Source organism: Sorex araneus, chromosome 4 (genome assembly GCF_027595985.1).
Source record: "Sorex araneus isolate mSorAra2 chromosome 4, mSorAra2.pri, whole genome shotgun sequence".
Lineage (NCBI taxonomy): Eukaryota > Metazoa > Chordata > Mammalia > Eulipotyphla > Soricidae > Sorex > Sorex araneus.
The window spans coordinates 9,746,556-9,849,514 of record NC_073305.1 but is presented as its reverse complement, the minus strand read 5'-3'; the positions used below and the strand labels follow the sequence as shown (position 1 = coordinate 9,849,514).

General features: G+C 59.0%; 4 protein-coding genes across 4 annotated transcripts; 2 read left to right on the top strand and 2 right to left on the bottom strand.

Annotated features, from left to right (window-relative positions):
• Positions 1 to 31,145: 31,145 nt before the first annotated feature.
• Positions 31,146 to 36,865, bottom strand: CHCHD4 (coiled-coil-helix-coiled-coil-helix domain containing 4). The gene is made up of 3 exons (XM_055135300.1): positions 36,711 to 36,865; positions 33,264 to 33,362; positions 31,146 to 32,426 (listed from the first exon to the last, which is right to left on the bottom strand). Exons 1-3 carry the CDS (start codon positions 36,730 to 36,732, stop codon positions 32,131 to 32,133), a joined length of 417 nt encoding a protein of 138 aa, XP_054991275.1. The 5' UTR covers positions 36,733 to 36,865; the 3' UTR covers positions 31,146 to 32,130.
• A 332-nt stretch (positions 36,866 to 37,197) lies between these two features.
• Positions 37,198 to 48,138, top strand: TMEM43 (transmembrane protein 43). The gene is made up of 12 exons (XM_055135358.1): positions 37,198 to 37,373; positions 40,338 to 40,487; positions 41,141 to 41,275; positions 41,643 to 41,737; positions 42,362 to 42,411; positions 43,044 to 43,113; positions 43,466 to 43,536; positions 43,712 to 43,833; positions 44,002 to 44,076; positions 44,283 to 44,384; positions 46,356 to 46,473; positions 46,706 to 48,138. The coding sequence occupies exons 1-12, from the start codon at positions 37,362 to 37,364 to the stop codon at positions 46,906 to 46,908; spliced, it is 1,203 nt and encodes a 400-aa protein (XP_054991333.1). The 5' UTR covers positions 37,198 to 37,361; the 3' UTR covers positions 46,909 to 48,138.
• A 1,592-nt stretch (positions 48,139 to 49,730) lies between these two features.
• On the bottom strand, positions 49,731 to 72,841 carry XPC (XPC complex subunit, DNA damage recognition and repair factor). The gene is made up of 16 exons (XM_004613191.2): positions 72,700 to 72,841; positions 67,230 to 67,413; positions 64,131 to 64,258; positions 61,734 to 61,848; positions 60,829 to 60,913; positions 59,851 to 60,008; positions 59,424 to 59,544; positions 58,200 to 58,289; positions 56,018 to 56,794; positions 54,421 to 54,581; positions 52,512 to 52,593; positions 52,038 to 52,172; positions 51,778 to 51,947; positions 51,265 to 51,358; positions 51,080 to 51,169; positions 49,731 to 50,472 (listed from the first exon to the last, which is right to left on the bottom strand). The coding sequence occupies exons 1-16, from the start codon at positions 72,785 to 72,787 to the stop codon at positions 50,263 to 50,265; spliced, it is 2,688 nt and encodes an 895-aa protein (XP_004613248.2). The 5' UTR covers positions 72,788 to 72,841; the 3' UTR covers positions 49,731 to 50,262.
• Positions 72,842 to 72,940: 99 nt separating this feature from the next.
• Positions 72,941 to 83,886, top strand: LSM3 (LSM3 homolog, U6 small nuclear RNA and mRNA degradation associated). The gene is made up of 4 exons (XM_004613120.2): positions 72,941 to 73,034; positions 75,182 to 75,292; positions 77,064 to 77,159; positions 83,532 to 83,886. The coding sequence occupies exons 1-4, from the start codon at positions 73,014 to 73,016 to the stop codon at positions 83,610 to 83,612; spliced, it is 309 nt and encodes a 102-aa protein (XP_004613177.1). The 5' UTR covers positions 72,941 to 73,013; the 3' UTR covers positions 83,613 to 83,886.
• The last annotated feature ends 19,073 nt before the right edge of the window (positions 83,887 to 102,959 follow it).

The window sequence follows — 102,959 nt, the reverse complement described above, 5'->3', positions numbered from 1 at the left end:
AGCCTCCAGCCTCCCAGCCTTCAATCTCCCAGCCTCCAGCCTCCCAGCCTTCAATCTCCCAGCCTCCAGCCTCCTAGCCTCCAGCCTCCCAGCCTTCAATCTCCCAACCTCCAGCTTCCAATCTCCCAGCCTCCAGCCTCCAGACTCCAGGCTCCAGCCTTTCCACTCAAGTCCGGTGGCCCATGTCATCAACAAACAAGCCCGCCTTCCCTGCTGGCATCTTGAAAGGGCTGTCTTCTGTTTGGGGGTCTCCCCTGGCAGCACTGGGGTGGGAGCACTCGCCGTGCAGGTCACCCCGCTCCGTATGGGGGCTCTCACCACACGGTCGCCCCGCTCAGGGGCCACACTGGCGGCGAGGCACTCTCTTTGCTGCCGTCACCATCACGTTGCCCCTGTACTTCTCTGCACAGACTGAGCCCGCGGGCACCGCACGACGTTGCTGCAAAATCAAGTCCAACCCCCCTGTCCGGTGTCTGGCCGCGCTGGGGCTTGAACCCAGAGGGTCTCGGCCTTCACATCTGCCCTTCGGCCCTGTGCCAGGCAGAGTCCCTTCCTAGGGAACGGAGGTGGCAGGTGCCATGGCACTGCGGAGGGCCGTGGGCACGTGGAGACGGAGGCTGGGGGCAAACGGGGGTCGGGGAAGCCGCCGTCACCGGGCAGGTGCCAGCGGGACCCTGCGGGCCTGGAAACTGGGGAGGGGAGGGCCCAGTAGGGAGGTGGGGATGCGTTTGGAGCGTGCCTGTGGGCTTGGGCTTCGAACAGGACATCAGGGGGACGCTGGCGTGCATCATTGGAGGGGTCCCTAGGGGACAGCGGGGCTGACCCCAGCTCTGGCCAAGCGCGGCAGATGGGCCTGAGCCCGGGTGGAGGGATGGAGGCAGAGGCCACTGAGGACGCCACTGCTCTGTGCACGGCAGGCAGGGCCTGAAGGCAACACAGGGCAGGAAGCCGTCAGGGTCAGTCCTGCAAGAGGGGCTGGGGGGGTCCCCTCTCCTCCCTCCCCACCTCTGCATTCCAGCTGCAGACCCAGCTGCAGTTCCCTAATCACACGCTGGGGGGCGCCACTGATGCCGACAGATGGAAACCTGGGACCGGCTGGGCACGGCACAGCGCCAGGCTTCAATTGTGGGTGTCGGTGTGCACTGCTGTGTGTGTGTGCATTTTACAACGCTGAGACAGGGACTCGGCCCTAGAAGCCCTTTGTGGGTCCCTGCCTCCCTCCTCCCTCCGGTGGATTCCTGTCGCACTCCTCACGCTTACCAGAACAGGGTCTCACCGGAAGAGCCTTCCTCCGCGAACCCACCTTCCAGCCTAGACACTTGCTCTCTTCCTCATTCATTCGTCAAATATTTACTCATCTAACAGCCAGGATTAAAGGTTGCCCAGCCTGTGCCAGCGGCAGGAGAGAGCCGTGACACAGCAGAGGGGACGCCTTCCTGTCCCCTTGCTTCCCCTGTGCTGGGGCCCTGAGCTATCCCAACACATCCCTGCCACGCGTCCGACGTGGGCGCGCGGGCAGGACCTCCTTGGGGTCTCTGAGCCCCGTGGATGCGTCTCTGCGCCCTGTGGGATGCGCGTGGCCAGGACACGCCTTGGGGTCTCTGCGCCCTATGGGATGCGCGTGGCCAGGACCCGCCTTGGGGTCTCTGCGCCCTGTGGATGCGTCTCTGGGCCCCGTGGGATGCGCGCGGGCAGGACCCGCCTTGGCGTTTCTGCACCCCGTGGGATGCGCGCAGGAAGGACCCGCCTTGGGGTCTCTGCGCCCTGTGGATGCGTCTCTGCGCCCCATGGGATGCGCCCGGGCAGGACCCGCCTTGGGGTCTCTGCGCCCTGTGGATGCGTCTCTGGGCCCCGTGGGATGCGCGCGGGCAGGACCCGCCTTGGGGTCTCTGCACCCGTGGGATGCGCGCGGGCAGGACCCGCCTTGGCGTCTCTGCGCCCCGTGGGATGCGCGCCCGTTGAGAACCACAACGTGGGAGGAGAACCCCCAGGCCGGGTACCCGGGTGCGCAGCCCTGCTCTGTCGCCCCCTGGCGGCCAATCTTTTCCCGTTTCCGACTTGCGGGGTTTTCCCAGGCTTGGCGGGGCCGTCTCCATCCCCACACCAGGACCGGGGGCGGGGTGCTGTCTCACGCCCTCCCCCGCGGGACCCCGTGCAGGCAGTGCTCCAGTGGCAGGGCCGTGCCAAGTGTCCAGGCTTTGGCCCCTCTGCCCGGTGCACCGAGCGGTGGGCTCAGCACAGGGCCCGCCGTGGCTCTGGCGCCCCCTGCCGGAAAGGCCGGGCAAGGACGCGGGGATGGGGCCGCGATGACCCGTGAGGACCAGGCCAGCGGCTGTGACCTGGGGGAAGTTTCGGGAATGTCTCCTCGCCTGTAAAGTCCGGGAGTTGCCGTGAGGTCTGGATGCGCGCGCGCGCACACGGTCTGGCTCAGAGGGAGTACCGCCACGCAGACCCCTACCACAATGGTCTTTGCAGAGGGTCCCGGGCTGGTGAAAGCGCCCCAGAAAAGCACCTGCATGTGCTTCTTCTGTGTCCTCCAGCCCCTGGGCAGGAGCCAGTGGACGGGCCGCAGAGAGGGGCCAGCCGTGCTCCCAGGGTCCTGGCGCACGCATCTAGGGGAGACTGCAGGGAGGGAAGGGGGCTCCTGCCAGCATGGAGGGACTCTGGGGACCTGGGACTGCCTGTGCCTCAGTGCTGCGACCCAAGTCCTGCGGGCTGCCACCTGCCCCCGCCTCCCCCAGAGGCCTGCTGGGAGGTGAGGAGACGGGTCAGGAGGGGCAAGAGGCTGCCCAGTCCCTCCGGAGGCGGCTGAATCCCGCAGTAGGGCTCCTGGCACAGCGGCCCTTGGGAACAGGGTCAGCCCGCAGTGGACTCAGTGTTCTCATCTGTAAAGTGGGGAGAAGACAACAGAGATTCCTCCTGGCTGACACGCAGTCGTGTCTGTCCAGCACCTGTCATGCACTCAGTATGTGCTCCTGGAAGCTGGGGGGGTCGCTCAGTGGCAGAGCCTGCACCTGTCTGTGCGAGGCCCTGCGTGGGGTCCCCGGCACCACCGTGGGTGCCCTTGGCGAAGAGGCAGAGGACGATTGCAACAATGTAGGAATCGGGATTTTCAGGACCGGAAGCATTTTTTTTCTCAATCACTGTGAGATAAACGCTTACAAAGCTGTTCATGATTCGGTTTCAGCCATACAGGGTCCCAACACCCACCTGTCCCCCGGGGTGCACTTCCCAGCACTGCCGGCTTCCCTCCCACCCCCCACCCACCCCACCCCCAGCTGCCTCTGTGGCAGGCACTTCTGTCTCTGTCTCTGTCTGTCTCTGTCTCTGTCTGTCTCTGTCTTGGTCTCTGTCTCTGTCTGTCTCTGTCTCTGTCTTGGTCTCTGTCTCTGTCTGTCTCTGTCTCTGTCTGTCTGTCTCTGTCTCTGTCTCTCTCTGTCTCTCTGTCTCTCTCTGTCTCTCTGTCTCTCTGTCTGTCTCTCTGTCTGTCTCTCTGTCTCTCTCTGTCTCTGTCTCTCTCTCTGTCTCTCTGTCTCTCTCTCTCTCAGCATCGTGGCTTGCAATACAAATCCTGAAAGGTTGTCCTGTCCTGTCATGTTGTCATGTCATCACCTACTTTTAACACCCAGTTCTTGTCCAGCGTCATCGTTCCCAACTGTTACTGTCAAACTGGTCTCTGCTCTCCTCTTACCTGCCCCCCGCCCCACGCACACTCCTGGTAGATTCCAACCATTGGCCAGTCCTCCTAGCCCTTGTTTTCCCCGGCCTGGGATGTTCGGCTTCTAATAATGGTAGATAATAGAAGACTAACACCCAGGGCCCACAAAGGAGTGCAGTCACTCTGCGTCTGCCCCTCTCCTCTCACTCACTCCACTCGGCATGATACTCTCCGTGTCCACCCAGTTAGAAGCCAGTTCCATGACTTCCCTTTTCCTGGCGCCTGGGTAGTGTTCCATTGTGCAGATGCGCCATAGTCCCTTCACCCACTCGTCTGTTCTTGGGCACTCAGGTTGCTTCCAGACCCTGGCCACTGTGAGTAGCGGAAGCAGCCTTTGGGGTCATCCAGGTCAGCCCCTCCAGGCTCCCAGGGGTTGGGAATCTCAGTGCAGATGCAGATGCGGGGTGGGGGGTGGGGGTGGGCAGCTCCCCCAAGCCGCACTTCCTGGCCCCCGGGAGACACACTTCTGGACTGTCACTGTGCCATTCCCGTTCGAGCCATCCTTACTGCCCATGCTCACACCTTTGGGGTGGGACACAGCTCACTTCCGCTGGGGGCCCACCGAGGCTGGCACCCAGTTCTTCCCACTGGGAGAACACGAACCCGTGGAGCAAAGAGGCTTGAGAAAGAGAGAGAAGTCGCCAGGCCTCCCGGGCCTCGACTCCCAGCTCAGAAATGGGACCAGGCCCCACTGGTCTGGAGGGAGGGGGGGTCTCTGAAAGGACTAGAGACAGGTGATGTGAAGGAGAAATTTTAAATCGATCTGGTGCCATTTCCACACCCGCCACTGGAGTTTGTTGGTCCGGAGGGAGCTCTGGGCCCTGGTGGCTGCGATGTTGTCATCACCCAGCGGCTGATGGCCGCCGTGAAGCTGCTTCTGGGGTCTGCAGTGAGTCGGGGGCACGGGGTGGGGGGCACCTGGGAGAGGGGCGGGAGAGCCGATTTGTCTCCTGGCACAGGGCACACAGGACGCCCGATGTCACGGGCCCCTGGCGGGCTTCATGGGGCCACGCGGCTGCAGCCAGCTCAGAGTCTGCGTCACTCGGTCCCTGTCGCTCACCGAAACTGTGAGGTGTCAGGGCCGGAGCGAGAGCACAGAGGGGAGGGTGTTGCCTTGCAGCCAGCCTGGCTCCCATCCCTGGCACCCTACGGTGCCCTGAGCACCGCCAGGAGTGACTCCGGAGTGTGGAGCCAGGAGCAACCCCTGAGCATCGCTGGGTGTGACCCAAAAAGGAAAAAAAAAGAAAAGGAAAGAGAGAAAAGAAAGAAAGGAAAGGAAAGGAAAGGAAATCTTACAAGTGTCTCCGCAGGGGCCCAGGCAGCCCTGCTCTGGACGCCACATCCAGCGCCTCCCCTCGTGGGGACCCCCCCACCCCCAACTACTGGGTGTGGCCCCACAACAATAAAAAAGAAATTAGGCCTTGGCGTGTTGACTCTGCCGGTCTGTATTTATTCTGGAACTTGGGGACTGGGGCATTGCGGAAGAGCCTTCCTTAGTTTTCAGCCTGGTGTGTGGTTAGGCAACGGCATGATAAAAATTAGTCAGAGCAGCACTTAGGCCCGGGGCGGGCGGGGGACCCTCGGGGCCCCTCCCTCGAGACTGCTGTTTCCTCAGCGGTGGCTCCCTGGGGGTCTCCTGAACTTGGGGAGGCGCCAACCACCTTCTGGGGCCATTTTGCATTAAATGTGGGGGGGGGAATTTCACAGGGCTGCCCACCCCCCAGCAGTTCCGGCACCCTGGGCTGCCCCCACAAACACGGTCTCTCCGTTAGAGTCTGCGCGTTTGGCATCGTCGGGATTTGTTTGGGGACCACACCAGCACTTCTGGGGGGTCCGTGCACCTCAGACTCTGCACTCACGGCCGGGTCCGAGAGAGCTGGAGGCCCACGCGGTGCCAGGCCCAGGCCCGGGGCCTCCCGTGTCGAAGCCTGAGTGTGGAGCCTTCTCGGACCCGTGACCCGCTCGCAAGGGGCCGGTCCCAGCACCGGCCAGCCAGGCCGACACAGTGACCCCTCCCAGCCCTAGTCAGAGGGCGGCCTCCACCCTGCGCAGAAACAGCAGTCAGGGGGAGGAGGCCCTGCCCGGCCCTCTCTGCCCAGCCCTCTGCCCCCCGGCCTCCTCCCGGCAGCCCTCCGGGTGGTCAAGCCCGGAGCTGCCTGGATGCCGGCCAGGTGGGCCCCAGCGCCGGACGCTACAGGGCTGCCCCTGGACACCTCCAGTCCCCACAGGGACCACCTGGAAGGGGAGGGGGCTCTTAGTGCCCTGCCAGGGACCCAGGCTGGCAGCATCCGTAAGTGGGCGTGGGCGCAGCCCCCACTATGGGTCCGAGACCCCAGGCAGCGGCTCTGCCCCCAGACCTCTTCTTGGCACTAACATGCAGGTGCTGGTCCTGAAGGCAGGGGGCGCTGCAGAGTCACCGGGGAAAGCAGGGGGGGGCGCTGTCTGTTCTTCCTCAATCCGCCCTGTGCTCCAGTTTGGCCTGGCCCCCTCCCCCGGGTCCCTCGGGGGCCAGGGTGCTTATCTCGGCTGCACCCCGAGGTCTTCCCCGGGATGATGTGTCCCCGGTGATTCATCTCCGGGGCGGGCCTTCCTCTCGATCCCGGGTCAGCCGGGGCCCTGCGTGTGACTTCCTCCCGGCAGCCCTGCCCTCCCGCCAGCCCTCTGGGCCTGGCCTGCTCATTCCGGCCCGGCTTGTCCTGTTGGGGGAGAAGTGGGTCTCGGGGTCTGGCCACACCCCTGCGCTCAGCAGGTGGACGGGGCCAGGACTCTGGGGGGCTTCGGCCCTCAGCCACACCCATGCGGGAAGCTTCCAGGCCGTCTGGACAGAAGGGGTAGCTGGGGGAACCCCCCCGCCCTGACTTTATGGCCCTAGCTAGAGGGTGGTGCTCGGGGGGCTGGAGTGATAGCACAGCGGGGAGGGCGTTCGCCTTGCAAGCGGCTGACCCGGGTTCGATCCCCGGCATCCCATATGGTCCCCCAAGCACCGCCAGGAGTAATTCCTGAGTGTGGAGTCAGGAGCAACCGCTGAGCACCGCTGGGTGTGACCCAAAAAGCAAAAAACAAACAGAGGGTGGTGCTCGGCCCTGAGAGGAAGCTGCAGTCAGAGGGAAGAGGCTCTTCTGCTAAAGCCAGGACGACTCTCTGGAGGGGACCGATGGGCCACACGCCGCCCCAGGTCCACGGGGCCCGGGCTTGGCTGTGTGACTCGGGGCCAGTGTGTCTGCCTCTCTGAACCTTAGTTTCCTTTGGTTGGTTTCTGGCCACACCCAGCGGTGCTCGGGCTCATCGGGGCTGCACCCGAGGCCTCTGAACTAGGAGGAGGGGTGTGTGTGTGTGTGTGTGTGTGTGTGTGTGTGTGTGTGTGTGTGCGCGCGTGTGTGTGCGTGTGTGCGCGCGCGTGTGCGTGCGTGCGTGTGTGTGTGTGTGTGTGTGTGTTGGGGGGATGGGAGGGGGCTCTGGTTGGGGGACACTGGTGCCTGGGCCCCGCCGGAGGCCTTTGCAGGGAGAGGCCGGGCCTGAGGCCGCGGGAACAAAATGGGCCGAGGAGGGACACCACGGCGGGCGCTCAGCAAGGCTCGAACTCGGGCTCCTGCTGTGACCCCGGGCAGCCCCGGCGAGGCGGGCAGTGGCGCTTCCCTCCTGCGGGCGGCGTCAGGCGAGGACCAGGGCGGGCGTGAGGCCCCCGCTGGGTCGTCCCAGCCCCACGCCGGTGTCCCGGGCCTGGGCCTGAGACCGAGGGGCCGCTCGTGCAGGCTCAGTCGTGAGGACGGTGGCCACTGTCAGGACAGATGTTCCCGCCGCTGGCCACTCAGTAGAGCGGGGAGCACGGGGCGGGGCTTGACTCAGAAGAGAGTGCTCCCATCTCTCTGCTTGACCCACCTCGGCCCCCAGTGCTCGGGGAAACGCCCGGCCCAGATCAGGTCAGCCCCAGCCCGGCACGGCGGGTCCATGGAAAAGAACTTCAGGAAGGGGGAAGGAGGAATCAGAGAAGAAACTGAGGCAAGCATCGAGACAGGGCCCGCGGGGAGGAGGCCTGGAGCCTGAGTGCTCTGGGAGGAGCGTTTACGGGACGCTTCCTAGCGGGGTTTGTGTTTTTTTGAGTTTTGCAGACATACAGGTTAGTCTGGATGATGGTGGGAAGGGGTCACTCGGGACAAGGACCGAGTGCTGAAAGGAGGCAAAGGGGGACAAGTGGTACCCTTTTCCGTAAAGCGTAATGCCCAAAAGGGACGGGGGGGGGGGGGGAAGAGAGACAGAGACAGAGGCAAAGAGACAGAGAGAGACAGAGAGACAGAGACAGAGGGAGACAGAGACAGAGACACAGAGACAGAGACAGAGAGACAGAGAGAGACAGAGACACAGAGACAGAGACAGAGACACAGAGACAGACAGAGAAGAAAAGGACCATAGAGGGTTACCGACTGGGGGACCGGGGATGACAGGAGGGAAACTGAGGACATTGGTGGTGGGAGATGTGCGCTGGTGAAGAGACGGGTGTTGGAGCATTATCTGACTGAAACCCGATCATGAACAGCTTTGTAACTGCGTATCTCAGGGTGATTTGACACAAACAAGTAAATTAAAAAGAAGGCTTATCTAGAAAAAATATAGTCAGTCTCGGAGGGTGGAGCCACAGTGCAGCAGGGAGGGCACTTGCCTTGCGCGTGGCCGGCCCAGGTGGATCCCCGGCCCCCAGATGGCCCCCTGAGCCCTCCACGACAGAAGCCTGAGCACAGAGCCAGGAGTAAGCCTTGAGCACCCTTAGGTGTGACCCGAAAACTGAAACCAGAGTTCCTCTGGGCCTTGTCCCAGGAAAGCCTGCCCTGGGGCCGGTCCTCTTGCGTCTCAGATAATCCTGTAGCTGCTTCTGCGGGGGTGGGGGGTGGGGGGAGGTGACGGGAGGAGGGGGGAGGGGGGTCCACCCGTCTCTGGGTGGGGTCAGCATCTCTGCTAAGGCCAGGCTGTGTCTCTCGGGGGCTGTGGCCGTCATGCCCTTGGGCTCTTCAGGCTGAGAATCTCCCTTTAAGTTTTTTTTTTTAATATCTTTTCTTTTTTTTTTTTGCTTTTTGGGTCACACCCGGCAATGCACAGGGGTCACTCCTGGCTCATGCACTCAGGAATTACCCCTGGCAGTGCTCAGGGGACCATCTGGGATGCTAGGAATCGAACCCGGGTCGGCCTCGTGCAAGGCAAATGCCCTCCCCGCTGTGCTATCACTCCAGCCCCTCCCTTTAAGTTTTATGATTCCCCAAAAGCACCTTTCCAGACCCCCAACCCCCCCCCCCGGGAGCACAGGCTGAACCCTGGGCATGAGCTAGCAGGGGCTTCTGACCCCTCGGGGTGGGGGGGCTCCCATCAGACGCTCAGGAGGGTGAGGACCCTCTCCAGGTGGCCCAGAGGCCAGCCCGGGGGTCTGAGATTGTAGGGACTCATTGCTGTAACCACCACTGCTGCTGTTGCAGGAATAGCTCTTCAAACCTCGGTCCAGACACACAACTTCGTCAAAACATGGCAAAATGACTCTTACCACCTTTGGACAATGCAGGCTGCTGTCAACCATGACGCTGAGCAACGATTGAACCCTCCACAGCAAGCGCTACTTTGGGTCCAGGGCCGGGTTAATATCTTAGAGTAACAAATGAGATTGTTCAAGTGTTTAAGGATCACTGGCTTGATTTGTAGGACCTCATCCTCCCCCAGTTCTTTACCTCGAGGATGCCGGGCTCCCAAGGATTTATTCTTGTGGATCAGGTTGCCAGGCAAAGCACTGCAAGGGAGGGCTGATACCCCGGCCCGGCTCCCTGCGAGGTATTCCGGTATAGCTTAGAGGTTACTCCAAAACCAAGGATTGATGGGGCCTATGAGGAGCCCCCTGCATAGACCCAATCATCCTTTCCTTCCTCTCCCTGCAAAAATGGAGTCTTTATGTCACAAGGGGTACCGGACAATGCCTCCCCCTGACCACATTTAATTTAAAACAAAACAGGGGGAGATGTAGGGAGCCATCTTACCTTACTGATCTTGTCCTGTCACTATTTGTTTATCGCTAGCTAACCCCATGCCACACCTAGCAAAGGTTGCCCCTCCTAATCTTACTGATCTTATCCCATCAGCATTTGTTTGTCACTAGCTAATGCCCATGCCACACCCTGCATTTCTACTGGGGGTCCCTCCACAGAGAGTGAGGGGGTGCTCAGGCCCCGAGGCCCAGCCGTCTCCGGGAAGCACCCCAAGCCGTGCTCTCTCCCACCACTTCTGACCGTCAGACACTTGCACCCAGGGGTGCCTGTGACTCCTGGTGACCCCCATGTCCCTGCTTCGGGGGTCCCCACCACCTGGAGAAGGGAGCGGAGGAGGAAAGAAGGAGCTGGGTGGATGGGCGGAGGATGCCCCAGCAGCTGACGGAGATGCAGACCCCCCCACCCACCCACACACACTGGCTTAGACCCCGGAAAGCCCTCTCTGTTTCTAGAAGGGGAAAGAACAGACGCTTGGGGCGTCCCTGTTGTTTTCTTTCTTTCCAGACCAGTGCAGGCCCTGTCGCTGGCTGGGCTGGGTTCAAGGTACCCAGGAATCTTGCCGGGCCCTGACCCTGGCCCCTGGAGTAGTGTTACCCTCAGGGTCTGTCCAGCCTGCCCTGCCCTCTGGCAAAGAGAGGGACCACCTTCCCCCAGACTCTAGCCCCGAGTCCGGAGCTCCTTAGGCCCCTGGCTCCCCCGGGGCTGTCTCTGGAGTTGGGCCAGTGTGGGACCCTGTGATACGGGCACTGAGCTGGCCACGGGCAGCATCTCCGAACAAGCCCCAAGAGCTCCCATTTGCCCTCTGCGCCGCCCCCAAGGAGGGGGAGACAGCCAAGGAGCCCCCAGAGGGAAAGGGCAGGGCAGACACTGCTGGTGAAGAGCTTTCTTAGCTTGCTTGTTTGCTTTTGGGTCCTTTGGGTCACACCCGGCGATGCTCAGGGGTTCCTCCTGGCTCTGCACTCAGGAATCACTCCTGGCGGTGCTCGGGGGACCCTGTGGGATGCCGGAGATTGAACCCAGGTCGGCTGCGTGCAAGGCAAATGCTGTCTCTGCTGTGCTATTGCTCCAGTCCAGGTGAAGGGGCTTTCACCTCCCACCCGAGGACAAGGCCGCAGACAAGGACGGGGATGTCCCAGGGCCAGCCTGAGCAAAACAAAAGCATGAAAGGGAAACGCTGGGTGCGGGCCAGGGGGAGGCTGCCAAGGACCCTCTTTCCTCGCCCTTCCTTATAGGGAAGAACCATACAGAGAGGGCCCGGAGCAAGGGTCCAGCGGGGAGGGCGTTTGCCTGGCACCCAGCAGACCCGGTTCAGTCCCTGGCATAGCATAGGGTTCCCTGAGCACCACCAGGAGTGATCCTGAGTGCAGAGCCAGGAGTGATCCCTGAGCACCTCAAAATCAAAACAACCAAAAGGAATAGCACCAGGAGTGGACCTGGCCTTGTGCAGAGCCAGCATCTTCCACGACATCCCTTCGGCCGGGCCACCCCAAACACCATCTGACTTAGGAGGGTGAATGACTCCCAGCGGGAGGGGAACGGGGAAGGAGTACTAAATGCAGTACTCTACAGCCAATGAGTACTCAAGGGGGTGCCTAGATCACCCCTGACCCCAGTGTCCAGAGACGGGAAGGACAGGGAGGGAAAGAAGTCTAGGGAGGGGAGAAGAGAACGGGAAGGAACGGGGGAATGGGCAGCAGGGCCAGTGATGTGGGCGAGGGGTGGAGCCTGAGTCCAAAACGGGCTCCACATACAAAATAACAGAATATGAGATGGACACCCAAGGACAGTAGGCACAAGGGCCAGGAAGACTGCCCCATGGTGGGAAGCCTGTCTCATGAGCTGGGGGAGAAGGCAGCTGGGATAGAGAAGGGGTCACTCAGTCAGTGATGGTTGGAGGGATGGGTCGCGGGATGGGAGATGTGTGCTGAAAGTTGATAAAGAACCAAACGTGATGGCCTCTCAGTATCTGTATTGCAAACCATCATGCCCAAAAGCAGAGAGAGAGTGTGGGGGAAATTATCTGCCATAGAGGCAGGGGGAGGGTGGGAAAGGGGGGTATACTGGGGACATTGGTGGTGGAGAATGTGCACTGGTGGAGGGATGGGTGTTTGATCATTGTATGACTGAAACTTAAACATGAAAGCTTTGTAACTGTATCTCACAATGATTCAATAAAAAATAAAATAAAATAAAGGGGCTGGAGGGATAGTACAGCGGGTAGGGCATTTGCCTTGCACGCGGCCGACCCGGGTTCGATCCCCGGCATCCCATTTGGTCCCCCAGGGAACCGCCAGGGGTAATTCCTGAGTGCATGAGCCAGGAGTAACCCCTGCGCATCTCTGGGTGTGACCCAAAAAGCAAATAATAATAATAATAATAATAATAATAATAATAATAAAATAAATGGGATTCACTGCCCTGAAAACATGAGGTCTGAGCTGCCAGCACGGGACTTTGCAATGTGTCGTAAGGGGTGGGGTGGGCAGGGAATCCGGGGACACCGGTGGAGAGGGGTTGACACTGGTGGTGAGACTAGTGTTGGAAAACATTTCATGCCTAAAGCTCAACTATGAATAACTTCATAAATCACAGTTCTTTAATTTTATTTATTTTATTTTTTAAATTTATTTATTTATTTATTTATTTATTTATTTATTTTTTGCTTTTTGGGTCACACCCGGCGATGCACAGGGGTCACTCCTGGCTCTGCACTCAGGAATTACTCCTGGCAGTGCTCGGGGGACCATATGGGATGCTGGGAATCGAACCTGGGTCGGCCTCGTGCAAGGCAAATGCCCTCCCCGCTGTGCTGTCGCTCCAGGCCCAGTTCTTCAATTTTAAAAGATGGGGGGAGGGGAGGAGGAACCATCGCTGAAGCCAGCCGGGCCGACCTCCTCTCAGTGCTCTTCTTTCCGGCCCTCTCGTGCAAGCACGCCTGAAGTCTCTCTTTCGTTCACGACCACGTCTGACACTTTATTTCAGAGTTGAGCCTAGTGCGGACCCGCTTTGCAAACTTCCTTCCCTTCTTTCCCCTCCTCTCCCCCCCTCCTTCCACCCAGGCCGCCCCCGCCCCAGGAGGTGAGCAGAGACGCTGGGAGGACGCGACCTGCAGTGGGCGCTCACGAGCCCGGGGTCGCCCTGGTGGCCTCGGCTGGAGGGACGATGGGAAGCCCCCGCTGAAGCCCCTGGCCTCTGAAGGAGCTGTTTTCCCAAACGACCCGGCGATTTCTGCCGGGCCTGTGCAGAGCACCCCCGCCCCGCCCGGAGTGGCAGCTGGAGTCTGGGGGGGGGGGCTAACCACGCTCCTGCCCCGTGGTCATGGCCTGAGGCTCCCACGCTCCCGTCTGCCAAGGGCCTTCCTCGTGGCCCCCTGGGCTGACCCCCCCACCCCCCGACGGCCTGGGGTCCGGAGGGGACTCGCGGTGACCAGCCTATACAGGTTCTGTCTGCACAGGCAGGACCTGAACCTGAAAGGGGCAGAACCGGGGAGGACCCTTGGCCTTGCGGGCGTCTCCCCTTCCCACCTTCCCAGCTCTTGGTGGATGGGCGAGACAGACGCTGGAGACCCCGCCCCACGCGCAGAACCAGGGTGCATCCCTCCTTCTCCCAGAGCCGCTCTGGGGACCGGCCGGGAGTGGGCTTTGAATTTTGACAGCATTGTGATGAAGACGTTTAAACAGTGAAAACATCTCTTTATTTCTGGAGCGCCCCCCCCCCCCCGCCTTCCTGCTCCCCCCTCCCGCCCCCCCAAAACCTAGGCAGTGTGTGGTCCATGTGGACTAGCAGCAGCCATCCCACACATGGCCAGCAGAGGGCGCTGTGTCCTGGCCCGAGAATCTGGACCATCTGCTGGGTGAGCATCTTTCACGGCATCCCTGCAGATGAAAGGGGCCGCTCCAAAGGCCTCTATCCCTGACCCTCAGGAGCTGGACACTGGGTCTGTGAGAGCAGGGCCTGCCCCAGAGGAGCTGCCCTCGGCCCCAGGGCATCAGGCTCCTCTGCCCTCCCTTGCTGCTCGCCGGCTTCTGGTTTGAAGTTGGTCGCTGCCCACAGCAACAAGGGGGCGGGCTTCGTGCCCACCCGGTCTTTGACACGTTCGGAGTTAACTCTCTGCCCAGGCTGTGAGAATCCTCGTCGTTAAAACCTGTTTCCGTGACTGCGATGATTACTATTTCACTGGGTCAAATGAGGCCTATAGCGGGAGGCTACCCCAGTGACAGCACGTCAGTTTGGAGTGAAATGTGCCCGTTGGGGCTGGAGAGGGAGGGCTGGAGTAGTAATGCTACATGCTAATGCACATGTAGCATTAGCATGTGCCAGGACTGACCCCTGAGCACCAATAAGCACATGTGGGCCCGTTTGTTGTGACCCCTACGTAGCTTGAAGTGCTCCGTCTGCGTGACCGTGACTTTGCCCTCTGCGGTCTGACCATCAGTGGGCACTTGGGATTCTGACAGACCATCAGGTGCTCAGCTTTCTTGGGATTCTCCCACTCTGTAGAGTTTCTACTGCCACGTCTTAAGAATGAGTATATAAGGCCAGAATGACAGCACAGTGAGCAGGGCACTTGCCTTGCATGGGGCCAGCCCGGGTTCGATCCCCAGCATCCCATATGGTTCCCTGAGCCTCACCAGAAGGAATTCCTGAGCACAGAGCCAGGAGTAAGCTCTGAGCATTGCCAGGTGGGGCCCCCAAACCAAAACAAATTTTTAAAATTAAGAATAAGTGTGGCCGCCGAGATGTGATCCCGGGGGCCGCACGCATGTGTGGCCTCTCCGCAGCTGCACAAGCGTGAATCCAGACCCAGCAAAGCCTCTTTCGGTGTGAGCAACTCCTCGCAGAATGTCTCCAGCCTGAGAACTAAGCCTCGGCCCCGTGCCCGCCCGGGAGGGGAAAGGTATTTCTCTCTCTCGCCTCTTTCTCTCCGGGGATGAAGGGCGCGGTGGCCGCCATATTAAGACGACCACAGATTGGGGTTTCAAGCCTGCAATTATCTAATATCTGGAAGAAATCTCCCTGGACTTCTTGTTAAAGTACAGAAATTCGAGGCCGCGCGACCTTATTTGTCTTCACAGTAGGTCTGAATCTAGTGGGGTACTCCTAACAACAATAGTGAGGTTTGTGTTGAAATATTGAATGTAACCAAAGCAAACAGAATGTAAAATGAAACTTATCAGTTACAAGGTAGGGGGTGGGGGGGCGGGATGGGAGGTGTACTGTGTGGGTTTTTTTTTTTTTTTGGTGGTGGTATATGGGCACTGGTGAAGGGATGGTTGCTTCAGCATTGCATACCTGAGACCTAAGCCCGAAAGCATTGTAATCTTCCACACGGTGATTTAATAAAATAAAATTAAATTAAAAAAAAAAAAGAATAAGTGTGTAGGGGGCTGGAGCAATAGCACAGCAGGTAGGGCATTTGCCTTGCACGCGGTCGACCTGGGTTTGATTCCCAGCATATCCCATATGGTCCCCTGAGCACCGCCAGGAGTGATTCCTGAGTGCAGAGCCTAGTATGAGTGACCCCTGTGCATCGCCAGGTGTGACCCAAAAAGCAAAAAAAAAAAAAAAAAAAGAATAAGTGTGTAGATGCAGCAACCCATGGAATGCCCATTCTGTCCAGGATATTGCAGTGTAGAATATTTTCTTTTCTTTTCTTTCTTTCTTTCTTTCTTTTTTTTTTTTTTTTTTTGCTTTTTGGGTCACACCCAGCAAGTTGCTCCTGGTTTTGCACTCAGGAACTACCCCTGGCGGTGCTCGGGTGACCATATGGGATGCTGGGAATCGAACCCGGGTTGGCCGCGTGCAAGGCAAATGCCCTCCCCGCTGTGCTATCGCTCCAGCCCCTATTTTCTGTTTCAAGATACTTAATTTGGGCCCTTTAAATGTTTGTATTTTTAAATAATTCAAAGAGCCTGAAAAGTGGCTGACCTAGCTTAGAATTCCCACAGACACTTGCTCTAACTTCCTCTAAAACTGCCAGTGAACGATCAAACCCAAGAAATTAACATTTATGCCATACGGTTGACTAATCAACAGACATTACTCAGACTTTGTCAGTTTTTCCTTATGTCATTCTTTAGTTCTGGAATATGGTGAAAGTCCATCTTTTGTTGTATCATCTCCATCATTTCCACTCACTGATTCGCCCTCTCTCACTGTGGATCTGGATGAGGTTTCCCTGTGATTAGATCACGGTTAAACGTTTTGGGCAAGAATCCCAGAGAAGTGATGCTTCTTTCCTAATGGCCTCCTCGGCAGACTATGATGTCAGTACGTCTCACTGCTTCTTCTTTTCTGTGCTGTTCTTACAGTGCCAGGGATCGAAGCAGGACCTGATTCAAGGCTGTTTTATTGCTTCCAATAAATTATTTTTGTCACTACGATGACTTCTTTTTATGACGGCCACATCCAGCAGTACTTGGGGAGGGGAGCGTGGGATGCCAGGGGTCACCCAAACCCAGGGCCTTGGGCTGGTATGTGCTCCACCTCTTGGAATATCCCCCCCCCCCCCGCCTGGAATCTCTTGTTCCTGAATAGTTACTACTTACCCTTCAGTGATGAATAAACATCCAGTGGAGAAATGCAGTTCACTGATAGGGCCTCACACCTTGCATGTGTGAGGCCCTGGGTCCTATCCCTGGAACCACACGCATGGTCCCCAAAGTACTGCTAAGGTCAATCCTTGGGCACTGAGCAGAGAGTAACCCTCAAACATAGTGGGGCGGGGGGGATAACTCCCAAATCTGTTTTATACACCCTGCTTCTCACCATCATTTCACCCACTAATCCTTAACGCCCATCAATGTTGCAACAATCATTATGGTGATTCTTATCTGACCATGATTTTCCATTTCCCTCATTCCCTTTCACTCATTAATTTATTTATTCTATCACCATGGGCTTGCAGGAATTTTCTTCAGTCTATGGGCATAAGGGCTGGAGTGATAGCACAGTGGTAGGGCGTTCACCTTTCACGCGGCCGACCCGTGTTTGATTCCTCCACCCCACTTTGAGAGCCCGGCAAGCTACCGAGACTATCACGCCCGCACGGCAGAGCCTGGCAAGCTACCTGTGGCATATCGGATATGCCAAAAACAGTAACAATAAGTCTCACCATGAGAGACGTTACTGGTGCCCGCGCGAGCAAATCGATGAGCAACGGGACGACGGTGACAGTGACAGTGACTATGGAAATAAACCAAAACTATCTTTGTTCAGTTTGCTTCTCAAATTGTCTGGGGTGCAGGCACCTAAAGCAATGGTTTAGGAAGTCTGATAATTCTCATTTGCACAAAAAACGGGGATCTCGAAAGTGTCCCCTGTGAGTCTCTGCTCCCGGGAAACTGCAGTCACGCCAGCGTCCGCATCCTTTCACCCTGCAGTGACCTCCTGGTGTCTGCATGGATCACCCAAATGCAATTTCTTGTCCAGGATGGGCAATGGGTCACAAGGATCACCTGCCCACAGGCTTCCCCAGGCCACTGGGAAGGCGTGTCTTTGAAAATACAGGACACATTGAAAGGAGGCGGGGACGGAGTTCCGTAAGTGAGGCGAGTGAGAGTCCAACATTGGGCACTCAGGACAGAGGATTCGGGCAAGCCATCAGGACCCAGGAAACTAACCCTAAACGTCCATGGCAAACATGCAATGAATTTAGAAAACACTTAAATGTGATTTTGAACAACTTAACTACCTCGTACCACCCAATTTTATGAACCTGGGAGCTAGAAAGGAAAACAGAAAATTAAACCATTTAAAAGGCAGACTTAATTAGCTGGTGAATATACCCTGAAAAATAGATGTTTATATGCTCCATTAGACTATATACTATCAGCATCTTAAAAAGTAGCATGAGGAGCCAGAGAGATAGTACAGTGGGGATGGCGCTAGCCTAGTATGCAGCTGGCCTGGGGTGGATCCCCAGGACCCCAAGTGACCCCATAAGCCTGCCAGGAGTGACCTCTGAGTGCAAAACCATGAGCACCATCAGATGTGGCCCCAAAACAACAACAAAATAATAATGAAAGCAAGAAAGCAAGGAAGAAAGAGGGAGAGAGAAGGAAAGAAAGAAAGAAGGAAAGAAAGAAAGAAAGAAAGAAAGAAAGAAAGAAAGAAAGAAAGAAAGAAAGAAAGAAAGAAAGAAAGAAAGAAAGAAAGAAAGAAAGAAAAGAAAGAGGGGGCTGGAGTGATAGCATAGCGGGTAGGGCGTTTGCCTTGCACGCGGCCGACCCGGGTTCAAATCCCAGCATCCCATAGGGTCCCCTGAGCACCGCCAGGAGTAATTCCTGAGTGCAGAGCCAGGAGTAACCCCTGTGCATTGCCAGGTGTGACCCAAAAACCAAAAAAAAAAAAAAAAGAAAGGAAGGAAGGGAGGGAGGGAGGGAGGGAGGGAGGGAGGGAGGAAGGGAGGGAGGAAGAAAGAAAATAGCCTAAGTCATTAAGTACCAAGTATATTGGTAATATTAGCAGTATTATCAGTACTAGTAGAATTGGTTGTAGTGGTAGTATTAGTAGCATCGTTAGCATTATTTGTATTAGTATAATTGATAATAATGGCAGTAGCAGCAGTATTGGTAATATCAATATTCTGGCTAACCCAGGCCATGAGGAGTGGTGGTGGGATTGGGGTTGGAATATTGAACACATGTAAAATGATGTGACAACATCTTTCATTCAGTACAGAGAAAATATTTAACAAAATTCTACACATATTCATAAGATGTTAAAAAATTGCAGAAACTTAGGACTAGAATGAAATTTCCATGACTTAATAAAATCTGGGAACTAATGAATGAGTTTAAACCTCACAATGATCAAACTCAAAATCAATTGTATGAATAGATACTAGCCATGAATATGTGAAATGAGTGCTAAACTTTGAAATGAAGTTATCTTCAAAGAAGAGAAAATTCGTGAAGCGTTCCATATTTAAAAAAAAGAAGAAGAAGAGAAAATGAAACAGAGGCAAACTGAACAGGCTGTGCTGAAATGGACAAGGATGATTAAAGAAATCGAAGAAGTTTAGATAAGTGAGCAGACTTACATGTTCCTGGCTTGGCAAGTCCACTTGGTAAAGTTAATCTTCCTCATCAAGCTGTTATTAAAAGGAATTTCACCCCAACAAATTGTAACAAGGCTTTTTGGAGTGTCTATTCTAAAGCACAGAGGCAAATTGTCAAGCACAAAAATTTTTAAAAGAACATGCTGTTCAGAGAATGAAAACATTCATGAACAGTGATTGAGAGTTTTATTTATTTGCTACCGAGAGTATCCTGCTTGCACGGCAGAGCCTGGCAAGCTACCTGTGGCGTATTTGATATGCCAATAAAAACAGTAACGTTGGTTTTTGGAGACTTACCGATGCCTGCTTGAGCAAATAGATGAACAATGGGATGACAGTGCTACATGTCGAGTTTATGAGTTTATGCCTAATTCAATCAGCTTAATCAATGGCTGAATAAGTAGCAGTACTCCTACATTATCAAAAAAAAAAAGTGTTGCTAGCTTTTTTTTTTTTTTTTTTTTGCTTTTTGGGTCACATCACACCCAGCGATGCTCAGGGGTTACTCCTGGCTCTGCACTCAGGAATTATTCTTGGCAGGGTTTGGGGGACCATATGCGATGCTGGGAATTGAACCTGGGTCGGCCGAGTGCAAGGCAAACGCCCTCCCCGCTGTGCTATCACTCCAGCCCCATGTTGCCAGTTTTGATTCATGAACTTAAGAGTATGATGAGGAATCTGCATGTTTATAACTGTGACATTTAAAAAAAAATATTTTGCTCTTTGGGTCACACCCAGTGATGCTCAGGGGCTACTCCAGGCTCTGCATTCAGGAATTATTCTTGGCAGGGGTTGGGGGACCATATGGGATGCTGGGGATTGAACCTTGTCAGCCGTGTCCAAGGCAAATGCCCTCCCCGCTGTACTATTGCTCTGATCCAACTGTGACATCTGATAGCTTTTTAATTTTTTAAAACTTATAAAATGTCTGGCTCTACCTGTTATACTAAAATATGTTTGTTAATGTCCTTTTTATAAATTTATTTTTTTTATTAGTGAATCACTGTGAGGGTTATTAATGTTCTTTTTATATGATGTTAAGAGAAACTATTGCGATATTCGTTGCTCATTTTTTGTATGTCTCATACCATACTCAAAGTGTTCCTATTAAGGCCAAACAGAGTTGGGTATTGGTTTTAAATCCACACTGTCAGATTTTCTTTTCAATTGTATTCCTTTTACAATTCATGTTCATGAGATATTGATATGATTGGCTCGAGAATGGTCTTTTTTGTTTTCTATTTGCTTCTTTTGTTTTTGTCCCTGTCTTGCTTCTTTAAACTAACAAATTTAAGTATGTGATTTTAATTTATCAAATGGAATTCTGGTACATCCCTGAATTATTTTCTTTGTGGCTGCAATGAATATATCTAACCTTTCACAATCAACTTAGAGTTCATATGGTTGGGGGCAGAGAGAAAGGAGAGGGATAAAGGTGCCGGGAGGGGCTGGAGCGATAGCACAGTGGGGAGGGCGTTTGCCTTCCTCGTGGCTAATCTGGGTTCAATCCCCGATATCCCATATGGTCCCCTGAGCACCGCCAGGAGTAATTCCTGAGTGCAGAGCCAGGAGTAACCCCTGAGCATCGCTGGGCATGACCCAAAAAGCAAAAAAAAAAAAAAAAAAGTGCATGGAGAAGGCCCTAGTCCGATCCTCAGCACCCACAAGAAGTGAATTAGCCCCTGAGTACCGCTGGGGACAGCCCATCTCCGCTCCCTTCATTTATATAGTATTCAAAGCCTTTATTTATTTAATTTATTCTCATTTGTTTATTGTTGCTCTTTTGGACAACATCCTGCTGTGCTCAGGGCTTATTCCTGGCTCTGTGCTCAGGGCTGACTCCTGGATCTGTGCTCAGGGCTGACTCCTGGCTTGGTGCTCAAGGATCACTCCTGAAGGGCTTGGAAGACCCTATGTGACACTGGGGACCAAAGCGGGCTCAGCCACATGCCAGGAAAGGGCCCAACCCGCTGTCCGGTCATTTGGCCCCATAAAAATGCTAATGGCTTTAACCCACACACTCTCCTTAGAGGGTTCTTCATTTCAACCTTTATTACTCAGATGAAAATAAAATATGTATGAAAAAAGATTTGAAAGAACAGACGTAATGAGATAAATGGAAAAATAAGACATGCAATCATTGTCATTAGACAAGCTCCCAGCTATGGGAGAAAGAGGGTTTTATTCTCACTGTGTCTACTTGTTGCATTGATACAAAAAAATAAGTCACCTTGGGAATGATGTCAAACCTATTAATAGTGCCAATTATGCGTATGCAAGGTTTTCTTTCTTCCCTGCTCTGATTAAACAAATTAATTCTCCCAAGATGTCTTGGCGCTTGGTATCACTTTTCCTGGCCAAACTAAATGCGTTTTATGAACTGAGCTGGGAGGTGGCAGTCTCGTGCTGGGGCTTGCAGGACAGTAAATCTGCAACCTCGCGACCACACAGAGAACAACAAAAAAATTCCAGCTTCCGGGGGCTGGAGCGATAGCACTGTGGGGAGGGCGTTTGCCTTGACGCGGCCGACTCGAGTTCGAATCCCAGCATCCCATATGGTCCCCTGAGCACCGCCAGGGGTAATTCCTGAGTGCAGAGCCAGGAGTAACCCCTGTGCATCGCCAGGTGTGACCCAAAAAGCAAAAAAAAAAAAAAAAAAAAAAAAAAATTCCAGCTTCCTTACGATGACTTTTTTCACAAGAGCAGATGCTCACCAAGTCAGAAGTGAAAGGCTGGAAGCGAGAGACCACTGTCCACTCCCACCGCTCCCCCACGCACAGCCGCCACCGGGCTGAGGACCTCTGACCCTGCAGGATGGGCGCACCAAAGCCGCTGGCCACAGGCAGCTCGACACCCAGACAAGCTGCCGGCAGAAGGAGCGGTCAGTGAGGGACACCACCCAGCAGGTGGCCCCAGAGACCAGCTTGGGCCGCAGAATAGTCTCGGGGGCGGTTCTGGGGTCCGGGCTGGCCCTGTGGGGACACACAGCCCAGACACAGCATCGCCGTGTGCCACTGCAGAGGCCGGGGGGCCCCGAGAGCAGCTGGCCAGGAGGAAGCTGGGCTGCAGAGTCGGTGCTTTAGGGGCAGGGCTGGGGCTGGGAGCAGGACTTGGTGACAGAGCGGCCACAGCGGGGGCGGCCACGGCGGAGACCAAGGACCTACAGGAGGTCCCGGGGAAAGAGGGGCCCAGCTGGGGGTGTGGGAGTGGCTGCTGCAGTTTAGCCCACCGGGAGCCTCCGGGGCAGAGGGGGAGGGTGTGGAGGGCGCAGCGGGCAGGGGTGCAAAGGGCCGGGCCCCTCACCGCCCTGTCCCCAGCAAGAACTGACTTGCTCTGGATGACCTTTGGAAGGTTCCGGAAGTACCCAGCTGCCAGTACCCAGGCACCTCCCGGATAGTCACTGCTAGAGAGCGAGGGGGCCTGGCCTGTCCTTCCGGGCGAGGGGTGCGGGCGAAGACAAGGAGGGCAAGGAAGATGGCGCTGGCAGGGCCAACTCTGGAGGAGATTTCTGATGGTAACACATGGCCGACCTGGGTTCGAGTCCTCCATCCCTCTCAGAGAGCCCGGCAAGCTACCGAGAGTATCCCGCCTGCACGGCAGAGCCTGGCAAGCTCCCCGTGGCGCATTCGATATGCCAAACACAGTAACAGCAAGTCTCACAATGGAGACGTGACTGGTGCCCGCTCGAGCAAATCAATGAGCAACGGGATGACAGTGACAGTGCCAGTGACAACATAAGTGCAACCATTATTTATTTATTTGCTTGTAGTCATATATATTTTTTTTCTTTTTTAGGTCATGCCCAGCAATGCTCAGGGGTTACTCCTGGCTCATGCACTCAGGTGCTCGGGGGACCCTATGGGATGCTGGGAATCGAACCCGGGCCGGCTGCATGTTAGGCAAGTGTCCTACCCGCTGCCCTATCGCTCTGGTCCCGCTTGTAGTCATCTTTTGGGTGGAAAGCAGATACATTATTTTCCTCACAAATATTGCCCTCTTTATCGTTCTCAACACAGAGGCTGCCACCGGATATGTAGATTACGGGAACAGGAGCAACAGGACCGCGGGGAGGACTCTGGCTGGCATGCGGCCACCTGGGTGCTATCCCCGGCATCCCGTATGGTCCCCCACACCCCACCAGGAACGATTCCTGTGCGCAGAGCCAGGAATAACCCATGAGCACTGCTGGGTGTGGCCCCCAAACTAAACCCAAACAAAACAAACACCTAACCTCCCCCTCCCCCGAAAAAAAGCAACCTGAATCTCTGAAAAATAAAATAAAGATAAAGGGAATGGGCTGGAGCGATAGCACAGCAGGTAGGGCGTTTGCCTTGCACGCGGCCCACCCGGGTTCGATTCTTCCATCCCTCTCGGAGAGCCCGGCAAGCTACCGAGAGTATCCCGCCCGCATGGCAGAGCCTGGCAAGCTCCCTGTGGCATATTCGATATGCCAAAAACAGTCACAGCAAGTCTCACCATGGAGACGTGACTGGTGCCCGCTCGAGCAGATCGATGGGCAACGGGACGACAGTGCGACAAAGGGAAAGAGAGATGGCCAGAGGCAGAAGAATGGAAAGTTGCTCCACAGAGCTGAGCTTTGCAGGGATGGGGGGAGACGGGCAGGGTCTCAGGACACTGGTGGAGGGAGGGAAGTGGTGCTCTGGGGGCAGATGGGCTGTTGGAGTGACGGATGCATGAAACTGTCATTGCAGCATTGCCTAGTCATGGGACCTCAAAAATGCAAATGCAATGTTTTAAAAAGAATGAATGTATTTGAGGCAGCAGTGTGGAACTCAGAGTTTCACGCGTGCAAAGCGCCCTTCCACAGCTGAGCGGGCGTGACCCCACACTGCGTGCAGGTGTCACTCACGCCCAGATGACCCCAGCCTCCAGGGCTCCCGCTGCCAGGCCCGTCCCTGATCTTTGCACGTATTTCTCACATTCCTCCATCCAGGCACCGACGGGGACCTCGACTATCCCTCTGACTCGGGGACGGAGGCAGCCGTGGTTACGTGAGTGGACAGGGCACCCTTACCCCGCTGGTGAGGGCTGGGCCCGGGTTTACATTGAGGCTCTCTGTCGTGCGCACAAGCCAGGAGATCTCTCCTGACTCTGCACTTCGAAAACCGCCACGGGAACAGTCCACTGGTCCGTTGACATCCAACACCTCCCAGTTCCACCAGAGTGTCAGTCCAACAGGAGCACAGCAAGTGGGATGGGAAGGTGCAGCCAGCTAAGCTCAGCCAACACGCCGTGACGCCGGGGGCTCCTCCACCAGCAAACAGCTCAGCAGAACCTCAGACAAGGACTTCAAAGGACCCCACGGTGAGATGGACCAATTATCACAAATTTTCTTTTACTGAAGTTTTTTTTTTTTCTTTTTGGGTCTTACCTGGCAATGCACAGGGGTTACTCCTGGCTCTGCACTCAGGAATCACTCCTGGTGGTGCTCAGGGGACCATGTGGGATGCTGAGAATTGAAGCCGGGTTGGCCGCATGCAAGGCAAACGCCCTCCCCGCTGTGCTATCACTCCAGCCCCTACTGAGGCATTTTTTTATAATCCCATTAGCCATTTTTACCTCAACTATCATTGTAGCACTCTCATCCCGTTCTCATCGATTTGCTCGAGTGGGCACCAGTAACGTCTCCATGGTGAGACTTGCTGTTACTGTTTTTGGCATATCGAATACGCCATGGGGAGCTTGCCAGGCTCTGCCATGTGAGTGAGATACTCTCAGTAGCTTGCCGGGCTCTCCGAGAGGGGCGGAGGAATCGAACCCAAGTTGGCCACGTGCAAGGCAAATGCCCTACCTGCTGTGCTATCGTTGCAGCTCAACAAGTGATATAAAATTAGTTATTTTGTCCCTGCCCCCCCTGAGGGGGTGGGTGGGAAACTGGGGACAGTGGTGGAGGGAAGGTCACACGGGTGAGGGACATTGCAGGAACATTGAATACCAGAAACAACTGGGTTCAAACAACTTTGTAAACTACGGTGTTTAAATAAAGTCTTAAAACAAGACATTAGTGAGTAATGATTAGGAAAGTAAGGGTGCCCTCATGCTAGGGGTGCACATACAAATAAGACAGCACTTCTGGGGGGCTGGAGCTATAGTACAGCGGGGAGGGCATTTGCCTTGCACACAGCTGACTTGGGTTCGATCCCCAGCATCCCATGTGGTTCCCTGAGCACCGCCAGGAGTCATTCCTGAGTGCAGAGCCAGGAGTAACCCCTGAGCATCGCCGGATGTGACCCAAAAAGGAAAAGAAAAAAAAAAGAAAAGAAAGCACTTCTGCCTCAGAGGAATGTTCAGGGCTGGCGTGAAAGTAAACCAAAGCTCCCGTTCCAATGGGTCCCTAAGGGAAGGCTGTGAAACTACCCAGCCTCGGTGCAGCGCCCCCTTGAGGCCAAGGGGAGACACACACGAAGGCCATTTGCGGGCGAGGGCTGAGTGATACACTGTCGCTCAGCGTGATTATCTTCGCCTGGAATTGTTTCAGCCCACGGGATCACTTCGGATTTAAAGTCTAGGTGGCGCGTGGGGTGGTTGGACGCGGGTCAACACAAACTTGTTCCTGTGAACCCCGCTTGTTTTTCTTTCCAGAAATACTTTATTTGCTTGCCATCCCCATGGAGAGGAACAAACATGCCATGATAGGACCGTTTTACACCGTGTTCTGTCCCCCCGCGCCGGCGGAGGGGCGGGGCAGGGGCAGCCCGGGACCCTCTTTCCCTCCAGGTGGCCCTTCTCCGTGGGGTCCCAGGCACCAGGTGGCAGAGCTGAGCAGCCCCCGCTCAGCCGTTGAGCACCTGGTGATCAGTGCTCCCCCGGGGACTCCTGCAGACCTTTTGGGGGGCAGCGGCTGATCAGAGTGATCCGTGCGTGCTGTGCTGCCTCCCCCCCCCCGCCGGGCATGGGGGGTACACTTCATTGCCACAGTTTCCCCTCCTGCGTGCCTCGGGCTCCCCATCCCACTGGCTCCTGGTTGGTTTCCCTCAAAGTCCAGCTACCCAGTGCCGGTCTGTGTTCAGCCCACCCAGAGCTCGCGTCTGCAGCCTGCTTCGCCCACCGCGGCTCCCCCAGGGAGGCCTGGACAGGTCTACCCTCCCCCCACTCCCCCCCACTCTCCCTTTGGGCCCGACCCACACGCAGCTACAAGGCCCGCTGCCCCCAAGGATGACGTGCCACCATGTGCGAATCCCTGTGGGTCTAGCCCTCGGCCGTCTCTCTCCCGGCGGACGCATCCAGCCCTCAGAGGCTGCTGCAGTAGCTCTCTGCCCTGGGGTTTGTTTCTTTTTCTTTAAAATATATATATATATATGTATATATATATATATATATATATATATATATATTTAGAATCAAGGGGGGCCGAAGCGATAGCACAGCGGGTAGGGCGTGCCTTGCACGGGTTTGATCCCCGGCATCCCATATGGCCCCCCAAGCACTGCCAGGAGTAATTCTTGAGTGCAAAGCCAGGAGTAACCCCTGAACATCGCTGGGTGTGACCCAAAAAAAGCAAAAAAATAAAAAAAATAAAAATAAATAAAAAAAAATAGAATCATTGTGAACTAGGCGCTTCCAAAGCTGTTCATGATTAGGTTTCAGGCCTACAGTGTCCCAACACCATTTCCCAGCACTTGTGTCCTCCCCAGGTTCCCCCCATCACTAGCCACCCCCAGCCTGCCTCTATGGCAGGCACTTCTCTGTCTCTGTCTCTCTTTCTCTGTCTCTGTCTCTCCCCCTTCGGGGTACTGCAGTCTGCAACACAGATACTGAAAGGTCGTCGTGTGTATCCCCCTACCTACTTCTACCCCCCAGTTCTCGTCCGGTATGATCACTCCCAATTATCACTGTCACACTGGTCCCTTCTCCATCTTACCTACGCCCCTCCCCACATACACCTGTGGTGGGTCCCAGCCACTGGCCAGTCCTCCTGGCGGGGCGTGCTTCTTTGTACCCCGATTGCGGAGCCCGTGTCCGGGCGGATGCCAGCCCTGCGGGACAGCCACCATCTCCACCTGGAGCTCGCACCCTTGGAAGCTGACCCACAGCTCCGGCCCCGAGTGTTTCTCTGTATGTGGGCGGGTTGCGGGGAACCCCTTCCCCCACCCCCCAGGAGATGATTGGTTTAAATGGAGGGAGATAGCTGGTCCCCTGAGGCCACCAGGGGCAATCCCTGAGTGCAGAGGTGGGAGTAAGGCCTGAGTACTTCCGGGGCTGAGCCCCATGGCACAAACAAACAAATATATATATATATATGTATATATATATATATATATATATATATATATATATAATGGAGAAAGAGGGGCTGGAGCGATAGCACAGTGGGTAGGGCATTTGCCTTGCATGTGGCCGAACCAGGTCAATTCCCAGCATCCCGTATGGCCCCCCGAGCACCACCTGGAGTGATTCCTGAGTGCAGAGCCAGGATTCACCCCTGAGCATCACCGGGTGTGACCCAAAAGGCAAAAAAGAAAAAAAAAAAAGATGAGAGAGAAGTTTAGTCAGAGGAAGAATCACAATGGTCAGAACTCCCGGTCAATGGCATTTATTTTATTTTTTAATATTCAATATTTTTCTCTGGCACTTTATATAAACACTGTGGTTTACAAAGTTGTTCATGATGATTTGTTCACTGTATCACTATATCACTGTCATCCTGTTGCTCATCGATTCGCTTGAGCGGGCACCAGTAACATCTCCAGGTGAAATTTGTTACTGTTTTTGGCATATCGAATATGCCATGGGTAGCTTGCCAGGCTCTCCCGTATAGGCGGGATACTCTCGGTAGCTTGCCAGGCTCTCTGAGAGGGACGGAGGAATAGAACCCGGGTCAGTCGCATGCAAGACAAACGCCCTACCCGCTGTGCTACTGCATTAAATATTCCAACCCCAATCCCACCACCAGTCACCTTCCCTCCGTCACTGTCTCCAATTTTCTCCAACCGCCCCTTAAACCTGCCCCCATAACAGGCCCGCAATAATTTATTTTACATTGCTTGTTATCAATACTTTTCTAACAGAATGATCAAAAAAATGTTTCTTTAGAAGTGAGTGAGAATTGTTGTATGTCACCATGGAGTCATTAAGTCCTTGCATACGAGATTACTAAGATGTGGTTACACCTCTGTGTTTGTGTTCTGCTAATTGAGACTGACCGCCTTCCTTACATCCCACCCCCCCGGTGTGCTACTCCCGATTTATCAGTGTTGTAGACTTTAAGACGCTGCATGGCCACAAATGTGGCTTCACACTCCAGGATGTCCAGGATGTTTAATGGAGTAACACAGCTGGAATCGAATTTTTAACTGGGTGACGGCTTTGGGCTGTGTGCATGATTGCCAGAACTCTGGGAAGTACAGGGAGATGGGGGGGAGGTAGCCCATCCTGACAACGTGAAGCCCACATACCTGAATTTTTCAGCAGTCACAGCACTTATTGATATTCTTTCAACATGGCCAGTGTCCAGGCTTGCTTATGCCCCATTGACTTAGTTCATGTCTATTTTTTTGGGGGGGCGTGGGGGTTGGGGCCACACCCAGCAGTGCTTGGAGAACCTGATGGGATGCTGGGATTGAAGCTGGGTGGACTGCATGCAAAGCCCTCCCTGCTGTCTGATTGTTCTGGGGCGTTTGTGAATGAGGGTGCTGGCTGACCCCACAGAGAGGTGAACAGGTGAGGTGGACAGATGGATGGTTGGACAGGTGCACAGAGCTACAGGGCAGAGCTAAAATGAATACCCAGGACAAAAATTCTGGAGGCACGTGCTTCTACTTCTCCTGAGAAAGTGGGTGTAGTGAAACGTCTGGGTCATGGGGGAGGTACATATTTCACTTTCTAAAACACTGGCATCAGGACTGGGGTGAGATAGCACTGTGAGTAGGGCATTTGCCTTGCACGCGGCCGACCCGGGTTCGATTCCCAGCATCCCATATGGTTCCCGGAGCACCGCCAGGAGTAATTCCTGAGTGCAGAGCCAGGAGTAACCTCTGAGCATCACCGGGTGTGACCCAAAAAGCAAAAAAAAAAAAAAAACCAAAAAGAAAAAACCAACAAAAAACAAACCCGCTGGCATAGGGGAAGCTCAGGGGACCCATGGGCTGTTTCTCCTGGCAGTCAGCCCCTTTCTTGGGGATCCCACAGTCACCTCATTAATGCACAAAAGGTGCTTCTGGCTTAGGAATCGCCAAACGCTTGAGTTGCCCTGTGCCCAACCACGGATGAAGGAGGCCACTGCTCATCACGCCCTCCGCGTCACTCGCCCAGTGGCTCCGTTTCACGTGTCAGCGCCCTCGGTGCCTCGTGTGAGCGCTCGGTGCCCGCCTCCAGGGTGTGCTGGCAGCCCGGAGGCCCTTCCACCTCTTTGGATCCCCCAACCTCCCGCAGTTCAATTCAGCTCCGAGCGGCCTTTTCAGAACTGTCTTAAGACCCGCGAACTTTCAACCAGTTCGCTAATGGCGAGAACCCCAGTGCTATTTTTATTTATTTTATTTTGTATTTTTTGCTGTTAGCACAATATTCAGTCTGTTCCAAGGGCCAGTCGAGCCTTCATGAGTGAAATAATGAAGGTGGCTATGCCCGTAGGCTAAGGCCTGTGCTCTGAGCGCGGCTGGGCTGGAGAGAGGGCAGCAGGCTGGGCGCTTGTCTTGCACGTAGCACCCATAGGGTCCCTGAGCACGGCCAGGAGCGAGCCCTGAGCACAGAGCCAGGAGTCAACCCTGAGCACTGCTGGGTATTAACCCCCGTCCCCCACCCCCAACACACACACCTGGAGAAACAGTGCTGGGTTGTTCAGTAGACTTAGGGGACCAGCTAAATCTTCAGTCACTACCGGGGGTGGGGAAGGAGCGCCACTAAACTGGAGGAAGATGGGTCAGTCGGCTCCTCTGCGTCTGTCTCGTTATCCCACGGGAGGTTTTTTCTTAGAGACGCGAGATAAACAGTGAGTTACTGGGCCGGGGCGATAGCCCAGCGGGGAGGTGTTTGCTTGCATGTGGTCGACCCGGGTTCAATCCCTGGCATCCCACAGGGTCCCCCAAGCACCACCAGGAGTGATTCCCGAGTGCAGATAGAGACGGCAGTAACCCCTGAGCACCGCTGGGTGTGACCCAAATAAAGAGTTGCTGGCATGTTCCTCAAGTCCCTGCTCTCCCTTGCCCTGGAGACGTCTCTCGTCTCTGCTCAGTTCCACGGCGAAGCCCACGTTCCCCAACACGTGCTTCTCCCTTTCTCTCCCCTCAATTTTTTTCTTTGCCACACCCAGTGCTCCTCAGTCGTGACTCCTGGCTCAGTGCTCAGTCATTCCTGGAGGAGGTGCTCAGGGACCCCATGGGGTGCAGGGGATTGAACCCCTGCCAGCTGTAAGGCAAGCAACCCCCCCCCCAGACACACACACTGTTATCACTCTCCAGCCCCTCCCACCTCTCTGAGAATGTCAATAAAAAATTGACTTCATACCATGTAACACTCTTCTCGGGCTGGAGCAATGTACAGTAGGTGGGGTGCTTTGCTTGTGGGTGACTGGGTTGATCCCTGGCACCCCAAATGGCCCTGAGCCCACCTGGAGTGATCTTTGAGTGCAGAGCCAGGTGTAAGCCCTGAGTATTGCTGAGTGTGACTTAAAAACAAAACAAACAAAAAAAGTGGGTTATCCTGGTTGGCTGGTACAGAGGGTAAGATGTTTACCATGAATGTGGCCAGCCCAGTTCGGCCCCTGGCATCCCACACGGCCCTCCCGCCAGGGCTGATCCCTGGGGGCAGAGCCAGGAGCAGGCCCGGAGCACACTGGGGTCTGGCCCAGAAACGATCACAAAGGCCAGTGGTCCAGCCGCAGGGGAAGCACGTGAGACATGTAGCGTGGGGGGCTGGACCCCCGCCCCCAAGTCTGGAGGTTCGGGTCCGACTTCTGCATTTCTTAAGCCCCACAGCCACCAGTGACTTGGTGTGGCCGTGCCATTCCGTCCTCTGGCAGGGAGGCAGCCCCCCGGGGCCGTGTCCCCACCCCACCCCCTCTCGGTACGGGCTGTGACCCACTTGGCGACCGGGGCCGGCAGAGCGGCTGACCCAGGCTCTGCCCCCGTCCTGCCGGGCCGGACGTCCCGCCGTGCAGGGAGCTGACCAGGGGCGAGGCCCACGGGGGACGCTCTGGTCAGCCAGCAAGGACGCTGGCACCCTCGGCCCGAGCTGCCCGGCGGCAGGTCAGCCCTGGTTCCCCCCGCCGCCGCCTTCTTCCTCCTTCCGAGGAAGCCGCTTGCCCACAACGGGGTCACCGCACTGAGGCCATAGAAAATCCCGACACTCAGACTCGCGTCCCGGAATCTTCACAAAGCAACTGCGGGGGAACAGTTTGTAACTTTTATTTTCTTTTATTAAAAACATTTTTTCCAATTAGTCAAAACAGAGAACACAGGCCCAAACCGGGGGCTGGGGGGGAAGATCATGTTTTTCCTTTTTTATCGAATACTTAATTCACACCGTCTCTCCCCCGCTTCTCCTTTCGTCCCCGCCGCAAACGTGGGGGTGCGTGTGAACACGGGGGCGCTGGGTGACGGTCGGAGCCAGCCTCTCCCTCCCCGAGAGCCAAGGGTCTCGAGCTCCACTTTCCAAACGGCAGAGAACAAGCCTGAGGTTACAGCGGAAACGCACGGTTGCCGGGACAGGGAATATGGCCCCGGGCCCGGGGAGCTGCAGAGAAACGACCCCCAGCTGGACCCCCAGCCGGGGGTCCGGATGTCTGCCAGGGACAACCACTCAGCGCGCACAAAGGGAGACAGTGTTTGTTTCTATTTCCTTTCCCTGAGGGGCAGCAAATCTCCAAGTGACATTAAGGATCAGAAGGAGGGGTCGGAGCGTTAGGACAGAGGGGAGGGCACTTGCGTCACACAGGGCTGACCCGGGGTTCGATCCCCGGCATCCCATATGGTCCTCTGAGCACTGCCAGGACTGATTGCTGAGTGCAGAGCCAGGGAAGCCCCTGAGCATCACCGGGTGTGACTCAAAAAAAGAAAAAGAAAGAAAAAACCAGAAGGAAGCGGCTCACCGCGAGAGGGGGGAATGATTCCTGCCCCGCGCCCGGGGCGGGCTCCATCACGGCGGCCAAACTCGGGACCGAGAATTTCCAAGCGGCAGCCACGTTTGCTGGCGAGAGCCTCGAACCTACAACCCCGTGTGTCTTTCCAGTGTGTGACAAAGGGGCCAACGGCCCTGACAACCACCAAATAAGTTATTTTGTACATCCGCGTGCCCGGAACAGTCGAGGGAGAGACGCGTTCTCGGAGGGTGACCCAGAGGCGTTCTGCAGAGTCCTGGGGGGCTGGCGCCCGTCATTAGCTCGACCCCGCCTCCTCTTTGGCTGGGGGGGGCGCGGGGGCTGCGGCCGCTCCCTGCTCTGGCGGCTTCTCCTCCTCCTCCTCCTCCTCCTCCTGGGGATAGAGGTCCGGGTACTTCTGCATGCACTCCTGCATGGCCCGGAACTGGTCCACACAGTCCGACCCCTTGATCTCCTCCGTGCTGTAGTGGAAGCAGGAGAAGGCCGACTTGAACTGCTCCCCGCACGGGCCGCTGGCCATGCCGCCCAGGCACGGGCAGTTCCAGTTGATGTCTCCGTTCGGCAGGATCAGCCCTGGACAGGACAAGGAAGGCCGGGAGGGCTCAGGGGCCAGGCCTGCCTCTCAGAGCCGCTCCCAGCCTGTGGCCAGGGCTGGGCCCGAGAAAGGCCCGAAGCCACTTACTCCCAAGCAGCCGCGTCACCGAGGCCTCCGAAAAGCCCGGACAGGGGGCGGAGCCACAACCTCTCCCCTCCCCACCCCTGCACCTGAAGAAGCCTGATGCCCGGCGAATTCTGCGGGTCGACGGCCCCCGCACGTGGCCAGCCCAGGGGGACCCGCTAGGCACTCGAGTGCAGAGCCAGAGTAACCCCGAACCCACACGACAAACCACCCCAGAGCTGCCCCTCTCCTAACACGGACAGCGCGGCGTGGCCCTTCCCACGGCTCCCAGCGGGGTACACAGGACCCCAGTCCACTGCCCGGCCAGGAGAAAGGGCCCCCCCCCTGCAAAGCTCCGGGGGTCCTGTGCTTAATTAGCCCCTCACCCCACTTTCCAGAAAACAGGCACTGCCCCCCCACCCTCTTTAAGCAACAAACAAAAGCCCCCAGTCGGAAGGGTGGGAACTGCCTTGGGTGGTCCCAGAAAGGCTGCCCCAACCCCGAGGCTGTTTCCGAGTCTGCAGGGCACCCCCGCCCCCTACAGAGGCCCAGGAGGTGCCCGCGGGCAGAATGGGCGGCTCAAGGCTTTGCAGTGACACCCTCGATCCGAGTGACCAGTGACCACCCCGGAGTCACAGGCGTAGTCCCTGTAAGCCCCCCTCTCCTCCCCCCGGCGGGCTGGGCAGGCCGGGAGAACTCAGCCTCCCCGTGACTGTTCCCGCCCAACAGCCAGCAGGGTCCGGCCCACTCACCGTGCTCCTCGTATGGGTCGTTGGGGTCGTCGGCCACCAGCTCCGCAGTGCTCGGGGTCTCGTGGTCTTCTTTGGTCACAAATATGATTCGGTCCTTCCCTAGGTCGGGGGAGGGGGTGGGGGGTCTCATTTCAAAGCGGCCATGGCAGGAGGCCCCCATGGGCTGGGCCCGGCCTCCAACTGCTCCTCTTGGTCTCCCTCGGCCAGGACCCCAGGGGTATAGAGCAGCCTGATGCTGACTAGGGTTCGAGAGTGGGGACCAGCACCCAGGGGATCGCGGTCTTGAGCGAACAGGCGGTGAGCTGCCGTTTCCAAGGTGGGGGCAGCGGGCAGCCCCATTGTGGACCCCCAAGGCGTGAACCCAGGGGAGCCTGGCGGGTTGCTGGGACGTGTCCAGCTCAGGACCCTCCCTGTGTCCCTCTTTCTCTCGCACCTGACAAGCTGGTCTAGCTAGTGCTGTCCTCAGGGATACCCGGGCGCCCTGCACTGGGTCCCGGAGATGCCCTGCCACCACCCACCGCCTCCAGCCAGCCTCCTCCCTCACTTGAGGGACCCCCGGGCCTTTGCACAGGCTGCTGTTCTTGTCCCCATAGCGTTCTCCTCACAGGCCACTCATCCCGGCTTCCTTGGTTGGTCACCACCTTCCCAGGGCCTCTCCCTCGCGCTCATTCATTTTTCTCCTCTCAAACGCGTCCCTCATTTCAAGTCTATTTGCTCTCCACCTGGCCTGCTTCCAGCCCTCTTCCGTCCCCCGTCGTACCCCCAAAGCCGCAGGGCAGCGCCCGGGCTGCAGAGGGTAGATGACGGAGGAGCGAGGACGCCACCACCAGCGGGGCTGTGAGCATCCTGGCTGGTGAACTGGGATACACAGGGGAAGTGTCCCCCCCCCCATGTCTCGGGGGCCCAGGGCGGTGCTGGCCGCAGGGGGAGGGCAGGCTCGGCCAGGGTGCAGGAACCCGGGGAAAGAATGGGCCGGGAGCTGGAGTGACAAGACAGCGGGGAGGGCGTTTGCCTTGCACACAGCAGACCCGGGTTCGATCCCTTGCATCCCATACGGTCCCCCAGCACCGCCAGGAGTGATTCCTGAGTGCAGAGGCAGGAGTGACCCCGGCCTCCAAAACAAGAAAGAATGGGGCAGCGCCTGCAGAGAAAAGTGCTCACGGCCCGAGGCCAGGCAGCAAGGCCGGCTGTGTCCCTGCTGTGATACGCCCCCCCACCCCAGGCCAGCGGCTCCTTCAGCCCAGGACAGGCACACGTAGGGGTTCTCTGGGTCAGGATGTGGGCGCTAGTTGGATTATTTGGGGTGGGGGCGCAACCCTGACTCTGCACCCAGGGGTCTACACGGGGTGCCGGGCTGGCCGTGTGCAAGGCAGCACCTTATCCACTGTTCTGGCTCTCGGCCCCGGGCACCCGGCCCATCAGCCGAGTGGGAGCGAACAAACAGGGTGACTCCCGGGGCAGTACTCCTAGGGAGGGCCGGACAGCGCCACATGGGCGCCTGGGCATCGACCCTCCTCCCCTACCTGGGGACCCGGGAACCTCTGGCCCACAGGACCCGGACACCAAGGCCTCCTCGTCCCTGCACTTAACCGAGAATCGTAAACGGGGCCCCTGGACCTCCTGAGCATCACCTGAGGGGACCCCCTTCCCCGGGGAAAACCGAGGTCACTTCGGGAAGCCGAGGGGGGGAGATCAGCGGGGCGGGGCAGCTGGGCTTTTGGAGTCGAGGCTCAGGGGAAGGTGCAGGCTGGGGTGAGAGGGGCGGGCAGGTCCCCCCGGCCCTTCCTCGGATGAACGGGTGAAGTGAAAACACAAAAGATGGAGGTAACTTTTCTCTCTTTTTTTTCTTTTTGGGTCACACCCGGCGATGCTCAGGGGTTACTCCTGGCTCTGCACTCGGGAATTGCTCCTGGCGGTGCTCAGGGGACCATACGGGATGCTGGGGATCGAACCTGTGTCAGGCTGCACGCAAGGCAAACGCCCTCCCCGATGTGCTATCACTCCGGCACCAGATGGAGGTGACTTCTCTAAGAGCAAAGCTCGGCCGTCTGAAAGCAGGCGTTTTCATTTTAACTCCAAACTAGTACAGCGCGAGATCTTTGACCCAGGAAAGGATCGGGCACTGGGCCTGCCTGGCAGGGCTGCTGATCTCTCAGCCTCCCAGGCGCTCCCACAACCCCCAGGGGCAAGGAGGGGCCTGCTCTATCTGCACAACCTCGTTACAACAAAAGGGCACCAAAAATCTGCTAAGTGGAATGTAAACAGGCCTGCAGGGAAAAGGAAGCGGAAAAACCAGGACCCAGAGCCTCAGGAGCCACGAGGGGTGGGACTGGGTCCCAGGGAAGAGCCCCTCAGGGAGACACTCCCTCTAGATGGGTGACAGTCCCCCACCCCCTTCAAGATCTCCCAAATCAACCCCAGGAGGAGGGTGGAGGACCAAGGTGTCCATTATCCCCACTGGCTCGGGAAAGTGCCTGGCCAGAGACAGATTTGGGCATTGCCGTGCATGCAGCTATCGGGGTTCGATGGTACCCTCAGCCCGCCCAGAGTGACCCCTGAGCACACAGCAAGGAGAACACACACACACACACACACACACACACACACACACACACACACACACACACACAACAAGGAATGGGGGGGGGGGGGGAAGAAGAGGCAGACAGGACTCTCAGAATGAATGAAAACTCCCTTTTGGACCCGGAGGGTGGGGAGGGCAGCGAGGGAATTAAAGGGTCAGCACCGGGCCACGTGCTCCGAGGCTGGCCGGACACTGGGGAGGCCCCTGTGAGCCGCAGGCCGCGGGGCAAGGAGGGTCTCGGGCGCCGTCCTGGAGGGCGACCCGGCTTCACCCCCGACTCCACGTGGCTCGGGACAACCCCTTAGGCGGGTCGCCCCTGTGCGTTCTGCCTCGTGGTCTCTGGGGGCGGCCCCCCGCGTCCCCCACGCGCGAAACCGGGGCTCCCCCACTTCCGGCCTCCCCCCCACCCCGGGCCCCCCACCGCTGACTCCTGGACCCCCACTCCCGGTCCCCCACCCCCGGAACCCCCTTCCCGGCCCCCCGCGCCCCCGGGCTCCCCACTCCCGGCCCCCTCTGCCCGCCGGCTCCCCCCCACCCCCAGCCCCCTCCGCCCCCTCCCCGCGGCGGTTGGCCTGCGGCGCGCGGGCGCGGGGCCGTGTCCAGCGAGCGTCCGGCCGGCTGCCCGCGGGCCCCGCCAACGAGCGCTCCCACGTGCCGGGCCCCGGGCGGTCCGGGTTCGAGCCGGCCGTGACCTTGGGCCCGTCCCGTCCCTGCCGCGCCGGGGCTGCCTCCTGTGCACGCCGCGGGCGGCGACCCCCGCGCCCAGCCCGCCCCGGGGGTCGCGGGCCTGCGGGGCCTGCGGGGCCTGCGGCGCGTGTCCCCGCGGGCCCTCGTCGCGGTCGCCATGGCAGCCCGCCGCCTACCTTCCTGCCGGCAGTAGGCCATGGCTGCGGCGCGCACCGGCGGCGGCGGCTCGGGGCTGTGACCTCTCGGCGGCGGGCGGGCCACTGCGAGCGCCACGCGGACCCGCCCCCTCGGACCCGCCGCCGCGCGCGCGCCTCGGCCCCGCCCAGGCTGAGCCCGCCCCCGCCCGCCCGCGGGAACTACACTTCCCAGCACGCCCCGCGCCCACCGGGCCGTCTCCGGGCCGAGGGAACTGCATTTCCCAGCATACCCCGCGCCAGTGAGCCCTCTCCAGGCTGAGGGAACTACATCTCCCAGCACGCCCCGCGCCCAGCGGGCCGTGTCCAGGCCGAGGGAACTACACTTCCCAGAGTAGCTGGCAGCACACAGGCGCATCGACAATGTACTCGACCTGTCGCAGCTTTGAGGACGTAGGCCCAGGGCCTTGGACTACGTTTCCCAGGAGGCCCCGCGGCGCGCGCGTGCGCAGAATAGCCGCGCCCCCCCCGACGGGGCGGTAACTTTTCTGCACGTCCTCCTGGTCCTGTGTATCACACGCGGAGTTTCGCCGCGATCGCGCAGACGGGAGGCCACCGGGCTCGGCGTTCCGGCGTGGGGGGTCCGTTTCCTGGCCGAGCAGAGCGAGGTGGAGCGGCGGGTCGACTGTCACCATGGACGGGAACGTGAGTGTCCCCGGTGGGCCGCGCCCCGCCCAGCCGCCTCGGGCGCCAAGGCCCCCCTTTCCCGCGAGTTCTGAGCGCGTCCACGCGCCGGACCCTCCCTCTCCCCCCGCTCCCCGTGCGGGTCTGGCCCCTCGTCCGCCTGCCCGTCTCCCGCCGCAGCCGCCCCTCTGCTCGCTCCCGGTTCCCGCCTGGGCACCGAGCGGGGCCTCGGACCAGGGTCGCGTGCGCGGGGCCAGCCCCGGGGACCTGTCCCCGCGGACCTGGGTGCCGGGGTGGGCGGGGCGCGGGGCGCCGGGGGGGCGGCGAGAGGCGGGTGGCCCTCCCGGCGTGGGTCTGTTGACAGCGAGCCGCTGGCCTCTCCCGGGGACCTTTCTATTTCAGCCCACGGGCTGACCCGCAGCCCCCACCGGGGTGCTGGGCGTGGGACAAGCCGGTGACTCACGACTCCCCTGCTCCGCGGAGTGCCTGGGGAGCCAGCCCCGGGAGCCCTGCCAGCCCCCGACACGCCCTCCCTGCCGTTGCCCTCCGCGGGCCCCTCCTCCGTCCCTGGCTGTCACCCCGGCCCGCCGCCGCCTCTGCCCTGCTGGGACCGCTGGCAGCCCCGGGTGCCTCCTGGGAGCCGGGCGGTCCGGCCCGTGTCCCCCGCAGGCCGATGCCTGCATCTCCCCATCACTCTAGTTGGCCCAGGTCCACCCCGCCACCCTCAGCCTCCCCGGCCGGCCTCGCCCGGTTACTCGCGAGTGTGAGGGAGCCTGTAACAGGTGCAGAGGCCGTGTCGACGGGAAGGCCGGGCTGCACCTGCCCTCGGTGGAGGGATGCAGGGAGCGTGCACGCCCTCCGCTGCCCAGAGCCTTTGTGCATTCACCCCGTGGCGCGGTGCACGTGTGGGAGCTGGGTGGAGCAGGAGGCAGCAGAATTCCAGGTCCTGTCGCACCAGCCAAGCCTCTCTCACTGCTCCCCAGCGAGCAACGGGCCCCCTGGTGTGGGCAGGAGGCGGGATCAAGCTAAGTGGCTCAGAGAGGGCCTTGGGGGGGGGGGAGGGCAGGGGGCAGGTCCCATCCTGGGCCCAACTCTGCGGGGGCACTCAGGGTCTGGCCTCAGTCCTGAGCTGGCCGCACTCCTGGGCTGCTGTGGGCACACTTGCCCCTGCCACAGCCCGCACATCCTGGGCGAGGAGTTTCAGGCCCGCTGTGAACTCGCCTGGGCATGCCCTCGCTGCCCCGTGTCCCCTCAAGACACCCATTCCCCAGCTCCTACTCCAGTGTCCCCTCTTCCTGGATGCCCAGGCTGAAAGGACATATTCTTGAGTACTTGAGCTGCCCCTTACCCCTGGCAGTGGGTGTGGCCGGAGTGGTTTGTGACTATCACTAGTCTTACCCGTCTACACCTGGTCAGCCCCCGGGCAGACCCAGTCAGCTCTCAGAAAGCCCAGGCCAGGCCAGGGAGATGGTGCGGTGGGTAAGGCACTTGCCTTGCGTGTAACTGGCCCAGTTTGGACCCCTGGTGTCACATGTCATGGCCCCCTTCCCAGGACTGACCCCAGCCACAAGTAATTCCTTTGCACTACTGGGTGTGGCACAAAAACCAAGAAAAAAATTTTTGACTGATTTTTTTTTTCTTTTTGGGTCACACCCAGCGATGCTCAGGGGTTACTCCTGGCTCTGCACTCAGGAATTACTCTTGGCGGTGCTTGGGGGACCATATGAGATGCCGGGGATTGAACCCGGGTCGGCCACGTGTAAGGCCAACACCCTACCCGCTGTGCTATCGCTCCCGCCCCAAGAAAAAAAATTTTAAAAAGAACCATCAGGGGCTGGAGTGATAGTACAGCAGGGAGGGTGTTTGCCTTGCATGCAGCCGACCTGGGTTTGATTCCTAGCATCCCATACGGTCCCCTGAGCACCGCCTGAGTGCAGAGCCAGGAGTAACCCCTGACCGGATGTGACCCAAAAAAAAAAAAAAGAACCATCAGCCACTGTATGCAGATAGGATGTAAAAAGGCCTCTTTGAGAGTCAGTTCCCCTTCTTGCAGACCTGCCTCTGGGCCTGAGAGAGAGCAGGGCGGGGAGGGCACCTGACTGACTCAGCTGGGCTCTGTGCCCTCCCCGCCGCCCCCAGCCTCCCGGGAGCGAGCACAGAACCTGGGGGAGGCCCTGAGCACTGGTGGGTGTGGCCCCGAGCAAGCAAGATCAGTTCATACAAACTGCACCTTCCAGCCCGGACGGGATCGGTGACAGAACACGGCCTTGCATGGTGACGCCCAGGGATGCGTGCCTTCTGGGAGCACTCGGGAGCCAGCCCGAGCACCCAGCCGGGAGGAGCTCTGAGCACTGCTGTGGCTCTCAGACCAAAAAAAAAGTGTGCATATATACACATATATGTACTATACAGGGGACAAATATATGTATACATATATGTACATATATGTACACACACACACACACACACACACATACACACACACACACACTGAATGAAGGAAGGGTCTGGAGAGGGGGTCCTGGGTTCTGGAGCAGCGGGGCAGGTTCATAGGCACCCACTTGTAGGTTGCTGTTCGCTGGGCTGGCAGGGAGGGGGCGCTGTGGGGTGAGGGGGAAGCTTAGTTTCCGGGTGGGGGGCAGTTGTGTGGGATCCGCACTCATCAGGAGCCCTGAGGCTCAAGGTCCGTGTGTGTGTGTGTGTGTGTGTGTGCGCGCGTGTGGGTGATGGAACCTCGGAGCAGCCTGGTGAACGCCAGTGCCCTGGGACTAGCTTTGTGCCTGGAGCTTTGTCTCCAGGGCTTGAACCCGGGGCCTCCCCTCCCCCCGCACTGAGCTCCCGGCCCAGCCTGTCTTAACACGCTGTTTTCCTTTCCTTCTCCCCCTGCCCCTCCCCGGTTGCTGATGGCGTTGGGTGTGTTGAGACTGTTGCAAGGACTGGTGTGTGCGGGGGTATGAGCTGCCTTTTCCTCTGTTTCCCTCCCAGTACTCCAGTACCAGCAACCGGCGGGAACACGTCAAGGTCACAGCGGAGCGGCAGCCCGGCTTCCTGGAGCGCCTGAGCGAGACCTCGGGCGGGATGTTCGTGGGGCTCATGACCTTCCTCATCTCCTTCTACTTAATCTTCACCAATGAGGTGACTGTGCTGGGCCCCTCCCGGGGCCTCAGAGGCTGGTGGGGTCGCACGGCCGTGGGTTTACAGAGAGAGACTCGGAGGGTGCGGGATCAGGCAGGATTCTGTCCCTCGGGACCCACCTGGTGATGCCCGGAGCGGAAAGCCGAGTAGGGTCACCTGCCTAGACTCCCAGGCGTCCGCCAGCTTCAGGCCGGGCTGGATCTAGGTGTTGTGGGACCCTCGTTTCTTCCTTTCTTCCCCCCTTTCTCCACTGGGAGGTTTTCTTGTCCTCCACTGTGGTGACAAAGCAACTCCAGGGGTGGATCTGGCCGGCCCAGCCCCCGGGAGGAGAGAGGGGCCGTGTCTTTCCAGGCAACTTGGACGGAAGTTGCAGGCCGCTTGGTCATTGTCCCCGGCGGAGCCCCTGTCCCCTCGTCCAGCCGCTCCCTGCGGCCAGTGGACAATGCGTCTGTCTCACTCTGGGCTGGGTCCGGGTCAGGCCTCGTGAGCCCTCAGGAGAGGGGAGAGGGCCCCCACGGGGCTCCGCAGCGCTGGGGGCGGTCAGCCTGGCCACTCGTCGTGGTACCTCTCGAGGGGCCTTGTTCCTGCTGGGGGGGCGGGTCAGCCCGTGTCGGCTCCGCCCGACTAACCGAGAGCCCCCTGCTTCCTCCCAGGGCCGGGCGCTGAAGACCGCCACCTCCCTGGCCGAGGGACTGTCGCTCGTGGTGTCCCCCGAGAGCATCCACACGGTGGCTCCCGAGAACGAGGGGCGGCTGGTGCACCTCATCGGGGCCCTGCGCACGTCCAAGGTGGGCCGGCGGCTGAGGGCACCGAGCGGGCAGAGACTGGGACCTTGGGGGGGTGGACACACGCCACTCAGCACCCTGAGGCTTGGCGTCGTCACCCGCGGGCCCCCCGGCGGGCGCGTGGCTCGTGCTTTTGGCAGGATGGCGTGGGGAGGGGGGGGACGGGTTCCCGGCCCTCCACTGTGGCAGCCGTGACGGGGCCCGCACGGAGCCGGGGTGGGAATGACCCTCCCGCCCCGCCCCCCGCGCCTGCGCCTCTGCCTCCAGTCCCCGCTTCCCCCGCGCTCTCGGGTGGGACCGGACCGGACCGGGCCGGGCCGGGCCAGGCGGCATCTCCTCTGACGCTATCTCGGTCTCTTCCCTTTTGAAGCTCTTGTCCGACCCGAACTACGGGGTCCACCTTCCCGCCGTGAAGCTGAAGCGGCACGTGGAGATGTACCAGTGGGTGGAGAGCGAGGAGTCCAGGTGAGGGCGTGGGCGCGGGGGCCGCGGGGGCCGTGTGAGTGGCACAGGCTGGTGCCGTGAGAGCCACCGTGTCCGGCGTGGGCGCGGCCTGGTCAGTGGCCAGGGCGCTTTGGCGTGATGGTGGTGAAACTCGCGGGGGCCGGGAGGGAAGGCTCAGACAGCCGAGCACGGGGCCCGGAGCACCGCCACGAGTGACCCGGGAGCACTGAGCTGGGCTCGGGCCCTAGAACCCCCAGGCGTGACCCCCCAACCAAGAACAAAACCCTGAAAAGATGCTGGCCAGACCTGCTCTGAGTGAGCAGAGGGCATCTCCTGAGCTGCCGTCCCAGGCCAGCCCCGGGGCTGCCCGCTGGATCCCGGCTGCACACAGAGCTCCCCAAGGGGGGGGGGCTGCTGCGGCCCCTTCGAGGGGTTGGGAGTGATCCCACCCCCACCGACACAGCCCCAGGGCGGAGCTCCCGGCCCAACAGGGTCTGCAGGAGCAGGTGGGGGCAGCCCCTGGGGGTGGGACCACAGGGACGTCCGGGAGCTGAGGGACAGGGTGTGGCCTGATGGGTGATGAGGGAGAGGGCCACCTGCCCGCTGAGTGTCCCTGGTAGCCACCCGGTTCCTTTCTCCCTGCAGGGAGTACACGGAGGATGGGCAGGTGAAGACGGAGAGGAAGTACTCCTACAGTGAGTGCTCGCCACGCGGCTGCTCCCCACCCTGGCTCTGTGCTCCGGGCCCTGGGCACCCTCGGGTCAGACAGGAAGCACCGGGGCGAGATGGGACCCCGGGTCAGACACGGACCCCCAGGTCAGACAGGGACCCCGGTTCAGACAGGGACCCCGGTTCAGACAGGGACCCCGGGTCAGACACGGACCCCCGGGCCAGACAGGGACCCCGGTTCAGACAGGGACCTGCGGGTTAGACAGGGACCCCCGGGTCAGACACAGACCCCCAGGTCAGACAGGGACCCCCGGGTCAGACAGGGACCCCGGGTCAGACAGGGACTCCCAGGTCAGACATGGACCCCTGGGCCAGACAGGGACCCCCAGGTCAGACATGGACCCCTGGGCCAGACAGGGACCCCCAGGTCATTCAGGAAACACCCCAGGACAGACAGGGACCCTGGATCAAACAGGGTCCCCCGGGTCAGAAAGGAAACACCCTGGGTCAGACAGGGTCCCTGGGTCAGTCAGAGACCCCCAGGTCAGACAGGCCCCTCCAGGTCAGAGAGGGCCCCTCGGGCCAGACAGGGACCCACTGGGCAGGACCACTGACCGGCAGCTGCCCCTCTATGCTGTCTGATGGTCACCCCCTACAGACACCGAGTGGAGGTCAGATCTTGTCAACAGCAGGAACTTCGACCGAGAGATCGGCCACAAGAACCCCAGGTGAGGGGCCGGCGGGCTGGTCGCCCCCACAGTGCCCGGCACGGCAGTGGCCGAGCAGACTGTCCCGGCCCTCAGCCCCGGTGGCCTGTGCTCAGGCCTCGGGTTTCAGGACGGGGTGGTGGAGTGGGCACCGTGCCGTGCTGGAGACACGGGGTGGGACACGGGGTGGGACATGGGGGTGGACAGCAGGGGGGCGGGCCCAGGGCCTCCGCTCTCAGGGGCCCTGCAAGCTGCGTGGAGCGGGGGGTCGGTGTGGATATCGGGGGGAGCTGCCACATGGGGCCATGGCCCAGAGGGTCCCGGACAGCCCACCCCCCTCGCCCACTCTGACCGCCCTGCGCTGTCCCCCCAGTGCCATGGCAGTGGAGTCCTTCACGGCGACGGCCCCCTTCGTCCAGATCGGACGCTTCTTCCTCTCGGCCGGTACGTCCTGGCCCCTGCAGGCAGCCGGTCCTGTGTGTGGGGGTGGCCGGGGACAGGCTGGCCCTGTGTGTTGGGGGTGACCGGGGACAGGCTGGCCCTGTGTGATGGGGAGTGGCCGGGGGTCAGGGCCTGCCCCGGGACTCGAGGGTGTCTGACGCCCCCTGGCTCCTCCCAGGTCTCATCGAAAAAGTCGACAACTTCAAGCCCCTGAGCTTGTCCAAGCTGGAGGACCCGCACGTGGACATCATCCGCCGGGGGGACTACTTCTACCACAGCGAGAACCCCAAGTACCCAGAGGTCCGCGGTGGGCCCTGGGCTGGGGGGTCGGGGCCCCCCATCAGGCCCCCGGGGCCCTGGGCGTGCTGGCGCGCAGGCAGGGTGCCGAGCCCGGTGTGGTGGAGGAGGGGGTGCAGGCGGGGGGAGCAGGGCGGGGAGGTGACCCTGCGACGGCCCCTCCCCCTGCAGGTCGGGGATCTGCGCGTCTCCTTCTCCTATGCGGGGCTGAGCGGCGACCACCCTGACCTGGGACCGGCCCACGTGGTGAGTCTGCCCTGACCCCGACCCCAGGGCTCAGAGACCCCCAGCTGTGTGCCGTGCCCTCAGCGGCACCCCTGTGCGGGGGAAGGTGCTCCCCGACCCCTCACGGGGGCCGGAGCCCAGGGAACTCAGACCCGGGCTTTCCCGTACCCTCGCTGGGCTGCCCGCCCACCTGCACTCTGACCTCTGACCTCTCACCTTGATGACAGGTGACAGTGATCGCCCGGCAGCGGGGCGACCAGCTTGGCCCCTATTCCACCAAGACTGGGGACACTTTGCTGCTGCTGCATCACGGCGACTTCTCGGCAGAGGTGGGTCATTGCCACCCCCTGCACACACACACACACACACACACACACACACACACACACACGCACGCACGCACACACGCATATGCACTCATACACACACACATGCACAGCACACATGCGCACATAACACGCATGTACACATGAGCACACACATGCACACAATACATACACACGCACTCATACAAATGCACACACGCACACACAGTATACACATACACACGCACACACACGCACACACTGGCCCAGGACCCCCCCTCGCCTCGCCCCAGGGCAGCACAGCAGGGCCAGACCAGCACAGAGTGGGAAGTGTCTCGGCCCAGGCGGCCGAGCTTCTGTGCTGGGGGGAGACGGGGTGGGGTCCCTCGGGGATGTCGAGGCAGGCAGGGATGGCTACTCCTTTTGGGCACTGCCTGTGTCCAGTCACCACGCGACAGCCTGGAAAGGCCGTGGGACAGTAGGCAGGTGGGACCTGTCATACAGGACGTGACCGTCTCGTGTCCGTGTGGCCACTGCAGGGCAGGGGGCAGGGCCAGGGCTCCGTGGGAGGGGGGGTGGGGGGAGAAGGGCCCCAGGTGCAGAGCTGGGTCTGGAGGGCAGGCGGGTGCCCCCCCCCCCGTCCAGGGGGGCTGTGCCTCCCTAGGGCTGGAGGGCGCAGGGGTGCTGCTGGCCCCGCCCAGTGGCCGCACCTGGGCCCTTGGCTGGCGAGGGGGAGCCTGGTGGGGGGCCCCTCTGTTGGCACGCATGGGGCTCCCGGTGCTGCCCCACTGCGCCTGGGCACCTCGGGGTGCCGGGCAGCTTCCTGCTCCGGTGCGGGGCTGGGGGCCCGTTCCCTGGCCTGGGCGGGGCTGCCGCCTCCCGACCTGCCGCCTGAGTCACCCTTTCACTTGCTAAAATTAGGAGGCCCCGCCCGGGCCCGGCCTGCACAGGCCCTGGGGCTGCTGACCTGCGTGGGTAGGGCCTCAGTTTCCCCTGCGTGCCCCAGCCAGTCATTCTGAGGCTGAAAGATACGGAGGAAGAGCCTGAGAAATGGTGACCACCGTGGCAGGCCGCGTCCTGACTGGATAGTGACGGGTGGGCCAGGGGGCTCCGGACAGATGGGCTCTGAGCCGGGACGGGAAGTGTGCAGAGGGGCGGGCCAGGGACAAGGCCCCGAGCAGGGGGACACTGCGCCCCAGCCCGGACGGGACCCCAGGGAGAGGGGGGAGGTGGGGGTGGGGAGCCGGCTCCTGCAGTGGCCTCTGGAGCTGGTGACCTTAGTGGCAGAGTGGCGTGGACACTGCAGTGTGGACACCATGCAGGGGCTTTGCCAGCAGTCAGCTTCAGGGGGAGCAAGCGAGCAAGGCGGACGCTGCTGATGCGGCCGTTAGACTCTGCTGAGGTTCCGTGACAAGGCCCTGGGGCCGCACATCCCGGCCACCGGCCTGTGGGTGGCGGGAGGCCCAGGGCGACCCGTGGGGTGTGGGGCTTTGGGGCTAAGGCAGGACCCTGGGCCCGGAGCGGTCGCACAGTGAGCAGGGCGCTGGCCTTGTGTGCAGCTGACCCAGGGTCCATCCCTGGCACCCCTTATGCTTCCCCGAGCCCTGCCAGGAGTGCTCCCTGAGCACTGTGGGGCGTGGCCCACAGACCAAATAAAGGAAGCCCCAGCCTGGATGTGGGATTTCCTAGGAGCGGAGAGACGCGGTGGGGGGGGCGCGCACAGGGGGGCCCTGATCCCTGCCAGACGGGGCCCACCACGTCCCACAGACCCACACACTGGCCACAGCCCGGCGGGCACCGCGGGTGCGGCAGTGATGGGGATGGAGCCCGCCCCAGAGCTCTGCCCTGACCAGGGCTGACCTTCCGGAAGGCTCCGTGCCGCCTGCTGCCGGGGCAGCTGTGCCCTTCGCTTCCTTGTGTCCCGCTGGGAACGGCCGAGGGGGCTGGCCCCGGGCCCCGTCCTGCCCGCGGGGTGACCGTCCCCCTCGCCGGCAGGAGGTGTTCCGTCGGGAGCAGAAGAGCAACTCCCTGAAGACGTGGGGCCTGCGGGCGGCCGGCTGGATGGCCATGTTCATGGGCATCAACCTCATGACCCGCATCATCTACACCCTGGGTAGGTGGGGCCGGCGGGTTTGGGCCCAGGGTCCCGGGCCGGGGCGCCCGTGGGCAGGGAGGGTCCCGGGGGTGGGAAGGTGCCCGAGGCTCGGGGGCGGGGGCAGAACATGGTCCTGGTGGCTTGTTTGTGGGCCGGGGGCTGCCGAGAGCCCCTCTCCCTGGGGAGGGCCCCCCCTAGCGCCTGGCGGCCCGGCCGGGGCCCGGAGCTCACGGCCTGGGGCTCCCCGCAGTGGACTGGTTCCCCGTCTTCCGAGACCTGGTCAACATCGGCCTGAAGGCCTTCGCCGTGTGCGTGGCCACCTCGCTGACCCTGCTGACCGTGGCCGCCGGCTGGCTCTTCTACCGGCCGCTGTGGGCCCTCTTCATCGGCTCGCTGGCCCTGGTGCCCGTCATCATCGCTCGGACCCGGGTGACGGCCAAGAAGCTGGAGTGAAACGGGCCCCGCTGGAGGGGGACCCCGTGCTTGGGGTCGGGTGTTGGCGCCTGCTGGGGGGGGTCTTCCCGCCTCCCCCCTCCCCTCGGGCAGCTCTGGTGGGTGGCGGCTCCCTGTCTTCCTTCCTCTCTGCCTCCTTCCCCCAAGGCTGCTCCTGCTGCCTCACAGGGCTCTGCCCCGCCACCGCCTGCACCCAGGGGTCCCCTCGGCCCGCACGAGCCCCCCGCCCAGCGGGGACACGAAACCCAAAGCCCCACAGTCCTCGGCAGGGCTGGGCCAGGAGCTGGTGCGGCCACGGCACTGCCCGGTGGGCCGCCCTCCCCTCCTCCGTGGACCCTGAGGGGAAACGCCGTGATCTGAAGGGAGCAGAGTGCGGAGAGGCACACGGGGGGCCGTGACGCCCCTGTGAGTGCCCCCTGCAAGCCAGCGCCAGCGAGCGGATCTGCTGTCACTCGAGGACACGCCGCTGCTCCCTCCCCGGGCCCGAGACTCGGCCCGTGACAGGACAGTCACTGCATCTTCCATCGACCAGGAGGAGGTGGGGGCCCCACTGTGGTGACCCCCGCCGCCGTCAGCAGCCCGAGGCACTCGAGGGACCCACGGCACCGCTGGACACTGGGCTTGCTTGCGAGTGACCGTCTGTCTGCGCCAGCGCACAGCCTCGCGCCTCAGCGAACGCTGCAGGGGGGGGGGGTCCCGCCCCCCCCCCCCCCGCCTGTCGCCCTCCCGCCTCACCCTTCCCTTGCTGGTGTCTAGAAGGGGTCTCTCCTGGCCGGGTGGGGGGTCGCTTTCGCAAGTTTGGTCAGTTGGTAGTTGAACGGGGTGGTCAGAGGACCTGGAAGCAGGGGGCGGGGGGTGGGGGTCTGGGCAGGCCTGGCCGTCGGGGAATCTGGTTCAGACCCCCAGGCCCAGAGATGGTCTTCATGGGGGCCGGGTGGGAGAAGTCGCAGGAGTTGTTGGAAAACAGTATTAGAATTCGATGCGGCCAAATACAAACCTCTTTAAAAAGAAAAACAAAACTCAATTTTTAAAAGTTGAGTCTGTGTGACTTTAGAGGATAGATTTCGAGTGGCTGCTAATTTCCAAAGTGTTTCTACATAGCAAATTATGTCAATAAACATTTTGGAATATTTTGAAATATTTCAGGTATTTTGAAAATGACCGGGAAGTTTGTATTTTCTTTGTACTTTGGATAAAAATTGTGAATAAAATCCGGACTTTCTTTTGGTATGGGACCTTGTCATTCTTCCTCCCCCCCTTCTGTGTTCTTGTGGTGAGATTTCTATCTTTTTCTTTTTGCTTTTTGGGTCACACCTGGATGCACAGGGGTTACTCCTGGCTCTGCACTCAGGAATTACTCCTGGTGGTGCTCAGGGGACCATATGGGATGCTGGGAATCAAACCCGGGTCAGCTGTGTGCAAGGCAAACGCCCTACCGCTGTGCTATATTGCTCCAGCCCCAAGATTTCTATCTTAAAAGGAATCTGCCTCAGACATTGTCAAAAGCTGTGAACTTGTTCTGTTACTTAAATCATTAAAATAGGTTCTTTCCGCTTTGGGGTGACGGGGTGACAGCTGATACTGGGGGGTTGTTTCCAAGGGTTCTGGGAACCAAACATGGTCAAAACACGCTCAGCCCTTTATTTCACTGGCCCTTTAGTTATTATCATTTTTTCTTTTTGGGTCACACCTGCCGATGCTCAGGCTCTGGCTCTGCTCTCAGGAATCACTCCTGGCGGTGCTTGGGGAACCACAAGGGATGCTGGGGACCGACCGTGCTGTGGCCTCACGCAAGGCCAATGCCCACCCCACTGTTCTAGAGCTCTGGCCCTTGGCCCTTTAATTTAAATAAAATTTTAAAGGACACTTTAATATTTCTAGCACTCAGAAGCCTTCCATACCCAGGACTGTTCTTTTTCTTTTTTTTTAACAGATGAGCTGAAGCTGCTTTATTGTAACTCCACAGCGTTTATGTATTTTTTTTTTCTTTTTGGGTCACACCCGGTGATGCACAAGGGTTACTCCTGGCTCTGCACTCAGGAATCACCCCTGGCGGTGCTCAGGAGATCATATGGGATCCTGGGAATCGAACCCGGGTTGGCCGCGTGCAAGGCAAATGCCCTACCCACTGTGCTATCGCTCCAGCCCCAGGACTGTTCTGTTTCAAAGTGAGTTCAAGTGAGTGAATTCAAACTGCATCTGTCTTCAGAACAGGCTAGAGACGGCCCAGAGCCACAGATCAAGGTGCCCACCTTTGGGTGGGTCCAGCCCCATGCTGTCGGGCCAAGTCCACCCGTGCCAGCGGGCTCTACTGGGCCATCCCTGGCAACTCTCGTCACCTGTAACTTGGGACGGGCTGCCCTGTAGGCGGGAGGGGCCCACGGGGAGTCTGAGCACCCAAACCTGGGCCCTCCCTCCCGTCCTGACGCTCCCGCTCCCTCCCACCCCCCCCCCCCCAATGCCGGTGGGCTCAGGGCTTTGCACTCCTCTGCCGCAGGTGGGACACCTTTCCGGCACCCGCCCGCCCCGAGTAGGGGGTCCTTCCTGCAGAGACGAGGTGATGCTCCTGCCTCCCGTGCAGGCCTGGGTGCCGGAAGGGGCCCCACTGGTCTCCATGACAACCACTTGCTCAACACTCGCCTTCCGGCCAGGGCCCGGCCAGCCGGGTGAGTCACGCCCCGAGTGTTGAGTGTTTTGTTTTGTTTCCCTTGGATGAGGCTGACTCAGAGCGCTCAGGGCGGTTCCACACGGCCAGAAAAGGCGGTGTCCCGGGCCGGGCGGTGCAAACACCCTCCTCCCCGCTCCCTTGCTCCCGGCCGCTGCGCGCAGGCTCGATCCCTCCCCTCGCACAGTCCCGGGCGGGCCTCTTGCAGGAAAAAAGCTTTATTTCGTTCTTAGTTGTGATGGAAAGTTCTGGACATCCACAGCTCACAGCTCTGGGGGTGTGTCCGGACCCCCTTTTGGTCAGCCCTGACTCACTGCGCCGACGCGACGTTCCCGGGCTCACCTTTTCGGATTCAGCTTTGTTCTTGGAGATGCTTGAAACCCCCCCCGGGAGGGCCTCCTCCTCCAGTGCTCCCCCATTCCAGGGCAGCGCCAGTGAACCTGAGTGTGGGGCGGGGCTCTGGGGGCAGCAGAGGAAGGGGCGGCCGCGGGGAAGGGCTGGGCCCGCAGGCACCAGTGTCCTGAGCAGATTCTGTTCCCCAAGCGGGGAGGGACGAGGTCCGGGCTCACGCCGGCTGGCTGTCCCCCAGGGCGACCAGCAGAGCTGTCCCCAGCTCCGTGGCCTCTTGGAAGAGGCCCCCCCCCGACCCCGGGCACCCCCGGCGGCGTGGCCTGAGGTGGCTGTGCCACTCACAGTCTCTCGAAAGGAAAGAGCTGGGACTCGGCCGCCCTCCTCCCCCTCTTGGTCCTGGGCTGCTCCGGCTTCTGCTCCTCTTCGGCCCTGCGGTTCTGGGGCCAGGAGGCAGCCAGGATCCTGGCCGCAGCCTGGGCGCTGGTGCCCTCCTCCTCATCTGACGACAGTCCCCCTCCGGCATCCGCGTGGGGGGCCACGGGCTCGCTCTGGACAGAGGGGCACAGGGGGGGCAGATGTGCCCAGGCCAGTGGCCAGACACCAGGCCGCACTACCACCGGTTCGAGGGCGTCTGGAACAGCGTGAGCTGGGCCAGGGGCTGGGGGGTGGGGGGGGACACACGACTGTCCTCAGCCGGGGAGAGCTGGCCTGGTGACCCCTGCATGTAACGGTGAGGGCGCAAGTGCGCACAGCAGGGAAACCACCAGGCCACGTGGGAGGTGTAGGGGCTGCCGGGTGCCTCTGCCTATGGGGCTGGGGGGCTCTGCAAGCCACATCCCTGCACCGCAGGGGTGGGTCAGCAGAGCCCGCACACGCTGGGCCCGACAGAGCGGGTACAGGAAGGGGTGGGTCGGGACTGGGCACGCACACTCAGAGCAGACGAGCGCGCACGCAGGGGTGCGCTAGGGCGCGCGCACGCAGGGCCGGGCCAGGGCGTGCACACGCAGGGGTGAGTCTGTGATGCACAACCAGCCCCTATTCCCTCCCACTGCCCCCTCCAGGGAGCCTTGGACCCCCACCAGCCGCCTCCCCAACCCCGCGAGAGGCGGTGAGGCTGGGGCCGCCGCGCCTCTCCCTCGCGGGGCGGTCACTGACCTTGGCCCCGTAGCGCCGCCGCAGCCGCTCCCGGATGAGCAGTCCCCTGACCAGCAGCTTCCAGTTCCCCAGGGCCCGCTTCTCTCGCTTCTGCGGGGAGGGGACAGTGCCCAGTGGCCGGGACCTTCCCGGGAAGCCGGGCGCAGGGGAGGGGGCGGCGATCCCGGCGGGGGCGCCCGGCTCACCTCCTGCTCCTTCTTCTCAAGGAGCGCCTGCTCGTTCTCCCAGGCGGCCAGCAGCACATCTTTGTACTCCTCGCACACGATGTAGCCGTCCGTCCTGCGGGGGCGCAGCACGCGTGTCCCGGGGGGGGCTCCGGGTGGGGCTTCCCGGACAGAGGCCAGGCTGGTAGTGGGCACGAGCCGGGCAGGAAGGGGGCCCGCTGGGTCACTGGGCACCCCCTCCCGGTGGAGAGTGATGACCCGGCAGGCAGGGTCACGGTTCAAGTGCTGGGAACGCGCCATGGGCCCCACCTGCGCGCCCGCCCACCTGCACGCCCTCCGCGGAACCCCGCGTGCTGGCGCCACCTGCTGGCCGCCCTCGGAGCCGCGCATGCAGGCACACGCCCATGGGTCCATCTGCGCCCTGTCCAGGGAGCCCCGCGTGCACGCGCCCGGCCACCCGCTCCTTGTCCAAGGAGCCTCTCGTGCACGCGCCCGCCCGCCCCCGGTTCGGGGAGCCCGCCCACCCGCACGCACACGGGGTGGGAGTAGCCTCCGTGGAAATCAAAGCCAGTGATGGCCGGGACACAGTCGATGTCCAGCTTGCGGGCCACGCGGTGCAGGTTGGGCAGATGCAGCTGGACGCAGCCCACGGGCATCATGCTGGGCAGGAAGAGGTAAACGTTCCCAAACTCGTTCCGGGGCACCTGCGCGGGGGCGGGGGGGGCAGTCACACCTGGCTGGGGACGCTGCAGAGGGCCCCAGCTCCCCCTCCGCCCCCCTCCCCCTGGACTTACCTTGCCGTCCACGGCCACAGGCGGCTGGTACTCCTCCGTCTGCCAGCGGCCGAACAGGCCCAGGTCGTTCTGGTCGCGCAGCTGGGGCTCGGCCTGGCGCGCCTTCCGGGCCCGGTTGGAATAGCCCTTCACCATCTGCGAGGGGACCCCCAGGCCAGCGGGCCCTAAGCGCCCAGTGTTGGCTCCCACACCACACCGAGATGGGGCTTTGGATCCCCTCCAACGCCCCGAGCGGGGGCCAGCGATCCCAGGTGGGGGCTAGGCCACGTGTGTTCACGGGATTGTGGGAGTGGGCTCCGCCCCCTGCCCTCTGCCGGAGGGACACGGCGAGCACCGGTGCCGAACACAAGGGCCGTGCGCATCCCCGGCTCCAAGTGGGACCCCCGAGCGCCGACGGCCACACGGGGCAGCTGCCGGCCCGCACTCCCCCCCCGCCCCCCCCCCCCCCCCCCCCGCCTGTGGCCCCGCTGTCACCTTGTACGGCACTTCTCCCAGTCGCACCACTCGCGCCTGCTTCAGCCACGTGTCCCTGGAGTGCAGCGTGTGCACGCAGTCCCTGGGGGGGCAACGGGGCAGAGGGCAGAGGTCACACCTGCCCAGGGGCACCCCTGGCAGAAGGCAGCACTGATGACGGTCCACCCGTCTCTGCGCTCTCCCTGGGGGTGGGGGGCTGGGCCTGCTCCCCCAAAGAACCAGGAGGGCACGTCACCGACCTCGTGGGGACGCATGTCCCCTCATCCCCTCGCCGCGTCCTCGGCTCCCCTCACCCAGGCCAGGCCCACACCGAGGGGCCAGGCCTGCTGAGGGAGGGGGCAGAGGGGGACCCTGGCAGAACACACGCAGTCCCCAGTGCCCACCAGGCCCCGCCTGCCCCTGCGCCCACACTCGCGGGGTCCTGGAGCGTTTCTCCCACTTTCCGCCCTGCTGCCTTGGTGCCTGCCCTGGGGGTTTCTGGTTTTTTTTTTTTTTTTTCTTTTTGGGTCACACCTGGCGATGCACAGGGGTTACTCCTGGCTCTGCACTCAGGAATTACTCCTGGCGGTGCTCGGGGGACCATATGGGATGCTGGGAATCGAACCTGGGTCGGACGAGTGCAAACGCCCTACCCGCTGTGCTATCGCTCCAGCCCCTCTGGTTTTTCTGAGTTGAAACTCTCCCGCCCCGCATCTGAACGGCACCCAGGGGGTTCTCTGGCTCTGTTGTGGGCGTCAAATGCCTCCGCTTCCTTGTCCTGTTTCCCTACCATGGGACTGAGTAGCTGGTGCCCCAGGGTGCTGGGGCTGTACTTGGTGCTGGTCTGGGGGGGCGGGGAGCCTGCACAGCTTCTCCCCGGGACGTCTGTCCCTGCCCGGGCACCTGTGGGCCCGAAGCCCGGGGAGCTTCGAGGTGACTGGGGGGACCCCAGACAGCCACCCACAGCTGTCTCCCCTCTTTTGCACCCCGCCCTGCAGGGGGCGTCTGGCTGCTCCCACCATGGAAGTCCTGCTCGTGGTCCTGGGCAGGGGCAGCGAGGGGCCTCCCTCACCCACTTTCCTACCCCGGGTGCCTCTGGGTCAGTTTCCCGGAGGGGGACGCCAGCCCCTGGGTGCGGTGGGATGACGGGGGAGGTGGCTCCCTCGGGTGTCTCGGGGCGCTGTTTGCTCCTAGATGGACCTTGTTTGGGGAAGGGGCTGCAGAAGTCCAGGAGCCTGTGGCGTGGGCAGAGACCCGGGCCAGAGGCAGAGAAGCCTCCCGCGGGGGACAGCTGGGACCCCTCTGCTCCCGACAAGCACCTCGCTCCGTGCCTGCCCCCCCCACTCCAGCACATGGGACCCTGAGCCACAGGGACAGCTGAAAGGCCCAACCCGGGGCCTCAGCCTCGCGGAGGCTCCGGGGCCCCCACTGGAGCTGGAGGCCTGCCCAGCCCTGCCCCTCTCAAAACTCACTTTGGGGAGATGCTGTTTCATGGTCTGTCGTGCGCTCGAGTCTGGGCTGGAATTCTCAAGTTTTCCTCTCTTGTACCTGCCCCCCACCCCCAGGCAGCACACCAACATCAGGCACACAGTCAGTGCGCGCACACACACATATACACACACACATACACACACGCACGCACACACCAGCACACAGTCAGCACACACCGACCAGCACACGGTAGAACACAGCACGTACATACGCACCACCAACACAGACAATGGACAATCAGCACAACAACAACCACCGGCATACACGCTATCAGCACAACACGTGCACAAAACATACATGCGCACCATCAACACACACACGCACCATTGGCACACACGCACAAAACCAGCACACATACACAATCAACACGCACACGCGCTCGAACACGCCTGGGGCAGCGCGGCCCGCGAGTGGGCCGAGGCCGGGCCCGGTCACGCACCTGGAGTACACGGCTTCCCCGCGGCAGTAGCCGAGGATGGCGGCCGTCTCGGGGTAGATGGCCTCGTACTTGAGCAGGTGCCGCTTCAGGGCGTACAGCGGGTGGTTCTTGTAGGTGCCGATGGCAGTGGGCAGGGGCTGGTCCAGGTGCTTAGCCTGGAACTGCAGAGACCAGGCACGGGCGTGAGCAGGTGACCGTGCACCCCGCGGCCCCCGCCCGTGTCCCGCTGCATCTGGGCAGGGGGTTGCTGGCCCTCCGCGGCCTCCCACTCACTCGGGCAACCAAGTCACCCAGCCTGGGGCTCTCGGCCACGTCTCGGGCCCACGTCTGCCCTGCAGGTTGGGGGGCGAGCGGAGACCAGAGCAAGGAAACCTTCCGTGCCCAGAGGCTGAGCCCCGAGCCCTGCCGGATTCTGCACCGCCTGGTGGCCCCGGCGGGGGGCTTGGGTCTGAGTCTGGGGTCCCCTTAGCCTGCAGCCCCAGCAGGATCAGGGCAGGCGGCCAGGAAGCGAGCCGGCAGGGAGAGGGCCCCGGGGACCCGGCACTGTAGACACCACGGACACCGGCGCAGGGACCTGCCGACCACGGGAAGTGGGCCCTCCAGCCAGGGCCGACCGTGTGGAGAGCCGGCAGGAAGCCGGGAAAGGGCTCCGGCGGCTCCCAGCCTCCCCCAGCTCAGTGGCTGTGCTCTCGGCACGAAGGACTTCCGGTACGGCTCACCGTGGAGGGGCCTGGGCCCAGCCCAGCTCCCTGCTGGGGGTGTGTGTGTCTGAGTGTGTGTGTGTGTTGTGTGTCTGCTGGGTGTGTGGTGTGTGTCTGTGTTGTATATATTTATGTCTGTATGTCTATGGGCTGGAGCGATAGCAAGCGGGTAGGGCGTTTGCCTTGCACAGGGCAGATCTGGGTTCAATTCCTCCGCCCCTCTCGGAGAGCCCGGCAAGCTACCAGCCTGGCAGCTACCCCTGGTGTATTCGATATGCCCAAAACAGTAACAACAAGTCTCACAATGGAGGCGTTACTGGTGCCTGCTCGGATGAGCAATGGGATGACAGTGACAGTGATGTATGTCTATGTATGTGTCTCTGTGTGTGTGTGTGTGTGTGTGTGTGTATGCTGTGGATGTGTGTATAGCTGTGCATATGTCTGTGTGTCTGTGCTGTGTATATCTGTATGTATGTGTTTGTGTGTCTGTGCTGTGTATATGTGTGTATATCTGTGTGTGTATGTGTGTGTGTCTATGCTGTGGATGTGTAAATCTGTGTATGTATGTGTGTCTGTCTAGGCTGAGTGTGTGTCTGTGTGTCTGTGCTGTGTATATCTCTGTGTCTGTATGTCTTGTGTCTGTGTGGATGTGTGTGTGTGCAGACACACTCTTTTCAACACGCGGGCTGAGCAGGGGCCACACGGGGACCCTTTTCCTCCTCTCGCTTGCCAGAACTACTCCCCGTTCCCCAGTGGCCAGGCCGGGTGAGCTCACCTCTGACCCCCGTTAGGAAGGTGTCTGTGCAGGGCACTGACAGGCGCCAAGATGCCCGGCCCGGGCAGGCAGCGGGACCAGCCCCCCAGCCCCGTCCCTGGGTGGGCGGCGGTGGCCTCACCTCCAGGTCCTCCTTCTTCTCCCTCTCCACCAGGGGGCTGCGGTGCGGCCTCAAGGTCTCTGCCCACCACTCGGCGTCCACGCGGCTCTTGCGGGTCACCGTCATCCAGACGGGGTCGTACCTCTGGGTGACGTCCCGGGCGTGGCCGTCGCTGTCGATGCCCACCACGTAGGTCACGGGCTTGGTGGCGTGCTGGTAGCAGGCCCGGGGCTCGGCCACCACGCCGTGCACGCAGTCCACGCTCAGCCACCTCTCCTCCCGCTCGCAGAACACCTCCAGCCACTGGTCCGTCCCGGGCCCCGGGGCCCCTCTGGCCGCGGCCCGGCCCCTCCTGCTGCTTGCGGGGCCCGTGGCAGCCGCGGGCAGGCCCGGGGATGGCGGGGGGCTGCGGGAGTCGCTGGAGGACTCTGCCTTTGGCCTCCGCTTCCGCGGCCGGCTGGGCCGGGCATCCTCGCCCGAGCTGCTGCCCGCCGCGTCGCTCCCGCTCTCCTCTCTGTAGGACACCCTGGCGGCTGCCCGCCGCTCCCGGCCGCGCCGTGCTCTCCGGGCTCCCTCCTGCTCCCCGTCCTCCTCCTCCTCCTCCTCCCCGCTGGAGGCTGCGGTACCCCGTTTCCTGCCGGCCGTGGAGGTCTTGCTCCTCTTCCCTTTGGCACGGGGCCGGCCACTGCCCCCTGGTCCGGCCGCCTCCGGTTTGAGCTGGTGTCCAGCCACGGGGCTGGGGGCTGCGGGGGAGCCCGCGGCACTGTCTGCGCGTCCCTCCTGGGCCGGTTTCTTTCCCTTGAACACAACAGGACAGTCAGGACCTGCTCTGGGGCCCTGTCGTGAAATGGGGCAGGCCACAGGCCAGGGGCCCAGGGGCCCAGGGGCCCTCGAGCTGCCCTCTCACAGGGGCAGTGTCCACGGGCGGTCAGCAAGTGCCTGCGAACCTCGGGCGCCTTGGACAGGGCCAGGGGGCAGTTCTATTTCTTTTTTTTTTTTTTTTTTGGGTCACACCCGGCGATGCTCAGGGGTTACTCCTGGCTCTGCACTTGGGAATGACTCCTGGCGGTGCTCAGGGGACCCTATGGGATGCTGGGAATCGAACCCGGGTTGGCCGTATACAAGGCAAACGCCCTCCCCGCTGTGCTATTGCTCCAGCCCAGTTCTATTTCTTGTTTGGTTTCTTGGGTGTCACCCGGCGATGCTCAGGGCTTCCTCCTGGCTCTGCGCTCAGGAATCACTCCTGGCGGTGCCCGGGGACCATGTGCCATAAGGGATGCCGGGGATCGAACCTGGGCTATCTGTGTGCAAGGCAAACGCCCTTCCCACTGTGCTACTGCTCTGGCCTCCACGGAGTTCCTGTCGCACTGAAGCACAGCTCGGGGACACAGAGCACATGAGACGCGCCCCGAGAAACCTGGGCTCCCGCGGCCATCCTGCCTCGCCCCTGCGGTTCTCTCTGCCATCGGCCCCCGGTGTGAAACCCTCGTTCTCTGAACCCAGAACGCAGCAGCCTTGCACAGTGGGGGTCACTGTACGCAGCACAGTTACTGCTGCTTGAAAAACACAAACAAAGTCTCCGGCTGCATCACGAGCAGTGCCGGGACCCCTGAGAAAACTTGCGCCCGTATCTCTTGCAAATCCAGAAGTGAAAAAGCGCCTTGGGGTTCTGGGAGACCACGCCGAGTGGCAGAGGGAAAGGCGGCGTCCGGGCATCCGTGGGGCTGAGGTCTGGACTGGTGGCGTGGCTGGAGCCACAGTACAGCGAGTAGGGGGGTTGCCCTGGACGCGGCCGACCCAGGTTGACCCCCAGCACCCTACAGGTTCTCCTCCCAAGGACCACTGAGTGTGAGCACAGAGCCCGGATTTAGTCCTGAGCAATGCCAGGGGTGGCCCCAAAACGAAAATCAAATTCTCCCGAAGTCAACGATCGGAGTCCTTCCCCGGTCTTCTCCCATCACTGGGGGGAGGGGGGTGGGACAGGCAGCACAGGGGACAGGAAGTCATCAGGCTGCTCCACCGCCAAGCTCTGGGGGCCGGACACCCACGCACTGCCCCATCTCCCCCAGACGGGGTGCAGGCAGGCTCGGAGGCAGCCCCACTCGACCTCGGTGACGCTGTGTCTGAGGCTGGCCGTCCCTCCCCCTCTTCCCCCCACCCCCCCGCAATGGACACTGGTCTCTGGCCGCGGCCAGCACCTCACCTTGGCGGCCGTGACCTTGAGCGGGATGGGCTGCAGGGACAGGACCAGGCGGCTCAGCAGCTGCAGGGCCCGCAGGATCAGCAGGAAGAGCTGCAGGGGGAGAGGAGCGAGGGACTCGCTCGGACCAGGCTGTGGGGAGGGAGCAAGGCCGCCTCGGCGGGGGTCTGGCTTCTCCCCCAGAGACAGGAGCCATGGGGCAGCGGGGGCAGCCCGGGTCCCCGCAGACGGGCTGAAATGACGCTGGAGCTGGAGTCTACCCACTGGCACAGAGTCACCAGAAGGGGCCGGAGAGACAGCGCAGAGGGGAGGGCGGGAGGGCACCCGCCCTGCATGGAAGCAACCCTGGTTCGATTGATCCCCGGCACCCCAGGTGGTCCCCCGGACACCACCGGGAGTGATCCCTGAGCACAGAGTCAGGAGTAGGTCCTGAGCCCTGCCAGGTGTGACGCACCCCCACCAAAAAAAAAACAAAGCCAAAACCAATAAACTCGCCATATGCTGCCTCAACAACTCTGCTCTCAGGGGTCCACGGACTCAGATAAACGCACTGGGCGGGTTCTGAGCACGCCCTTCCGAGGAAGCGAGGGACGGAGGCAGCCTGGACACGGAGGTCGAGTGTGTGTGTGTGTGTGTGGGGGGGGGGGAATTGTCCACGCAGCGGAGTGAGCCACGGAGAGGAAGGAGGCGTGGTCAGGTGCCATGGACACGGGCGGGCCGGGCACACGTGACGCTGAACAAAAGCAACCAGTCCAGGGTGCTGCTGCCTGCGGGCCTGACCGCAGGCCGGGGGCGCAGGGTGGGAGGAGGGGGGAGGGCGGGGAGCCAGGACTGGACGGCTCCGGGGCTCCCTTGCGAGGGGGTGAGAAGAGGGTCCCGGGAATCCCGCAGCCCGTCGCCCCACGCTGCAAATGCAGGAAGGCGGCGAAAACGACTCTCAACAACACGGAAAACGGGGGCCGGACTGAGAGCACCGGGAGGCGCCCGCCTTGCCTCTGGCCACCCCGACTCCGATGGCCGTCACCTCATGGTCACCTGAGCCCACCAGGAGAGACCTGAGTGCAGAGCCAGGAGCCAGCCGTGGGCACCATTGGCTGTGGCCCCCTCCAAAGGAAAAAGCAACAAAAGAACAACCAAGCAACAGAGGAGGAGGCGAGGGAGGCGGGGGGCGGGCGGGGGAGAGGGCCAGGGGCCCACCAGGAAGGTGGCCGGCAGACGGACACTCACGTAGACCAACTCTTCCTCGTCGCGGGCGGCGTAGATGGCGAATCTCCTCTCCAGGGTGGTCTGCAGGTCGTGGTGGTCGTCAGTGGAGAGCTCGGCGTTCACGGTGAAGGTGCCGATGAACCTGGGTGGGAGAGTGGGGGGGGCGCTCCCCCCGCGGCCGGGGACATGAGGGGTCTTGGGGGAACCTCGGGACCCGGTCTGCCTCCCCGGCTCTCCTCCCCGCCCCGGGCTAACTCCCACTCACGCCTGAGGCCCCGACCCAGGCCCCGACCCAGATGCCGCCTCCTGGAACCTTCCAGAACCCCGAGGAGCGCGCCTCTCACTAAATCTTTCTCGCACACAGCATGGGGCCCCCGGGTCTGGCTGGGCTCATGCCGGCGGCTTCTCCATCGCCCCCCCAGGAGCACCCAGGCCCGGGGACACTCACCACCTCACCAGGTTGGACAGGTAGCGGATGTCCACGTCCCGGGGAGGCACTTTGGTGAAGCTGGCGGGCACGATGGACAGGCCGATGGCCAGGAGGTCGGGCTGGCAGCAGACGCGGTTGCGCTGGAGGCCGCGGGCCAGCAGGCACAGGAGGTGGACCTGGACGGAGGGGGCACAGGGCGCTGAGCACTGGGCCAGGCCCAGAACCACAGACACACGGCAGAAAACAGCCCCAGGGCAAGAATCCCTCGTGGGCAGGAAGTCGCCGTGACCACAGCTGTGCGCCAGGAATCAAAGGGCAGCAGCGCCCCCCGCCGGCGCCTCGAGTCCTGCTCTGTGCCAAGACTCAGCTCCAGGCCCGCGAAGAAACCGCCAACGTGGGGTCGGGAGCGATAACACAGCGGGGAGGGCCTCTGCCTTGTACTCGGTTGACCGGGGGTTCGAATCCCAGCATCCCACAGGGTCCCCCGAGCACCGCCAGGAGTAATTCCTGAGTGCAGAGCCAGGAGGAACCCCTGAGCATAGCTGGGTGCGACCCCAAAAACAAAACAATAACACCCCGCCAACCCTCAGGCCTTTGGGACACAGCTGCTGGCTGTTTGGGGGGCCAGGGGGAACCACACGAAGGGTCAGGGACTGAGCCCCGGGTTGTCTTGGCCACGTCCAAGACAAGGTCTCACCGCAGTCCCATCACTCGGGCCCTACTCATTTAAATTTTTGTTTGTTTGTTTCCTTGGGCCACACCCAGTGGTGTGGGGATTCGACCCGGGCTTGGTGGGCTACAAAGATATAAATGCACCCCCTGACCCATCTCTCCAGCCCGAACTATTCCTTTTTTCCTCTTTTCCAGAGGCCTTGCCCACTGGAGATCCACCCTGGGGGCGGGCCCCGCCTTCCGCTCGCCGTGTGCGTGTTCTCCGGCCCACCGGGAGGGCAGGGACAGGACAGCACCCACCCCCACCCCCCGCTGCCTGCTTGCCTTGTGCGTGTTCTCGTGCACTTCTTTGTTGAAACGCTTCATCATCCTCCGGACGTAGGTCTCAAACTCCGTCTTCAGCTTTTCACTGCGGGGCACAGAGAGGTCTGGGGGGCTGGACGGGAAGCCTGGCCCTCCCCCCTCCGCCGCCCTCCCTGGCCCAAGAATCACCCCTGCCGTCTGAGGCTCCTGTCCCCTGCCTGCAGCCCCCAGCCCCCAGCTAGGACACACTGTCCCCGAGCAACCCCCCAGGGTCCCCCCGGGCCACCCCGCCTCCGGGTGAGATGACCCCGCACATCTGTGGCCGAGGAACCCCTTTCGCACCCACGCCCCGGGGCCTGAGAAACCCTGGGTGACTCCCCGGCCACACGCCACCTGAGGGAGCCCGCCCCTCAGCAGCTGCTGGCGCCGGGCTCCACATTCCCTGCCCACCTGGGCTCTCGGGGGCCGGGAGACGGGCTGCCCCGGGGGCCACAGCCTCAGCTCCTGGAGGGAGCCAGAGGCCCCAACCCTGCCTGCCTGAGACGGGGTGAGACCACTGGCCTCCATGGGGTCCCGAAGGCCTCTGACCACTTGGAAGCTTGGCCCCAGGCCCAAGTTCCTCAAGTGTGTGTGTGTGTGTGTGTGTGTGTGTGTGTCTGTCGGGCCCAAGTTCCTCAAGTGTATGTGTGTGTGTGTGTCTCGGGCCCAAGTTCCTCAAGTGTGTGTGTGTGTGTGTGTGTCCAACTACCAGACTCTGTATGTATGTGTGTGTGTGTGAGTGTGTGTGTGTGGCCCAAGTTCCTCAAGTGTGTGAGTGTGTGTGTGTGTCCAATGACCCAGACTCTGTGTGTGTGTGTGTGTGTGTGTGTGTGTGTCCAGCGAGGCCCCCAGGGACCCAGAGCCCACTCCCCACCTCCCCATCTCACCTCCTTTCTCTTTCCTTCGCCTGCTCCGGCGTCTCGATCTCGATCTCCACGGGCTCCGCGGGGCTGGAAAAGGCCATGCTCCCTCCTGCAGGCTCGGGCCCCGCCTCGGCCAGCTCTAGTGGCGCCAACGGAAAGGGGGAGCGATTATCACTCTCGGGGGACAAGCCCGAGGCCCCGCCGGGAAGGAGGCGTCGGGGTTCTTGCTGATCTGGCTCATCCGGACGGGGGTTCCGCCAGGAGGTCCCGGGAATTAAAGAGCCCCGCAGACGCCCAGTCCCGAAGCTCACGCTGGACAGAGACCTGACCAGAGACCGATGGACGATCTCCTGATGGCCAGGCTGGTAACGGGATCTCTCAACGTCACCACGAGCCAGGCGAGACTGATGACGCGGACTGTTTGCTCATCAGGCCTTAGACAGCCTTTGCGGCTGCTCAGAGAATTCATGGCTGTCTCTCCTCAGGAGCCGTCCAATGGGCAGGCAGCACAGGAAACCTCTGACGCCTCCATCCCCCCGAGCTGACCCCCACGTATCCTCCCCCGACCCTGCCCCTGTGGAACCACTGTCCTTTCTGAATAAACACGCCGGCTGACCATCAGTTGCTGGTCCCTGTCTGTTATTTCCCAGACAGTCTGTGTCCTGGAGCCGTCAGCCCCGGACCAGAGGGACAACCGTCTCCGGCCCCCCCCCACCCCGGGTCCTCCATACAGGACTGTGGACAAGCAGGGTAGAAGGTCACCACAGCAAGTCTCTGCAGAGGGGCTGGAGTGACAGAACTGCAGGGAGGGCGCCTGCCTTGCATGTGGCCTGCCTGGGTTCAATCCCGGCACCTCCAGGTCCTCCAGGCACCTCCAGGAGTGATCCCTGAGCACAGAGCCAGGAGTAAGCCCCAAGCATCACTGGGGTGTGGCAACAGAAGCAAAAGATGAAACAAAACAAAAATACCTAAAGAAGGGGTTGGAGCGATAGCACAGCAGGGAGGGCGTTTGCCTTGCACGCGGCCGACCCGGGTTCGATTCCCAGCATCCCATAGGGTCCCCTGAGCACTGCCAGGGGTAATTCCTGAGTGCAGAGCCAGGAGTGACCCCTGTGCATCGCTGGGTGTGACCCAAAAAGAAAGAAAAAAAAACAACCTAAAGAAAGAAAGTCTCTGTAGCTCTCTAGAGATGCTGAGCTGAACGTCACACAGACCCTAACCCCAGCTGTTCCCATGCACGTAGTTCAGCAAATATTATTCTCCACCCCCCCCCCCATTTTGGGGGGTTTGGGGACCACATCTGGCGGTGCTCAGGGCTTACGCTCATCTCTGAGCCCTGGCAGTGAGGCAGGACTGTACGCGGTGCCGAGGGTTGAACTGGGGTCAGCCGCAGGCAAGGCAAGGCCTTAGCCCCTCTCCTCTCTCTCCCGTAACCAGGAACTTCTTAAATTTGGTTTGAGGGGCCACACCTGGGGACGCTCAGGGCTTACTATTGGCTCTGCTCTCAGGGATTACTCCCGAGGGGCTCAGGGGACCACATGTGGTTCTCAGGCTCAAACCCAGATCTGCCACGTGTACTGATCGCTACAACACTCCCCACAGCTGTCTCCGCAGGGGGTCACGGCTGGAGGCTGCCAGTCTGAGTTACGGATTTTCAAACTACCGGCACATCTTTCGCATCTTCTTTTTCTTTTGCTTTTTGGGTCACACCCGGTGATGCTCAGGGGTTGCTCCTGGCTCTGCACTCAGGAATCACTCCTGGTGGTGCTCAGGGCACCCAATGGGATGCTGGGGATCGATTCCGGGTCGGCCTCGTGCAAGGCAAACGCCCTCCCCGCTGTGCTATGGCTCCAGCCCCTCGCATGTTAAGGGGGACAGGGACGGTGCCTGCAAACACTGACCCGGACCTAAGGGGGGCTTCCCGAGCAAAGGCCCATAAAGAAGTTTTGGGCCCCAAAGTGCTAATCCCCCCTTGCAACGCGCATCCCTGAATGCAGAGCCAGGAGTGAGCCCGGGCCACAAAGGTGGATATTTTGATTCCATCACGGACTGGGAAAGGAAAAAGAATAAAAGAACTAAAACCAAAGTCCCAGCTCGGAAGGGTATTTTGTAACAGGACCGGTCGTGTTCTCTGCTTGGCTCTGAGAATACTTTGTTTATCCTAGAAGTCAGCGATCATCAATAGCGCCCTCTGGAGGCGGCGCCAGGAAGCGCCCGGTGGGAGTTCGGGAGAGGCTGGCGTAGCTTGTTTATTCCAGGAAGAGGAGAGGCAGTTTTTTGGGGGGGTGGGGGGTGGAAATTGAGAGAATTTCTGGAAGGGAGGTGGCGGGGGGAGACCAAGTGAGTTGGGGACCTTCAGAGGAGGAGAGATGCCGCACGGAGACAGAGAACCAAGGGCCTCTGACGGGGCAGGGCGCTTACCCGCCACCTCCTCCCAGTCATCCTCGCTCTCGTCCTCGTCCTCATCCTCTCCGTCCAGGCTGCCCGTGTCCGCAGGCGGCGTCTCGCTCCTGGGGCGCTGGGCCTTCTGGCGGGGCCTGGGGGGTGCCCTGTAGAACCATCACAGGAAGGAAGATGAAGACGGCCCAGTGGTCCTCACGCCACGGCGAAGCCAGGTGGAATTAGAAGATTCCTCAGTGGGGGCCGGAGCCATAGGACAGGGGGCAGGGCACTTGCCTTGCACGCGACGGACCCAGGTTGGATTCCCGGCACCTTGAGGACCCCTGACCCCCACCAGGTGTGGCCCCTGAGCACAGAGGCCCCGGGGACCGTTAAGTGTGGTGCTCCCCCCGTACCCCACCGCATCCTATTGCCTGAAAATTTGGCGTGATTGGGGCTGGAGCAATAGCATAGCAGGTAGGGCGTTTGCCTTGCACGCGGCCAACCCGGGTTCGAATCCCAGCATCCCATATGGTCCCCCGAGCACCGCCAGGAGTAATTCCTGAGTGCATGAGCCAGGAGTAACCCCTGTGCATTGCCGGGCGTGACCCAAAAACAAAAAACAAAACAAACAAATAAAAATTTGGCGTGATTATGTCTTGTCTTCATTTACTGCACTCCATCACTAAACTCATTTACTTGGGGTGGGGTGGGATCTCAAGAGGGCCTCAGGGGGCCCAAGTTTCCCTGGGTTCGAATCCCGATGCTAGAATCTCAAGCGCTAGCATGTTTTTTTTAAATAACTTTTTCTTTTCTTTCATTATTTATATGTAGGAACGCCATGGACTTTTGCATATTCATTTTGCAGCCTGCCATTTTACAATATACATCGTTGTTACGAGGAGTCTTTCTGTTGAATCTTTAGGAGTTCGTCGTCAGCACCCCACAGGGCCCCCGAGCTTTAGGCGTGATCCCTGAGTGCCCCCCACCCCCCAAAAAAGGAGCAATATTGTATATCGAGGTACCGCAAATGACAAAAACAGGGCTGGAGAGAGACAAGAGTACAGCAGGGAGGGCGCTGGCCTTGAATGCATTCAACCAACCTAGGTTCAATCCCCAGCACCTCGTACGGTGCCCCCAGACCGACCAGGAAAGACAGCTGAGCTCTGAGCCAGGAGTAAAAATTGAGCACCGTTGGTGTGGCCCAAAAATAAGAAAAGGAAAGGAAAGGAAAGGAAAGGAAAGGAAAGGAAAGAAAAAAGAAAAGAAAAGAGAAAAGAAAAGAAAAGAAAAGAAAGGAAAAGAAGAGAAAAAAAAGAGAAAGGAAAAAAAGAAAAGAAAAACCCAAGGGCATCTAATATGTGATATACCTTGGGACATTTCTACAAAAACCGTGCTCCAACTATTATGTTTCTTACAGTTTCCTGAGCTCTGACGTGGGGTACCAGCGGGGAGCGCTGCCAAAGGCTCACAGGGGCACTAACTCCCCGCCCCCCCCAGGCTCTGGACACAAAGAAACAAAAACGGTTCATCTTAAAATAAAGAGCCACAAGCGGTTCGTAGTTTGGCTCTGCATCCCACCAACTCTCGGCCGCGCCAGGGGGGCACCGAGCCTTCCCGGGCAGCACGCTGGCTCCCTATGGAGGGTTTCCCTGGACACAGACCGCAAGCAGAGTGGGGGGCAGCCTGGCAGCTGCGAGTTCCGAACCCTTCTCCGGAGAAGCCCGAGAAGAGGCGAGATTGGCCCCAATTGTTCCTGTCCCCACTGCCTGGCGCTACCTGGGACTTTGGGCTGCTGGCCAGGTGGACACGCCCAGGGAGACACTTCCTTCTGCAGCCGAGAAAGGGGGACAGAAAACTGCCCCTCTGCTCTGTGCATCCCTGTACTCCTCATCCTCCCAAGAACAAGTTTTCCCGGCCGTCCCCTCAGTCCTCAGCGCTTACTGTTAACAGGGACGCTCAGCCACCGCAGACACCCAGCGTCTGGGGATGGAGCGATAGCACAGCGGGGAGGGCGTTTGCCTTGCACGTGGCCGACCCAAGTTCGATTCCCAGCATCCCATAGGGTCCCCTGAGCACCGCCAGGAGATGCGTTTGCCTTGCATATGGCCGACCCAAGTTCGATTCCCAGCATCCCATAGGGTCCCCCGAGCACCGCCAGGAGTGATTCCTGAGTGCAGAGCCAGGAGTAACCCGTGTGCATCGCCAGGTGTGACTCAAAAAGCAAAAAAAACAAAACAAACAAACAAACAAAAAAAACCCCACTCAGCGTCTGGGGCTGGAGCAATAGCACAGCGGGGAGGGCATTTGCCTTGCATGCAGTCAACCCGGGTTTGATCCCCGGCATCCCATATGGTTCCTAAGCAGTGCTAGGAGTAATTCCTGAGTGCAGAGGCAGGAGCAATGCCCAGCATTGCTGGGTGTGACCCAAAAAGCAATCCTCTGCCCACCCACCCCCCCCCAAAAAAAACCACCCTGTTTCTGCCGGGCAGAGGTCATGTCTGCCCTCGAGACCCACAGGAATTAAATAAAATAAAGAACCAGGCCGGAGCCCAGCCCTTGGTGAAAATACTGGGCAACCAGGAGGGGTGTGACACACAAATAAACACAACACAAGGGAGCAAGACGCCCTCTTAGGAGAAGCTGCAAGAAATTAGAGGGAAAACCCAATTTACAGAAAGAGTGAACAAAAACAAGCCAGCGACAGAGAGAGGAAGAAGCCGGGAAGGCCACATGGGGAGGGGTCCCTGTCTTGGGGGTGCGAGAGGGCCCTGGGGAAAAGGTGTGAACCTCGCTGGGTGCCTGCAGAGGAACTGGGGGGTCCAGCAGGGCGTGGCCAGGGCAGTGGCCGGCAGAGCTGGACGGGCAGGGAGATATTCAGGACACTGATGTCCCTGATGCAGAAAGGGACTCCGGAGCCGGGGCCGAAGGGGACGGGAGGGGTCACTGGGCCACTCCCTCTCCCTGCGGAACTACAAACACACCCCAGATCAGTGGCCCCTGTCCCCAGCTGGAGTGTGGGGAGGAAAGTCCCGGTCCTGGGGCTCCCAGGCCCACTGGGCTGGGCTCTGGCCGGCACCTGTGTTTCCGGAGCCCCCGTCTTTCCCACCGAGTCACGCGTCTCCAGCTGGCCCGGCTCACCTGTGCCGACCCTCCTCCCCGGCCACCTGGGGCCTGGCGGCCTTCCCAGTCTTCTGGGCCACTTTCTTCTGTGCGGGGCCGTCTGCTGGGACCCCCGGGTCACGGCGGCCCCTCTTCCTCTTTCCTGGGGAGACCCTGGCCGGCGGGCGCTTCTTGGCAGGTTTCTCATCTTCAAAGTCAGAATCTAGACGGTACAGGGAGGAGGTCAGAGGTCAGGGGCAGGGGAAGCCAGGGAGGGAGGTGGCGGGGCTGGCGGCGGGAGCAATCCCCACAGCGATTTCTCCTTCCTCCTCTCCTTCCCCTCCTTCTTCCTGTCCCATCCTTCTTTCCATCGCATCCTCTTTCCTTCCATCCCATCCTTCTTTCCTTCATTCCTTCCCCTCCTTCTTTCTGTCCCATCCTCCTTCTTTCCTTCCTTCCTTCCTTTCCTTCTTTCCATCGCATCCTCTTTCCTTCCATCCCATCCTTCTTTCCTTCATTCCTTCCCATCCTTCTTTTTTTTTTGCTTTTTGGGTCACACCCAGCGATGCTCAGGGGTTACTCCTGGCTTTGCACTCAGGAACTACTCCTGGCAGTGCTTGGGGGACCACATGGGATGCCGGGGATCGAACCCGGGTCGGCCGCGTGCAAGGCAAATGCCCTACCCGCTGTGCTATCGCTCTGGCCCCCTTCCCATCCTTCTTTCCTTCCTTCCTTTTGGGCCACACCCAGCAGTGCTCAGGGCTTACTCCCGGCTCTGTGCTCAGAGATCACTCCTGGCAGGTTTCGGGGAACCATAGGGGGTGCCAGGGATCACACCCGGGTGAGCTGTGCCAGGCAAGTGCCTTCCCCGCTGTACTACTACTCCAGCTCTATGGCAAAAAGGAAAAAAACCCTGTCATTTCTCATAGTACTCATATGATTTTTATATGGGTTCGAGGTCAGCTGCTCACATTTAATTAGACAAGAAGGAAAGCAGAAAAACAAGACTGAGGAAGCGCTAAGCTAGAAGTCAGCAGGCTGAGGCCCGAGTGTCTGGTACTTTTAATTTTTGTTTTTGGGCCACACCAGGCAAGGCTCAGTACTGACTCCCGGCTCTGTGCTCAGGGATCACTTCTGGCAGGCTCAGGGGACTATCTGGGGTGCCGGGGATCAAACCTGCGTCAGGCATGCCCCAGGCGAGCGCCCTCCCCGCTGAACTACGGCTCCGGCCTCCGAGTCTCTTGCTGTTTCTTCCGCCTAGAATGCACCCCCCCCTACCTCCTTCCAGAACTTTCCATGAATGGCTCCGATAGAACACTAACAGGCTCCAAAAGTCCCCTCCCACTCCCCACTGGGGGTCCTTCCTGACCAACAGATTCTTTCTGTTTCTTTTTGGGTCACACCTGGTGATGCGCAGGGGTTCCTCCTGGCTCTGCACTCAGGAATCACTCCTGGTGGTGCTCGGGAGACCATAGGGGATGCTGGGGATTGAACCGGGTTCAATCACGGGGTGGGGGGGAGGGGGGAGTGCCTGACCAGCTTCTAAGCTGCTTCTTCCTTACTGGCGTCAGCTGCGCTCAGCATCCTGCTTTCCCCCCCTTCCTGGCTCTCACCTGCCTGTCACTCACCTGTTCCCTAAAGATTCAAAGCACCCTTAAGAGCAGGGGGAAGGCAGGGGTCCTGCCCATCTCTTCCCTACCACTCCAGCACCCAGAGCCGAGGCTGGAAATAGGTCTCTGATAAACAAGATGTGTTGAAGGAATAAATAAATCCTATCCTGAAGGTGTGGACGAGCAGGAAAAAAAAAAGGCAGGAAGAAAACAGATAGGAAGAAAGAAGGTGAAAGACTGCTCTGACGCGGATTCTTCAGACAGCCGAGTCACACTCCCTGGTGTGCATGCAGGTGCTTTCAAGCCCACAGTGTCTTGGGGCCAGAGAGATAACGCAGCGAGGGGGAGGGGGTGTCTGCCTTGCACACGGCTGACCTGGGTTTGATCCCCAGCATCCCACAGTGTCCCCGGAGTACCTCCGGAAGTGATTCCTAAATACAGACTGGACTGACCCCTGAGCATCCCCAAGTGTGGCCCATCAACAAAACCAAAAAAAAAAAAGAAGAGAGAGATAAAAAGCATGGAGCCGGAGCGATAGGACAGTGGGGAGGGCGCTTGCCTTGCACGTGGCTGACCTGGGTTCGATCCCCAGCATCCCATATGGTCCCCTGAGCACCACTAGGAGTAACCCCTGAGCAAAGCCGGGTGCAGCCCCCAAACCAAAAATAAATAAGTAGGGGCTGGAGTGATAGCACAGCGGGTAGGGCGTTTGCCTTGCACCCGGCTGACCCGGGTTCGATTCCCAGCATCCCATAGGGTCCCCTGAGCACCGCCAGGGGTAATTCCAGAGTGTAGAGCCAGGAGTGACCCCTGTGCATTGCCGGGTGTGACCCAAAAAGCAAAAAAAAAAAAAAAAAAAAGTAAGTACACTTAAACAATTTGGGTTCGAGAGCGTGGCTCCTTGGGAGAGCACCAGCGTGAGGCCGGGCTTAAATCTCCAGCACCATCATATGAAGGAGTGAGTGAGTGAAGAAGACCCACAGAGTCTGTGGTTTCTAGACCACAACCACACTGTGACTTGCAGCCCAGCCTCCCTGACCACCGCGGGGGCCGACACACTTCCCGGAAGCTGCCTGGGTGCGCCTTAGCCTCTGTGGAGGCCGAGCTGACAGGAGCGGGGCACGTGATCACCTGCCGTGGTTTGCTGAGTGCTGCTCCCCCAAATACTCCCCAGCCTCAAGGTACACAACAAACCACTCTTTGCAGAGCACCCCACAAAGTCTCCGGGCAAGGCTGATTAGTCCTGCAGAAGCCACAAAGCCTTCCACCTCCTCCCACCGGGCTGTGGGTGGGAGAAGGCACATCACTTCGCTCCGAGCCCCTCCTACACTCTCTCCTCTGACACCCGGCAGGTATACGCCATCAGCAGACATTCAATAAATGCTCTCTGAAGGAGAGAGTCCGTTACGGTGGAACTTATACTATTAGTTGGAGGGCAAAACACCTTCTAAGGCTAGAAAACTGTTACCAATGACAATTTCCTAATGGCCAAGGAACTTATAAGATGTACGTGTATCATGAAGTGATGGAATCTAGGTCACAGGTTACCTAGTCAATTGTTTCAGAGACCAGAAATTCCTTCCATAGTACAGACTTCACACTTGTCTAAATAATGTATTGGGGGGGGGGGGGGGAGCTGAGCTGGAGCAATAGCACAGTGGGGAGGGCGTTCGCCTTGCACGCGGCTGACCCAGGTTCGATTCCCAGCATCCCATATGGTCCCCTGAACACCACCAGGAGTAATTTCTGATTGCAAAGCCAGGAGTAACTCCTGTGCATCGTCGGGTGTGACCCAAAAAGCAAAAAATAAATAAATAAATAATGTATTGGGGGCCAGGGATGTGGCTCAGTGGTTAGAGTAGGTGATTTACTTGTGTGAGACCCTGCCACCACCTTGTCCTCCCCTACCAAAAAGACTGGATAGTACATGTAGGTGAGGGTGGGAACAAGAGGGGAATTCAGAAAAAATTAAATAAATACATGTTTTTCAGGAAGTTCAATGCTATATGAAAACTGAGCCCAGCGGCCAGAGCAATAGTACAGCCGGGAGGGCATCTGCCCTACAGGCAACTAAAGTGGTTTTGATCCCCTCCGCATCCCACAGGGTCCCCTAAGCACCGCCGTGAGTAATTCCTTAGTGCAGAACCAGGAGTAACCCCTGAATATCAACAGGTGTGGCCCTCAAACAAACAAAAAGGAAAGAAAGAAAAAAGAAAGGCGAGGGGCTGGAGCGATAGCACAGCGGGTAGGGCGTTTGTCTTGCACACGGCCAACCCGGGTTCGATTCCCAGCATCCCATATGGTCCCCTGAGCACCGCCAGGGGTAATTCTTGAGTGCAGAGCCAGGAGTAACCCTTGAGCATCACCTGGTGTGACCCAAAAAGCAAAAAAAAAAAAAAGAAAGAAAGAAAGGTGAGGCCAAACCAAGCACTTACGGAGCTAGAGAAATAGCCAGTGGGTAGTTGCCTTTGGACGTGGTTGACCTGGGTTTGATCCTGGCACCCCATCTGGTCCCCCAGCCCGCTAGGAGTAACCCCAAGCATCGCCAGCTGTGGCCCCAAAACAAAACAAAGCAAAACCCATGAACCAGATCATGACAGATGGTGACGGGGCGCTCTGTAGAGTCCCAGGAAGCTCAAGGAGCCTCTGAGGGGAAAACTAAAGGAACCAGAGAATCAGCCAGGGCAAGGGGGGACATCCTAGGCTGAGGCCCTTCAAAGGCCTTTGCTCACGGGCATGTCTGAGCAATTAATTCCAAGGCGCACAGGCAAGGAGCTGGGAGGAGGCTACTGGAGCAACAGCCGAAACCTGGGGGTGTCCCACAGCATGCTGAGACCAAGGGGAGGCCAGGCGTGGGCTCTCGGGAGGGGATGGCATGGCCTCCTGGGCACAGTGGCAGGTGAAGGGCAGTGGGGAGGCCGGGAAAGGGGTGGACACAGTCCAGGGGCTCAACTGAAAAGTGATGGTGGGTTAGTAAAGGGGTGAACAGTCAGTCGGTCAGCTTTAAAGCAACGGTGGTCTGGCCCCCCGGGGGCTATAAAGACGAGTGGACAGCTTCGATTTATGTCTTTTGTTTGGGGGGTCACACTGGGAACGCTCCCGGGGCTCCCGGACCACTCCTGGGGGGACCCTACGGGGTGCTGGGTATCCAACCCGGGCCAGCCCGGTGCAAGACGAGCGCCCTACCAGCGCCCTACCGGCTGCACCGTCTCTCCAGTCCCAAGCTCGCCCCGAGAGGCGAGGCCAAGTTCTGCGCGGTCAAGTTCTGCGGTGGCGCAGGCGGATTTGCAGAAGGTCTGGGTAGTGCGTTCCCGACGCGGGGTGCGGGGGTGAGGTGGGGTGTGGTGGGGGGACTTAATAGGCGTGTGAACAGGTAGGTCCGCGAACAGGGCTCCTTTGAGATGGAAAACAAGAGGCGAGCGGCAAGTTCAAACGGGACTGGGGGAGCGGTGCCAAGCGCTCGGCTTTGCTGCTCAGTACTCATGCTGAAGTCAGGCTGCATCCCAGCCTGGAGTTGGGGCGCGGGGGGGAGTCAACTGGCACTGTGCGGGACCGTGAGCTCCGGGGGGCACGGAATACCCCGCAACGCTCTTTCCCCAACTGGACCCTCAGCATCTGCCCAAAGGCTGGACTCGACCCCTGCGGGCTACAGGGTGCAAGAGCCAGGACGCGGGGTGCACGCGGCCAGGGGCGGGGGGCTTGGGAATGCATGAGCCCCGCGTGCAGGACGCGGGCGCGGACCCCCGGGGGAGGTCCGGGGCGGGGGCGGTGCACGCAGCCCAGGCACCGGCCTCCCGGAAACTTCATCTCCCGCGCGCACGCTCCCTGCGCCCCGGGCCCGCCTGCCTCCGGCCCTCCGGCCGCATCTCCCGCTCCGCCCGGCTCGGCCGCGCTCTCACCCGCCTCCTGCTCCCGGCGCTGGGCCTGCGGGCCGCGCGCTCCGCGTCGCCGCGGCTCCCGGGCTGCAGCTGCGCCGTCCCGAGCCATCTTGCCCCGGCAGCGACACCCCGCGCGGGCTCCGCCCCCGAGGCGGGGCCCGGCCCGGCCACGCCCCTCCACCCCAGCCTCCGGGGCCACGCCCTCCAAAAGGAAGCCCCGCCCCCGGCCCCGAAAGACCAATGCGGACTGCGGGACTCTGGGCGAGACTGTTTTATTTCCGGCGCGCGAGATTCGCGCTCTCGCGAGAGGCGGGAAAGGGCGCAGCGTTTGAAACATGGCGGACGACGTGGACCAGGTCAGTGTGTGCTCTAGAACCGGCCTCGCGGCGGCTTCCACCCTCGCAGCCGCGGCCCGGCGGGGCTCCGCTGCCCCCTCGGAGGAGAGGCCCGTCCCGTCGCCCCTCTCTGGGCCGCCGTGTGCCCCCGGGTACGGGCCGCGGCCCCGGCGCTGTGCTGCAGGCCCGGGGGAGCGAGCGGGGCCCGGGGCAGCCGCCCCCACCCCGGGCGCCCGGGCCGCGGCTGTTGGGAATTGCTGAGCGGACCCCGGGGAGTCGCTGCTTGGAGTTGCCGAACGGACCCTGGGGGGCCGGAAGCTGATTCTCAGGGGGTCGGGGGTGGGAGCGGGAGGCCCGCAAGGTTCCGGGCTGAACGGGAAAGGGAGTATTCTGCGCAGTTCGGCCAGAAAAAGGGAAACCCACGCATCGCTCCCCACCCTCGCTTCCCTCCCCTGGCGTTTCGCAGGAACCTGGCTGGGAGGGCCGCAGGGAGGCGGGTGGGAAGTGACGGCCGTGGCCGCCGCTGCGGAGCGCAGCGATGATGCTTGGGCCGGACTTGGGCGGGTCTGCGCGCCTGGCACCCGGCCCGCACCTGGACCCGGCGTCCGGGGGTCTTGGGGGGGACAGGCGTGACGCGGCCGCTGGGCGCAGGAGCAGCTGTAGGGGGCAAGGGGGGAACTGATGGGCCGACTGGCCCGGCGCCCGCCTGCTCCCCGGGAACGCCCCTGAGGCCCCAGGCCCTTCAGCGCGCCACCGAAATCGCCCCTCGTTCTAGGGGGAAATGAAATATCGGTCCCCCGCGGAAGGGGAGCTGGGGCGCTTGCTTGGCGTGCGGGGGCCAGTTCCTGGGCACTTAGAGGTCCCCTGAGCACCCAGAGTGTGTCCTCCAAACAAAGCAGACCCCCCCAAGTTACAGTACAGTTCCTCATGTTAGCTTGCTTTGCTTAATTTTTTTCCTATAGTATGTTTTCTGTTCGTATAGATGCTGTGTTTTGGGTTTTTTTTTTTTTTTGCTTTGTTTGTTTTGTCCCTTTTTTTGGGGCGTGCACATCCAGCCACGCACAGGGTTTATTCCCGGCCGAGCTCTCAGGAATCACCCTTGGTGGGCTCCGGGGGCCATATGGGATACAAGGCAAGCCCCCTTCCCTCTGTGCTGTCTCTCTGACCTCATGCTGCTGTGTGTTAATACTTCTCTCCCGCCCAAGGAGAATGCAGGCTCCTTAAGAACAGGAATTTTGTTCCCCATTTTGTTCTGGAAGTTGAGAATCGTGGTGGAAACACAGAGCAGATCTTTACTGAATGAATGAATTGGGAGATGGGGAGATTGTTTTTAAACCCCAGGATGAAGAGGCCCGGCTGGGGCTGGAGACGCCGTAGTGCCGCCTGTGTGTATTCTTAGGGTCTGTAACGAGTCTGCGCCTCCCCCGGCCACAGTGCTCTCTCTCACAGTGCTCTCCCGGAGCAGAGGGCCTGCCTGCTTCTGTCTCTGCTCATTCGTTCTCTGACTAACCCACAGCCTCTGGGCTCCCTGGAAGTCAGGGTTTGTTTTTTCCCCTCTAGATTTTATTTAATTGTTTGTTTTCTGGGCCACACCTGGCGTTGCTCAGGGCTTACTCCTGGCTCTGTGCTCGGGACTCGCTGCTGGCGGGGCCTGGGGTGCCATCTGGTGTGCTGCGGCTCGTGGAGGGCAGGCGCCCACTGCCGCTCCAGCTCAGTGATGGTCTGCCAGGTAGAATCATCTGGGCAGTGCCCGGGGTGCTCAGCCTGTCCCGCGCCGAATTCATAATTGAACATGAGCCCTGTTCGCATTCTCACCAGTGTGTGGTAGCGACACCATGTAAGTGAGTCTCAGATGCTGAGATGATGCCTCGGTGAGGCTGTAGTGGCTCTCGGGGTGACCTCCGACCCCCAGAACCCTAACTTATATCTGCCTGTGGGGTTTTCCCCAGGCACTCTCTCTGTGCCAGCAAGTGTTGGAAAGCTTCAGATGTCTCTTAAGCCTCCTCACCGTGGAATTAGGCAGGTGCTATTGTTACCCTCATGTTACAAAAGTGGAATTCCAGAGTTAATGACCCACAGTGTAACAATGATTCCAGCACAGCTCTGTCCGGGCACTGTGGTACTGAACGCGGCTCTGTCCTGAGCGCTGTACCCTTTCTTTTCATCAGCAACAAACTACCAATACCGTGGAGGAGCCCTTGGACCTTATCAGGCTCAGCCTAGATGAGAGAATTTATGTGAAAATGAGGAATGACAGAGAGCTTCGAGGCAGATTACATGTAAGTTAATTGTATGAAATTATTGTAGATCAGAGTATTTCCGTGTCCTCCATCCCTTCCCCAGCATCTTAAAATGTACAAATGTGGTGGACTATTAGAATGTCAGTAAAGGGAATCAGAAAGTCATCTACAATTCTATAAGCCAAATACAATTGTAATCTACTTTTTCTTCCCGGGGGTGGGGGCATGCCCAGCGGTGCTCAGGGCTTACTCCTGGCTCTGTGCTCGGGGATCACTTTTGGACGGTTCAGGGAACCGTGTGGGATGTCTGGAATCTAACCCGGGTTGGCCGCGTGTGAGGCAAGCACCTTCCCCGCTGTGCTATTACTCTGGCCCCAATTCTACTATTTTTAAAAGTTTTTTTCCTCTTTTAACAAACGGCTTATGAAAAAAAATTTTCGTTTGTGAATAATATTTCTCCATTCTTTTTAAAATACTGACATACATAGAAGTTCTTTTTGTGATAAATATTAAACAGCACAGTTACGTAGGGTAATAAGGGAGAACTCTTTCCTTTGGAACCATGGTTAAAAATTAGGTCTTACAAATCGTTTCTCTATTTTCTCTGTGTTTGTGTGATGTGTACATACCCGCATATGCATAGCTTGTGTTTGTACCACAAGCACATCTCTAAAGGAGAAGAGAGATATTAATAACATTTTTGAGAACCCTTCTTTTTCACTTCTTACTGGAAATCATTGATCATGAGTGCCTAGAAATATGTAGATTTTTCTATGTATTTGTATTGACTACAAATAATTCTGAGTACGTCATATATGACTAGTCATAATAGTGGCGTGTAGTTTTTTTCTACTTCTTGCTAAATAATGCTGCAGTAAACATACTTATTTCTTTTTTTTTTTCTTTTTGGGTCACACCCAACAATGCACAGGGGTTAACTCCTGGCTCTGCACTCAGGAATAACTCCTGGCGGTGCTCGGGGGACCATGTGGGATGCTGGGAATCGAACCTGGGTCGGTTGCATGCAAGGCAAACGCCCTACCCGCTGTGCTATCGCTCCATCCCAAACATACTTATTTCTTATTGGGGGTGGGAGGTCACAGCCTGGCGGCACTCAGAGTTTACCCCCGGCTCCGGGCTGTATAGAGTTCAGGGGACTATATAGAGTGCCAGGAATCAATCTGGGCTGGCCGTGTGCAAGGCAAGTGCCCTCCCCACTGTACTACCCTCCAGTCCCGTATACACACTGATTTCTTTGTATATTACTTTGTGTATACTTGCAAATTTTCCTGTAAATTGGTCCCTTGATGTTGTTCTATTCAGTCAAGATTATTCTTTTTTGTTCTGTTTTGTTTTTGGGTCACACCGGGTCATGCACAGGGGTTACTCCTGGGTCATGCACTCAGGAATTACTCCTGGGGGTGCTCGGGGGACCATATGGGATGCTGGGAGTTGAACACGGGTCGGCTGTGTGCAAGGCAAATGCCCTACCCGCTGTGCTATCGCCCCGGGCCCCTGTTCAGTCAAGATAAAAAGAGATGCCTTTGGTTTCTTCTTAGTGACAAACCTGTGTGCATTGTTCTATTATCCTGAAGTGACTGAAAGAATATTTGTTGAGCTTTTATTTATACAGCACTGTTCTAAGTGTTTTGGTTTAATTTCCACTGGCATGTCCAAATTTGTGGCTTATATTTTGTGTCTTAAATAGCAGATGTTAGTAGTAAAGGAGCCATTTGCCTATTGCGAGACCTGTTCTGTTGCTTTTTAATTTGATTATCAAATATCTTGGCCCCTCATCTTTTTGCTTCAGGCATATGATCAACATTTAAATATGATTTTGGGAGATGTGGAAGAAACTGTGACCACTATAGAAATTGATGAAGAGACCTACGAAGAGATCTACAAAGTAAGTCACTCAGTTCTGTCCACCTGGTAAAGTGCCCCCTCAGCCTCCCTCAGCTTAACCCGGCAGGATTTTTCATGTTCCTTTTCCTTCTTGTTTGATACTTACTCGGGACTCGGTAGGGAGGAACAAGACCAGAGGCGATGGACAAGGCTGGTCTGGGCTCTCCTTTTCTTTTTTTTTTTTTTTTTGCTTTTTGGGTCACACCTGGCGATGCACAGGGGTTACTCCTGGCTCTGCACTCAGGAATTACCCCTGGCCGTGCCCAGGGGACCATATGGGATGCTGGGATTTGAACCCGGGTCGGCCGCGTGCAAGGCAAATGCCCTACCCGCTGTGCTATCTCTCCAGCCCCTCCTTTTCATTTTTGTTGGGAGTTTTGGTCTTGCTCCTGGCTCTGCTTAGGGGTCACTCCCGGTTAGTGTTGGGCGACCATATAGGTGGCCGAGGATCAAACCACAGTCAGCTGCATGAAGGACAAGCGCATTAGCCTCTGTCTAGCCCTCCGACCTCTGGTGTTCTGTTTCCTATGGATTTGATCTTTCAGTACTTAAAATGTTTGAATATTAGGTCAAAACATGTTTGTGTAAGTGATATTTTTCCTAAGCTGTAACCTTTCTATTTTCTGTAGCACTGGAGCACTGTCATGCCTTTGTTCATCAATTTGCTTGAGCAGGCACCAGTAATGTCTCCATTGTGAGACTTGCTGCTGGTTTTGGCATATCAAATATGCCACGGGTAGCTTGCCAGGCTCTCCGAGAGGGACAGAGGAATCGCACCCGGGTCAGTCGAGTGCAAGGCAAATGCCCTACCTGCTGTGCTATTGCTCCAGTCTATTTTCTAAAACCAGAAATTCAGACTTACCTTTGTTTCACATTTTTGCAGATCTCTAATGCAGGCCTCAATTGAGGGCATCCATTTATCCATTTCTTATACTTCTGCCTTTAAACTTAATTTTTTGGTCAAAGAAGATCTGCCTCATAGAGGTAGTTGGGTAAAGAAGTGATGGGGGGGGCAACACCCTGAAGGAGAGAGAGCAAAAGGGAATGCCCTGCCACAGAGGCGGGTGGGGTTGGGGGGACGGGGTGGGGGTGGTGGGAGGGATGCTGGGACCATGGGTGGTGGAAAGTGGGCCTGGTGGAGGGATGGGCACTCGACCATTGTATGACTGAAACGCAAGCACGAATGTTTGTAAGTCTGTAACTACCTCACAGTGATTCACTAATAAAAAAATTTTTTTAAAAGGCATGAGGGGAGGGGGAGTGAGAGTGACAAGTGATGGTCTTACAGATTGCTGCAGGGCGCAATCTTGTTAGTTGAAAATTCACCCGTGTCCTTTGCACTTCAAATGGGTCTTTCATGTACGTGTGATTCTATAATATCAACACCAATTATTAGGAATAATAACTTCTTGTTCGATGTTTTTTACAAGAACAATTCTGTTGGTATCACCAGTGTTCTCATCCGAGAAGTCTCTGGAACATCGGGGTTTGCGATGTGGGTGCCGCTCTCAGGCTGCCACAGCCCGGGACTCCCCGTTCTCAGCTGTGTGGCTCCTGTGGCCGGGTCCACCCGTGACCACAGCTGCTCTTTCCTGCCTACCACTAAGGGCTTAACTTCTCCTTTGGGAAGTTCCTGGAACACAGAAAAGTTACACTTGCCTTGAATGTGAACCCTTCGGCAGCATTCTTACAGCCTAGGTTCCCGGATTTAATCCCCCCTCCTCCTTTTCATGAAGGGCCTCTCTCGGCTCCCCAGGGAATCTGCCTTCTTCAAGGGAGCCCTGGCTCCCAAAGGCGCTTCCCCTAACCGCCCTGGCCCTCCAGGGGGCGCTGTCGCTCAGTGTGGGAAACAGGGCTGGGACCGGGCTGGGGAGAGCGGGAAGTCTGCTCCGCCGAGCACCTGCTGTGTGTCCGTTTTCTGTACATCAGATTGAATCCTTTCACCCAGCGCTGGAGACCTGGGTGGAAATTAATCCACGATCCCGAGAGGATAAGTGATGGTGTTTCCCAGGCTTGGACTGCAGAGGAGAGGCGGGACCTGTCCCGGTGTGCCCTTAGGACAGGAAGATGATTGTGACTGGGCGTGCGGGGCTCGCCTCACCTGCGGGCAGGCCTGCTCTGCTCCCCTGCAGTGCTTGGGGGGTGACTCTGGCCCCTGCCTCCCAAATATTGTAACTGGAAGATGAATTTGACATCCCTTCCCTACCAAACGCTCCGGCCTGCCCGGCCCACACGAAGCCTAACTTCTGCTCGTGCCGGCGAGCTCTCGGGATGAACTGTGCGGAACATGGAAGCCAGTCCTCGATACCGAGACCTCGGCCGGACCTTTCTCCTGTTGCGTGCATGTGTGTATGTGGAAATTCACCGGCAAGTCCCTCCCATGTTTCTGATACTGGATTTGTTGCATTCTTTTCTCGGTTTTACTTTTTCTCTCAAGTTACTTAAGCTGACGCATTGGGTTCCTGTCAGCTGGCCCCGAGCCCTCTGCCAGAAATGCCGGGTTTGCCGGCTGACCGGTCTCGTGGACGGCCGGGGGCAAGGAGGAGCTGAGGGTTCACCCGTACAGGGCCAACCCGGGGTCTCTCCCCAGCGTCTTGTATGCTCCCCTAAGCCCCACCTGGAATGTTCCCCTCAGCGCCCCCCCCCCCATCCCCCGAAAAAAAAAATTCATTCCCCTTTAACCGATGGATGAGCGCGTGTTCACAGGAATCCCCGGCAGGAGTGACTAGCCACAGAGTCTGTTTCTCTGGAAGTTTCCCCGTGTCACTCAAGCCACGGCCTGGCCACGGGCGGCTCGGAAGCCAGTACTCGAGAGCCGGTGCGGGGAGAAAAGTGTGTTCATTCCCGGTGTGAAGGAGCCGGGAAGCTGGGGCAACTGGGTGTCCCCAACACCACGTCACTCTGGTTGGGGCTCGGGGCTTCTTTGGGCCTGGTGGGAAAGCAGGTTAGGAGAGGGGAAACGGTCACACGGAGAGCAGGCTCAGGACCTCCTAGAGCCTGGAGGCACCCGGCGAACATTAAGCAGCAGTTGTCTCTGGGGTCTGTTGTTTCAGGGCCTCAGGCAGGTTAGACAGCCTGAACCCGACGGACTGTTTAGACCGTCTCTAGGCATTCTTTTTTTTTTTTTTTTCTTTTTGGGTCACACCAGGCGATGCTCAGGGGTTACTCCTGGCTCTGCTCAGGGGACCCTATGGGATGCTGGGATTCGAACCCGGGTTGGCCGCGTGCAAGGCAGACGCCCTACCCGCTGTGCTATTGCTGCAGCCCCTGTCTTGAGGGATTCTGTTGTTTGTTATTGGACCAGCCCAGCAGTGCTCTGGGAGTCCTCCTCTCTGCTCAGGGATCACTCCTGGCAGGGCCGGGCACAGCGATTGGACGAGGTTGGCCAGAGGGCCTGGCATTTGTTCTTGCCCATCGTCTGCGACTCAGTTGAGTTTAACACTGCATGTCACGTACAGGAACATTCTTCAGGCTCAGAGACAGGCCGGACGCCAGGTGGGAGTGAGAAGTATGGAGGGCAGATGGCGTCTCTAATGCCTGTTGTTCACACGCGGCCCCTCAGCCCACCCGGTCTCCGGGCTCCACGTCTGCTTCCTCCTGCCATGTGAGTGTAGAAAGGAAGAACAGGCGCGAGACTTTGAGGAACTGTTGAAAATGCCCGTGGACTCAGCTCTTTAGGCCAGCCCTCGGGTGGCACCATGTCCGGTGTCCAGGAGCCTGGGAAGTCCCAGTTTAGTGTGTACCCAGGAAGAACAGCGGCACCCCCGTAAACAGACGGGAGTCTGCTGCAGGCCGCCCCGCTGGCATCCGATGGCCTGTCTGCTCGTAAGCCGAAGGATTTGTAGAGCATCGTGTCTCCATGGGAAATGGATGGAACTTGGTCGCTCTTTCCCAGGACACCTGATTAAAGCGGAATGTCAGCCGTTGGATTAGGAAATTGCTTCTGAGTGGTGCCAGGAGGGCCCACGGGAACTTGGGTGCGGGAGGGGCCGAGTGCTGACAGCCCGAGCGGGGGGCTGCTGAGTGAGGTGATTCACCCTGGGGTGACTCAGGCCACTGGCGTGAGGCCTCGCCTGCAAGGCCAGGGCCGGAGTTTGCCGTGCACGCAGCCCACTCGGTTCGATCCCCGTAGGATCCCCTGGGCCTGCGGGAGTGACCCGGGGTGCAGAGCCAGGGTGAGCCCTGAGCACTGCCAGTGTAGCCCAAAACCAAAGGGCCAGGGGCGCCCCTGTATCTGCCGAGCCTTGGTGGCTGCTGCAGCGGGCAGGTTCTCTGGTGCCTTCCTGCAGCTCACCGCAGTGCGGAGTCGCAGAAACATGTGGGTTTCCCATCTCGGAATCTTGCCTCGCAGTCTCCGCCTGTGAGCCAACTAGTTCTGCGGGCTCAGCCTGGTTCTGTTCTGCCCTGCGAGGTGGCGGCCAGGGAGCTGTGACAGACTGGAGGGTCACCCCAGAAGCACTCCGCGCGGGGTGCGGGGGCAGCAGGCTGGATCGAGGGGCCGGGGGGCGGGGGTGTTCTTTCTGCGGGTTCTGGCACAGAGAAGGACTTGCCCCTCCGACCTCAGCAGCGGTGGGTGGGCCCCGGCCGCGCGGGGCCTGCTTCTGCCCCAGCCCTGACCCCAGGGCACCTGACCCCAGGGCGGGAGCTCACCCCCCAGCGTGCTGCTGCTGGAGTTTGCGGCGCCCCGTGATTTGTTCCCTAGACCTCACGGCTCTAAGGGGACTCAGCGCCTCCGTGGCCGTCTGCTTAGTCTCGGAGGTTTGAGCCCTCCGAGGACTTGGTAGCCAGGCACGAGTGCTAAGGAGTTTTCCAGAACCTCAGGACTTTAGACACTCCTGTTACTCTTGCGTTTGGGCCAGCAGTCCCGGGGCGCGGCCCTGCGCATGCTCCCCTTGCTCCCTTCATCCGGGCTGCTGGAGGCCGCGTCTGAGGTCTTGGCGGAGGGGAAGGCGGGGCGCCTGCCTCTGGCCCTGAGGTGGTGCAGCGGGAAGGCACTCTGGCTCTTCCTCCAGCTTCCCTGCTGTCTGCCTGCGGCTTGGAGTCGCAGGAAACATTCGGTTTTTCCAGCTCTGAAGCTCATCTTGGACTCTCCGCTTGGAAAGCAACTAGGCTCGGGCCCGGGCCCGTCTCAGCCGCCCGGGGTGTCCCGCGCCCGCAGCCCTGGCCGGCCTCTCTGCTGCTCTGGTCACGTGGGCAGCTTCGCGGACATGCCTGAGCCCTCTGACCTCATGCAGGGGGGCCGACAGAGGTTTATTTTTCACCCCAGGACAGTTCCCTGGCGTCTCAGACGTTGGGGTGAACAGAGGCAGCCTCAGGACTTGCGCCCCGAAAATGAGTTTCTCCAAAAACTAGAGAAACTAGAGAAATCGCAGTCTTGGCTTTTTTATTTTCTTTTTGGGTCACACCTGGCGATGCACAGGGGTTACTCCTGGCTCTGCACTCAGGAACTACCCCTGGCAGTGCTCAGGGGACCATATGGGATGCTGGGAATTGAACCCGGGTCGGCCGCGTGCAAGGCAAACGCCCTACCCGCTGTGCTATCTCTCCAGCCCCAGTCTTGGCTTTCTAACCTGTAACAGTTCATGGCTGGGAGTGAGTGGGGGGGGCTGACCCAGGGTCTGGCAGCCCCGAGCGACAGACGCGAGCCAAGTGTCGCCTCAGGCGGGAGAAGGCGCCTGGGATCCCCTTCCCGTCACCTGAGGAAATGCCCGTGCTCACCCCTCGGGGGGGTGGATGAGCAGCCGCTGGTCTCGCCACAGTGCTCGGTGCTCTCGCCCCTGCTCCCCCCTCGGGTGCCCGGCGGACACGACAGCTGCTGTCGGTGATTCGTTCCTTCGGCTTTGGCTGTTTGGGAACCTGGGACAAGCCCACCCACACATGCCGGGCCCGCGGACGGGAGAGATCCTGGCGGGAGGCCAGCAGTGGAGGGCTGAGTTTCGCTTTCTCGTAAACGGGATGCTGGCCGGAAACCGCCTCGGGCTCGCCCGTCCCTGCTGCTTCCAGGGCTCAGTGGCTGCGTCCCCGGGCACCAGTCGGGCTGCTTCTGTCTCATGCCGGCCCTGGGTCTCCGGTATTGGAACTGTTGGGGTGCTGGGGGCACCCCAGAGGGGCAGGTAGGGCATCCCGCAGGCCCCTCACTGCCCACGGCCCAGACCCAGTCCTGCCTCTGGCCCATTGCTGACCCCCAGGAAGGGGAGGCTCTTCACTGGGTCTGCGGCACGGTGAGTGTCCAGGCCTCCCGGGTCTACCCGTGTGATAGGAGCCATGCCTGTTGTGACGCGTGTTGGGATTTCGCTCACGCGTGTAGTACTGCGTACACACATACGGATGCTCTGCTTTTGTGCGTGTTGATGTTTCCCCTTCCTTCTTCTAGTCAACGAAAAGGAACATCCCAATGCTGTTCGTCCGGGGAGACGGCGTGGTCCTCGTCGCACCCCCGCTGAGAGTCGGCTGAGAGGGGCCGTCGGAGACCCTCCGAAGAGAAGCTGGTGTCCATTTTGGTATTAAGGAACGACCGAGGGTTCCCCTGCTTGCTCCTGAAATGAGTTGATTTGCTGATAACTCAGAAATTCTTCAGCTGAACGGCATTTTTATTCTTCTCCAGCCCTGACAAAAAACTTGATTGCCAAGATGAGAAGTTTTTTTCCAGGAGTTGATACGCTCTGATTGCTTTTTTATGTTTGATTTTTTTTTCCCCCTTAAATTAAATTTGTTTCCTTTTTTTTAAATGCAGTCTCCTGTCTTTTGATTCTTGAAACAAGCGCACGGCTTGCGTTTCTGTTTTGATCCGCACTTAGAGTGTTGGAGGCATCAGTTTGAGATTTGACCTCTGCCCTCTGGAGTGACATTTGATTAATAGTGAGAGTTGTACTGACAGGAACACGTGTGGAGGTAGGGGCATAGAGCTGAGCCCTCGTTCCAGTGTGATGAGGGGGGCACAGGGGTTATGCTTGGTCCAGGAAAGGGGGAGGGGTATGTCACCGTCACCTCTGTCACCTGCTTCTGTGGCAGCGCCCTGGGCTGGATCTGTGTGGCCCAGCTCGGTTGGAGCTGCCAGTGCTCTGTACATGTTCCTGTGTGTGTGCGTGCGTGTGTGTGTGGGTGTGTGTCTCCACCGTGATTAGACATGACTTGAACCTACCAGGTTGGCATTACCATTTTGCAATGTAGGAAATCCGATCTGTGCTGGGCTTAGGTGTGAACCTGCTGATGGCGTGTTTATTAATCTGTCATCTGTCAGGATATGCTAATACATGCAGGCCGCCCCGTGCCAGAAGGGCTGGAGGGAGGCATTACACGAGAGGGTTCTTTCCACCGTTGCTCTTCCCTGCCCCTGCCAGGGACGGCGGGAGGGAAGAAAACAAGCGAGCAAGTGCGGGCGCGCTGAGGAGGCCCGTGGCGAGAGCGCCCTGCCTTCTCCCCCACACTGTTCCCTGAAGCGTCACAACTCCCGGGGGGTCGCCTGTTTACGGCAGCCAGCGGGCGGGCCGAAAGGGACTGCGTGTGCTGGTGCCGGAGCCGGGCGCTCTCCCCCCCTGCCTGCTTGACGCCCAGAGTCCGCGTGTTGGACCAGGTGTGCTGGGCCAGAACCCCGTGGGCCCTCCTCACAGCCTGCTCCCGAGTGGCCCGGCTGGCTCCTCTGTGGGCAGGGGGGGCAAGGGCTGGTGGCGCCCAGAGCCCGTAGGCAGCGCCGGGCATCACCCCAGAGCGGGTGTGCAGGGCAAACTCCTTAACTCCTGGGCTGCCTGGCCCTAGTCCACGGCCCTTGATGTCCACCTAGGACAGGGCCTGTGTGGCCACTTGCTCCACCACAAGCTCCGTCTCTTCGCAGTGCTGTCTCGCTCTCCAGGCTACTCTCTGTCCATCTTTTTCCTGTTTCTTCTAGAACCACCCAGTTATGCTAGAAGCATTTCTTAAAACTGAATCTTAAATATCATTTACTGTCACACACACATAACACTCCGCCGGCAACATGCAAAGCTCCACGTCCCCCCGGCTGGGGATGGCAGTGCCCAGGCCCCACCCCAAGGCTCCCTCCTCAGTCCTCCCTCCCCGAGTCCTCTGGAGGTGCTCCCTCCCCGAGTCCTCCCTCCCTGAGTCCTCCCTCCCCGAGTCCTCTGGAGGTGCTCCCTCCCCGAGTCCTCTGAGTGTGCTCCCTCCCCAAGTCCTCCCTCCCCGAATCCTCTGGAGGTGCTCCCTCTCCGAGTCCTCCCTCCCCGAGTCCTCTGGATGTGCTCCCTCCCCAAGTCCTCCCTCCCCAAGTCCTCTGGAGGTGCTCCCTCCCCGAGTCCTCTGGAGGCGCTCCCTCCCCGAGTCCTGCCGAGGTGCTTCCCCCTGAGACCGTGGAGGCGCCCCCTGCCCGAGGCCCATGGAGGTGCTCCCCCGAGGCCCGCAGAGGTGCTCCCTGCTTAAGTCCTGGGAAGGTGCTCCCTGTGGAGCTGCCCTTTGCACTCAGACTCCAGCTGGCTGGTCACTGGGGCTGGGGCTGGTGGCCTCTGCGACACGTCTGTCAGGACTCAGGACTTCCTCACCACATCCCCGTGGAAGCCTCACCTTGAGCAGATGTCCGACCTGAATCCATTTTAGCGAGTTCCCTGAAAGGGATTCTCACGACCCGCAGGGAGAGCGGGACAAGACATACGGGCACCCGTGCCGATGGGTCTCTACGCTGAGAACCTGGGAGCTTGAGAACCCCACGTTAGATGAAAATCACTAATGACAGATGGACAATGTTCACGCCTTTTGAGTAATAATCTCTCAAGTTCCAGGGCTGGAGCTATAATACAGCAGGTTGGGTTCTTGCCTGGCACGCAGCTGACCTGGGTTCAACCCCTGGCATCCCATAGGGTCCCCCGGGCCTGCCAGGAGTTGGCGCTGACTGCTCCCTAAGCCAACACTCACTGTCACTGTCATCCCGTTGCTCATCGATTTGTTCGGGCGGGCACCAGTAACGTCTCTCATTGAGAGACTTATTGTAACTGTTTTTGGCTGAAGTGATAGCACAGCGGTTGGGCGTTCGCCTTTCACGCGGCTGACCCGTGTTCGACTCCTGCGCCCCTCTCTGAGAGCCCAGCAAGCTACCGAGGGTATCGCGCCCGCACGGCAGAGCCTGGCAAGCTCCCCGTGCGTATTGGATATGCCAAAAACAGTAACAGTAAGTATAAACCAACACATTTAAAAAAAAAACAACTTCAAAGCTCGGCCCAAAGTAAAGGTTTTCTGCGCTTTAAGGCATACTGGTCTCCCCCCGCCCCCCCACCCCCTCCGCCCCTTTATTGCTCACAATCTTTAGTTTGGAGCCACACCCAGCACTGCTGGGACTTCCTCCTGGCCCTGCATTCAGGCATCACTCCTGGGAGATGCTCGGGCACCATATGGGATGCAGGTGATCAAACCCAGGTCTGCTGCCTGCAAGACAAGCTCTCCGCTAGTTCCCCGGCCCCTGCATACAATCTTGACTTCAGCCTGCCTTGAGAAGGGATGGACTTTCCCCTACATGAGCACAGAGAGAGGAGCCCACTTCAGAAGAAGCTTGACTGATGTTTCTGGTGCTTCTCCGCCAATCCAGGGGTTTCAGCGTGGCCGCGCCCTGCCCGGGCACAGATCCAGGCTCCGCACTCCCAGCCTGCAGACAGACGGCAGGGGTTGTGGGCACCTTGGCCTGGTGGGCCAGTCCGCGGCTGGGCATGGCCTTGAGAATGGGAAGTCGGCAGTGAGCCCCGAGGCCCTGCCTTGCCAGGGAACGAACCATTCAGCCATGAGGAGCGTTTCCCGAGGCACACTGTAGTGGGGAGGCCCCCAAGGCGTCTTTCTCTGGCATTTCATCAGATGCTGGGGAATGTTTGTGAATGGACTTGTCTGCCAAGCGGGCCTGCTGGGCGCCGCAGTGCTCCTGGGAGTACTTGGTAGGGGAACTGCACTGTTTGGCTTGAGGAGGTTTGGGTCCTCGGAACAGCAGACCAGCCCGATGTGAGAACATCGTGGAGGTCCAAGAGGTGGCCCAGAGGCCTGGGGTGCACGTTCTGCAGGCCTGAGCCCCGACTCGGAGCTCTACTCCTCCTAACGCTGCAAGCACTGGGTGCGACTGCTCCACGCACGGCCGGGGTGGTTCAGCCAGGGACCCTGCCGGAGTGGCTCCACGCACGGCCGACCCGGGTTCCAGCCCCGGCATCCCATAGGGTCCCCTAGCCCTACCAGGAGTAATTCCTGAGTGCAGAGCCAGGGGTAAGCCCTGAGTACAACTGGGTGCGGCCCCCAAAACCGAAAACTAAAAATAAACCAGAAACTGAAAAAAGAAACCAACTGAAAACTTAAATCAATAAACTAACCCCAAAAAAATAAACATGAACCTGTCAATCATCCGCCCAGTGATTTAATACTTGCTAGGTCATGGTCAGACCCCACTGTCTGCCCTTGACTTTGTTTTTTTGGGGGAGAACAAGAAGGTTTGCCTCGGCCAGTCCCCGTGATGCAGAGCTGCAGACCTTTATCTGAGAATGGAATGTCTAGACCCTTCTCTCCCAGCCTCTTCCCACTTCCTCCACTCCAGCCCCTGGCAACTGCGTCTCCAACTCCCCGTTTCTCAGAACGGGCTTTCCCAGACTCCGCACGCGTGACACATTTCACTCAGCCTCAGTGCCCGGGGCCCCACAGGGCGTCTTTCTCGTGACCTGAATAGCAGCCCGGCATGTGCGTGCACGGACGCGTGCGCACTCAAGGCAGCGATGCGATGCTTGCTTTCTCCAGAGCCAGCAGTGAACTCTGAGCCTTACCCCCCGCCCCCCCCCCCCTTGGACCCCACCGGCAGTGTTTTTCCCTTTCTGGTCCTCTTGCCCCGTTACCACTCGGAGCGTGGCAGAGATGCCAACTGTAGTTACTGATTATCCTCTTCCTGGGAAAACGAGCACTAAGAAATGCGCGGGACCAAGCCAAGAATCTCACATTCCTTTTAGATCTGTTGCTCAATGTCAAAACCTGGAACATGTAGATTCTTATTTTCTTGGCTACTTCTGGGAGCCTGTTGGCTGCAGAGGCCGCCTGCCCGCTGCCGTTTCTGATATCGATTACAGCAGAGGTATTTTAACATTGGCATCCGTTTTAGCCACTTACGTTGTGAGGGCTGGGGGTGTTGATAGGAACCCCCAGGTGCCCTTGATGGGTTGGAAAACTGAACAACTAAAGTGTGGCGGGGGGCTGGAGAGAAAGCACAGCGGGTAGGGCGTTTGCCTTGCACGCGGCCGACCCGGGTTCAAATCCCAGCATCCCATATGGTCCCCTGAGCACAGCCAGGGGTAATTCCTGAGTGCAGAGCCAGGAGTAACCCCTGTGCATCGCCAGGTGTGACCCAAAAAGCCAAAATAAAAATAAAAATAAAAAAAAAATAAAGTGTGGCGGGCTGGTTCCAAAGAAGCCTGATTCCTGGGGACGGAGCCATAGAACAATGAGGGGGGCTTTTGCCTTGCATGTGACTGACCAGGTTTGATCCCCAGCATCCCATACAGTCCCCTGAGTACCACCTGGAGTAATCCTTGAGTGTAGAGTTAGGAGAACCCCTGAGCATCGCTGGGCATGACCCAAAAAGCCGAAAGCAAAACAACAGCAACAACCACAAAAAGCGCTGTTCCGTTTGCAATATTTACCAAGCTGGTAAATATTTGCTTCCGGATGGGCCCAAAGTCCATGGTCTGGACTGGAAAGCATCTCCCCCAGAAAGCGAGGACAACACCTAGAATGTTCCTGATGTCGCGGACGCCAAGTAAAGGCGGGGGCTGGGGAGAGGAGACAGCGGGGAGGGCATTGGCCTTGCTGGGGGCAGGCCTGGGCTCGGGCCCTGGCGCCCTGCCGGGTCCCCCAGCACTGCCAGGAGGGGCTCCTCGGTGCAGACCCAGGAGTCAGGCTGGGGCCTCCCCGGGCTGGGCCCCCACACCGACACTGAAGAGGAAGCAGCGTGGGGAGGCTGGAGCTGCTTAGGGAGGCCCGTCCGGCTCCGCGTTCCTCACGGTCCACACTCCCTGGACCCCGTCAGACTGACACAGAATGATCGATCTCCTGCCGCAGGACGGGAAACCTTTCGGGGAACAGCGAAAGCCCGAAGATAACGGAAACGTAGGGCGGGAGAGAGCTGGTCCTCGGCTGGATGCTTGCGACCGTGGGACAATGGGGACAGGACAGGGGAGGGGGCACGTGGCCATGAGAGGACAGGAGGGCCGGGGAGGCCCTCTCGTCACAGGACTGACCGCAAGCCACGGAGCCTGAGAAGGACAAACGAGAGAGGAAAGAGCCTCGGAGACAGGCTGGGGGAGCCCGGCAGGGAAACTGAGGACACAGGGCAGTGGACTCGGGGGAGAGGCTGGGCGCTCCGACGTGGTAGCCTGAGTCTCCGTCATGAAACTCTGCGACTCGTCCACTCCTTGATTCACAAACGAAATAAAGAATAACGACCCCCCGTGTCTCAGTACTGAGTGTGCAGGGCCGGGGGCCGTGAGAGATGCCCGGGGGTAGGGCCTGGGGCGCGCCCACGGCCGGGGCACAGGCGAGGAGAGCGGGGACAGGTGCGGTGAAGGGTGCGTGGAGCAGGGGCCTGGCAGGGGCAGGGAGCCCGCCCCGGGGCGACTCGGTAGAGCCACGTCTGGACTGGTCACTCGAACCCGTGCAGAGGCTCGGAGGCAAGAGTTTTGCTGTGGCCGGTCAAGGGCTGGAGGACAAGTGGAGGAAGGTGGAGGCCGAGGAGGCTGGAGAGGCCGCCTCAGAGAGCGCAGGAGTGAGTCAGCGCCTCGGGGTAGGGGTGGGGGTGGCGGAGGTAAGTGAGAGTGAGAAACTTTTCCGGGACCCAGGACCCCTGAGCGAGTCTCATCTGAACACCCACTGGACACAGTGGGACTCGGTTCCAGGGAGCACTGTGTCCTGGAATCCTGGAATTGGGAAGTGGCGATGTCTGTCCCCTCTTTCTGAGCACGGCCGCTTTCTTCCATCCTTCCTCCCTCCCTTCTTCCGTTCCTCCCTTCCCTCCTTTCTTTCCTTCCCTTCCGTCCTTCCCTCCTTTCTTCCTTCCCTCCTTCTTCCAAAGTGACTTTTTTTTATTATTTAAATTATTTTTGCGGGAGAGGGGTCACACCTGCTGATGCTCAGGGCTTCCTCCTGGCCCTGCACTCAGGAATCACTCCTGCCTGTGCTTGGGGGACCCTATGGGGTGCCGAGGATCGCACCCAGGTCAGCCATGTGCAAGGCAGATGCCCTCCCTGCTGTGCTATTCCTTCAGCCCCCACAGTGACTATAGAGCAAGGCTTTCCCGCTCCTGCTGTCCCCACCTCCGGCCTGCCCTCCCTCTCTGCTCCATTCACCCCTGCTCCCCCCCTCCCTGGCACCCGGGGTCTCCGGGGAGGGCCCGGTTGGGGGAGGGGGAGTTCTTCCTTCTGAGGACCAGTTAACCCTGCACCCAGGCAGGAGCTGGTGCTGCCATCCGTGCCCCTGAGTCCGAGGTGGGTGGGGGTTATCCTCGACCCTCAGCTCTGCGGAACCCCCTGCTTTGTGAATATGGGCAAATCTACCACCGTTTCTGGGCTCGGTCGCCCCCAGCCCCTCTGTCCACACCCCCACCTGGAGAGCTGCGGGGAGGCATCTGACCTATCGCTCACCCACGCATGCATCCCCACTGGCCAACACCAGGTGGCGCTGTGCTCCTGGCTTTCCAAACAATTCTTGGTCCGCGCTCAACCTCTTCCTCTTGGCCCGCGGAGCCGGTGTGATTTATTTCTTTCAATCCAAACAGTGTGTAGGACTCCAACCCAACAATCTCAGTTGCTTGCCAGGAGCAAGGAAGGAAAGAAAACAACATGCTGTGTAGGCCCCAGGGAGCAAGCGGGAGGGTAAAATGCCCTTTCAGCCGGGCCCGCGCCCCGCTGGGTGAAATGAGATTGTCAGCCAGCCGCCCTCCCGGCCCGCCGGCCGCCCGGGCCAGCCCTGCGCTGTGCTCCTGTGAGCCCGCAGCCGACTTTCAGGAGGCATCACCTTGCATGCACCTTGTCCCATCAGCTGAACGCTATCACCTGAAACTTGGGGCGGGGGCGGGGGCGGGGGGTTAGAGCTGGGACTGTGGTGCCAGTGATCGGAAGAGTTTGTGGAAAGCTCCTGGTTACAGTTTCAGAAAAGGCAACAGTTGCCAGCGCTCAGGAGGAAAGACAGAGACCGAGTTTTGATGCCTGTGGTCACCTCCCAGCTCCTGGTCCTCGGCTTCTTCCTCCACCAGCTGAGGACAGGAGCATTCAGGAGTGGGGGGCCCCCGTGCTGGGCCTGGCCAGTACCCGGACCCCAAGCCTCTTCTCTCTTCCACGCTGTCTCTTTAGGCCTCTGTGTTCGGGCCCTCGTGTGGGAACATTCCTTGCGAACTTGTTTGCTTTGCTTTGGGGCTACACCCAGTGTTGCTCACGGGTTGGGTCCTCCTGGTTCTGCACTCAGGAATCCCTCTGAGGGATTTCTGACCCGGTAGGATGCTGTGGATTGATTATTTATTTGTTTTGCTTTTAGGGTCACACCCGGTGATGCTCAGGGGTTACTCCTGGCTCTGCAACTCAGCAATTATTCCTGGCAGAGCTTGGGGTGGGGGGGGGCGGACCCTACGGGATGCTGGGAATCGAACCCGGGGTGGTCACATGCAGAGCAGACGCTGTACCTGCGGTCCCGTTGCTCTGACCCAATGATTCTGGGAGTAGAACCCGAGCCAACCCTGTGCACCTTCTCAATTTGTGCTATCACTCCGGACTCTCCTCGTAAACGTTTATCTGCCGTTTCTAACAGGGACCAAAGTCACTCTCTCCGGCTTCCTAGTTCCTGTCTCTCTGCATCTATCTTGAAAAGATTAATCGGATGGGCCTCTCGTGGGTGCTACTGGTCCTGTGACTTTTCTGGACGCAGGTGGGCTAGATTTGGGGCTGTCCAGAGCTCATCATGACAAGGTGTCGGGAGGGCAGAGGGTAGAGGCCAGTGTCGGGGGCTCCCCTGCCACAAAGCCCCCCACCCCACCCCCGCCCCACCCAGGGTTTTCTGCAAATATTTTTTTCTCGGTTAGGCTCCGGGGGGACAAGAGAAATGAGGGAAGAGCAAGGTCACCCCCACGGCGTCAGGAGGTGGTGACGTCGCTGTCAGCTCCTGCCCAGACAAAACCCGGGGCTCAAATAACCAAAGGAAAGGGCAGGTCATCTGGGTGACAGGTCCCCAGGGAATATCAGCGCTGGGACTGTTGCTAAAAATGACTGGGTGGGGTGGGGGGGTTTGCACCTGCCTGCTCCCGTCGCCCAAAGGGGTGTCACTGGCCTCGCCTGCTCCCCGGACAGCAGAATGTCACCAACAGGTTTGTTTTTGTTCCCATTTCCTAGAAGAAAGGTGACCCCGTGCCAGAATGCAAATAGACTGTGAATTGTGTCACGGGCATCCTGTCCAATCCCCGGCACTCATCTTATGCAAGGCCCCAGGGGCGGGGCAGATAAGCCAAATCTCTCTCCAGACTCTCGTCACGCGGCTGCCGTGGGCCCCCCTGCCCCAAGCCTCCAAGCGGCCCCTCTCCGGGGGGCACCCCGGTTTCCGCAGGGGGAGGTGGCCCGGGAAACCTGGGCTTTCTTTAGTGTCCGTGAACCTCGCGCTAAACTCTGCACTCTGGTTCGTGCAAGGCAGCCAGGGGCGGGCCCGGCTTGGCCCTGCTCTGCAAGTTCCACGGTTTCTGAAGGTTCACTTTTGTTTTTCTCCTATTCTTGGCCTGAATTCTTTGATTTAAAAAAAAAAATTTATCTTAATGTTATCATTGACCTTCACTGGCTTATAGTCCTAGGGAATTTCCAGTGGGGGGGTGGAGGGTTGGCTGAAGTGGAGGGGGCTCCTGCTTCTGTGTGTGGCTTCACTGTTCCCACCCCCAAGTCAGCCCCTGCTCATCAACCCCCCCCTCCAGGCCCTCCCCTTCCCTGGGTAGCCCCCCGGGCGCCTACTGAGCCGAGCTTGAGCCCAGTGATGTTCTTTCTTGCCACTTCCTTTGCTTCTGCAGTGAGTGAACCCCGGGAAACTGCCTTTCACAGTCTCATGAGCTTCTCTCACTCACAAACCAAGTTCTGGGTTTTGTCTCAAAGGGCATGGGTCGGTCTTTTTCCACGCAGTGTAATGTTCCACCGGGCATGTGCCCGGCAGCCTCATCATCCCGTCCCCTGGACGGAGCAGCTGGGGACACGGTGCACGTGCCCTCAGATCAGCGTTCTCTGTCCTGGGCTCCCACGCGGGCAGTGATGATGCTAAGTCATGAGGGGTTTCTTTCTCACTGTCTCCCACCCACCCACACACATGCAGTCCGTCCTCGGCAGCCCCCTCGTCCTTGCTCACAGGCTCTCAGCAGCTGGGGGTGGTGCCTCACTGCAGTTCTGATTTGCATGTTCCCATGGATAAGTGACGACGCAGGACATTTTCCCATGTGTCCGTGGCCATCTGTGTGCCCACTTTGGAGAAGTGTCTATTCATGGCATTTGCCCATTTTAAAAATTAGGTTGTTGCATTTTTGTTGCAGAGCTGTGCGAATTCTCTGTTTTGAATATTAACCCCTTGTTTGATGGATGGTGTGCAAATACGGTTTCTAAATTGCAAAGTTGCATATATATATATATACATATATATGTAATATTTCCCCCCCACACCCTTTATTTATTTATTTTTATTTATTTATTTATTTATTTTGCTTTTTGGGTCACACCTGGCGATGCACAGGGGTTACTCCTGGCTCTGCACTCAGGAATTACCCCTGGCCGTGCTCAGGGGACCATATGGGATGCTGGGATTTGAACCCGGGTCGGCCGCGTGCGAGGCAAACGCCCTACCCGCTGTGCTATCTCTCCAGCCCCACACCCTTTATTTAAACACTGTGGCCAACAGAGTTCTTCCTGATAATTTCTTACAGGCATTCAGTATTCCAACACCAGTCCCATTGATGTAGGCAGGTAGATTAGGGAAGTCCCCTCCCCCCTCTCCCCTCCCCCATCATGGTAATGAAATTTCTGGGAAATAATAAAGCCACCAGGGGGCTGGAGCGATAGCACGGCGGGGAGGGTGTTTGCCTTGCACGCGGCCAACCCGGGTTCGAATCCCAGCATCCCATAGGGTCCCCTGAGCACTGCCAGGGGTGATTCCTGAGTGCAGAGCCAGGAGTAACCTCTGTGCATCGCCGGGTGTGACCCAAAAAGCAAAAAAAAAAAAAAAGGAGTTTTCAAAGAAGACCATGCCTGGCTCCGCCCTCTTGGAAACAGCCCTAGCGACAGACCCTCACCCAGCCAGGGAGCCCTTGGAGAAACCCTGTAAAAGCCACCTTGGGCAAAGGAAGGGCACACGTGTGCTGCCCGAGCCCACATGGCCCAGCACACGTGCCGCCCGCACCTGCCCTTTGGGGTGTGGACTCTCGTGCTCCCGTGGCTGATGCTGCGTGTGTGGCGGGCTCCCCCCGGCTCCCTCTCCCGCCCTCCTTCCGCTTCCTAAACACCTCCCAGTAAAATCCGTTTTTACTTCACTGCTCGTCCCCTCCTGAAATTCTTTCCTGTGAGGCGAGACAAGAACCCCCCAAATCCTGGGTCTCGGGTGGCAGAGGCCGGAAAAAGTGACCGTCTCTCTGCTCCCCTCCCCCCACCCCGCCTCACATAAGCCTTCCACGGGGCCACTAGTTTCACCACCACCCCTGTCACCTTCCCTCCGCCATTGTCCCGTTTTCCTGACCACCCCCCCTCCCAGGCCTGCCCCCCATCAGTCAAACAATCATTTATTTTGTATTTCTTTTTTTCTTCTTCTTCTTCTTCTTGGGTCACATGCAGCGATGCACAGGGGTTATTCCTGGCTCTGCACTCAGAAGTAACTCCTGGCGGTGCTCAGGGGACCCTGTGGGATGCTGGGAATCGAACCTGGGACGGCGGTGGGCAAGGCAAACGCCCTCCCCGCTGTGCTATCGCTCCAGCCCTATTTTGTATTTCTTGTTTCCACTGAAAAGCTAACAGAATGATCAAAACATAGTTGCATGGAAGAAAATGTGTGAAAATTGTTGGATGTCATCAGGAGGACATTAAGTCCGAGTCTGGGGGTTTCTGAGTTGGCACGGCCCGCCAAGCCGTCTGTGCTCGTGTTTTTTGTCAGTCGAGATTAGTCGGCTTCTGCGTTACCTCCCATACGCTCTGGCGTGCGACCACTGGGATGTCAGTGTTTGTCACCCCAGAAAATCCAGAATATTTAACTGGGCAGTGTGGCCCGAGGCCTGGCCCCAGCTTTGGGCTATAGGAGGGGCTGCCTCACCCCCTCCCGGAAACACCCCGGGAGTCTCAGCCTGGAACGGGTATCCCAGAAATTTTTGCAACTTCTAGGAGGGCTCAGGGGACCCTATGGTATGCTGGGGATCGAACCTGGGTCAGTCAGCTGCCGCATGCAAGGCAAACGCCCTCCCCGCTGTGCTGTGGCTCCCGCCCCCCCCCCCAGGGCCTCTCTTACAGGGGCTTTCTCTCCCCCATCTGGTGAGCTGGGCTTCTTTATCACAGATTAGATGTCTCTGCAGGCTGGAGCAATAGCACAGCGGGGAGGGCGTTTGCCTTGCACGCAGCCAACCTGGGTTGGATTCTTTTGTCCCTCTCAGAGAGCTCAGCAAGCTACGGAGAGTATCCCGCCCGCACGGCAGAGCCTGGCACGCTCCCCGTGGCATATTTGATATGCCAAACACAGTAGCAGCAAGTCTCACCATGGAGACGTTACTGGTGCCCGCTCGAGCAATTCGATGAGCAAAGGGATGACAGTGACAGTGACAGATATCTCTGGACGAGTGGCTTTATTTCTGGGCTCTGTGTTCTCTGGTGTGTGAGCTGGTCCTAGATGTTTGTTCTTCGGGAGACGTTTGATTCCTGTTTCAATTTCTGAACTTGTTCCTTTGAGCTTCTGCTGCTTCCTGATCCCGCCTTCAAAGGTTGGATGGTTCTAAAAATGTGTCCGTTTCTTCTAGGTGGTTCTAACCTGTACATAGGTGCCGTGTCCCGTGATTCTTGTATTTCTAGCTTCACCCCTTTCACTTCTGAGTTTTTAAATCAGGGTTTTCTTTCTATTTTTCTTTTGGTGAGCCTAGCAAAGAGCTTATAAACTCTCTCTCTCTCTCTCTCTCTCTCTCTATATATATATATATATATACATACATATATATATATATGTATTATATATAGTCTCTTTTAGAGAACCAGCTCTTTGTTTCATTGATTTCTTTTGTTGTTGTTGGTTTGGGGGCGCACTGGCGATGTTCAGGGGTTACTCCTAGCTTTGTTCTCATGAATGTCTTCTGGCGGCGCTCAGGAGACCATATAGGATACTGGGGATCGAACCCTGAACAGCCGTGTGCAAGGCAAACACCCTACCCGCTATACTATCATTCTGGGCCCTGTTTCATTGATTTTTTATAATTTTTTTTTTTTTTTTTTTTTTGCTTTTTGGGTCACACCCAGCGATGCTCAGGGGTTACTCCTGGCTTTGCACTCAGGAATTACTCCTGGCGGTGCTTGGGGGACCCTATGGGATGCTGGGAATCGAGTCGGCCACGTGCAAGGCAAATGCCCTACCCGCTGTGCTATCGCTCCAGCCCCTCATTGATTTTTTTAAAATCATCTTTTTAGTTTCTGTTTCATTATTTCTGCTCTATTTCTTTGACTTATACAGCTAATTAATGATGTTCGGGTTGGGGGGAGTACTAGCAGTGCTCAGAGCCGATTTCTGGCTCTGTGTTCAGAGGTCCCCCCTGCTGGCACACGGGGGACCACACAGGGTGCCAGGGATGGAACCTGAGTCGGCGGCAGGCGAGGCGGGTGCCTTCACCCCTGTACTTACTCTCTCCTCAACCCCTGGCTGCGATTTTTATTTTTACTTCCTTCTTCTGACTTTCAGTTCTCTTTCTCTTCCTCTAGTTCCTTCTAGTGTAAGGTCAGGTTGCTCGAGACGTTTCTTGCTGCTTGATTTGGACGAGCAGAGCCGTGGAATTTCCTCCTCATCCTCTGGGTAACAGCTGATGTGGTCTGACAGTGCAGGGATGTCGTCAGGGCTTCCCAGGGAACTTTCCCATTTCTTTTGATTTCTTTGTTAAACCACGAGTAATTCACAAGCAGGCTATTTAGTCTTCACGTGTTTGGGTTTTTTTCCTGTTTTTCTGTTTTTCTGTTGCTATTGTTGAGTTCTAATCTCCGACCAGGGTGGGAGGAAAAGATCCTGAATCTGATTCCAGTTCTCACGTGTTTATTGACTTTTTCGTGTCCCAACATAGGCTCTATCCTTGAGAACGTTCCATGTGCGCTTGAGAAAAATGCATATCCATGCCTCCTTGGGGATAGAAGTGTGTGTGTGTGTGTGTGTGTGTGTGTGTGTGTGTATGTCTGTGTCTCTGCGTGTGTCTGTGGGCATGTGTGTGTGTGTATGTCTGTGTCTCTGTGTGTGTGTCTATATGTGTGTGTCTCTGCGTGTGTGTCTGTGTGCATGTGTGTGTGTATGTCTGTGTCTCTGCGTGTGTGTCTGTGTCTCTGTGTGTGTGTCTCTGCGTGTGTGTCTGTGTGCATGTGTGTATGTCTGTGTCCCTGCGTGTGTGTCTGTGTGTATGTGTGTGTATGTCTGTGTCTTTGTGTGTGTATGTGTGTGTATGTCTGTGTCTCTGCATGTGTGTGTATGTCTGTGTTTCTGTGTGTGTGTCTGTGTGTGTATGTCTGTGTCTCTGTGTGTGTCTGTGTCAGTGTGTGTATTTGTGTCTCTGCGTGTGTGTCTCTGTGTGTGTGTCTCTGTGTGTGTGTGTGTTCACCTCCTCAATTGCTTCATTCATTCCATTATTTCCTTGCTGATTTTCTTTTCTGTGTGGATGCTGTTTCCATGGCTCGCCGTGGTGTGTGGAAATCTACAATTACTGTGCTGCTGTTAATGTGTCCTCTGAGGTCTGTTAATGTTTTGTTCAATGTGCTTTTGTTTCGAGGCCACACCTGGCAGTGCTCAGGACTCAGTCCTGCACAGGGGTCACTCCTGGGCGGTGCTCAGGGGACCCACAGGCTCTTGCTTGCACGTGGGTCAGCCGCGGGCCGGGCGATGGCCTCACGCTGATCCATTTTGCTTTCCATCAGCACTAAGTTTCTGTCCGCATCAGCGTCACCCCTGAGAAGGCGGATGCTGCTTCTACAGCCCCGTCTGTCCCCAGAGGTGGCAGCGTGTGCTCAGTGCCGGGTGGGTCCATGCTCCTGTCCGCACGCTGCCTCCCTGCATCCCTCCGACAGACGGGGCGGGCGCGGGGAGGCTTTCTGCGTGCCGCGAGATTGGCTCCCTTTAGCGGGGGGGTTTGCTTGCTAGTGGCTGTTCTGCCTTTTCACTGCAAATCTCAAATTTTTTTTTTTTTTTTTTTTTTGCTTTTTGGGTCACACCCAGCGATGCTCAGGGGTTACTCCTGGCTTTGCACTCAGGAATTACCTCTGGCAGTGCTTGGGGGACCATATGGGATGCCGGGGATCGAACCTGGGTTGGCCGCGTGCAAGGCAAACGCCCTACCCGCTGTGCTATCGCTCTGGCCCCCAAATCTCAGATTCTTCAGGATCCTTTTTTTTTCCCTTGGGGACCCGGGGGGCTGAGGCTTCTCTGTGTCAGGGGTCACCCCGGCTGTGCCAGGGGCTGGAGGGGGCCGGGCCCCCCACCGTCAGAGCGCGCACGCCCACCTCTTGAGTTATCTCTTCAGCCCGCATTTTGTCATTATTATTATTTTTTTGGTGGGTTAGGGCACATCTGGTGATGTTCAGGGGTTCCCCTGGCTCTGAACTCAGGAATGACTCCTGGCGGTGCTCAGAGGAGCATCTGGGAGGCCGGGGATCAGACCCGGGTCGGCCGCGTGCAAGACAAACACTACCTCTTGTGTCCCTCTTCACTACTCTGAGTGGGAACATTGCGGTCGTGAAATTCTCCCGAAGAACTGTCACTGTCGTCCTGTTGTTCATCGATTTGCTTGAGCGGGCACCAGTAACGTCTCCATGGTGAGACTTGTTGTTACTGTGTTTGGCATATCGAATATGCCACGGGGAGCTTGCCAGGCTCTGCTGTGCAGGCGAGATACTCTCGGTAGCTTGCCGGGCTCTCCGAGAGGGGCAGAGGAATCGAACCCGGGTCAGCTGTGTGCAAGGCAAACACCCTACCGCTGTGCTATCGCTCCAGCCCTCCTGAAGAACAACAACCAAAAAATCAAGAGCATCCAAGGATTTGGTGCTTTGCAGTTTTGAATTTCATACAAATGGTAGAATTGGTTAGAAAGCACGACATACCGCGCGGACATACACACTCAGACCCACGTGCCACCTGCTTGCCTCTTCCTTAAGGCAAAGCCCCCCGGGACTGTCTGTCCCCAGGCTCAGAGGCGCCCTGGCCCCAGGCCCTTGCCTGGCGCTCTAGTCCCAGGCCTGAGCTTGCTGTCAGGGCAACGCTCGGCAAAACTCCTGGGCAGCCCCTAGGAGCTGGGACACTGGGCGGAGGCCAGGGGCCAGTTTGTCCTTGGCCACCGTCCTTGCTCATTTGGGTTTGCTCTGCGGCAGAGCGGGAGAGTGGGTTGGGGGGGTCCTGGCCCAAGGAGGGCCACGCGGGAGGCATTCAGATGCCGACTCGTGTTCAAGCCACCAGGGGTCTCCTGCCTCGACTGCTCCACGTCTGGCCACCCCGTGTCCGTCCCATCTCTTGAGTCCGTCCCTGCCCCAGTGCTCTGATTTCACCTCCTCCTTCTGACTCTCCCCCCAGTGCTCTGACTTCACCTCCTCCTTCTGACTCTCCCCCCAGTGCTCTGACTTCACCTCCTTCTTCTGACTCTCCCTCAGTGCTCTGACTTCACCTCCTTCTTCTGACTCTCCCCCCAGTGCTCTGACTTCACCTCCTCCTTCCGACTCTCCCCCCAGTGCTCTGACTTCACCTCCTCCTTCCGACTCTCCCCCCAGTGCTCTGACTTCACCTCCTCCTTCCGACTCTCCCCCCAGTGCTCTGACTTCACCTCCTCCTTCCGACTCTCCCCCCAGTGCTCTGACTTCACCTCCTTCTTCCGACTCTCCCCCCAGTGCTCTGACTTCACCTCCTTCTGCTGACTCCCCCCGCAGTGCTCTGGCCACCCTGGCCTTGCGACTGTCCCCGCTCAGGACTTGAGGATTTACCCTGACCATCTCGCCCGGGCTGAGGGGTAGAACCCCTTGGGAAGGCGAGTGTCCGGAGGCCCATGTCCTCTGCCAATGAAACCAGAATCTCTGGGGCCAACGGAAAACAAACATCACCATGGTCGGGGGGAAGTATCGACTTGCAGGGGTCCCGGTGCGTAGCCCTCGTCCTAGGTCAGCGGTCTCCAGGCGTGGTCTCCCGCCCACCGGAGCAGCAGCGCCCTGGGACGAGGGAGAAATGCAGATCCCCAGGGTCAGAGCGACAGGACAGCGGGGACGGGGCCTGCTCTGCATGCGGCAGACCTGGGTTCAGTCCCCGGCATGGTCCCTCTCGCGCCACAAGTCGGGAGTCAGGCCTGAGCGTCACTAGGTGGGGCCCGCCCACCTACAGTAAATGCAGAGTCCCAGGCTGGGAGCCAGTCCGGGGTGGGAGCATGTCCCTTAACACCCAGGCGTGAGCCGTGACACTGCGCGGGTTCCTGAGCACTTCCGGGGGTGTGGCCCTGGTGACCGCCAGCTCCTCTGAGTCCCTCGAGTGCTGCGTGACCCACCCGCTGATTTATTGGGGCCAGTTGAGCAAATCTGGCCTTAGGACCCCGTGAGCACTGTTTGGGGGAGTGTCCCAAACAAAGAAATTAAGATTCTCTGTCCCCCCCCACCACAATAAATTTCCTGAAACAAAAACTTTAAGAGTAGAGAAATATATTTTGGAAACACTTTTGAAGTGGGGGACAGATCCAGCAGTGCTCAGGGGTTGCTCCCGGCTCTGTGCTCGGGAGGTCACTCCCGGAAAGGCTCAGAGGTTGCTCCTGGCTCTGTGCTCGGGAGGTCACTCCTGGAAAGGCTCAGGGGACCTCACGCAGTGCTGGGGATTGATTCTGTGTACAAGGTAAGTGCCCTACCTGCTGTACTATTTCTCTGGCCCTGGGAATATTTATTTTACCATAAACCCTCCAATATTTCTGATGTATATCTCAGTTTGAAAACCATGTCCCATGTCCCCGATGCTTAAGATAAGGCTTGTGGGGCAGCGATACTGGTATCACCCAGAAGCTAGGGAGGGAGGGAGTGGAGGAAGGTGGGAAGACAGGAAGGGGAGGCAGGGAGGGAGAAAGAAGGAAGGAAGAAAGAAAGGAAGGAAGGAAGGGAAGAAGGAAGGAAAGGAAAGAAAGAGGAGGGAGAGGAGGAGGGAACAAAAGGAGGAAGAGAGAGAGGGAGGTGAGGAGGAGAGAGGGAGGGAAGGAGGGAAGGAAGGAAGGAGGGAGGGAGGGAAGGAAGGAAGGAAGGAAGGAAGGAAGGAAGGAAGGAAGTAGGGAAGAAAGAAGGGAGAGAGGGAGGGAGGGAGGAAGGAAGGAAGGGAGAAGGGAAGGAAAGAAGGAAGGAAGAAAGGAAGGAGGGAGGGAGGGAAAGAAGGGGGAAGGAAGGAAGGAAGGAAGGGAGAAGGGAAGGAAAGAAGGAAGGAAGAAAGGAAGGAGGGAGGGAGGGAAAGAAGGGGGAAGGAAGGAAGGAAGGAAGGAAGGAAGGAAGGAGGGAGGGAGGGAGGGAAGGAAGGAAGGAAGGAAGGAAGGAAGGAAGGAAGGAGGGAGGGAGGGAGGAAGGGAGGGAGGGAGGGAGGGAAGAGAGGGCGGATGGAGGGAGGAAGGAAGGGAGAAGAGAAGGAAAGAAGGAAGGAAGAAAAGGAAGGAAGGAAGGAGGGAGGGAAGGAAGGAAGGAAGGAAGGAAGGAAGGAAGGAAGGAAGGAAGGAAGGAAGGAAGGAAGGAAGGAAGGAAGAAGGGAAGAAAGGAGGGAAGGAGGAAGGGAAGGAAGAGAGGGAGGGAGGGAGGAAGGAAGGGAGAAGAGAAGGAAAGAAGGAAGGAAGAAAAGGAAGAAAGGAAGGAAGGAGAGAGGGAAGGAAGGAAGGAAGGAAGAAGGGAAGAAAGGAGGGAAGGAGGGAAGGAGGAAGGGAAGGAAGAAAGGAGGGAGGGAAGGAGGGAAGGAAGGAAGGAAGGAACAAAGGAAGGAAGGAAGGAAGGGAGGGAGGGAGGGAAGGAGGGAGGAAGGAAGGAAGGAAGGAAGGAAGGAAGGAAGGAAGGAAGGAAGGAAGGAAGGAAGGAAGGAAGGAAGGAAGGAAGGAGGGAAGGAGGGAAGGAGGGAAGGAGGGAAGGAGGGAAGGGCTTCTCTGACGCCATCCCAGACAGGAATCATGAGCAGCTGAGTTAGATTCTGCACCTGAGCAAGGTGCCCGGCGACATGAATGTCTGAGACACGCTGAGGAGCGGGACCTGAGCTGGCCCGAGGTGGGGGTCCTAAGGGCTCCAACAGCACAGGGCGCCAGGCCAGGCTCCTCGTAGCCGCCTGAGCCCGGGGGAGGCCGGGGAATCTGACTGGGCCCAGAAGCCAAGAAAGGCTGAAGAATAACGAGGCCTTGAATGAGGGGCCCGTTTCGAGGGTCCCTCATCAGTCGACTCGGGGGCAAATCTGCTGGAACCGGCTTACAAACCCGTTGGAGAAGAGTTTATGAAAACATGAGCCCGTCGCGCTACCCAGAAAGGAGGGGTTGGATAGACAACGGAGGGAGGAGGAATCACGTTCCTGTCCTAGTACACAGCGGGGACCAGTAGGGGGGATGGAGAAGCAAAGC

Bases quoted from the DNA above. Each gene is read 5' to 3' on its own strand.
- CHCHD4 (XM_055135300.1), bottom strand. From the start codon at position 36,732: ATGGCCTACTGCCGGCAGGAAG. The intron at 33,363-36,710 runs GTAGGCGGCGGG...CCCCCGACCTAG, and splicing joins GGCCTACTGCCGGCAGGAAG to GGAAGGACCGAATCATATTT. The intron at 32,427-33,263 runs GTGAGTGGGCCG...TGTCCTGTCCAG, and splicing joins CGACCCATACGAGGAGCACG to GGCTGATCCTGCCGAACGGA.
- TMEM43 (XM_055135358.1), top strand. The intron at 42,412-43,043 runs GTGAGTGCTCGC...CACCCCCTACAG, and splicing joins GGAGAGGAAGTACTCCTACA to ACACCGAGTGGAGGTCAGAT. The intron at 43,834-44,001 runs GTCCGCGGTGGG...CTCCCCCTGCAG, and splicing joins AGAACCCCAAGTACCCAGAG to GTCGGGGATCTGCGCGTCTC.
- XPC (XM_004613191.2), bottom strand. From the start codon at position 72,787: ATGGCTCGGGACGGCGCAGCTGCAGCCCGGGAGCCGCGGCGACGCGGA. The intron at 60,914-61,733 runs GTGAGATGGGGA...TGTGCCCCGCAG, and splicing joins GCGAAGGAAAGAGAAAGGAG to TGAAAAGCTGAAGACGGAGT. The intron at 51,170-51,264 runs GTGAGCCGGGCG...CCCTCCCCGCAG, and splicing joins TTGAGAAGAAGGAGCAGGAG to AAGCGAGAGAAGCGGGCCCT.
- LSM3 (XM_004613120.2), top strand. From the start codon at position 73,014: ATGGCGGACGACGTGGACCAG. The intron at 73,035-75,181 runs GTCAGTGTGTGC...TCTTTTCATCAG, and splicing joins TGGCGGACGACGTGGACCAG to CAACAAACTACCAATACCGT. The intron at 75,293-77,063 runs GTAAGTTAATTG...TTTTTGCTTCAG, and splicing joins AGCTTCGAGGCAGATTACAT to GCATATGATCAACATTTAAA.